General features: G+C 44.0%; 1 protein-coding gene across 4 annotated transcripts; it reads right to left on the reverse strand.

Moving 5' to 3' along the window:
• Positions 1-41,959: 41,959 nt before the first annotated feature.
• Positions 41,960-119,829, reverse strand: PELI2 (pellino E3 ubiquitin protein ligase family member 2). 4 transcript variants are annotated; one of them, XM_050898138.1, is made up of 6 exons: positions 119,707-119,829; positions 92,389-92,518; positions 55,168-55,269; positions 48,029-48,226; positions 47,145-47,333; positions 41,960-44,186 (listed from the first exon to the last, which is right to left on the reverse strand). In XM_050898138.1, exons 1-6 carry the CDS (start codon positions 119,781-119,783, stop codon positions 43,620-43,622), a joined length of 1,263 nt encoding a protein of 420 aa, XP_050754095.1. In that variant the 5' UTR covers positions 119,784-119,829; the 3' UTR covers positions 41,960-43,619. The 4 variants fall into 4 exon arrangements, with proteins under 4 accessions (XP_050754095.1, XP_050754096.1, XP_050754097.1 ...); XM_050898139.1 differs by lacking the exon at positions 119,707-119,829 and adding an exon at positions 71,125-71,169 and having other exon boundaries at positions 92,389-92,410; XM_050898140.1 differs by lacking the exons at positions 92,389-92,518; positions 119,707-119,829 and adding exons at positions 71,125-71,169; positions 74,660-74,724.
• Positions 119,830-121,896: the final 2,067 nt, after the last annotated feature.

Genomic DNA, 121,896 nt, shown 5'->3' on the forward strand with positions numbered 1-121,896 from the left:
TGCTGTGGCCCCAGTGTGTCAACGGGTGCTGAGATAAAGCAAAGAAAGAGGTGGTGCAATGTGTGGTTTAGGTGGAGGAGATTTTCGATGCACCAAGTGGGCTGGGAATGAGGAGGGACCACCTGGGTCATGTTTGGGGCTCATGTGGTTGTCCACAAGCCCACTGCCCTGCCATGAGATGCAAAACGCTTCCAGGACCTTAGCATAAAATTGAGACCCCTAAAAAGACCCCAAGAAATAAAGTGTTCCAGAGAGAGGGTGTGGGAGGATGTTAATGGGCTGTAGGGTGTCAAGTCCTTCCCCCTCTGCTCAGATGGGGAGGAGGACCATGCGGCAGCATCCCCGCTTTAGAGAGGGGAAACTGAGGCACAGAGCAGCCTGGAACAGCCCATCTCTGGACGTCAGGCTGGGTCATTGTGTTGGGCGTCTTGCAGTCACAGCCCCCGGTGGGGAGACCCACTCCATGTCCCTCTCTATCCATCTGCCCACTGAAGGATGCCCAAGCTGACACCCCCCAGCAAAGCCTCCCGACTGCTCCGGGATGTACGGGCACGCCAAAGCGCTCTTGGGAAGTGATAAAAAGGGATGAGAGCGACGGAGCTGGACGAACCACAGCGGGAATCACTCAACAGCTCATTCAAATAGCAATTGATTATTTACCATTAAATCAGACTGTCTTTAAGGCTTTGCACAGACGCTATTAAACTACAAATGCAATAAGCCAAAGCTGTCCCGGCAGCGGTGTCAGAGGAGGACAGGACCAGCCACACCGCGCTGCCCCAAAGCCCACCTCACCCCGCGGCCCCTCTCCAGCGCTGGCAGTCACTGCTGCCGGGGTCGGAGGAAGTTAAGCGTGGAGTGGTACCTTCACGTCTTTTCCTCACCTTCACTGGTCTGCCATACAACTGCTTCCAGCCAGGGGTGGTCCTGTGGACCTGCATGGGCTCCTGCGGTGAAGAGGTCCACAGCTTCATTATGTGTCCTGTGAGGAAGGGCTTCCTTTGGCTGCTTGGAAATGATGCACTAACCTGTCTGAAGACCCTGCCAGTCTTGGCTTTATGAGACAAGATGAAACACTGTACCCTCCTCTGCCATCCCCACTGCTCGAGGCTCTGCAGACCTCTGCCACCTCCCGCTTCTACTGGCGGTTTTCCGATGGGGCTCTTGCTGGGACGGGGTCTCAACAGGAGCCATTTACACTTGTGTTTAATGGGATTTGGGCATGCTCTGTGAAAATAACTGTACTGCGAAAAAGGGAAAGATGCTCTGTGGTAACTGTGAGCATCCTTATTTGCCATTTGTTAGTCCTAATCAGGCTTCCAGTGTCCTTCCCAGCTAGAGGTGAGATGGTCCCTCCCGCTCTCTGCCCAGGAAGGTCTCATCAGGAGGATGCTGAGCCCAAGCAGAAGGCCCTGCAGAGACAAGTCAGCTTGCTCCCAGCTCCTCAGCTTGACACTTGGTGAAAAGCAGCTCGTGTTCAGAAACAGCCTTTTGCAATGTGCTTCCAAGGCCTGTGTACAATAATGAGCCTAATTACGGGCATCAGGCATTGAAAGATAAGAAGTCCTTCTTCTCTGTCCACAAATAAATGAGTTGTAGCTCAGATCTGTAGGTTAATATAGAGAACGTGCATGGATGGAGATGGAGTTTCCCAAAGATGCTTTCACGATTCAATAATTGAGTGTGTCACATTTAATTGCCGTAGGCCTGTCACTGTGCAAACCTGGGGACTTCTCCTCTTGATGTCAGCTTAGATCTGATTGCCTAATTGCATTACCTGTGTAATTAGATAGAAATATAGTAGCCCTGTGCTGCACGATAGTGAGGATCCACTTCCTAACAGAATTAGCCTGGCTTTAACGTGGAAAACTTGTACACACACAGGGGCACACAGAGACATACAACTTAACCCAGCTGTAATCACACAGATTAGACCCAGGGGGTTGTTGCCTTAAAGAGATAGTTAAAAATGATACAGGTTTGGTTCCAAAGAGCCTCCTTTGTGCTGTAGTTTGGATCCCAGCAGCTAGAGGTATCAGAGATCATGGGAGCCACCACGCTCCCACCATGCAGCACCTTTGCAGGATCACCCAGGATCTCAGTCCAGGCTAGCCTGAGATGCTCCAGACCTGGATGCACCAGCCACAAAGGTGCATTTTAGGCTTCGTGGAAGCACAGTGCTGGGAAAAGTTTGGGGTGTTACGGGCTTCCTCGGCGAGTCACGCGGGTGTTTGGTGCCAGAGCCACAGCAGGTCCTCTGTGGTGGTAGCAGGACCTGGAGAAGATGGAGGGAACAGTGTTGTAGGCAGCCCGGCTCACTGCCACCATGACTTGTTGCCACCATGCCCTGCTGCCACCATGCCTACTGCCACTGTGCCTTTTTCTCAGCCAGGGAGGAGAGTCAGCTTTGCTCTGGAGTGGGTTCAAGAACAAGAAGAAACCAATGATCCCCCCGCGGCAGGGTGCAAGTCTGATAAAAGCGAGCGGCTGTAACGCTCACCTGGAGACCTGGCGAGATTTGTTGGCCTGAAGGTCCCCTTTCCTCCCCGTACGCACAGAACTGGGGACGTGCCCACAGCTGCATTTCCACTGGCCGGGGACAGTCTACACCAACGTTGGCCATGGTGTGACCAGTGAGGAGCTGGAGGAGAAAGGCATCTCCATGCAGACGGTGGCTGGTATTTAAGGCAGGACCAGCCCCTTTTCCAGCCCTCACACCGTCATTCACCCCTGCCTGGGACAACCTGGTCTGTCTTTGCTTTGAAGGGCCCATTCCCCATCCCATCTCATCTCTGCCCGCACTTGTCCCACCTGTTCCTGCCACCGTCAACCATCACGTTTCTCTCTGACGTGCCACCAACCCTCCCTTTCTCCCCTCCTTTTGTTGCTTCCCCCCCCCCCCCTTCTTTTTTTCCTTCTTTTTTTCCCCTTAAAGAGCGAACAAAACAAAACAAGAAAAAGCAATGCCAAGCCGATCCTCTTAACCCAACGTTCTTACCCCGGGGAGGGCTCCGGCAGCGCCGAAGCGCGCAGCGAAAACCCCCACGCATTTTGTCCTGTTTCTTCATAGCAACTTGAGCAAATTGAAAGCCGCGGAGGGGTGTGCCCCCAGGCACTTGGTAAATCCACTTCCTTTGTCATAACAAGAACAAATCCCACCTTTGAAGTTTTTCCTTCTTGTTACAAGGGGAATGTCTTTTGTTTAATCCATTTTAGCCTTTAATGCCTGACCTGGATCAATCCTGTTGGGTAGATTACACACTACTCATGCCGACTTTAAACTACCCTACAGGGATTTTTATTCCCCCCCCCCCCCCGCGCCCGCTTCCCCGCCACATTGGTGTGAGAATCTCAGCAATAATCGGCATTACGACTTTAGACCATCACTCACTTTGAAGGAGGAGACTGTCCTTTAACAAAGGGGAGGGAGGGGGAGGAAACCCTCAAATATCAAACAGATTTAATCAGCTTTGAGGTCTTTCAATCTCATATTCATACCGGATCTTTATTAGTTATGAAAATCAGTGCAGAACTTGGCTGGGCTCTGTGTGTCCGTGCCCTTCTCCTCCATTTCATGCTCCGTTCGGGACTGAACTCACACCCTCGCAGACTTCCCAGTGCCTATCTGGGGGAAAGCGTGGCAAATATTAGTCCAGGACTGCTGCAAATTGTCAGGGTGTCCAGCACCCACACCACTGCACTGTCCTCCATCCCGTTGCTCATACAAGTGGAAGACACTGAAAACTGCTGCCAGGAGGACCCAGACATGCACAATGCTGCACGGAGGATAAATCTATACATGAACCCATAACGTCCATCTCATTAAACCTTACATTAGGACTTGCTGTAAAAAGAAGTGACCTCAGCTCTTGCCAGCCCCTTATTTTGCAAAAGAACCTGTAGCATGGTCTTCCTTTGCTCTATAGTAACTACTTATAGCAGTTATGTCCTGTCCCAAAGCCTTCTCCTGCCTGCAGTATCCCTCTTCTTGATAGCATTAAAGCATCGGCTGTGCTGTAGGTCTTGTTGGCAGATTAACATTGGCTTCCGTGCTTTTTCTTGTGGTTTAAGTCTAATCACCAGCCTTGTTCTTGAAGGGATACAAAGCAACAGGGCTCGGGCACATGCAGGGCTGCAGGGGACCTCTAGAGGTGATGGCAAGCAGCATTTCCCAGTCCTCCCCAGCTCTGGCACCAGGATGGAGCTAATAACACTCCCGTCAGCCTTGCTTTGCTCCTGGTGGCCACGAAATCAGTGCTGGGGAAGGTCTGAATGACCCAGTCCCTCCCCAGGAGCTCCCTGTGCTGGAAAGCTCCAAGATGGAGGCTCCATGTGGTCCCTTCATCACGTCATTGCTCTTCCAACTCAAACCAGTTTTGCCTCAAGTGCAGTGGCTGCTGCTTAGACCTTTCCCCAAGGAACCAGAGGGCCAACTTCTGCTCCGGGAGGCTCGTAGCCCATCTCCCCTCACCGGCCATGGCCCAGGATCAGTTCTGTTCCTCCCCTCTGGAATCTCTGCAAGTTGCTTACAATGATTTGAAGTCCCAGTCTGGACACGGTGCTTCCCCTCATGCCTGGTAGGAGCACACGAGGCAGGACCACTCCCTGCCAGGGCTCACGTGTGACTCTCTTTATAATAAATCCACAAATTAAGTTTTTCTTTAGTGTCACATCAGCCTTAGGCTGCACTTTGCTCTGCTTTCACAACCCGGCTGCAATGCCACTGCTTCCCCATCTCTTCTCCATTTCATACTTGTGTGTCTAATTTTTCCCTCCTAACTGTATCCAGAAGCCCTGGGCCTTGAGGACTTGTATCTGCTCATTTCTGACCTTGGTTCATCAGGGTCATTTTGGATCCCTGTACAAAAGCTCTGGTCTTTCCCCATCTCCAAGCTTCACAGCGGGCAGGTGTACCAGCTCAGTGTCTCATCTGACCAAGAATGGGAAGGCAAATGGAAGAGGTTAAATGACCCGAATATGCCAGGGACATCTTGTGTTGCGGCCCCAAACCTCTTGAACAGCCGATCCTGCCCGATGGGTAGATGCCCTATTGCCCCAGGGCACGGCTGAGACGAGGCCAAGATAGAATTTGGGACTTCCCCATGAGAGGGGATAAAAGGGAGACTTGTCTGCCTGCTGGGGTCCCAGCTAAGTAATGAGTTGTAACCAGACTCTGTGTCACTAAGCAGACACCTTTTAGGAGCTGGGAAGACTGGGGACATGAGGATATTGAGGATGTGGGACTCCCGTCAGAGACCAATGAATGTCAAGACAAGATTTCGCCAAAGTTGGGTGACTCAGGGACATCTTCCATCCTCACCCCTCGAGCAGCTCACAACTAGCAACCAGCCAAGGTCACCCCAAGCCCTCATCCAACAAGAGGTGGGAACCATCTGCTCGTGCCACCACCGGTGGCCCCATTTGGGGACTTGCCAACAGGAGTCACAAAACACCCACCAGGACCCTGGGGGAAAAAGCAAAGAGTAGGACCATTTTACAGCAAAATTACCCCCCCCGGGTTAGAGTGGCCGTGGGTTAGAGCACAAGACTTTCCATCCCCATTCCTGACAGCATCAGCCTGGGGGATAAAGTGGCTTTTCCTTGGCTTTTGTAGGGCCAAGCCTCAGCAATGGAGGTGGCAGAGCATTTCGGCACGTGGAGCCAGCAGCCGGCTCAGGAAGGGGCCGGTTAGCCCCCAGACACCCCTCAGGACAGGCGAGTAAGGAACCATCTTCTTTCACTTTTTATGAGATTGATATGCTTTGAAATTAGTAACCCTCCATTAGCTTTCCAAATAGCTCTGAATCATTAGGGTCAGTACGTCTGCACTCCTCAAAATGAGCTTTTACCTGAATTAGCATCTCAGAGAAGCAGGACTCCCTTCCCCAGTTTTAATTCCAGCATCACACTGCACATCAGGATGGTTTTGGTGGCCAATCCAAGCCCCGCATCCCAAATACATTCAGGGGAACCTGCTGGCTTGTTTAAAATGTTCTTTTTCCTTCCCATTCTTTACTAAATGCCTATTATATTAATGTTTAAAATCCATTTAAGTTCATCATGGGTGGCTTTGTGAAAGGACACCGGCTCCATCATTGTAATTAGATGATTTATTGCCCTCTCGTGGTGACACACGCTAACTAGAGAAGCTGTGATTTAAATTGGATGATCCTTCCAAGAGTGTTTGAGTGAGAAATAAAGGGAGAATTATTAATACTATTAGAGAGCAGCGGCGTATACGTGCAAGGGATATACTGTGCTAGGAGAGGGATTAGCCAAAACTTGCTGTTTTGCAGCTGAGCGCCGCTTTCACGGGTGTCCGGCCCAATGTGGGACCGACATCTCCCGTCAGCCGGAGCTGTGAGCAGGGCAAGGTTCTGGCACAGTGATGGGCACATTGTTAAAAACCAAAGTGTTAGCCAAAATCACGGTTTAGAGTGGGAAACCATGAGGAAACCACTGCCCCAGGATTTGCTGCTCCAGCCCAGCCAAGGGTCCTGGCTCTGGTCTACGAATGGGGCCATCTCTGCCCTCCCTCCTTTTCGGAGGCTGCTGACCACAGGAAGAAGTGAAGGGGTTTAATTTTTTTTTTTTTTAAATTGAAGTTTTGGTTCCTCTCTTCTCCGTGTTGATTAAAATACATTAAGGGTTTACAAACCTTCTTCCCTTCGAGCATGCAATCTTCCTTGTCCCCACTCTTGGGAAAGCTAGATGACTCCCAAAGTTAACCCACTGTAAGATAGTTTCCCATTAGTGTAAAAGTGAATCCACATTTACATTTTTCACTGATAATTAAAAAACCAGGCAGGCCTGAACTGCAATAATTTGGTATGAAAACCAAGTATAGACCTAGCCTGGAGCTGTTATTCAAATGCCTGGGTTAATACAGTGTAAAACCATGAGCACATCCTCTTACGATGGGGCTTAAATCTTTTTAAGAGTGGCTTATATCAATCTAGTTTAAGTCAATTCCTCACTGAGTTAAGCTAAATTGAAAGAAGCACTCAGACCCCAAACACAGAGCCGGTATTACCTAATCTCTTTGCACATAGCAATGGCTTTGGCCAGGTGCCTGCCGGCACGGTGGGACAGGAGAACGTACCGGGGAGCCTTGGCCAGACCCCAGTGAGCACCAGGGCAGAAAGTTTCCCAGTTTGATCCCTACTGCTCTTTGCAAACACAGCTGTCCCCTCTCAAAGGTCCCCTTTGCTGGAGATCACGGCGTGACTATGTCCTTGCAGAGGACAGGAGTCTCCAGTTGATCGTGGCTTTGCAATGAGCCTTCATCCCCAAATCATAAGCATCTGCTCTTCAAACTTTGGAGAAAACCTCTAATGTTGGGCTGATCCAAAGCGAAGGACAAAGCTAAAAACCAGCAAGAAATGGTTTCCTGGCAGGAGGTAACTGCTACAAAAGAAGTGCCAAAGACAGTGGATGGATGTCCTGTGACCACCAAACGTGTGTGTGCAGATGGGGACTTGCCAGTGGTAAAGGAAAAACAAAGGAAGAAAGCTTTTCTCCTACCTGACACAAAGCCTGGAGGCCACACACCGGTTCCATGCCCAACTGCATGAGCTTCGCCGTCAAACTGAGGTCGCGCCGGCTGGCAGGAGGCCCAGGAGCTCCCATCAGGAGCATTGTGACCTGCGCAGAGGTAAACTTCTTTGTGGTAACTAAAAAAATCAAGCCTTGATTTTTGGCATAGTCATTGTGAAGCTCCTTGGTTGGGTCCCATGAGCACATGGGCCGTCACCCTCAGATGCACCGGCACCCTTCATCTCTGCCCTCCTCACCCCCCAGGGTCCCCACCCTGCTGCTGAGCGGCGCCTTTCCAAAAGACGGAGGCAACTCCAAATGTTGTGACCTCCAAACGCTGCCTTTACTTGTGTTCAGCCACGTAGACCTCCTGCCCTCTGCATCCTTTACCAACCAGCAGGAAGGGAACATAAAGTCACCGCTGGTGAAATCATCAAAATCCCTTGGAAGATCCTCAGGAGATTAAATAGACACCGCTTTGAGGGTCTGTCCTGGTTTCGGTTGGGATAGAGTTAATTTTCTTCCTAGTAGCTGGTATAGTGCTGTGTTTTGGATTTAGTGTGAGAACAATGTTGATAACACACTGATGTTTTTAGTTGTTGCTGAGTAGTGTTTGTACTAAGTCAAGGATTTTTCAGCTTCTCATGCCCAGCCAGCAAGAAGGCTGGAGGGGCACAAGAAGCTGGGAGGGGACACAGCCAGGACAGCTGACCCAAACTGGCCAAAGGGATATTCCATACCATAGGACATCATGCCCAGTATATAAACTGGGGGGAGTTGGCTGGGAGGGGCGGATCGCTGCTCGGGAACTAACTGGGCATCGGTTGACGAGTGGTGAGCAATTGCATTGTGCATCACTTGTTTTGTATATTCTAATTATTTTAGTATTATTATTGTCATATTATTATTATTATCATTATCATTATTTTTCCTTCCTTTCTGTCCTATTAAATTGTCTTTATCTCAACCCACGAGGTTTTTTGGGTTTTTTTCCCTTTTTAATTCTCTCCCCCATCCCACTGGGTGGGGGGGGAGTGAGCGAGCGGCTGCATGGTGCTTAGTTGCCGGCTGGGGTTAAACCACGACAGGGTCTCGCCTTTCCTCCTGTTCCCAGAACTGGACTTACTCTTTGGGCAGGACAAAAGCCACTTTTTAATCCATTTCATGTGCACTCACGCATTTGGGCGAGTGATAATTGTGAATATAAAGCCATATGGCAAAAAATAACCCTCTGCAGAAGGGATGCAGAGTAAGAAACCTGCTGCTGAGTACTTCTTTAAATAAATAAAAAGTCATGACAGACAGCAACACCACTTAAATACGGAGATTAACAAACCCATAAGATTTGACTTGAAGAAACACCCCTGTACTTCTGCAGACCTCCCAGCCAGCCCGTCATCCCAGCTACCCAAGTAACCAACTCCTTTGGCTCCATGGCAGAAAAAGGCTGCGGGGGAGCAGCTTCAGAAGGACCAGAGTCCTGGCCGTGGTGAGCTGGAAGGTGGTTTTCCTGCAAGTTTTGGGTGTGCTCAGCCAAAAGGACCAACCTGTAACTAAAAAACATCCCGGGCTACCCTGCAGCCCTGCTCAGATGCTCCCACTACTCGCCGTTATCCGTAAGGTTCTTCGGGCTGGCGCTTGGGAAAGGAGCATCATTTCCCTGCAGAAACGATACCCCTTAAAGAAAGGGGGTTATTCTTTTTCTCTCTTAGCACCCAAAAGGTGGCTTCTGGGGTGTTTTTTTCCCGGGTGATGCTCTCTCCTGGGCAGCAGGATCTGGCCGTACCGTGCCCGAGCCTCCCTGCGCCGTCCGGCCTTGGGCATTAGATGGCAGCAGCGCTCAGGGATGGAGGGGGCCCGGGCAGGCGCAGCCCCCACCGCCCCTTCCCCTGCACCAGCTAAAAAGACCTCCTTACCGGCTTCAGGGCATTTCTGCAGACCAGAGGGTTTTGTTCGTCCTGTGCATGACAGGGCGGCAGCGAATATCGGACGTTGGCAGAGAATATGAAGGTATTTGGGAAAGCAGCTCGGCGTTATCCTGGATGCATTGCTGACCGTGACCTCCAGAGCATCTTTGGGATTGATCCCAAAGCAGCTCTACCCCTGTCCCAGGCTGAGGCTGGAAGAGAAGGGGCTACCCGGGAGCACCGGATGGTGCTGAGCAAGCGGGTGGTGGGGGCAGAGAGCTGGGCACGGCTCCCGCAGGTGGTGGCTCCGCCAATCCATAAAGAGATGCAAGGTCACCTCCTTGCTCCACCCAGAGAAGTCATCTGCTGGGAAAAACACAGGAAAAACATCGCTTTTTATAGTACAAGTTAGAGCCAACATTCAATTTGGGGTGGTGGGGCACAATGTGGGGGTATTGGGATACCCCGCTGTAAGCCCGACTTTTGGAAGCAATTTGCAGGAGGAAAAGCGACGCTCTACCTCCAGACATGATTTCGGGCTAGCCGGGCTGGATCCCACAGCGTTCTGGTGTCACTGGCACCCACACACCACAAGTACCCTCATCCCCAGAGACGTGGCGGCAGCAGAACGGGTAATTCCCTTAAACCAACTGGCCAAAGAGGGATGCTCTGCGAAGTCTCAGGCGTGAGTTAAGAAATCCCCACGGCTTTTCGGCTTCATGGATGGTGTTCAGGAGATGCTGGCGGTCCTTTTCACCCGGGGCTGGGTGCGCAGCCTGCGGCAGAGGGGACGTGGCCGCCAGGCCGGGGTGGCACTGGGGTGATGTACAGCCGCTGCTCCATCCGAAGCACTGGAGCGTGGCCCCATTGCTGAGAGCCGGCTGTGAACCGCAGCGCAGTCCTCTGCCGACGAGCGCCTTCAGCCCCGCGCCCGGTCCTGCTCGGCAGGAGTCGGAGAGCAGCCGTTTAATGGGTATTTTCATAAACAACGATGTTTTCAGCCCTAGCTTTCTGGTTTTGTTCCCATCAGGAACAGACCATTACTTTGTAAAAAAATTGGAGAAGGGAAAAAGGCTTCTTTGCTGTTGCTGCAGCAAATTCATGGACACACGAGGGGACTTGTAAGGCACAGTATTTATTTTTTTATCTGACATATCCACTCGCTCAGTCTCACGTTGTCTCACCTACCATCCCTTATAAGAGCCCTAGAGAAAAACCCAGCAGAGAAATTAGCAATCAAGAGCTATTTTATGAATCAGGTCTGTGTGACAAACATGGGGACAGAGAGCAACGTGTCCTTTGGGCCCTCGGAGACAGGGGTGCCTGGAAACCAAAGGGCTGTTTTACAAAACAGGTCAGAAAGATGACACGGCTTTGGGGTGGGTTTTTTCTTTTTCCTGGTACCACTTCTGCAAACGCCCGGCGCACCCATACCCACACCCTGGGGGGAGCGGCAGGTTCAAGCCCTCGTAACCACAGGGTGCTTGACCATGGACTGATTCTAGAAAGTCTTTGCTTCAGCAAAAAAAGGCATTTTTTTTTGGCTGAACCCTCAGCTGGTTTTGCTCCAGAGCCCAAGGAAAGATGCTGATCCCCAACTGCCTACCATATTACCGGCATGGCAGCACATGAGGCGACCCAGATGGCCCCTGCGAGCAGCATCCCCCCAAATCTCTTCTCTGGAAATGCAAAGCCCTCATAGCAAAAAAAAACCACAGCAGACTGGAGATATTACAGAGAAAACCACAGATGAGTTGACCACAGTCTCCAAACCTGCAAAACAGCCCTTTCCTGGGCTGGGTCAGGGTTTAGCATCATGTGCCCCCACCCAACGCTGCACCTTGCAGAGTGAAAAACCAGCAAGCTGCAGATCAGCGAGTTAAACAGATCGATATTATCCAAATCTATATTTAAAAAAAAAAAAAAAAGAAAAAAGAAAAAGATTGCCTATAACCTTCGGCTGTAACCTTTCTCCGTCCCGCTGATGAGATTCAGCAGCCTGCGTGCCAAGAAGGAGTCGCAGGACTTGCCAAGCGCTATCGAGCAGCGTGCCCTCATGACTCAGGGGGATTTCGTGCCTTATCACATGTGCACTGCAGTGATTTCCACCGTCGGGGGCGGGAAGCAGGAGGTCACATTCACAAATGTTGTGAAAAAAATCCTTAATTACTCCCCCAAGGGCTGTTTTGGAGCTACTGTAGGGCCAAAAGCGAGATCGAAAAGGTTCATTAAGGAAGTTGGCAGACAGATATGCCCGAATCACGGAGTCACAATATGGTCCCTGACCTTAAAACAGGGAACCTGACCACCATGTAATGAAAGCAGAGGATGGAAGAGCTTTAAACCAGCCCTTCTCATCAAGTATTGCGAGGGAGGCAGCTGTAGCGGGGAAGATGCTGTCTTGAAAAGCAGATTTTTTTTTTTTCCGGCTGGGGATTTTGCTCTGTGCAACATGCAGCAATGCCAAGAGAGGGCAGCCCAAGCTGCCACATCACCGCCTGGCTTTTCCCAAATCTGTACACCAAGCTGTTAGGATGCTGTGAGCAAGCAGAAAAAAAAAGAAAACAACAACAACAAAAAAAAAAAGGCATTTCCAGTCCAAATCCCAGACACAAAAATGCTGGGAGAGAAAATACAGGGGGAAGCCAGGAGACCCCAGCTTTGGAGGGATGGAGAGGCTGAAGCCATAAGGTTGCAAACTGCCTGTGGGCAAGAAAATTTTAAAAGACGTGAGGTTAATCCACATCCCACTAATAAAGAACCATGAGGGGAGACCTGCGCTGAAGCGAGGTGCCCCGATGCAACAGTTGCGTTTCACCCCATGCGAGGGAAGATGAGCCAAGGGCCCAGGGCTTGAGGTGCTCCCAAGGCTTGAGGTGCTCGGCTGCTTTGTTTTCAAAATGTTTTAGGAAAAAAAGAAGCTGGGCAAGTTTCCTATCCAGGGCATAAATCAGGTTCATGTACTAACGGGAGCAGGTCTCGGCTACCTCGCCCCTCGGAGCAGGGGCAGTGATTTTTCATGCGGGTGACTGGGGTTTCGGTCTCTCCCGAGCCCGTAACGGGCCCCTTCCTTGCAGAAAGAGGCAGCTTTGCACAGTTCCAGAGTCTTTAATAAATAGTGACAATAAAACTGCCGGAGATAGGGTAATGGACTGTGTCAACGTGCAAACATGGCTTCGGGACATTTCCAAGCAAGTGGCTTTAGCTCAGCAGCCCTAATTGTGGGGGGAGAAGCAGGTTGGGTGCATTGCCCTCCCCAGGCGATTCAAAATTCAAATTATTCCCAGCCCCGACCGAAACACTGCGCTCCTTTCTTCCATTTCAATGCAGATTTGGACAGTCTTAGAAAGCAAGCACGTGTGGCACAGGGGAAGAGAATAGCACCTCCCAAGCTATTGCTCCCAGAGGGTTTGGGGTAGGGTTTTATCCTTGTTTGTGGCACTGGATATTTTCCTTTCTGAAAGAGAACAAAACCACAAGACCGCTTTCTGCCTCTCGCAGTGCCCGGCTGAAGCTGGGCTACATCCAAGCGAGCGTTCGGAGATGGCGTTGGTGAAAATCCAGGACATCGAGATGAGGATCTGCCCCTGAAGCGTCTGAATTTTACACGGACAAAGTAAATTAATCAGGAAGAAAAAGAATTACCCAGCAAATTCCCTCGACGTGTTGTACCAATTTAAAGCAATGTTAATGATGATTTATTGATTTGGAAAGGTACTTACATTTATAAAAACAGCAAGGGCTTGTCTATAGTGCCAATAATGTAACACAGACCTGCTGGTTCTAATCCTTCAAGTCTTTTATCAGTGTGTAAAATTCATCACGTGAGAAGGACGCAAAGGGAAAAAAAACCAGGAAACTTCATTTTTCCTGAAAAAAAAAAAAAAAGGAGGCTAAGCCGCATTTCCAGTAAAGGCCAAGATACTGTATAACGAGCCAACTATCCTGCAAAGAGCCAAGGAGTTAACTAGGCTGGAAATCAAAGCAGCGATCGGATGGAGCAGCGAGATCACTGGCACATCTGAGGCTCAGGGATCAGTTACTTGAACAACACCGTAAATCCCTCAAACAGCCCCAGAAGCAAAAGACGGTTCCCCCAGGGATTCAGCCGAGCAGCTGGAAACAGATAATATTTCCCAGGCGTTCCCAGCAGGAAAGGTGGGAGCAAGGAGCAATTTATAGGGGCAAGGGATGATGCTTTAGGGCTGGCTGAATAAAAGCACAAGAGGATCTGTGAATAAACTTGGAACGACCTTCCCCAAATGCAGCCGTTTTATGTGTGTGTTTAATGGCAGAATTTGGTTTCTGAAAAGCCCCGAAGGCGTTAGGTCAGAGTTGCTCAGCAAAAAGACAGTTTTCAGTAAGAAGGGCTTTTTGGGCACGGCTTTACTCTGGGCGGCTCAGCAAAGCGTGATGCCAAGTGAAAAAAGGTTTCAGGAGGAAAAAGGTCGAGAGATGCTGGATGCCAAGAGCCTGGCAGTGGCCACGGACAGACATCCCTGGGGACACCGTGGGACGGGGCTGGCCATAGCTTTTTCCTAGGTCCCCGCAGCTCCCTCTGCTTGGTGGCTTGTCCAGAAGAGATTCGTCAATGGGATAGAGGCAGGAGGAAAATCCCCTTACACAGCAAAGGCAAACCAATAACCGGCTCCAGGCTCGCTATTAGGAGAGATGAGGGAATAAAGACATTTATCGGAATAGGAGGCAGAAAATAAATAATTTCTCGTGCATCCAGCATGGCCCAAGTCAAACAGGCAGTGTACAAAGGACTTGCTCGTTCAAGAAAATCCATATAAGCTCCCCACAGTTTGATCAAACTCCTCACCAGTTTTTCAAAGTAAGGGGGAAATTGAGCTTCTTGCACAAATTCTGCAGGGATTATTCCAGGCTGGACCAACCCAGAGAGGATAGAAAAGCAAGAAAAACAGTCAATTTTCTCAGCCTGGACATGGGGGATGCAGCTCCTCTGCATCTCGTGGAGCTCCTGGATGGAGCACCCATGTCCTCCCGTGCTGAAATACATCCCGGAGGATGGGGTACCCTGCCTGCAGTGGAAAAGAGGGAGGTTGCTCTCTCAGCAGACAAATTATCCACAAATTGTACAAGCCACAGAGGTTGTTTCAGTTACTAAATGATTAAAGCATCTAATCTCTGGAGCGGTGAGGATGAATATGGTTTGAAAAACGGGATATTTGGGGAGGGGAGGGGGCTCCTCCAGCATCTCTCTTGAGGGCTGGGCCATAGGAGCCCTCCGAAAGAGCCCCAGATAAGTAAGACATCATTAATAAATCAATGACAGGGAAATGAAAATGGAAGTAGATGAATCAGCAAGCTGATCGGGTCACAGATGAAAAATAGCACATCTGCTGCCGCTTTCAGTGCATTAACAAATAAGGCCACTGGCTCAGACACACTAATGCTTGGAATAATGAAGCTTCAAGACCGATTAGAGCATAAATCACTTTTTTAAAACATAGCGGGTCCCTCCCCGACCATCAGGAGACATGTTTGCTCTATCCCATGTGCTTCCCGGCATGGTGCAGCAGGCAACGCCGCTGCCCCGTTCTGCTCCCGCTTTCTATAGGGTTGACTCCCACCAGCTGAACACACCGAGCCGTGGCTAATCCATACGTTCAATCCACGGCAGCGAACGCCTGCGACCTCCACGCCAACCTGCTCGCCAGCTGGACGGGACCCAAGCGCCTTCCCCTCTTCTTTTCCCATTTGCACCGATTTGGGGTTTTATTTGGATTGAGAAGGGCAGCGACCGCAGGCTGCAAAAGAATCTGCTCCGTGTTATCGGCTTGGATTTTTGGGAAGGGAGATGAAGTGACTTTTCCCTGGTCACATAAAAAAGCAGAGAGCTTTTTTATGGGCTCTCTTTGGGGCTTTTTATGGGGAGCAGCCCCAGCCTTACCCCACAGGGTCCCCACTGGGGACCTTGGGTTTGGGTGCAGGGACAGGAGGGCAAAAGCATTGCAGGTGGACCCATGCCACGTATCGCACATCGCAAGCTGACACTGAACAGCCGCAGCTCACGAACTCCTGCATTTTTCATCCTTCTCCCTATTCATATTTCCCCATCTCCCCGCTATTGATCACGGTGACACAGCCCGGCGCGGCGCCCCGAAGGCTCCCGCTCATCTGTCAGCTCCACGCCAGCCGCCCCGCTGAAAACCAGCCTCCGAGGGTGTCTTGGGGACACAAACCCGGAGATGCTGGCACTGTCCGGACACCCACACCATGACCCATGGATGCGGCCAGGGGGTCTCCCCTCCCAGCTGCTCCCCAGTTTCTCTCTGTGCATCCCCACCTCCTCCATCCCCTTCCCCGGACACCGCAGTCACTCGCACGTAAACGAGGAGATCTATAAGCTAATCAAGCTACTTCCCCTCCGGGCTTGATAGAGAGACAGATCGTTATTGGTGTTTCTATTTTTAAATACACGAGAAGTGCCTGGATATTATAGCAATAGGGTCATCTGTGTCCCCAGCTTCACTGAGTCGTGACCCCCGTTACGAATGACCGGGGTGTGTCAAGAGAGGCACAGCCCGTACATGGAAATTCGGCACCCAAAATGTTGATGGGAAGAGGCAGTTCTGCAGCCCCCAAGGACAACTGGCCTGGACAACGGCTCAGGCTGTAAAAAAAAAAGGAGGGAAAAGAGAAAAAGAGAAGCCCCAGGCTCCTGGCATGGGGACTACGGCATGGACCACCGAGCTGTATCACCCTCCATCCCTTCTGGGGACACGCCGGGGCTGACCCTGGGGCTCATCCTGACACCGAGCTCCTCCGCTCAGCCCCAGAGCAACGTTCCCCAAAATGATTATTATTCCGCAGCGGCAGCCACACCGCCTGCCTGCAAAAACCAGAGCAATCAGAGCTTGCTCTTCCAGCCTCGTTAAATCACATTTAAACGAGGGCACCGCTCTGCTCGGGGGTCAGGGGGAGCCGCGCTCCGCAGCTGCGTGCGGGATTATTGTACGACAAGATTACAGAGCCATTACGATTTTATACGTCGCCGCTATCCAATTACTTAAGTACAAATGCCTCTCCCGCATGCCGAGCGAGCCAGCCCGCTCACTCCCGCGCTCAATTGCTACCCCTGCTCCTACCAGCAAACACGATTCTCCAGGCTGATTGCTGCGTGTTGAAAGCAAACTGGAATTATCAATTTGCAGGGAAGGCTGGAAGGGCCAGTATCGCTGCCGGATGGCGATGGGAGGACGCTGGGCTGGGGGTTTGCAAGGGGATGGTTTAAGATCAGGCAGCAGCGAAGAGCTGCTGGGGAATATCAGGGAGTTTCTGATCCTGAGTGAAGAGGTCTGCTTTTGCTGCGAGATGCTCTATTTATTCCGGCAGCAGCTGCCTCCGTTTGTATTCATCTTAAAAGGCAAAGGACCCGCCAGCTACATTCATTCATTAGGAAAAGCATCGCGAAGGAGCCTGCTCGGGCTGCGATTACCTGTTTGCAAGTGATATTAATCACTGAAGCAAAAACTAATTATGTGGTTCACTAGTTTTCCCTTTCCCTTCAACGGCTCTGCCGTGAAACCCCTGGACCTGATGGGCAGGGAGACACGCTCTGCCATCGTGATGGCACAAAATACCTCCTCCTTCCAAAAAGGAAAGCTCGGCGCGATTTAAGACGAGCCTGGAAGAGCTGTGGGAGCATCACGGGGTTCGTATGTCAAACCCAAACCTCGGCTGCGAACGACCGAGAGATTTGCACCCGGAGCCGAATGGGGTTTGAGCATCACGAGCCTCCAAGGTGAAGCCCCACATTGGTGGGAGACATCGGGGCTGTGCAAAGGGGCTTGGGAGGGGGAAAGGCCCAGCTGATCCCTGCGCCCCTTCCCCACCGCTCGCTCCCCTTAGGGGGAACCCCCGAAACATCCTCCACGCATCCTCTGCACAAGTCGAAGGGCGTACAGCTTACACGTACCCCAAGGCAACAGCCCTGGCAGCCCCGCGGCAGCCGGGCACATGCTTACGTTTTTGGAGGAGAAAAAGTAAAATTCATATTTTTTTAAAGGTCATTACAGGCACCCATCCCAGGGCGACGTGATCGCACTTCTGAATTTTTTAAGGGTGCGCTTCCATGTTGGCAAGCATTTAAAAATGCGAATTTAGACCGAAAAAGAGCACCTTGGGTGTGCTTTCAAAAAATGTCCGTCCTTTGAGTCCAAAAGACCCCTCTGCTTGCCTGGGGTGGCAGGGCAGGGTGCTAACAGTGGAGCTGGGGGCTGCTCAGGTGGAGCCCCAGCAAAGCAAGGGAAAGGGAAAAAAGGGAAAGGGAAAAAAGGGAAAAGGGAAAAAAGGGAAAAGGAAAAAAGAGAAAGGGAAAAAAAGGAAAGGGAAAAAGGGAAAGGGAAAAAAGGGAAAGGGAAACAGGGAAAGGAAAACAGAAAAGGAAAAGAAGAAGGAAAAAAGAAAAGGAAAAGAAAAAAGGAAAAAGGAAAAAGGAAGAAAGGAAAAGGAAAAGGGAAAAGGAAAAGGAAAAGGAAAAGGAAAAGGAAAAGGAAAAGGAAAACGAAGGAAAGGTCCAAACATTTTGCAATCCTGGAAGCAAGGCAAGGATGGGAGCAGCCATGGGGACCGCCAGGGCCGAGCAGGAGCAGCGCACCTCAAGTCACCTCTGAGCACTTGCCGAGGAGCAAACCAAGAGCGCCGCTGATTAAGTGGGTTAATTCCCACCCCTAAATGATTATTTTATCGCAGCAGCGCTCCTCGGCGAGGCACGGGCCCTGCCTCCGCCGCCTGCTCCCCAACCTGCCTGTGCCAGCGACAGCCTTCCCCCGAAGAGCTCCCAATCTAGGTCAGAGCCGCCTTTTATACGTCTTTCAATATTAAACAAAACTAAGGCACTGCGAATAACTCATTGGGGGAGGGGGTTCTGCTCCCGTCCGTCAGCTTTGTGGGAAAGGCAGCCTTGAAAAAACACGGATAAAAGGCTCTAGTGCTACTGGAGTCTCAAACCTGGCAGAGCCCGAAGCAGTAACAATCATCTGCCCTGCTAATATTTGATATATTGCTCAACCTCGTGCCGTATGATGGTGGTTTTGTGTCGATGCTGGAAAAACCCAAGAGTTTGCTTTCTGCTTGAGCTCCATGGGTCGAACGAGGGGTCTGTGTTTTCCCCGGAGAGGGAGGATGCAGAACCATCTCCCCGTGCAAAACTTTACGCTGCTCCTTTCCCATTAACACAAACGTGATGGGGCCAGCGCTGCCAAACCTCCAGGCTTTGCAGGCAGGATGAACCCCTGTGTCTCCAGGGAGCACCCAGGATTTGGGGAGCGTTGACTATGGGGAGAAACAGCGGTGACCTGTATCCACGAGCAATGGCTCTGAAATTGCCATTGAGGGGCTGCTGGCAAGCGCGGTCGGGGTCTCCGAGGTTGGGGTTTGCGAAGGAGCCGGCGCTTGGTTTGGCTGCCGCCCGGCTTCATCGCTCCGTGCCTGCTCTCTTCCATTCCAGCTGCGAAAGCGCCTGTTGAAAGGGGTTTCAGACCCAATAAATCCAACCTCAATTTAGTGCCTGTTACACTCCGCGGGGAGAAGGACGCCCCTGTCCAGAAAAATGCACTCGCTGATTTTCATCCTTTTGATTTATAGAGCTTCTAGTTTAAGAGATGTTCCTCTCCTCTCCAAACGAAGCAGACGCTGACAGCTCCATCCATCACCCGGGCTGTCAGAGGCCCAGTGCTTTAAATAAGCTATTAAAGTGAGATCTAGCTGGTTAACAGTCATAACAGACCAGAAATCAGAGAGTTTACTTACTTCAGTGCCTGGTGAAATTAATTTCCTTTTAATGACTGGGGACTGGAGGGAGAGAGAGCTCCTGTCTGGGAGATGCAAAGATATTTCCGACCCCGAAGGTGGCCGGAGCATCGGCTGTAAGCACCTGCCCGCGCTCGCTCCTGAGTGGGAATCTGTCTTCGTTACTGATGGCAAAGCCTAATTAACGGTCTCAGACACCCGCGGTGCTTGGCCGGGTGAAGGAGGCGGCAGCGGTTTCCGTGGCAGCCCTTGGGGACCCCTCCGTGACCCACCGGGGATGCGCTAGGATGAGAAACAGGTATAAATTGAAACGAGGCGGGTACAACTTATCAACTTGAAATAACTTTTGTTATGTATTAACGTTACCTGGTCTGCTTTTTGATTCCCTAAAGTAGATGTTCATTGCTTATAAAATGAGTGTTGCAACAGTGTTAAAGATGAAAGTTTTCTTGTATAATTAACCCTTGAACTTGTTTTGGTAAGCCTTGAAATTACAGTGTTAAAATAATTAGTGCTGTTATCCAAAGTTTATTGCATAGGTATGCCTAAAGAAAGAAACATGATCTAAGTGTGACTACCTAAGGAAAAGTCCTACAGAAGATTGAAATTGAATGTAGTAACTGTAATTATCTAAAAGGAAGTCTATTACTGTATGATAAAACTGTCAAAATAATGATGGGGGCTCCTACAAATCATGCAGAAGATCAATAAAGCTAATCCTACGTCATAGCTTGAGAATTTAGAAATTGTATTTTGACCTTAATTCACGATGGAGCCATTCAAAACATATTTAATAAATAGGTTATAGTACTTCTTCTTAATTAAAAATTAAAACTATTCCTGCTGGGCTGGGACCATGGTGGGGCCAGGTCCCGCTGTGCTCTGCCCAGCAAAGCCCATCACATCCCCAAAGCGACCAACATCGGCAGCAACGTAACACATTCCTCAGCGTTGTTGTTTTTCTCCCAGCTCCCCGCAGGAAAATCCCAGCACTTTGTCTTTTTTAGTGAGCCCGGCGTCCTTGTCATCTTTTCCCTTTCGATTTCCACCAGCCCATTTCATCCCTTCCCACCCCACCATCTGTCTTGTCCACCTTCGCTCCTTAATCCAATCTCCCCGCTTGTATCACCTTGCCTCTGCGCCGCGCCTGATTTATTTCGGAGCGGCCGGTTTCTGCGCCGGGTGGGTTGGGACACCTAGAAATTGGTTCAGATTTAATTTCCAAACCTGAGAGGGGAGCCAGGGGGGTTTGCTGGAGGTGTCCGGCAAGAAAAGCTCCACGGGCCCCACCGAGACACACCACGAGGGGGGAATCTGGACCATGTCCCCATGCTTTCACCTCAGGATAATTAATGGCCACCGATGCCTTGGGGGAAAACCTGCTCTAAACCACCTGCTTGGCTTTAAGCCGCCCACCAAAACAAACTGCTTTGCCTTTACAGTATTTTTTACCCCAGGCTGGCCAGTAAGTGTTGGTTCCCAGCCGTTAAAACACTGCTTTTCAGCAGCAGAGACAGCTCGCTCGCTGCTCAGTGAATATTTAATTCCTCCAGAGCAGCAAAGCCCCATCTGAGCTGGTCCTGTTGGCCACAGCTACGTTGGTGTGTTGGGGCAGGGATGCCATCACCCCATAGCTAAATGCACGAGTGGTGCCGAGTCCCCAGCCCAAACTGCTCCCGAGGTTTGGTTTCAGGGGCACAGACCCCCCAAAACCACTTGTCTTTATATTCACAGGCAAATATTTGGCTCCGCAGCCTCCGTTCCCAGCCCGGCAGAAGGTGGAGGGCATGGTGCTGCGGGGTGCTGCCTCCCCCTGGGACTACACATGCAAGAAAGCCCTCGTGTCCCCTCCCCAGGGACGTGCCATGCTGCCGCGGGGATGCGGGGACACGCCAGGCTGCAGAGGCGACGCTAACACAAATTTATTAAGCTCAGAAGAGGCTGGTTTTGGCAACCGGCAAGGGCTGCGTTATCTCCCAGTTGCTCACTTGCATTGCCATCCGGGCACGGCCACCCTCTGCCACTCCCCACGCTCACGGGGACAAGGCCACGGTGACCACGGGTGGAGCTGGTGGCTGAGCCCCACTTTGGGGGGGATTTCTGCCTTCAGATGAATTTATGAAGCATCGCTGCAGTGAGCAGGGAGCCTGGAGAAGGACACGGGCAAGGGACCCCTTCTGCACCCTGACCCCATGGGACAAGGTACAGCTGTGCCACAGCCGGGGATCATCTCTTGCCCTCAAAGCAGCCACCGTCTCCATCAAACCATCAAACCAACTGCACCGAAAGGCATCCAGGGCTTACACCATCGATTGCACCAAAAGCAGAGCCTGCCCGGAGCTGCTCGCCTCCAAGAGCCATCCTTCTGTGGAGCAGCAGCCGTTTTGTGATCAATTGGTGTTAAAAATACATAAAACATTCCTTGGGATTCTCCCTCTTGTGCAGGCAGGAGCAGCCCAGGCTCCTGCAATCCCACCTGCTGGGGCAAAGCTAAACACCATGATCCAAGCGAAAGGGAGTGGTGAGACTGAGCACCGGGAAGAATTTGGGAGGAAGGAAACGGCCAGGTCTGCAGTGGTAAATTCATCCTCCCTTTGCCCCGCGTTGGGAAACAACGTTTGTTAACGAATTGGCTCCCCCTCGGCATTAATTACATCGTTATCTATTGCACGCTTCCTCGGCGGCTGGTTTTGCAGCGAGCGAGGGAAGTCGCGTCATTGCCAGAATTAAACGAGACACGGAGCCCTCGCCTGCCTTGAAATGAGTTTGTAAACAGGGATTTTGCTGGCATTTGCTCTCATCCAGGTAATGCTTCTGGGCAAAGAGTCAAGCCCAGACCTGCTGTCTCACACCATCATTTCAGTCCCTTTAATACCCAAAAAAGCAGTTTTCCTCCCTCTGCTCCCACCACCACTTACTCCCCTCCTGTACACGACCGATGCCATCCTGCAGATGCACGCAGCCAGGTCAGGGAGCTTGTCGGGATTAAAGCCTGCAAAGAAAAGAGAAGAGGGTTGGTTTAATTCGGATGGGTTCCTGGATCAGGTTTACAGTGTGCCCCTGGGAAGGTTTGCAGCGGCACGAGGAGGCTGGTGCTGGGCAGCGGCACAGGGCAAGGCCAGCTCTGCTAGGCTCGGTTCAAAGCAATTGCAAAAATACGGCTTGATTTACCCTAGCGCTAAAGCTCACCCAAGATTAGGGAAGAAATAAGACGTGAGGATAATTCAAGTCTACCAATATTTCTCGTTATAACTGTGGAAATCTAATTACAGGCAAGCAGGAGCATCGCAGGTGCCTGGACCACATCCTGCCCTTTCCCATCTCTGTGGGACCTTCTGCTGGGGGAGATGTGGAGCGAGCTGTGCTCTGCTGTTTGCTCCGTCAAAAAGAAAAAAGAAAATAATAATAATAATAATAAAAAAATAATCAAGGTCACAGCGTGAGGGCAAACGGCTCCTTTTGGGCAAGGAGACAGGGCGAAGAGAGGGGTCAGGTGCGGCGATGGGGAGCGCGCCTGGCACCGAGGGAAGCTCAGCCAGACAGTGATGAATGGGCAGGACGATGAAAAGATACAGCCGTATTTATTACCACTGGTCATTTCTGACAGCAAAATGTTAATAAGAATACTAATAGTCAATATTTCTTCGGGAGAGGCTTCATCCATTTTTAGCAGCTTGCTGGAGCACAGTAGATGAGTTTCTTATGGGCTGTTTCTTGCAGCTGCCGACATGATGTGATGAAATCTGAGCTCCTCGAGCTACGGTACAGTGCAGTGGCACAACTTTATTGGGCTTTCAGAAATCCAATTTTACTGTGTCCAATATTGTGAGCTGATTAAACCTGATTTGAATCGACAAACGTCCAGGAGGGTGGGTGGTAGCTTACTGTGAAAGAAGGGAGGGAGTTTAATAAACAGGCTTGGGAGATAAAAATCTACTTTTATTCCAATAAACCTCCCGTGTCAGAAAGCTGATGGTGGCGTGAAGGGTGAGAGAGAGAAAAAAAAATAAGATGTCTCCAAGCCAGTGAAGACTCAAAGATACTGAGAGTACAAGAGATTAAAATGGAAAAGCAGACACGAAGGCAGGATCTGGGTGCAGGACTCGTGGGCAGAGTTTGGGGACTCTGGGTGCAGGGGGTGCTGCACAAAAGCCCCCACCACCACTAACTAAAGCAGCGTGCCGGTGTTTCAGTGGGGTCGGGGAAGGGTTGATCCTGGGAGGGAAGAGCCTCTGTTGAGCTCAGGACAAGATCAACCTTTCCTTCCACCTGCAAAAACCCAGCTGGGCTCAAAAATGGGCTGCTTTTTTGGGTTAAAGTGATGGACCACGGTACGCAGGGCACTGCCGTTGCTGGGGAAGAGCCTGGGATGGCGAAAGGGAAACGCAGGTGCCCTCCGCTCCTGTCCTGTGTCTTCATCCAGCCTTGCTCAGGGTCGGGACTGGGCATCAAATCCCACCCCCAAAACCCAGCTCATCTCTAATTTCCTTCCCGGTGCAGATGTCTGGCATCAGAAAATTGTGCATCCCCCCGCCCTGGACATGCCCTCCCCAGTCCCCAGGAGAGGATGGGGTGCCTGGCCATCCCTCACGGCAATCCCCATACCCCCATAGCCCCGCATCAGTGCTAAAAGCCTTCAGTCTTGCAGGTTAAACCACCTGAGCTGGGAAGATCCTGCCTTACGTTTGTACTGTCCTTCCAATAAACTCAGAAATCCTTCACCGCTCGGAGCCTTGCCTGCGTATTAACCGGCAGCAGTCAGTGCGCTATAAATTCCCTGCATCCCTCTCCGGTAGAGCCGTTCAGCGCTGTCAGAGCCATATATAAAACCTTTCCCCATGATTTAGGTAGCAGGGGAAGATTAAACACAAACTGAGCGCTCTGCGATAGAGTCTCTTTCAGCAGCTGCCCGAAAACTGCAGGGTCCAGGCGAGCCCCTGCTCTGCATCACTCGCGCCTCGAAAACCGCTGCAAGGATGGGATATTGGGAATGTGCTGTGCCGAGCCACGGCACGGGGCTGAAGCCATGGAATGCCGTACCTGGAGGCGAGGAAGGAGCAGATCAGAGCCCCAGCTCCTGCCAGAGCCTGGCATCGAGCGGGTTTTACTGCCCTGCAAAAATATATTGGCCTGTCCTCTGCAACCGCAGGAGTCCTTATTATTCAGCCTGCATCCGTGCCGATGGCTCTCTCCCAGGCAGCTAAAGATCACAGCCAGGGCTGCTCGAGACGGTCGCTGTGAGTTTTTTCACAAGGAGTATGTTGTCAAAACCTACAGGCTTTTTGCAAAAGGTTTAAAAGAATTTTACAGCCGAGGAGTGAAGACATAAGCTGTTATCCCTGGTCATCCTAGAGAGACGATGGGCAGAGACCGAATCAGTCTCCGAGATGATGCTCGTGGCTGTTTGAACAAAAGCAGAATGAAAACTTCAACCAGTGTCTCCCACTGGGGCGGGAAACATTTGGCCTTCCCCAAAGTTCTCTGCCTTGACATCTGGTTTGAGCAAAGAGGAGGCATTTGGCTGTCCCCCCCCGATATCCAGGATTCGGGCATCCTACACAAATCCCCCCAGTGTGCTAAGGAAGCGTTTCGTGGGTACATGGGTGTCCCGTCCCCCCAGCATGTGGCAGATGGGCGCATCTGCCCCCACCAGTAAGCCCAGCACATCCCAACCTGGCTGCTTCCAATCCCACCTCTGCCCAAATTTTAATTAAATGAGAACATTAAGTACCTCCCATCAACCACAAAAGTCCTGGTTATGTTGGATTTCGGTCTCTTTTGAAAAAGATTGCAGCTTTAGCGCAAGCAGATAAGGCAAAGCTCAGCATTTGCTGTAAAACTTGCTTTTTGAGCGGCAGCCAGCCCTCGCTGTGAGGCTCCCCGCCGTCGCTGGCTCCTCTCCAGCCCGGCGGCTGCATCTGGGCAGCTACCGAGGAACCCAGGGTAGCATCGTGCTGCAGCTTCTCATTTGATAAATGTTACCTTATCACATACCCTCTGTATAAGACACCCAAACACCCGTCTGGACAGCGGGTGACACCCATCACCTTTCCTTTACCGCCTCCGGCCGATGAACCCGCGTCTCGGGTGAGGAGAGGGATGTGAAGGCACAGGGACAGCTTTGCTCAGCATCCCCAGTCCCTCTGTGGTCTGAGCTTTTTGGGTTTTTTTTTTTGCCCTTGACAGGCAAAGCAACATAGCAACATTATCCTGGGAGCTGGGGGTCGTTTATGCAGCCGTGACTCTGAGCTTGGAGAGATGCGATCAGTGCAAGCACTTTTCATCGCCTCCTCCCCACCTTTCCCCTCGGCTGGATGGGAGCCGGGCCACACACCCAAACGGGTGGACCAACCCCTGGGGAAAGAGATTACGGACACAGGCTCCATCCCCACCTCACGCTTGTTTTATTGCCCTCGTGGCTATCATAACCTAAACATGTGAAAGGATCAGCCTGTCCCTCCTTTTCCATCCTCCCCCTCCCATTTCCCTCAACATCATATTTTCCCTCTGTCACTTCCAGCTCTCTCCCTTTCTCCCATGAAACCAGGAGCGTTTCCAAAGCCATCAGCCTGGGAGGTTGCCCCCGACGGGCTTTGACGTGCACGGTATCGATGCGCATCTCATTGCAACACGTGTATCCCCTGTGAATGCAAATCCACCTGTGTCTGGGGTTCAGGGCACCCACGCCAACATGGACCAGGAGCAGTTATTGCCAGGACCTAAAAACCACAGCCCCGGCAGGGTTAAATGTATATGTGCAAACCCTCCCTGTCCCGTTGGCGCTGCGGGTCTCCGAGTTACAGGAACAGGGATAACACGGATGGACCACACAAAAATCCCACTTGGGCTTACGCTTCACTAAAGCATCTCTGAATACAGGCAGGCAGCAGCAGGCAGGGCCCGCAGGCAGGGCCCGCAGGCAGCGGCTGGGCTGCCCCGAGCCACCGGCCAAGGGAATCGCTCCCCAAAAACCAGCGCAGGTGTTTGACAGCCCCAGAGCTGTGTGTGGTTTTTTAAGCACTTTCAAAATAAAACCATTTTACACCAGGACGACTCAGAGGAACGACCCGTCTCCAGGGCAAACGGTTAGCAAAAGGCATTTTCAACCCAACTTTCCAAACTAATCGGGCTTTCCTCAGCGGCTCGTAGCTGAGGGATGGAAATCTCAAAACTGAACCCCCCCATCTTCTATAACTTGAGGGTTGAGCAACACCTTTAACTTCTCAGGGATAAAGTTACATGTTGGTATCATTTTGCTGCTTTAAGTGTTGCAGTTTGGAGGGTCCATACTCAGATCCCTGGCAGGGAAGGGGAAATTAAATGAATCCCCAAAAATTTTTGACCACAAATGCTCCAGGGCTCGGGTTTTTCACCTCATCTGAGAACCAACCCCCGTCCAAACACATCAGGTTTTCCTGGGAAAGCTGCGTCTTTCCACGCACCAGCGAGCCAGCGGCCCCCGGTCCTTCGCAGCAACCTCAAATCCCTGCAGCAAACAGAGATTTTCCCTGCCAGGGAGAATAAAGAGGGAAATGACACAATTAACAACTCTTCTGGCAAGAAGGAGCTGTGCATATTTAAGGAACCGAAAAGCATCCCTGGCTCCAGCATGGGCGCAGGATCCTGCCGTACCAGACGCTGCTCCTCTGTGGCCAAAATCCCTGCCCCGATAAGCAGCATCCCCTTGCCCCCCAGCACCCGCCTCTTCGCCGAGTCCCGCCTGCACAGGAGGTCACTCGATTCATTTTTTTTGTTGTTGTTTATTCCCTTATTCCATTTTCCTGTCCCCAAATCCCTCAGCATTTTAAAGCCAAATCAAAGCCTTGTTTTGGGGTTATTTTTTTTAATTATGAGTAATTAAGTGATTCTTGGCAGGGAAGACCATGGAAACAGCGTTATCCCACAGACAGGAATTCAGCTAGGAATTTCCTCTTAGCCTCCTAGGCCTAAATACATCTGGAAAAGTGTATAATCACTTTATTTATTACAGCAAGTATTTCTTTGCAAATACAGCCCTCTTGCAGCACCCTGGGACCTTTATCACAACAGCCTTCAGCAAGACCTTGAGCTGCGCCTTCGTTTCGTTATTTGTTGAGCTCCGCTTTTCCTCCTGCCAAAGTCACTGGGAAAAACCCCCCGGATATTTTTTTTGGAGGGGGGGTGTCTATTTTTCAGTGTGTTGGCTGGTGCTAGACAGCGAGAGCGTCGCCTGCGCCCACACAGCGCTATATATCGCAGGAGCTGAACATCTGCTGAAAGCTCCGTGGTTTTGGCCACCGTCTCCATCGTGCCGATGCTCTCCGATGAGTTACAGCGCGGCCGTGACAAAGCTCGAGCAGCCCTCGCTGTAAAAGCAAAGTGGCTTTGGCGAGGGGAGGAAAGCAGTAAATCTCCGATGAAAATAACTAGGTGCGTCTCTTCTGCCGGGGCTGGCGGGGACCTGCAGAGCTGGGGCTCCTCGGATGCTGCGTCTGAGCTTTGCTTCTGAGCGGCGCGGTGGCTCCGGCCGAGCGATGCCGCTCTGATGGTCTTGCAGCATCTCATATGCCGTGGCGCAGGGTCTGGGGCTGCCTCGGAGCCCGGGATCTCTCTAGGTGGGTGCAATGACGTTTGGTAAGGGCGTTACGGCTGGGTGCGTTGGAGGGCACCCACTAGCACGGGCTCAAGGGTGCGCAGTGGGTGCAGCAGCCATACAGCATAAGGGCTGGTCCCCCACAGTGACTGGACCGTGCTGTGTCCCCCCATAGCCCAAAGACGCCCCAGTACGAGCTTTGCAAACCAGCACCACGTACTGAGATGGGAGAAGCACAAAATCACTGGGTATCCCGTGCGCAAGCCAACGAGTCCCTGTGGATTCCAACAGCCACAAGCCCTCCTGCAGCCTTACACCCACCCGTGGCCCCAACATCTGGCCTCTGCGCACACTGCATGGTCATACGCTCATGTTAGATGTTCAACCTTAAAAAGAAAAAGTAATTTTAAAAGTTCACCGGCGATGCTTTTAGCTGTATTCCACTCAGCAGCTTAATTCTGGTGGAGTTTACATGATAAACATTACACACACGGATGATAGCCACAACTGCATCCCGCACCAGCCCCAGGACACGTGCTGGACCCAAAAACTGGAGATATGCAGGGAGACAGGGAAATCCAGCCTGTTCATCAGCAATCTCCTCCAGTCCTTCCTTTTTATTAAGACCTGCCTACAGTCTTGGGTCTCCAAAGCACCAAACCCTTTGAAAGCAGCAGCATCCTTCCCCCATGCTCCAAAGGGGAAATAAACCCCAAGATTGCTCTTTTCTGACATCTCACAGCATTTTAGGAAGACCACATGGGTCTCCTGGGGCAGGTAAGGATGAAGCCAAGAGTAAAACAGCCCCAACGTCCCCTTTCCAAGCTCAGGACTATCACCTGGAAATACTCAAAGGACCGATGGAGCAGGTTTAATACTGTGGGCTGCTTCCCAAATTCCCAGCATGTCTCAGGGAAACATCACCCTCCTGCTAAACCCCCAAAACTAAAGAAACCATGGTCATTTAACTCTAACATGCCCTGCCGGGCTGGGTTGCCTTGAGCTTATCGCACTCGCAGCTTTGCACTTGAGTTGAGCTCCACTTTTCCAAATAAGCTCAAGGAAAAGCCTGTATCCAGGACTGTCAGCTCTAAATATTCATAAGGCACGAGACTGGCTTCAAAGTCGGCAGATTTTTTAGAAACTCACTCATACATTGCTATTATTCAAAATTGTCTTAATTTTTTTTTTTTTTAATGTTCTATATTTGGCTTTCTTTTGATGTATCTTCTCTTCGGGTTTGTGTTTCTCCCTGCAACCATATGGGCTTTAAAAAAGAAAAAGAAGAAGAAAAGATAGCTGCAATTCTGATACATTCACACAGCTCCAGATGTTCATCCTTAAAACAAAGCAGATAGGAGCGGGGGGGAAAATATCAGGATGAAGCCACAATAGCTGGTGGGAAGCTCCAGGAATCTGCCTCCACACCTGAGATCCAATCTGGTGCCCGGGGCACCGCAGAGGTCCCCGTCCTATGCTCAAGAGTGGTGGCAGGGACAAGATGGGGTGTGTGTCGGGTACCTTATTGCTCTGCTAGATTTGGATTTGCTAGAAAAGCAGGAGATGGCCATAAACCTGCCGGTAAAATCCTAGAAAAAAGCCCTTTTAGGTGGCAGGGATGTCTGTTGAACAAGTCAGGGCTGCTCCCAGGAGCTGGATACGGGGACAGGGCGAATCCTCATTTCCCATGGCTGCATCCTGCACCCAGGACCAGGCAGAAAGAAAAAAACGCTCCAATTCCTGCTCCTGCTGAGGGAATTAAAGGAAAACCCCATGCAGCAACCTGCTGAGAATCCCTGGAGAGTGTACCAGTGGCCCCCCCGCAGCACCCAGCCCTGCCCATGGGCTTCTCCATCCCCACCCAGCGCTTTGCAGCGCTCCCCACGTCTGAGCGACGATGGAGATCATCCCAGCCGCCATGCCAGGTGTCTGCCTCATCCTGCCATTGCACAGCAAAACGCTTTGCATAATCCGATTAAATAAAATTGATGCGTTGCTTGGCACAGCGTGGGGCCGGTGGGAGCACCCAGCTAATCACCAGGGAATAAAAGCTACCAGGACTTTAATCGCTGCTGTAGTATTCTCCGAGGAGCAGCTTTACCTTGTAAATCCTGGAGTACATAGTTTGATGTTATCACTGGGGGGAAAAAAAATAAAAAAAAAAAAAAAAAAAAGAAGAGAGAAAAATAGGTAAGTAAAAAACAAATGCCTGGGTGCAGAGTGCTCGTGCATTAACAGACTAGGTGAAGAAGGGCATTTCTTACTGGTACCAGTGGAAGCAGCAGTCAGTCATCCCTGCACATCACGGCTCCTCTCCTGTAAAAACCAGAGATGAGAAGCCTCCCAGAGCCAAGTGGCAGCTGACACTCTGCTGCTAATAATATCTAATTAATCGTGGGTAGCAAGGAAATTCTAGAAAAATAGGAAGATGGTTTAGTGTGGATCCAGGATCAAATAAGGCAACCACCAGATGTCTGTCCCAGGTGGAAAACTACCTGCATTTGTGCAGGATTCAACTCAAAGAATAAAGAACTGCAAAAACAACTGGTTCCACTGGGTGGTTGTGTAGGAAATAAGCATCAAACACACGTGCTCTCATTCTTAATGAGCTAATGCTTAGGTTTACTAACAGCCCAGCACGCTGTAGGGAATGCAGAGAGACTTCCAGGAGGCTTTTGACTTCGAACACCCTGACATTTGAAAGCAGGACCGCCAAATGTCAATAAACACAGGCTAAGTGGCTTACGGAGTGGTCAATACCTGACTGGCTTGGGGGAGCTCCCCGGGACGCAGTGGGGATCGGCGCTGAGCCGCTGCCTGGGGACCTTGCTATTAATGAGCTGGAAATCCATCTGAACATCTCTGCTGAGTGCGTGCGGAGTGTCAAGTAACGAGGAAGGCAGGATGGTTATTAGAGCAAACAGGCTCGTTCGGCAGGCTGAGCCCAGCCCCCCGAACGGGGCTGATGGCAGCAGGGGGACTTTGGGGTGGGGGGAGGCTGCCAGCCCCACGGGGTGGGGGTCTGCAGCCAGGGGAGCCCCAATCCCACCCGGTTCAGCTCGGCAAAACCAGCAACCTCCGTTACTTACCAGCTGGCCGGAGCCTTGCGGGTATGAACAGGGCGGTTGCAAGGATGGGATATGATCTTACATCTCTCACTGAGGAGCTCGGTGGGAAAGTGCACACACAGATCTGGTAGAGAAACTTGAAAAAAAGCACGAAAAAGCACAAAAATTATTTTAAGGCCATAGAAAATACCATGTAGAAAGGCTCATAAGGATCTCATCCTGCTTAAGCTTATGGGAAAGAAGATTGATGGTAGCTTGACTATGTCCGTGCACCTGAACAGGAAGAAAAACCTGAGAACCGAAGGGCTTGTAGCCTGTTTGGAAAGAGGACGGTTGAAAAGCAGGGCCAGACTCGATGAAATAACGAGGTACACATCATTCATAGGGAGGGTGAGTAACAGCAGGACAACCTCCAAGGGAAGTTCAGGAATATTCCTCTCCAAATGGCTCAAAAAATGAAGATGAGACGCGATCTTGGGAGAGATGCACAAGCACAAACCAGGCTGGCATCCAGCAGCCTAGGCTGGGTTTTTGATCCCTCGTGTCTCAGACCTGTGGATCGAAGGTGGCCCCTAAGCCCCGAGCCCTCCCAGGCTGAGCTCCGAAGCAGTACCCTGAGGAGGGAGGTTTGGGGAGCACCACCGCAGCAGGAGTGGGCACCATCATAGGTGGCACAGGCTCTCAGCAGCTATGTCTTCATCCATCTGCTTTTGGACACACCAGCAAGGCGTTGTCTAAATGTGCTCTGCCCCACAAGCCTCCAGAGCCACCAAAACCCCAGCGAAAACCTGATGACAGTGGCTCATCCCGCCTGGGTTCCCCATCCGTGTGTCTGTCTCCCCTCATTCCCTCCACCCGCAGCATCCCACTCTGCCTGGCCACCATCGCTGGGACAGTTACTGCCCTTTCCTTTCCATATGGTCCTTCAACAGAGCCTGCAGGCTGGTTTTTTGGGAAACCAGTAGATGACCAGAAACATATAGAGCAATTGCTTGAGGGTGACGATGCTTTGGGTTTTTACTCTGAAGGGGCTCAGGACAGCTCACAAGGAAAGCAGGAGGTGACTCAACATCGGTGCATAATCCTACAGTGATACTCCAACTGTCAACAGGAACAAAACCACAGCAGAAACTGCTGAATGTAGTAAAAAAACCACTTAAACCTCAACCTTTGAGACACACGAGCCACCCGTTACACCCTGGTACAGCTTCACCAGCCGGTGAAGGCATGAGCATTCAACCCTCGTCGCACCCCTCTTGAAAGAAGAGTTTATACAAGCCCTGGGGCTGGAAGGTGTTAGTGCTGCTTGACGCTCTGCAGATGGGGGTCCCGAAGGAAATCTGTGCATCGGACAGGGCTGCCGGAGCGAACCGTGGGCAACCAGCATCCATCAGATGCTTTGGTTTCCCATTGCGAATTTACTCTTTGCTTCAAAACCAAGATACTTGTTTTTTTCAGAGAAATCCATCAGCGCGAGCACGTCTTCGGTTCAGAAGGGCAGGACCTGGCTGCTTTGATCCTTGCTTGTAGAGCACAGGAGATGCAGAGACACAGACAGGGCTGCTGTACATGTAGTGACATTAATGGTGCTTTATGAGAAGCTTCAGGGAACTCCTGCCAAACCCCCCAGATCTGTTTCCAAAAAATTCCCTTAAAAAAAGCCAGATCCAGAGAAGCATAGCGCAGCAGTTTCATCAGCCCCTGCAGCAGGGCATTGACTTACATTTGCTGAGATGAGGGGCCAGGGCCCTGTCTCCTAACAGGCTCTGTGTTTATTAATTGCAGACCTTGAATACAAAATATGCCAAGTCCTTCAAATCTGCAAACAGTGTCTGGGTTCTCTTCCCAGCCTGCCTGGCATCATGAATCACTTGAAGAGACTTCAGGCTTTCGAGGAAATTTCTGGTGTATTTGCTGACACACGTGACGTTTCCAGTAACAGGAACCGCTGCGGAGTCATTGACTTGAATCTCTGAATCTTTCTGGAAATGTCATCTCAGAGATGTTTTCAGTATTTTAATTTATTTGGTTGTTCACGACAGATTTTAAAATGCTGAGAGTTTCTACAGAACAAACAGTTCCCGACACTTCTGTTTGGAAGATGATGGAGGAGCGATGATGCTCATTGCAGAGTTTACTTGGACCAAACTGGTTGAAGTTTTCTGAGTGGGGAGAACTCTCCAAATCAGATATTTTTCTATTTAAAGCAATCTACAGCAGTGGAGCTTTCTATTTGTAAGCAAAGACCAACAAAAAATTACCTTCCCTGGAAACTGGATGAGACAACGCTTAGGATGAAGACAAGCAAGTTGCTCCTTTGCCTTAAATACAACACCCTTCCACCGAGGCTGTAGATACTGCCTCTTGACTGTAGGACTATGAATTATTTAAATTTTTATATAAATCTCCCCTTCTTCTGCCTGCAAATTCTGTCCAAGTGAGAAGAAGAGGTCGGGATATTTGTGTGCTTCCATATGCTGGAAGTCCCATGCAGAGAGCTGCTTGGCATGCACTTTCTGGCCTGATGGCTTGCAGCGAGTCCACCCTACGCAGGACACACCAGACCTACTGCTGCCAAGTTGAACCATGCATGGACAGACCAAACCTGTGGAGACCAGTGACAAGTGGCATTCCTCAGGGGTTGGTATTGGGACCAGTGCTGTTTAACATCTTTGTCAGCAACACGGACAGTGGGATTGAGTGCACCCTTAGCTAGTTTGCCGACGACACCAAGCTGTGTGGTGCGGTCGACATGCTGGAGGGAAGGGATGCCACCAGGAGGGACCTTGACAGGCTTGAGAGGTGGGCCTGTGCAAACCTCATGAAGTTCAACAAGGCCAAGTGCAAGGTCCTGCACATGGGTCGGGGCAAGCCCAAGCACAAATACAGGCTGGGCGATGAGTGGATTGAGAGCAGCCCTGAGGAGAAGGACTTGGGGGTGTCGGTCGATGAGAAACTCAACATGATCCAGCAATGTGCGCTTGCAGCCCAGAAGGCCAACTGTATCCTGGGCTGCACCAAAAGAAGCATGACCAGCAGGTCGAGGGAGGGGATTCTCCCCCTCTACTTTGCTCTTGTGAGACCCCACCTGCAGTACTGTGTTCAGCTCTGGGGGCCCTCAACAGAAGAAGGACATGGACCTGCTTGAGTGGGTCCAGAGGAGGGCCACAAAGATGATCAGAGGGCTGGAGCACCTCTCCTGTGAAGACAGGCTGAGAGAGTTGGGGTTGTTCAGCCTGGAGAAGAGAAGGCTCCGGGGAGACCTTAGAGCAGCCTTCCAGTACCTAAAGGGGGCCTATAAGAAAGCCGGAGAGGGCCTTTTTACAAGGGCATGTAGTGACAGGACAAGGGGTAATGGCTTTCAACTGAAAAAGGGTAGATTTAGGTTAGATGTAAGGAAGAAGTTCTTCAGTGTGAGGGTGGTGAGGCACTGGCACAGGTTGCCCAGAGAGGTTGTGGATGCCCCCTCCCTGGAAGTGTTCAAGGCCAGGTTGGATGGGGCTTTGAGCAACCTGGTCTAGTGGAAGGTGTCCCTGCCCATGGCAGGGGGGATTGGAACTAGGTGATCTTTAAGGTCCCTTCCAACCCAAACCATTCTATGATTCTATGATTCTCAGATTCCCTGCATGTTCCTTGCCTGTCTGCCCAGGCAGCAGGTCCCTGCTGCTCCACACGCATCTGAGTCCTTTCTGCATTTGTTTCACACATGCATGTCCCTACCTGGGGAACCTCACCTTGGGTAGGAGAACAGGAGCCCACCTTCCCTGCTTGCTGTCCACGCAGCTCGGGAGCCTGCGGATCACCACAGCAACGGCGAAGCAGAACATCTGGCCCGCACGTGTGTTGGGGAGGAAAGATTTCTCCTTGTACGTCAGGGACCGCCTGTAAAACTCGCTGTTCTCTCCGCTGGAGGCTCCTGGCTGTCTAGACATGTTCGGTTACATGCACTCAAATCCCCAGCCGCTCCTGATCGGGCTTGAAGTGACCCTCCTGGCTCTCCTCCCAAGGAGGGGCCGACTCTCCCCGCCAGCATGACTCTCCCCGGCCAAGGAAAAGGTAGGAGGATCTTGATATGAAGGGCCCGGCCAGCGGACTCTGGGACTGGGGTGGTGTATCCTGATGGGAAGAGAGGGGAGGGAGAAAACAGATCTTACCGAAGGGACAGCACTCCTGGGAGCCCACAGAGGGTGAAGGAAGAAAAGAGACATGAAGGAAGACACTGGTTTCCGCAGGGAACATTCCCATTAAAAAAAGGGAAACGTTTATTTTCTGTTTGCAGGAAGGGGGGATAAAACCCTTTAGTCAAAAGCCAGATTTCTTTCAGAAAACCCTCAAATCCTTGTTTCAACCCTCCAAGCAGGGCTGGGTAGCCCTGGAGCTCCTATTCTTTAGATAGGAAAGGGGAAATGAAAAACGTCCAACCCAAGGGTAGAGCAGGGAAAAGCCAGAAGTCAGACCTGCCCTCCCTATTAATTTGCTGCCTTCCCCAGGCTCCGTTAATTTTTTGGCTTTAGGTGCCCGTACAGCCCCCATAGCATAGGGTGGCTATGGCAGCACTCTGAAGCGCCTTTCTGCATGGACCTGAAGATTTCCGTGGAGGCCAAGGTTTCCAAACAGGACAAGACAGCATGTGCATACACGGGAGAGGAAAAGCAAAGCGGCTTTCCCAGGACTACGAAGCAGGAGAGAGGTGAGCCGAGGGCTGGGGAACACACCAGCCTCCTGGTACACACACAGGCAGGGTTTGCTGAATCACATCTAACGTGAGAAGAGACTCCACTTTGTAGAGACACCGCTTGGACAAAGCTCAGCCCGGTCCTCGTCTGGACCCTCTCATCAGGAGAATTATTCTGGCCCATTCTCCCTTCCTCCACCCCTTCCCTGGCTCCTCACTTCGATTCAATCAGAGAGGAATAAAGAGGGGAGGGGACGCGCCGCAGACCTGAGATTAGCCAGATGTTACTCATTGCTCTCCCCCAGCCTGCTGAGCTGGATTTGTGCTCTTGGCTCGACAGGCAATTTGGCCCAAATCCCACATCGCCCTCGAGGCTGAGGCCAAGTCCCAGCTCCTCTCCTTGCTAACACACCTGGCTGCACAGCTGGATTTCAGTGGGAGCTGCCTGTGGCACACCTCCCTCGCCTTCGCAAGGTGACGCACCGAAGGACCACAGAGAAACCATCCGCGAGGAAACCCACCGGCGTAGGCAGCAGCGTCCCTTATCTGGTCTGTGGGCTCAGCCTGCCCCATGGCCAGCTCAGCTCCATCCGCACTCTGCAATTTAATCCCAGACTGATGAGGGGAGTCCGAGTCGCTTCTCTGGAAAGGGCAGCAACGGTCCCCAACGCCTCACCGTAGAGCAAGGGAGTCTGAGGTCAGTTTTAGATTGAAGTGCAGCCTTCTTCCCTCTGCTGCCCTTGCAGAGGGCCGTTTCTACCAGAAGCAGCAAATTCCCACTCAGGCAGAAGGCCACGGCCCCTGTGTCTGCGGTCTGCTTCAGCTAGAGTTTTAAGAATACAGCATTTAAGGCAAGTACTCCACAAAATGCATTTCTACACATATATAATTATATATGTGCATATATATAATTTTAAGCACTGATGTAATTGGGGTTCTGCTGAATTCCTTTCTGCCGTTAAGTATTTCCTCAGCTTGAGCTCATCTTCAGACATGAGTTTTCAGCGAGTTAAAAAGAAAAGAAATCTCAGGCTCAGACACCTATGTCAAACTTCCGTCCGCCTTAGTTTTACATGAAAGAGATTTCTTAAGTTCCTCCTAAAAATACGCATCCATACAGCAATACCTTGAAAGGGAAAGAAAAGCAGTAATCACAAATCCTCTGGAAACCTCTCACAAAAGATCATTTCCCAGCAGCACAAGCTGCAGTAAGAAGTGAAGTTTTACAGCCCGGTAAGACAGAGGCAGGAATACATGCTCTCTTCAGCAGGGAGTGAAAAAAAGACGGCAGCATCTTTAATCAGGTAGCTGGAAGAGCAAGGAGAAAAGCAGCAAGGGAACGGGATCATTAGGATGACGTTTGGTCCTGTTGTCCTGCATAAAATGAACTGAGAACAGACTGAAAGCTGTAGGTTGAAATTAAAAACCAAATATGTGGTGTTGTCTGATAGAATTGACAGAAAATCCGCACGATTTGCATAAAAAGCTCAGAAAGGGTTACTACTGAGGGTTACTACTGAGGGGTACTATAGGGTTCCTTTAGGATCTGAGCTGCGACACTTCTCTTCCCAGGCCTTTGGGGTACACCACCACCCACCTCGGCTCTGAATGCTCCCTGTTCCCCCCTCTCAGTCCTTGTTCCCGCCTTGATGCTCATCTCCTCCTCTAAAGATCAGCAGAAACCTCTCTCCCCCCGCACTGTCCCCAGCAGAACTACTTCTCTTAGGTTGCCTCCAACCGTTTTAAACAAAAAAGGATCCCTCCTACCTTTGGGCAGGTACGAACGGCTGTTCTTCACCCCTGCACTGCATTTCTTCAAGCACAGAATCCCTATTCAGAAACCCAGCGTGTCAGAGACAGCTCTGACCACATCTACACAGCGCCTGTCCAGCGCCACTTCGGGCGCGTTCCGGATGTCCTGAAACGAAGTGGGTCCCTATACAGATAGCGATGGTCCCGGAGGAAAGAGGTTTTCCTCTTCCAGTGGTCGGCGGACCCCGTTACACAGAAATAATCCAAAGCTGCTCCCGTTCGCCTGGGAGCATCTTCCCTGGAAAGTATTTAGCGCTCTTCAATTACAAGGAAGCCCGATAGCCAGCTGGCAGACGACCACATCTAGAGAAAGTTGCAGATATCCGTATTTCCCTTTCCTATGCTCACGCCAACATTCCCCCCCCCCCCCCCCACTTACCAAAAAAGGCTGACAATTCATTTTAGCTTGTTTTAAAAAATGAAGCTTATGTACTCACAGGGACTGCATACAAAAAGGGATGAATACACAGATGCAAACAAAACACTGAATTACCATTATGGAAATTAATTTTAAGAGTCACAAAGCGTATTCCTGGAAATTGCTTTTATTTAGCAATTATGTTAACACCGCAAGAAGGCAGTTGGCATTGAAAACAAACAGTTCAATTTAAAAATCAGGGAAGTGAATTAACTGGAATTTCAGGGCACTCACACCTGAATACACTCCACTACCTTGAATACTTAAGGATCCTCAATCAAAGGCTTAGGTTTTTGTTTGTTGAGAAGAAAGGGGATAAAAGGGTAAGAGAAACTGTTTATTTTTGAAGTTATTTATATGTTTTTGCAAATAAAAGTTAAACCCTGACAACCAACCAGCAGGGAAAAAAAAACTGAAGGAGTCAGTGACAATACTGAGATAATATTTTAATTTTTTTTCTTTTGAAGTTTTTTTCCTGTAAAATGGCTTGTACTTCCACAGGTACAACAGCAAAGAAATTATTTCAGTCCGTTTCACATGGTGTATAAAAGACCAATTTTACAAACATAGCCAGAAGTTTTAACAGCTGCTAACACTGTTTAAAGGTAAACATCACTTCTCCATCGTACAGGGCTCGCTGTGCGAACAAGACTTTTCCTACAGTTGTGTCACAAGGAGGAGCCTTCCGGGGGCTCTCCAGCAAGTATTTAATCCAAGAGGAAAGCGATACCCATCCCTAATCACCGTGACACAAACAGAAGGGACTTCCAGGTGACTCGAAGACTGGCTTGCCCACCAGGAAAGTATAAATATGCCCCGTTCAACGGAAATCTTGACAGCCACCAGTTTCGTCTGTAGTTTGGTTTGCCCAAGCAACTTATCTTTTTGTTCCGCTGCCAATAAATGAAAGCTCTGATCAGCACAGAAAGTAAAGCTCTATCTTTACTGCCTGTCGAGGCCAACTCTACTGTTCTTTCAAGACCGAAGTGTCTGCTGCAGTCAATGGGACATGGTTTGCACAGGGCCTGCAGAACTCCTGCGACTTCATCCTAGAAACTACCCCCTCTCCACCCCCCACCCCCCCAAAAACAGCCTTACCTTCTAAGTTTTTCCTTTTAATTCACAACACCAAGTGCGAAGACTTGTGAAGAGTGCTTATAAAAATCAGAATAATGAGAAAATCTGTAAAAGACATTTGCAACTCCAATTTATATTTTCCTTGAAGAGACAAGCAAGCCTGAAGGTATCTTTTTAATTCTCTTCCTTGTTTGTTTTCTTTCCAAGCTATATTTACTTGTTTACCTGCAACTACATGGAGAAACAGAAAACGAGAGGAGCCAAGAAGCTCACAAGAGGCTGAAAACTGAGCAAACAAGGAGGAGGAGAAGGAATCCTTGGCCAGACTACTGCAGAATAGCTGAGCTGTCCACACCTATTCGGCTCAAACACCTAACAGACTTCTGTTCCTACCTGTTCCGATCAACAGCTCTACCTGTCGATTCCACTTCGCGTCCAATGCGGCATGTTAACAACAGTCTGGGGGAAAACAAGACTTAACCACCCGTGACAGAGCGTTCCTTTACAAAGGATGGACAAGCACAGCTCATTTCAAGTGTGTATTTGCAGCTCAACTGTAAGCAAGAGCAGGAGTCAAGCCAGGTCAGTTTTCCTGCCCCGCTAAAAATGCATTTAAATGCCTCTATCAGTTCTCATGATGGCCAGATCGCTACCAACAGTTCTCTGACCCCAAAAAAGCGTCAAGACGATGAGCTGGATGAACAGAAACGTGATGGTCTTGGAGAAGCTTCCTTCCACTTCCAGAACAATGAGAAGATGGTGAGCAAAGCGATCAGCTACTGCAACAGCACTAAAGGGAGAGTTACCACAGTTGAAACCAACAGTTTCTTTTGGGTGGTGTGTGGAGTTAAAAAAATAAGTTCTATTTGGAGACTATTGCAGTTTCTCACTATGATACACTCAGCACCTCTGCTCCTCGCTCAGGCTCCGAAGCAGAACCCTCAAATTCCAGGAACGGCCATTAAAACACCAGAGTGTTTTGTTGGGAAGATCACAGCCTTTCCGTGTCATGCCGGAGCTTCCTAACGAACTCAGGAGAATCCTTTTTAGAGCATCAACCAGGTCTGAAAGCGGGAACAGCTACAATCACATTTCTGAGCGGTTCCTGGCATGCCTTTGCTTCCAGGTGGGTCTGTTCCTACTGGAACCAGCCTGACAATGGCTTTCCAAGCCCCATTCCCACCCTCACAAAGAAAAAAATATCCTCCTTTAATTACTCTGCCAGTACAGTACTATTTCTGTACCCTGAGTGACCACACTTGAAAAAATCCGTGATTAAAATGCAGTATCATGCTAACTCTTTTGTACAACTTGGACCACAATTCAAAACAAGAACAACGCTTACCACTCAGTCGTCTATTTAGACTTCAGCACTCTATCAAAAAGCTGCCAGGAAAAAGGAAAGTGTTACAGCTCCAGCGTGCATGGATATGACAGATTTTTTTTTTTTTTAAAGATCAGACTAGAAAAATAGTTTTAGCTATAAGTTATGCAGTCAAAGCTGGTTTTGAAGCATTCAAATAGAATCAACAGTAACAGGTGAAAAAAATCCTTACAGAATACATTGCCAGCATTTGAAATGGTATGCAAGAAATATCATAACACTGAAATAAACTTTCAAAACAAAGTTTGAGGGTGGTTCTCAAGTTTACTCACTCCAAACAGAACCAGTCTTATTTATCCAGAAACTACTTTCTCCTACTGAGTACCAGACAAGTGAAGGTGTGTGTTTACTGAGACGAGGGAAGGAGAAAAGGACTAAGCAGCCAAATGGTCCATCGTTTCATTAGAGCAGCATATGTGGCAGTAGTGTTTGAGAAAAATAATGCTACAAACTCTTCTGCCTTCCCAGTAAATCCAGCTCTGCGGGACTCGCCCTAGATTTGAATACTGGTTAATGGCACAGTACCTGGATTCATGCAAAGGAACTGTGGAAGTTTGTTTCCCAGATAAGAGGAGAGTTCTCCTTCCTGCAATATTTCTTGCGTTATACAGAATTGCCGACAGTGAAAGAAACAAAAAGCTCACTTAAAACACAGTCTTTTCAAATGGACGCTTCCCTCAGATACAAACCATAAGCCGGTCTTCCACTTCATGCCAGCCAAACACACCACAACCAGATGGTGTGCTAGTGTTTCCAGTGAGGATTCTTCTAAGACCGTACATTCGCTTTGCACAGGGTACATGAAGCCCTGAAGCAGCAACGAAACTGCAACAGCGAAGGAAGAAAGTAAAGAAGCTCGGTAACGGAGATGCCTGGGAACCTGCGCGTTTCCAGTCCATTTACGCTCAGAAGGAGACTACCTCTGCAAGTCCTGATCAGCTCAGCAATACAGTTGCCACCCCAGACCTGTGAAGCTGTCGTACACGGAGCTCAAGACCTCTGGCCACCAGCCTCAACACACGGCTGGTGGCCTTAATTCAACAAGGAACTTTTCCTGAAAGCATGTTTTCATAGCATCTCTTGTGAGAAACGAAGTATTTCACAGAGTCCAATAAGAACGAGGTGGAAGTGAGACTGCCTCTCACAGATGAGGTATATGCTAAATAGAAATAATGCTGCAGTATGCATATGGGACCTGAGGAACTTGTACTGAATATAAACAAGGAAGAGGCACCTTCACATTTATGACAGAAACCATGACAAGGAATTGAAGGCCAAAGGCGTTCCTTCCCAATCTGGTTGGGCTGCCACGCTTGATGAAGATTAGCCACAAGGTTGTCTTGTGGGAGTAACGACTCGGAATACGGAATCACAAGAGGATCTCATTGAAAAGGCACTAGGAAGAAGCATATAGTTTTAGGTTAACAAGATTCATCCTATTTCCAAGCACTGAGTGGGACAAAAACTGTACAGTTTGGGATTTTTAGAGAAAATGCTGCAGAAAAAAAATTTTTTTTAACAGCAGAAGCGTAAAAAGAAGAGTAAAGCTATTTTGAAATTATTAAAATGCTGAACATTTATACAGCAAAATTATATTAAAACCAGCAGCAGACAAAGTACGTCCCCATCACCATTGGCAAGGGACATGTAAAATGTTTATAAGGTTAGCTATAAAACAATTTTACAACCAAAATATGAACAGGCCAATTCAAGTATATATACACAGAATATATTAAAATCATATAAATTATATATTTATACAAAGGGCACAAATATAGCAAAAAGCTATAGTTGATTAAACAGAACTGAGCTTGAATGATCAATTTCATCTAGAGATGTTATAATTTTCTCCCAAATTCTTTTTTCCTTAAACCTGGATAGATTGATACCTCAGATACCAAGACTACAGAAAGCAAAAGGAAAAAAAAAGCCACAAATCAAAGAGTTATCATTCTGTATGAAATGAAACTAACAGTGGGCAGGGTACATCTCATATGAAATTCTGATTTAATTATTTCCATAGTAAACATTTACCAGTTCTCTTAAAAAGTCAGGAATTTCAAGTGATCCACTTCAGATGTACCACCCTGGTGCATATATTTGATTACATTTGAATGTTGTTTGATTTGCAAACATTTGAAAAAAAATGGATACAAACACATCTCAATCTGCAAAAAAAGGTGACAGATGGCAGCAAGTTGAAAACTGAACAAAAATACTCAGCTGAACTAGAAATGATGCTCTCCTTACAGCATTTTGGCTAGTAAGTGAGCTTAAAAAATAACTTATTTTTAATTGCTTTTTTATTTTAAAAATGTAACAGCATATAACCACAATCCATTGAAGCACTTGAGAATCTAAACAGTCCCATCCGTGGGCTTATATTTAAACACGAACTAAGTGCTTTCCTGAATTCAGGTCTACGTAAATAAGTTCTGTATAAGTTGTACCTAAACCTTCTGTCTTGCTGCAGCACCACCCCTTCATTAATGCAGTTTTTTAAAGGCTCGCTACATTTCAATTAACCCAATGGTCCTGGGCATGCAAGGAGCAGTTAGGACAAGCTAAGTTAAGCAGAAATAAAAAGGCCAGGCTACACATATACAGAACATTGGCTTAAAAACCAGAACTAAGTATGTAAAAAAAGTAAAGCAGTTTCACTAGATGCAGGTTAAACGGGGGGGGAAGAGGAAAAAAAAAAAAATCAGCCACATACCATACATAATGAACAGTGGATATCTATTACACTGAAAGGAAATCAATGCAAACAGGATTTCCTCAGTTTGAAATAATCCTTGATGCCTTTTTGGCCAGCTCTGTTATACCATAATAGATATTTTAATAGCTTTTATACTCTACAATTTAGGCAGCTAATTTTTCTCTTACATATCCAATTATCTCCATTAACCTATGGTTGTCCACACATTCTGTATTAGCTCAAGAAACTATTCAAGTTAAATTATATTGCAAATTAAAGACAGTTACATTCTGTATGTTCCTTCTAGGTTTGAAAAATAGGTTTTAAAGGCTTGTCAAAGTTTAGAAGAAAAAACCTTTCCATTAAAAAATCTTAGCTTAAAAAAATCATTAAGACACATTTTTCTGATCCAGGGTACTAATAAAAAGGTTACAAATATACTACAATTTGACCAAGAAGACTTCATGAATATGCTGCTTTTGAGCATGCAACACCACTGATATCTGTCAAGTTCCAGGTATCAATGTATCCCAATTCCACCACAGTCCCTCACAATTTCCTTGTCAGTTCCCCATCCCCACCCTACCACCCTATTAATAACATTATAAAAAAGGGTAAAATCTAGAGTTAGTGGCAAAATCTTCACAGTAAATTGTTAAAGAAAATGTTATTGTGGTCATTGCAAAGTGGTATCAGTCAATTGGACCCTGAAAAATGAGCTTGACGCAGTTGTGTTCCCCAGACAGTTGTGTTGCACAAAAAGGGCAGGCAGCATGAAATGCATGAGTACCATGAGGCAGTGGGATTTGAGACCAGTATTTTGCAGACTTCTCAGAGCACACATGTCCACAAGGGGTGAAAGCATGAGTTGGAGGACCAGCATCCACATAAAAGCCTGCTTCACAACCAAGCCAGAGAGGCACATAGGGGCCAATGGTTCTGCACATCGGACATTCCCGCTCATTGGCTTCTGTGTCACTGCGATGTCCCCAGTTGTGATAGCCATGAACATGACCACAGCTGAGGTATGCCCAAGGCTGCTTCTCTTCTACCACATCTTTACGGTTGATGCTGGGAAATGCTAAAGTGTTTAACCCAACAGGACACTGCGGTCTGGCGGCGTTTATCTCCTGTCGCAGAGCTTCAATGTGTTTCTGAGTGGGAGTGTGGAACAGTCCATCTGCCGTTCTCCACAGAAGGGTGGCTCCACACAGGTCAATGAGAGAGCCATCTTGTAGGACGTTGGTCTCATTTTCTACCTAGTGGTAGAACACAAGGATAAGTAGTTAAGCCTGAGAGCTTTTACAGACAACTGAGTTCGTTCTGTAAACGTGTCGTCTCTCTCACCAAATCGTTACCCTCCCTAGCACGCTACCTAATTTTGTCTTATTGTTTCCTTGTGGCCCCCCATTTGTCTGAATCCATCTCTTGTCTCCTATCCTATATTTAAGATTGTAACGAGCATTGGTCTCTTATTTTGTGCTTGTACAGGCGGTCCTACATTTGCAACTGTCACATGCTATGGCAATACTAATTATATACAGTCTTCCTGCCTGCAATTCTTTGGGAAAGGTATTACATTAGTAATCACTAACTTCTTCACAAATATCCCCCTGCCTCTGAGCACGCTACTTTTTCTCTCTAATATTGATTCTCGGTATGCCTTTGTCATATTTAAGGTAAGCCATGATAGACTGAAGAAGAAACTTGCCATTCCCTAAGGGCTGTATTAGCAGATTGCTCCCCTGGAATTCTTTGCCCACGTAGACTGGCAGAGGCTGCTCATGCAGCAAAAGATCCTTTTTGGACTAAAAACTGCTACCCAGGACAGACCAGCTGTTCTGCCACTCAGATACCATTTTTTTTTTTGGCTTGTGGCAAGTGTAAAGCATTTTGCAGAAGCATGAACTCCCACAGCGTACCTCATCACCAGTGAAACTCTTCCACAGATACATTAGGGATAAATGACAAATGCAATACTAGCTACATGCACAGGTACTTGCATAGATTATCAGTACAGCAGAGTGAATTACCAGTTGAATTTCTCAAGTGACAAGTTCTGCAACTGAAGCCACACAGGCTCAGCTTCTGAACAATCAACCACCCCAACTAGTTAGGCCCTTTATTTAATGAGGCATTCCATGCAAATACAGCCCCAATGTGCATTGCCTGAAGGCTTCTCTCATCTGACTAAAAGCAGATGCTTAAAACATTTTCAAGGGATTATGCCAAACACACGTTGTACTTTGCTGAAATATTCTTTAATTTATTGTAATGTCACAAACGTATAAGCAACTTGTGCTATTGCTACCAGTTCAGTAATGATGAGTATATATTAAAACAGTTCTTTATGAAATTAAAGAGGAAAACAGACCTCCTGCCTGGCTTTATACATAGGAAGTACGTAGAAAATACCATTAAGGCAAAACAAATACCCAAATACAAACAAATACATTAAGTAGGTCACATGAAATCATCATGTCTACCTAAGAATACTATGAATGACAACCAATTTGGCATTTACATTTTAATCCAGTTTAAATTCACAGATTAACTGCGGATCATCCTTGCAAAAAACACCTTGATGGTACAATACAGACTACAGATAAGAGGTCACCAGTGTAAAGTGCTTCCAGCAGAAAAATTCAGCGGTTCAAGTAGAGATGAGAGAAGCGTTGATTTGATGCACTTTTCAGATAATTCCTTCACAAACAGCAAAGCAAAAAGCTGTCTCGTACGCAATGTGTTCAATTCATTATACAGTGTGCATTTGGTTTTATGAACCCAATCAAGGAATACTGATCACATCAATACCAGTGTGCCATGTAATTTTATTTAAATGAGAATTCAAGTCATTTTAGATGCAGGGAAGGGAATTTGTTTTAGTATGCCTTTCTTTAGCAGCACTAAAAAGGTGTTTTGCTAACCACGTACAAAGGGCGCAATTGCAACATCATCTGTCCCAGTCCCCGAGGCGATGTTTGCCTGCCACCATTAAAGTGACAAAGCAATTTATATACTGCAGGCTGTCTACTGAAAGCAGAACAAAATAGTCAAACTCCATTTTCCTAACTCCTTTTAAGCAGTCAGTTTTCTGCAAAGCCAATGGCAAAGCTGGAAAGCCAGTTCAGTGTGAGTATGTGGGATATCTCTAACACCATCGAGCTAATGGGAACTCAAGGGAGCAGCACAAAAGCAACTTTGGCATGAGGAAGAGAAGGATATTTCCCCCGCCATGCACACTTTCTTAAAGTCTAGCAGCTGGATGATGAAGTTACAAAAGGGGCATCTTCAGCTGCTGTGAAGATGCCCCTTGAACGTCCTCTCACTTCCTGAACTCTAACAAAGAGTAGAATGGGCTTTCCCAGGTCGGCAGGCAGGACAGCATTCTAACCTACCCAGAGACAAAGAGGACTTCTGGGGAAGCTCATCTGCCTGACTGGAAATATGGCTGTCTGTGTATTTTGCTGGGCTACTTCTATATGGTGGTGTTGGATTTTTATTTTTTTTTTTTCCTTTGAGGGCAGAGGGAAAAGGGATAAATGATGATAGCATTCTCCTTCATAGGCCCCACAGATCTTGGGAAGGGAAAAGAACGAGAGCGCTATGGGAATTCCCTCCCATCTTCTATGGAGAAGCGGACACATTCTTTCATGGGAACCTCTCTCCTGGTTACGTATGCCACAAGTCTCTGTAGCAGCTGAAATCTCTCACTTTTGGTAAAGGCAAAGCCCATCCTGCTTCACAGGATAAAACAGGAATATACTTAGCAGGGCTTCTCTTATCTACCTAGTGGCAGGTAAATCAAACAGAAGCTGCGTTAATCCAAACTTGTTTGCATGCAAGTGGACTCTTCCTTTTAAGACAGTACTGCAAAGGACAGCTCCCTATGCAGTAACTTCCAGATGTCCCCATGTCCCGGGAGAACATTTCAGAGATGGAGATTCAAGAGCAAAGTTTATTTCGCTTTTACACTCTATGCTATTTCAGTTGGCAAAGTGACATTAGCAGAAAACTTAAAGAATGTTCTCCTGTATAAGCAGAAACAGAATAGCACTATAGAATCTACTGTAACACACATCTACTTAGATGATTTCAGTGCCCGCTACCCATGGACAACACTATTACTCTGCAGTCACCCTATGACTGCCTCCATTCAATGCCAGGAAAACAAGTATCCCTTGATTTGTTTTAATTACTAGTTACTTTCAACTTACCAGTTTCCCCCTTTGCTGAGCAGATCTGGTTTCCCGAAGAGTGTACACATCACCACAGACTGAGATTTCTCGCCAAACTCCAGGTTTAGACTCTTCCGTGAACCCTCCTTTTGGATGCATGACCAGCACTCCATTAGTTGTCAATCCATCCATGTGGCCATCAGGATTTTTCCACTTTGCTGCTTTTTCCTGCATGTGACAACCACCCCAGGAAAGAGAGTTTGTCTAAAAGTTTACAGACTAAAGTTTTACACACTGAAGCTTTACTAGCACTGTCTAAAACACATTTCCTCACCAGCCGGCAGTGCTTAGACATAGATTTACAAAAAAGGCATTTTTAAGAATACCTTGTGCCAGAGTGGTAACATCTTTTGCTTATGCATCTTCAATTACTAGTCTAACTTAAATATTATTATTTTTAACTCAGTTGAGTGCCTCTGACTGCAGGTCAAGTAAGAGTTAAGGCCTCAAAGGTCAGTAGTATACTCCTAACTACTGTAATGGAATACCACTGCGATGGGCACATCCTTTTCCATGATGCAGCTGATGTGCTCCTTGATCTTCAACACTCAGAACTGAAACAGCAGCTTAGTCGCAATGACTATCAAGAATATATCAAACAAACCTAAAGAAAATCCACTAACAGTTACTAAAGTCGAGCCTCATTGTTAAAGACAATTATGACCATGAGTTCATGCTGGTAATAAATCAGGCACATAAAACTGCAGTTTCTACTTAACACTGCAGCTGGCACACTGGAGTAACAAAAGTCTAATGACAGTATAAGTTATCAACTAGTACAAGGACATTTTGGGGCTTGAAAATAACAGAGAATAAAAAAACAGAGTTTGCTCATATACAACACAATTATTAGTAGTACTTACACCAAGAAATATATTTTTAGACGAGTCAAATCCAGCTGCAAAAATCCTTGCTGTATATGGTGGGCTCCTGTCACAAACAATCCTGCATGCAAAACGGGATATGGTGCTTTGCGTAATCTGGGTTTCATCATTATTTTGACTCCCAGAAATAGTATCAGTTACTACAAAGTCTATGGGGCTTTCTGTTGACCTCCCAACCTGCAAAAAAATTAAAGATAATGGTATAATTAGAAAGAGCCATAGAAATATCAAGCATTAAGGACACAATTTTGCCAAGTTAATATTGATGACATCAGTAAACCACTGTGTACTGACTTTTTGGATGGTAAGATCCAATCAGGGACTAATCTGTATTTTCACATTTGACCTAGGCAGAAATACATCACTGACATGACATGACAAATTTTCACTTACTACAACTGATGTACATGCTTGCCTAACACAGCTGCGATTAGTTGTTTGATAGAGTATTGTCAACAACATGAAAGTATTATCACCTTGCTATTTCATAATCCAACCACTGCAAGTTACCTACTACTATATTCTGTCAATTAAGAAAACACTAGCTTTAAATAACAACTTTTATTCACATGTCTAGTACCAAGTTAGTTTGCCATGAAAATAAAGGACTTTTTTTAGACCCCAAACTTGGTTATTTTGATATATCATAACAAAAAGCTACCTACCTTCATGTTTTCAAAATTTGTAGTTCCAGAATAAAAGTTTTCAGGTAAAACCCACCATATGATTAAATGTATTCCTAATCATGCGTGTGCATGACTAAAGAAATTAAAAAAAACTTTCTTCAGCAGAAATAAACACAGCTGATCAGCAGACAAGAATATTTTTCTATCTTGCCATCTATAAATTTTAATTCTAAAACTAGAAACACCTAGGCTTCTGGAACAGAAAACTTCATTACAAAATGGAGGGGGGAATCTGACTGCCAACCAAACATACAGTGAGACTTTATCAATACTTCTACAGGCAAATTGGTGTTACCCCAACTTTGAGCATAACTGGGAAAGTGGAGCTGATGAACAAGGAGTGCAACAGAATATTAATTTCATAGACACCTTGTGATCAAACGGAAGAAAATTAAGAATATTCTTCACATGAAACTACCTTCGATATCAGGCATCTACATTTCTATAAAATAACCTCCTCACTAAACATGATCTCATTGTCCCCCAAGAAGTTACATTCTGCTTAGCTTCTTGCTCTTCAAAGCTAGCTATGTGAAGACATGTATGGTTCCATCATTAACAAACATCTCTGCAAACTAAATGCACTGTAAAGAAACATTATTCAAGAGTCAAGAAAAGTGACACTAATACTTAACCCTTGTCACAACTGAACTGATAGCAACAGTACAAGGATCTCTCCCGTACTTCTCTTCTTTCAGTTCTACTTTGTAGTGTTAAACTCGAACACGTGTTGAAATTTACTTCTTAAGTGACACATCCAGTTACTTTCTCCACATCATGGGTCTCAGCCTGAGTATCAAATGTGATGAGCTTGCTGCAAATAAAGCGCTGAGGAAATACTAAAAAAGGCCTAATCAAAAGTATGCACTTCAATTTTTCACAGAAAGTAAAGTGACTACTAGAATACCCAGGAGAGAGAGTTTAGAAACTGTTTAATATGGGACTTTCTGATTTACATAACTAGACAAGTTGAAGCTAAAACTTAAAGCTATATTCTTCTTCCTTTTATAGTATTATTTCTAACAGGCTTCTATTTCCCATCCAATGTAATTCCTGCTAAGAGTCAGCACTGACCAGCAGCAGGAAGCTTATTCATAACTTCTGACTATTCTCTATCTGTATGTGAAGTCTCTTAAAGAATCATCAATAACGAACATGAAATAAATTTGTTCATAACAAATTTCTGCCTGTTGCAGTCTCTCAAATAGATCATTCTCTCAAAGCTTTTAGATGCAATTAGAGAAAAACCTGCTCTATTTTCCCTTAAAGGATGACAAAACACGCAAGTGTTTGCTCCCTGTCTTCCTCATATCATACTAACCAGTCAACATGAAATCCAAGTGTTTGGATATAAGCATTAAAATCTATATACAAAGCTTTTATGTGGTTTTTAAAATCTGAAATTACATGTAATATTTTAAGCAAAGTAATTACTTTATATATCTCATTTGTGTCACAAGTATGTCTACACAACATCAAATATTTTAAATATTTGGTTTTCTTTTGGTTTTTTTTTCCCTCCTGTTAAAGAAGCCTTCTAGTGGATCAGTCTGATGTATTGTGCTACATTGCAACATTAGAAATTATTTTAAAGTTGCCTTCAAAACATGGCAATTTCCTCATGCTCCATATCAAATCAAAATTTTGGGTTTGAGATCACCTGAGAAGAAAGCCCCTCAGGAACAAATGAAGAACTTGATGCTATGAACATTTAACCACCAAAAATTTTAACTCATCTGATGTTGCAGTCAGACTACAGTCACTACAGACCTAGTTCCATTATTCAAAGCTACTCTTTAAAGACTTTATTACTCATTTTTCTTCCATTTTCCTCTATAGCACAGAAGACTTTCTTTCTAGTAATTTTAGGCTATATTTTGGGACTCTTCTTGTTAACTCTGTCATATTATATATTATTTCATTAAGTTACTTCCAATAACAAACCATAAATCTTCCAACTGATGCATAAGACAGCCTCTGTTGTCTACACTATAGGTTATTGTTAAAAGCTGTCTAAAAGCCAGGCAGTCAATCAATTTGCTACTGTCTACCGTCAATCAAAGAAGTGCTATTAAAAACGCTCACTCCTGAGACAAGGCAAAACCAGACAACCTGCCAGCACGTAATTTAACAGCTGCAGATTCTTGGACTTCAACAGACTTTCACTCTGATGATACGGAGAATTGGACCATGCATCTTCTGAAGGGCTGTTCCTCAGAAAAAAAATCAATTCTTCGTATTGAATGTACCTGCTTCTTGTATAAACCTGCAGTTATTTAGGGTACAGGCTACACATTTTGGTTCCTTGTAGTGGTACGAACAGGTATAATCAACCCATTCTCGTCCAATCAAACCATGAAGGAACAGGTGCTACTCCAACTGATGCATCATCGACAGAATGGTTACTAAACTCTGAAGAAAATCTTCATTTTTAGCGGCATATAGATGCTGCAGCATATAGACTTTGGGAGATGCCAGATGGAACATGTTAGTACATTCTTTTTGTTATTGCATGAAGCAATCTGATCTGTATGTCACTAAGACGAAGCTATATAGTAGCATTTGTACACAAATTTCACCACAGAATTACATTAAGGGGAAAAGAAAACACACTCAACATAGCAGAACAAGTACAGTTGGGGGGATGACGACACAAACAGAAAAAAGCCTATTCCCACAACCAAGTACGGGACATAAGAACAGAATCATATGAGATGTCCAGGACAACTTTCCAAAGCGCCTGAACACCTGCAAGTTGCAAAGCCCTGCTGCAGGAGGTTGTGAAGCCATTTTGGTAAAGTGATCCAGCAGATGTTTGTCAAGTGACTGAGCAGGATACGAGTAAGCAGGGAAGACAAGAGCACCCATTTCTGCATTCTTGCCAGCTTTCAAGAAGCAAGAACTTTCCTGGTGAGCACTTTAAGTAATATTCAAACACTCTTAAATGAGTACGCTTATTTGTAAATAACTCTTCATGTTATCTTCAGAAAAAAGCTAGTAGAAGAACAAGGGGTAGGACTACTCCTATACGAAACTTCATCATGCATCCATTGAATATGCATATAACCTGCATGGTTAACAAATTATATGTGTCTGCATGGGGGGGCGGGTAGAGTACGTGCACAGTGATTTAAACCACTTATTAACTGCTAAGTTATATGCATGAAAATATGGTCATTTTCATTTTATTATGGAAAATGTCAAGAAAATTGGTATTTAGACAGCCTGAACACAGCTCTTCAGTGCCTTCTGAATTTCCTTACTGCCGTTTGTATAGCCTCCCCACATTTTCTGTATGTGCCTCACTTCCGTTAAGCATCTACTCGTGCTTCTTCTTGGTTATAACCTTGGAAAACATAAAATAAGAAGCTATTCTGGGTTTGCAATCTTCAAAATTTACCTGTTTGTTTCTGGAAAAACTGCAGAATACAAGTCACCAACACAACACTTCTCACGTTTTCCTTCAAAGAAAAGGACTGACAACAGATTCTCAGAGTGGAAGAAGGAAAAAGGTGACAGCTTTCGTGTGAACTGTGAATCTCTCATTTTCACAGGAAATCAGCTCTAACCCAATGGATTCAGTCCTCACAGGTTAGAAGTGGTACCCTGACCAAGAAAACAAAGACCTCTGCCATCCCTTTTCCCTATTTCGGGTCCCACTGACTAAGGTGTTACTAACAACCACCATTCTAAGCTTCTCACATTCCTTCCTATGATTACCTTAGTGAAGTCGTGCAGTGCTACTATCCCATTTCACAGAGGGGAAGATTGAGATTAAAAAAAAAAGCTAAGTGATTTGCCCAAGATAATACATGTTATCAGCAGCCAAGGAGGGGCCTCAAGCCTCAAGATAATCCTGTGGTCCAGGCATTATCCTTCCCTTTTCAGCTTCCACATCCTTGCCAGTGTTATACAAAAGCCAGGAAAACACATTTGAAAAGAAAACAGCAAACTCCAAGGATTGCCTATCCAAATGATGCTTGATCAAGAGTAAGGTTTTACTCTGTGGATCAACAGGAAACATGTAATTTGTCATCATGTACCACAGGGCTGCACAAAACAGTAACTTTGTCTGTTACAAAGGTAACAGTAAAAGTCAAGTAACTTTTCTCTGACTGCCCACAATCAGATTACTGTGAATAATTAAAATCTAACGGCTTATCTAAATAATGGAAATCTCTTCAGCTGCTGTCTGGCATCGCTTGAGCGGCAAAATACTGCCACAGTCTACCAGACTATTCCTCTTCCCATTCTCATGGCTATCAGCCCTCTAGGCCAACGCGTGGAGTGCGATCCTCAGAAGACAGCCACAGAGAGTGGAAACGTGAACCAGGACACAGTGCTTGAGGTGAAGCTGAGATCAAGTCACAGCATGACAGTCTACACATCTCATGACAGAAGAAACAGACTGCACTGAAAAGAGGAATTTTAACAATAGCCTTAACACTGATGCATTAGCCATTTGAGGGGGCACCAGAAGGACTGAGACACTCTACCAACACAATATTCAGCTCAAAAAGTTTTATTGTTATTAAGATGGGACAGTTTGACCTGTTACAAGCCAAACCAGTCACGTAGCTACAAGCGTATGGCAGATAATTGCCTGAACCATAGGCAGTGTCTCACAGGTGAATTAGTACATGGGCCAAAATTAGGGCTTTTGTGACATTTCACCAGGCACCTGAGAGCTGCTGGAAGGAGAAAGCATGATCTGTGCTTGCAGAGTGGCAGTAAGAGATATGCACTCCAGTGCCAGCCCTGGAAGAGCAGTAGGTCTCTGGGTCAGGCAGCGCAGTCCAAGCTGTCTCAGTGTACTACCTTGTGCAAATACCTCCTCTACTGAGCATCAACGAATCTCAAAGGGGAGCAGGGGAAGATACGTTGTTAGCTGGACTACGCTATGCTTAACCCGCCCATTCCTCACTGAGCCAAACCCCTGCTTTAGATCCAAAGCATCCTTAATTAGCTCCCTTAACCTACTGCCTTAGACAAGGGTCACTTGAACCTTGAACCTGTGGAGCATTGCTTTGCCTATGCTGCACCTCCTCGCCTCAGGCTGCTAGATTTCATTAGAGTGACAGCTAAGCACCCCAACCTACCTAATTCTTTATCAATACCCCCCCAAGTAAAAACTGTAACCACCACTAGGATATTATGCAATCAAGAAAAGAGCTGTCTATACAATACGACCAGAAAAGCAGCTGTTCCACAACTCCTCTTTATTCATTTTTTTAGCGTACACAAGAAGTGGAAAAATTCCAGCTTTCAAAAATGGCTTTTCAAAATTTAAGTACAGGAAAAAGTTTCACTGGAGCTACTCAAGGCACAAAAGCACCTTGCAGAGATAAACAAGTATCACACAGTAACCCAAAAGGATGGGTTACATTTTTCTTTTACTAGTCAACATAGAAAAACCTGTTTCAGTTCACTCTGGCTGCGTGATCCTTCATGCAGCAGCAAATGAACAAGACTGATTTTTAATCAATCCCTATTTGGACCTAATCGTTCCAAAGTCACACTGGGAAAATTTTAGACAGAGCAAAAAACAGAAGCCACATGAAGCAAAGACATCTTGACAGAGCTATTTCCTTTTCTGTCAACAATACTCAACTGCTGACCCTTCTAAATATGAAAGACTGAATGAGGGGGGATAACAATTCATAAGATGCTCTAATTACAGAGGTCACTGACAAGACAGACCTGATTAGTCTAGATTGGAAAAGGTTGTGCATGTTTGGTTTTTTCCAGGCTTGAAGTCTAAGTTTGTACAGAATTTCTGCTCTCTTATGATATATAAAAATAAGCATGTACAAGAAAATAACTTCGGTTACCAGAATGTTAGATGATGCAGAAAGACACAAATGCATACAGGGGAGAGTGAAAACATGTTGGATAGATGGTAGCTCAGAGAAACTCAGCACAGTCCCCTACACCATTTGCTGTATTTGCACACCCTTCAGGAACAGTTTTCTTTATCATTCTATGACTAGTTTGTCTCCTTTAGTGCATAGCTCCCACATTCTCCTTCCTACCTTCGCTTTTACCTCCCTCATCCCATGTCCTACTCCTATCCACTTCCTTTTTACTCCAGCTACTTGATTAACTGGAGGGTTGGGGGTGTATTCGTGTGCTTATTCATGAATCCAAACAGACCACACATTTCTTTCTAGTACTATTTGTACAGTTGCTACACTATCCTTGCAGAAAAAGCAGAGTACATTGAAAGCAGTAAGGCAGAAGGATATTAACAGATGCTGGCGCTGGTTTGAGAAGAGCAGACAATGCAAAATTTCAAAGTGCTCCCATATTAATGCCACTGGGTTCAACCATGGAAATTTCACAGATCATAGAGAATACCCAGAAGAATATAATGCAGAACTATGGTTCCATATGTTGCTTTTAAAAAAATGCATGTATTGCATAGAGTCTTACCTGAAACATGTCTGTATCTTTATCGTGAGTATACTCCACTACAACAGTCTGGTTTCTGGATAATGTGTAAGAGATACTGTGCTGACCTTTACAGCTGATTGCCTGTTGAATAAAAAATATGTCTATTATACACAGCTTCCACAATGATATTATAATCAAATTCATTTCACTATATAAACACCTTTACTATGATCAGGAAAAGCAGTGTATTGTAACATTTTATTACAAGGCTGGGTAAACACATACAATAGGATTTTTTTGTTTTGTTTTTAAAGGGAAAACCCCAAGCTGCACTTGTTTGTTTCTAGTTCAGAAGTACCCAATACCTACCATTTTCATAGTTTAGACTCCAAACACATGTTTTTCTCTCTGAAAATACATTAAGTTCCTAACCCTCACAGGAACTTGTACCCCGGCAAAGACTCAGGGTTTAGGGTTCTTTGGTTTATTTGTTTTTTAAAGTGAGCAATACAATTGATTTCCAGTTAAAAGTGCCAAGATTTCAGGGATATCATTACAGTTAAGTAGATTTCTAGTTATACCAGAAAGAGTCTAGCAATTCTACATGAATTGTGACGAAGAGTGAGCATGTTCAACCTGTTTTTCCTCATTAAAGGGTACTTCTTACCACCTCTCAAAGGAAACCGATCTCTATAGGTATGGATATAGCATTAGAGACTAAATAGTATTTCAGTATTTAAAAGAAGACTAGAAGAGGACAACTCCTATTATTCTGCTGTGTCTTACTAAGATTGAATTCCTTACTTGTTACGACTTCCCAGGTTTACATTTCTAGGTTGCCTTTTTACTAGTCCAGCAACTATTTCAGAGAACAGAACAGAGACATCACCCCAACACAGGAGCAGTCCCAACTCAAACAGAAACAGTGAGAAACAGTTTGCCTTGATAAACAAACACAGAGCATAGTTGCCACAGCAGAGCGCCGTAAGAAGGGGCAGGGCCCAGAGATCCTTTCAGAACCTCTGAGGCTCAGCATACAAAAATCTTCGTGGTATGGATGATTGTTTCTCAAGCTTAAAGACTAACACTCACTTCAAATGATTAAGGAGTGTCAAAGTGTAATTGCACTAGCTGTACAATGTAAATGCACTAGTAAAAGCTTCAGGACAGAGGGAAACAAGCTGAGAAACTAAATGTATTGGCTAACAGCGAAATATATGTAAATGTAAGGTCCATATAACTGCACACAATTATGAAAGGTAATGACTGTTACTGCTCAGAAAACACTTTGCAGACACTTAAGTATTGAATTAATAGGTTAATTAAAGCTTTCTCCAGTTTTCTGCTAAGGGGGTAATTTTCTAGAAGAGGTTCTCTCACTAGCTCCATTCCTTCATGCTGCTCTTCACCTACAAAATTCACAGATAGGGATGACTAAACTAAGCAACTATATATATTCTACTCATCTGTCTCATCTCTCACAAAAGTCTAAATGATCCCAAAGTTACAGATCAATTATTAAATCGTTAAAAGTCTTACTGAATGTTGGAGGTATTAAAAACATCTACGTGCATACTAAAAGCCTACTAAGGGTTAGCAAAAGTATTTGACACAGAAGTATTGAAAAAACATAATGGAAGAATTCTTTTTTGTAAACCTCATGCATTTACAGCAACAGATTAGAGACTACTTTTACAACATGCCTCTTGCTGAAAGCTCTTAGCAGCTCCAACACTTGCTAAAGATTTAGGCTTAGGTGATGTCATGGTTTAAGCCCAGCCAGCAACTAAGCACCACACAGCAGCTTCCCCCTCCCCTCTCCCAGTGGGGTGGGGAGGAGGAGGATCGGGAAAAAAAGATAAAACTCATGGGTTGAGATAAGAACAGTTTAATAACTAAAGTAAAATAAAATATAATACTAACTAATGATATAATAATAATAATAGTAATGAAAAGGAATATAAAAAAAAAAGAAATACCACCCAAGAAAAGACAAGTGATGCACAATGCAATGGCTCACCACCCACTGACCGATGCCCAAGCAGTGATCCGCCCCTCCCGGCCCACTCCCCCCAGTTTATATACTGGGCATGACGTTCTATGGTGTCGAATACCCCTTTGGCTAGTTCAGGTCAGCTGCCCCGGCTCTGCTCCCTCCCAGCTTCTTGCACACCTGCTTGCTGGCAGAGCATGGGAAACTGAAAAGTCCTTAAGATAAGCGCTACTTAGCAACAACTAAAACATCAGCGTGTTATCAACAGTATTCTCACACTAAATCCAAAACACAGCACTGTACCAGCTACTAAGAAGAAAATTAACTCTACCCCAGCCGAAACCAGGACAGGTGGTAATACCTGGAGGCAAAGGATTCGGCAAGATAACCTTTCCCAGTCCCTTCCAGTACTTTTTTCTGCAATGAAGCTTTTAACAAAATGTCAAGCCATAAAGTCTAGTCTCCCTGATTTTGTTCCCACAGTTGTAACAACAGCTGAAAAGTGAGGTAAACATATTTCGTAATCAGCTGTATGCAGATTCTAAATTTCCCAGTTTAAATTTATAGTGTTTTGTAATAACCATTACGCTGGCACACAGTATGTTCCAAGAACAAACAGCATCAAGATGCAATTCAAATGAAGTCACTAACACTTAGTGACCTGCTAGGATACCGAACTGTAGGTCTGAAGCGTGTATGAAGAGCTTTTCCTCTATGCATGTTAGACAACTAACAAGGGGATCTCGAGCCCTGAGCAGGTCTCAGGTGTTCCTAGAATATAAACGAAAAAGTCACGAAAGGAGACCCTTACACCTTGCATTTAAGCATAATATGGTAATAATCAATTTATATTCATATTATCAGATATCATCGTTTCAAACATCAGAAAGTAATAGCTTTCACACACAAAATTTTCATTCATTTCCACAAAACTGTGTTGCAGCTGCGGATACAATGGAGGACAGGCCCATCGGCAACTGTTAACGTGATGGTCCTGGCTTCAGCTCCAGTTAGTCTGTGCAGCACCGACCACCAGCCACCGGGTAAAATTCCAGGGCACGGATGTGTGCCCTAAGCTTATGTTCTTGTCAGACAAGGTACTGGATCAAATGGAAACTTTGGTGAGACCCAAAACTGAAGTTTTAAGGTTCGGTAGAAAAACCAAGGGGGGAAATGTAAGAACTTCCAGAATTATTCAGTAAGGTCATGTCCTACACCTACAGAACTTAGGGCTTAGATATGTTAATAATTCCCATTAGATTGACCAGGGTCAGCATCTGCTCTGAAACACTAGGGTAGGACATAATCTGTTTCTTTTCTGTGTGTGTTCCTTTCCCCTCTCAGCTTTTCTTCCTCATCTTATTTTCCCTCCTCTTTGTCTTCCACTATTTAAACTCAGTTATTTTCAGTGTGAAATGTTGCATTTCATTTCCTGGAATTGTGTAATCGTTTTTCAAAAAGCAAAGAACATTACGAGAAATGTTTCAACTTGTGTGCTTTCACAGTCTACTCATCACCAGCAGTTGCTCCAATTCAAAGACATTTTACAGGCATTTTAATTGCTGGTCTCAAAGCAACTGGCCACTTCCAAGTAAAAAAAAAAAGTAACAGTATTTCAGGAACTACACAAAACAGAAGAACTATGAACTATTCATGACGACTATGACAAGTGAAAGGTAAATATCTTAATAAAACAGTATTGTAAGTGGAATGCAGCCACAGGCAAAATCATGAAGGATTTTGACAGCTTGAGGAGCTACAGAACCACACTACTACAAGTCTCAAAAAAGTCTGGAGATTGATTGCCCCAAGCCCCTTAGAATTGGTTTGTAGCAACCAAAATAGTGAGCTTGCCTTTTTACTGCTTTTAGCATTCAAATTTCTAGACTTCTTTTTCTGCCAGTAGGATTTCCCCCCAAAAAAACCTTGATGCTGTCACATAATTGCACTGCTGCGGTAACTGAAGTTGTGAGAAAAGCCCTGACTCTCACAAGACGTACAGCAGCATCACAAGTTCTAGCAGATGACTTCAGAGTTTCAGGCTGGACACCACCACGTCCACCTTCCAGGCAGGAACTAAAACATGAAAGAACAAAAACCAGGCACTAAACCTTACCTCTATCTTTTCACCTCCACCCCAAGGCTGCCAAGATCCACCAGAGCAATAGTGTGTATTTTCAAAGCTTGCACTCAGAGTCCACCAAACTTTTGAGTGTGTGGGCCAATACCAGCTTAATTTGAGAGCAGTCTTCTCATATCTTTTAGGTTCTTAAAAGTTTAATGAAAGTCATCAATTGAGAAGGGGGGGAAACAAAACCTAAATTAGTTCCCAACAGAAACAAATGCTGGAAAAGCCTCGCTAACGTATCTAGCCTGAGCCTGCCAAACAAAATCGACAACATGTGGCTCCAGACTGGCCATAGCATATGCCATCTCTTGTCCAGTAGGAATGCTGGTGGGGAGATACAGGCTAGATTAATTCAGCCGCCTACACAACAGTTTGTTTTATATAGTTAACCGTCTCAAGCTGCTGAATTCAAGTAATTCCCTTTGGAGAAAACAGATAGCAAAGCGGAGACTGACAAAAACCCTGTGGAGGAAGAGAGGGAACAAATAACAGCAGCAAGAGATTCTTCCAGAATAATTCCACTGCTAGTGACTCTATGTGCACATTGGGGCTGAGGGATTTTAAAAAGTCCAAATGCAAGCAACAAGGGAAACCTGAGATGCCATATTCCACTTGGCATGAAGGGACAGATTTCCCCAGCATCTTTCCAAGACAGAGCTTGTGTTTGCACAGTAATCCATCCATCTCCATAGGGCTTTCAAGTTGGAGGACAGTGTGCAGCAGCTCCAAGCCTCACTATATGTTGAGCCAGTTTACCTTAACAGGAAGGCTCCTCTCCTCCCCATCGCTCAGAGTAAACTCTGCAGCTACCCCCACTGCGTGGCACTCCCACTGCCTTGAGATTTGTGTTCCAGTGATTTAGGGTCATCAAAACTGCCATATATCATCAGAGACTGAAAGGAGCTGCATCTGAGAAGGCCCACTACCTCACCCCCACACTAACATGGCCTAAGCAAATGTTTGTGGTTTTTTGGTTTTGGGTTTGGGTTTTTTTGATGGTGTTGTGTTGTTTTTTTTTTTTAAACTTTGCTAGTAGCTCAAGTTTTCAGTTATATCCTTCCCACTGGCTGGCATTACACTTGGCCTTGTTTTTTCCCCTGCCTCCTTACATACACTTTTCATTCTTGCTCCTTTCTCTCAATTTTGAGAACAAAACCTCGTTCCAGCACTCTGCACTCACAATCAAAGCAGCAGCTAAAGGCTACGGCTTACAAATCTGTCAGGTCTCAGAGGAACTAAGATCAAATAGAGGCTGCTTTCCCAGCAGCAACACTGCAACTCAGCCAGCCTCTGGAACATGCCAGCCCACCTGAATTCTTTGCTCTTCACTCATTCCCCTGGAAAGGTAGCTGCTATCAGTTCTACCACCATTTCAAGAAGTGAGAAGGGAGAGTTTCCTCACCCCATATATACCTTGCAGGTAAGGGGAATGAGAATACACAAAGGTTTCATTTAAAAATCCATATTTCTTAGTACTCTGCTTTTTTAGCAAAGATACAGAAAAAGGAGGGAACACAAAACTAAAAAAAATTAAATCTTCAGCAGATCGGACGTAGACCCAACCAACTGGCAGCAATGCACACCATCATATTTGCAAACATAAAGCATTACCCAGGAGCGTGCACGGCACTGAGTGACACCACTCCACTGAGAGTGCCACCTCTCTCTAAACCACAGATAGACAGCATAGGCGGCTGCTGTCCTGGAAACGAGCAGAAAGGTCAGTACATCTGAAGAACTTTAGCTGTTTCCTGTTGCACAATGACAGATTAGTGTCAAACATACCCAGAAATGCCCTTATCGACCGGCAAGCTACAAGGAGGCAAAATGGCAGCAGACCACCCCTTCTGCAAGAGCATACAAAAAGCCTGTAAAATAATTTGACCTAAGATGGAATTCTTTTTCAAGAGGTTAACTATACCAGTGTTGGATTTCTCCAAGTGCAACAAAATCCACATTTTCCTTGCACCCCTTTTTTATGGGCTATTCTTTGAGACCTCTGAAAGCCCCTGTTTTGCACATATTTATGAACTAGTGTATGTTCTTAAAATTTGTCTTTGTAATAAGCATGCCAGTGTTTTGACCAACAACAGATACAAGGGTATAGCAAACATTCTGGCTTAAGGCTCAAACCTGAAGAAAGGCTTGCAATGTACACTTTTTTCCCCCCTTCCCTAAAAGTTATACTAACTGTTTTAGTAAGAGATTCTACATTTATCTACTACACAGATTTTACATCTACGCTCAGCCAGATGTTCCCTATATAGGAGCATCTTCTGGTGTGCAGCAGCTCTCTCCCATACACTGACACTCAAAAGTTGCTCATTTCCCTTAGTCATCTTCAGCCCAAGAGTTCAAGAACAGGTCAGGAGCTCACGGCATGACTACATTAACTTAACACTATTAGGTCAAACCTTCTCTGTAAGGAGTGTGTCAATGAACTAGAGAAGCACATCCCAAAATTCGCACAGCCCTTAGGCTGGTGCTTACAAGCTTGCAGGGAGCAGGTCTAATCCACTTCTACAAATGGAGGTTTTGCTGCTTTCTTCTGGTCTGTTGACAGTGTTTCCAAGAAAAAAAACCAAACCCTCTACATTTGGAAATTTAAACTTCACAGTTCACTTGTGCCTAGCTAGCTCCCCAAAGATCACGGGAAGGACTTAACATTATTATGGTTACCAACACTTCTGCACTATAGCAGAAGTGAAGGCTAAAATCCATTAAGAGGCAGATGTCTCACAGGAAGGGCTGCTCCATTAGAACAGGAGTTTTAGTTTAGTTAATTAGGTTGGATTAGGACAATAAAATGATTTATGGGAACACTTTAGTTTTCTTTGTTGGTAGTCAAACTGACCGACACCACACCGACGTGTTTAAAATTAATGACAGCAGTGCCTTCATGAGTTAAATGCTTTCTTACTTGGCTGCTGGCCTTCAATTTCTTTTATAAAAAGGGAACACAAGAAACACTCAGGGCCGTCAGACAAAAGATCTTGCAACTTAAAAGGAAGCTTTAGCTAGCAAGGAAGGAGTTCTTTTAAAGCGAAGAACACATCACATTTCCACTGGATTTTTGGACAGACTGACTGCCAGAGCCAGCAGACATTAGGTTACTGAAAGAAAACACAACAAAAGCTCATGATCATGACACACTGATATTTTGCCCACATCAGAAAAGTGTGTCCACTTAGGAAGTTTCCCAGCAAATTATAACAAATGTCAATTCATATAACATTAACTAAAGACTGTTTGCAATTTTACTCTGTCTCAACTTAAACCCAACAGTAATTGACCAGAATTACCGCTTCTGTAACACTAGATCTCAGTAACACTGAAGATTTACACTGACCTCTGGCTACTGATATAGCTATTCTATATAATTTTCCTCTAGCCTTTTGCAAAGAAAATAAGAGACATGATCATGGAAACCTTATGGGTTTCATGTGCCTACCAGAGGGGCTGAAATGACTGTACCAACCAGAATCACAGGCCCAGCTGTTTAACAAGTCTGCATCTGCTTCCTGCACAGCTCCATACAAGCCCATCCTTCAATGTTCTTCCTTCCTTTCCTTATAAACAAGTGTCTACATTAGAACTGCAACAACATCCACACACACATTTTTTGAATACCAATGCTAACACCTTGTCTGTCTCTAATTTCAGCTGTCAATATTCTCTTGACAACTACATGAGCATTAGGAAATGCTCAAAAAAGACCAAGAGTCAGCAAATGCAGGTAAAGTCAAAGAATATGCCACCATAAAGAAATTAAGTTTTGTACACAGCACTTAATGCACATTTCTGACAAATATTTTTAATACATATACTGATGCTGCAACTACCTACAGGCAAATTATTTCTTTTTCTTACATGGTAAACTGAATAGAGCAATGCTTGCCTTCTGAAAAACACCAATTAACTGTAAAAACATTACAAATTCCTTATTGGTTTCAGATAGTTTTGTTCATTTGTTAAATGATCCAAGCACTAACAGGCAGACTGGGGGAAAGTTAAAAATGCACATGTAACAAGTAATTGGACAACAGATACTTGACATTTAAAGAAACAGTTTAAAACTATGTATGGGTGGCACTGTCTGCAATCCCAGTCACAATAAACGAGTTGATGCATGTAACTTGCAGGTCACCTCTCTTCAATCTGCTGACTGCAAATCACCGCCCTGAAACTCATGGTACACGGGCTCAATGCCTATGCAGAAACCGTTTCAGCAAATAGTCTAGTTTATTTACACTTCAAGCTTTTCTGGCTTTCAAAGCATTCACAAGTTTGTTTATTTGTTCTCTACCCTTTCACACTGAGCTTGGAGATTTGAGGGGGAGGGGGCAGAAGGGACAACACATTTGTCTCTAGCAAACATCAAAGCCACCTGCTACAAGTGCATATGTGAGGTTGTGTGCTACTACTCAAGCAATTTACCATTTATCAACTCAATAGGCAGATGTTAAACGATTTTCTCCATTTGCTGAATTTGTGTTGGTGTGCAATTTTAGACAACCAGCCAATACAGTGCATATCGCCCTTTCTCCAGAAGAGGCATCAAAATATACCATTCCCGTAATTCTCTATTTTGGGTACTGCAACAAGTAAGGAGGCAACAATCTAAAAGTGTTTCTAGATAAGCTACTGTAAAGCTAGGTCAAGGTTGACAGACACTCGACTGCATGCTGTTATTCCAGGGAATAACGTAGAGTAGGCTACTCCTCAGACAAAAGTGAGTATTCAAAACACATCTCTAAAATGCATAGGGAGTGTTGACTAAATGGCACAGATTAAAGTTAGGTGGCCAAAACCATCACTGTTGCAGCCACTTACTAGACCCAAGTCCTACCTCATACCTAGGACTCCTGATAAGCTCTGGTAAAGCAACCCAAGTTGTTCCACTTAATTCAAAGTATTAAAACCAGCTCAAAATAGGCATCAGTTTGTACTAAGAGGCACAGCTATGTGATACAGTAGCTCAGGAATTGCTTTGTAAATCACAAACTTCCGGTGGTTGTGAATCAACACTTTACCTAAGCAACCTGTGAATCATTTTCCTCCCAATCCCACCTTTTAGCTTTTTCTAACCCTTAAAAAACCCCTTTCTTTTCCCCTTCCATTTTCTTCCACCTGTGTTCAGTAACATTATATAGCAAATGATCTTTCATCCATCTTTGAAATCAAGTCTGTAGTTTTCCTCCTTTAGTCAGCTTGCTAAATTTCCTCCCCCAAGCAGACTAGAGCCAGAGACAGCTCAGAGGCATAACACAAAGCTGCGGCAGTGTCAGATACATCAACTACCCACAGTGTAAATCATTTACCCCAAACTCCAGAATGCTCCTCTGGGCAAATTACTGCCTGCACATTGCTGCTACACTTTCTATTGCAACTGCTCTGGAGTTGCCTGCTGTAGTCCTGTGTTGAGGATACATTTCACCTGCTTTGGACACCCAGGAGACACATGTATTTGTCACTGTCCCATACTGAGTTTCATCTATTTGATATGTGACCTTAACTGCTTTTTGAACAATTGTTTCAGACTGTCAGTACATGCATATTCCTCTAAATTTTGCAGTTCACATATTGGTAGCCAAGAATAACTTATTCATACTTTAAAAAAGTCATACTACAACTTCTCATTTATTCCACCAGGTATTCTCTTTTCATTATCTCAACTGATCACTACAGAGTATATAGAGATCCACCCACTGTAGTACAGGTTACATTTCCATGTACCTGTTGATACAGATTACAACCGAATCATTAAGATACTTTTTGGAAGACACATCTGTTCCTGTTTCAGCTTCAAATCACCATGCAGTCATATCACTATCTAAAAGAAAAATGCATATGGGCATGAATTTGCAAAGTGATTTTGCCGAGTATTTTACTGCCATTCGTGAAAAGGAAGCAAAACAGCCCAGAAAAGTAGGACCAAAAAGTTGAACATATTCCTGCCAGGATACTGCTTTGGAACAAGACCTCTTACAATATACTGAGCATTCGAGGTCCTCTATCTGCAACAAAGAGGGAAAAAAAAATAAGAGATATGCAGCTGAGCTCTGCTGAGAGCTACTGTTCCTGGTCACGCTGCTAGGACTTCGGTAGTACTAAGGCTTACTGCCTTCGTATAATGGAGCCAGTTCTCCTCATCTCCACAGTAAAGAAGCCTAAGAAACCTTGTTTAAAAGCAAGAGAAACTGAAGAGACTAGCAGTCTACTAAAAGAGACTTTGCACAAGACAGTTCAGCTACGGCCAACTTTAGGGAGAGACTAAATGGTTGACTGGAAAAAAGCCTACTATGCCAAGAGCTGTGTTGAATATGATGTTCACTGTACTCAGATCACATACCGAAGATGAGTAAGACCTTCCCTGATGTGTGACCTTCTGAAAGCAAAACTTCTGACCCCAAAACTCCTGGCATTAGTTCACTAAGGGTAGGATTTCTTCTGGAAGCCTACAAGCCTATAAACATGAAGGCATAAACATGATTTTGCCATTGCAGCTGGAGCACATCCCCCAAAACTCTTGATACACCCACAAAAATATCAGTAATTAGAGAAGGCTGCAACAGTGTTTGTAGCTGAACATTCTGGTGCCAACAGTCTACAATTCATTTATATACATCAGGAACAAAAGCAGCAGATGCCTGGCTACACTTACGTATTTGGATATGCCAAGCACACAAAATAGCCACAAATTAGAATCCTTAACTAAAAACCAGACAAAAAAAATACAGTGATAAAGTCCCCTCAAGGACTTCTACCAATACATAGACTGAAAGATTTGTACACTCAGCGCATCAGCAGTGAATGCTTCTGTGAACCAAAGCACCCATGAGCACCAATCTAAGCCTGCCTGCCAAAGGAGAGCACATAACAAGATGAGAAGCTGCATATCATTCTGTAGCTTCCAGAAACCATAAATTCAATCTGACACAAATCAATTTTACATTACGACAGCCAAAGACTCTCCAGACAGTTACCTTAACAGACCTGTTAAACAGCTGCACACCTCGAAGAAGGAAAAAAAAAAAAAAAAAAAAAAAAAAGATGTGAACTTACTCTTGCCGAAAAGCCATTTAGTGCTTACAGAAAGCAGGTACATTTTGTAAAGCCCAACAAAGGACAGAAGTTGCTTTCTCAACTTCACACTACAGCTAGAGTACGGTCCTGATAGGAAGCACTCTTTGATAGAACAAACCCAAAACCAATCAGATTCTTTTCTATTGGTCTGAGATTCCTACAGAAATTGCAACAAGTCATCGCAACAAACTGGGCTTCGTAGCATTTTCCTTCATGGTGACTACCAACAAAAAAAATTCCTGCAGAATAGTTCAACTAGTACTTGAACCAAGTTGGACAAACATTACTGACAGTAGCTCTCAGGAAAAGCAAGTTAAGCCCACCTTTCAAAGAGAGCATCCTTACTGCAAGACATTTTGGGGGCGAAAGGCACAGAAGTGTACATTTATAGGATCTGTCTCCTGTATGGATGAAGGTGATAGGTCTGACCGCCAGGCTCTCGGTACACTAATACTCCAGCAGAATAAATAGCATGCAAGTTAATAGTACACATCTCACCTGCGGGAAATGATTACTTTTGGTTTTTTTAAAGTCCTGTGAGTCTACAGTAAACAAAAGTATTTCTAATCTTCCCAGTTATCATTTATACATACCACGAAGCATCTTCCTGTGTAAAGTTCAGAACTTACATTCCTTATACACAACTTAGTATATTTAAAAATACACACACACTCTTTGTTTGAACTCTGCTTAACTGAGCTACTTAAGTGATTTAAGTCAACAAGATCACATACTAAACAGCAGACAATGCAATCCTGATTTACGCTGCTACACAGGAGTCAAAAAATCAACTTGCAAACAAGTGGGAAGCAAGAAGCTTTCTTCACTATATGTGCCATTGCCAAGTTCATTTCAAAACATAACTGACTGTAAGCCCCTCCCAGTGCTGTGTCTGAAAACAAGTCTGGCCCTGATTCCCAGACCTTTTTTTTTTTTTTTAAATTATCCAGGGCAAAAAAGACAGACCATCTCTTCACACAGATGGCGGCATGGCTCTGGGAGTATGCAGCAACTAGTACTGCCTCTCCATCTTGCAAATTGAGAAGGACAGTGAGAAAGCAACAAGTACGTATCCCATTCTCAGTCACCCACCTGAACTATACCAAAGTGTTAAAACCAAATTCAGGATTCATTTATCAGAATGTTTTGTCCCTGGCTGTGACTCCAAAAACTTTAGTGTCCAAGCTAACAGCTACGTTCATAAAATACACCCAATACTAGTACAGGGAGGTTCAACTGAAAGCCAGGTATTTAACTTCAGCATCTTCGTCTATTTACTAACTTCAGTGTGGAATACCAGACTGTATCAATAGTATGCTACAGAGTAAAGCCAGTACAAAAGAACTATCTGAGAGCACTTAAGCCAAAGTATGGGTCATGTCTGCCACTAAATAGCTTTGATATCAGAGTGGAGCCAAATAGAACTTTTACAGGTCAGTCCAACACAAACAGTCCCTGCTGCAAATACGCCACATCCTCAGCCCCCACCCCCCAGAGCAGGGTGCTCCATCTACCTGATCATTTAGTTAAAATTTCAAAACCCAGGGTGTGAAAGGGTGAGCACAGCGCAATTAACACCCAGGGAAATTCAAGCCTCTAGACAGACATTTGACAGAGTAGCCACATCTGTTTCACTTCTGTCAGATAAAGACCACCACAGCCCATTACTATTCTGAGTTGGCAGCAAAATCCCTCCCTCTATAGCTTTGGCATGGAATAAATTTAGCTTACTCTAGATTGTACTGCAGGATATTCTGCAGCACAATTCCCAGTGTTCAGAGAAAGTAATTAGAGGATTAGTTGCCTCCATTGGTCTCAGTTCCTGTTATTTTCATTGTGTTCTCAAATTCAAATCTTCTGTCGTTTTGCAGTAAGATTGATTCAGAGGGGAGGAAGGAAAACTTACATCCCTAAAAATTAAATCTATCATGCCAGCTTAAAAATTCAAGCCACAAAGATTTGTTTTAAAATTTATAATACTGGAATTTGGTTTTAGCAGGCTGTGCTAGATGCACTCATATCCAGAAGTTACCACTTATCTCTTCTGCAGTTTATTAAAATTTAAAGCAAGCTTTATAGGCAACTTGCTTTATATTCATATGTAATGTTAGATAAGAGAACGGCTCATCAAAAGCTATGCACTTCATACAGCATGATTTTACCACTGATAGGACCTGTTTCCCTCCCTCCCCCAAACACACATTCAGGCTCTCTCAGAAGTAAGCAAGGCAGAGCTCCGTCCTGTATTAACACATTTTTTCCGTATGTACCTTTAGTAATAAGGCCCAAGTTATCTGAACATATGGTCAAAAAGACCTCTTTTTTTTTTTTTTAAAGATACAGCACGAGGCTAGAGTTGCAGTAGCAAAATTATGGGATATGTCACCATTTCTATGAAAAATACAGACTAGTACCCAGTGATGTATGAGATTTGGGGTGTTATACTGGATGAAACAAACACAGAAACAATATTAAACAATGACACAAGGCACTTAGCAGGCCCACAGCATAAATAAGGCATGGTTTTAATTTGGGCTATAGAATATCAAGTGTTTCTGAGGGTAAAGCAGCCTACATTTATGTGGAGAATATAGAAGGCTTATGAAATTACATACAGCAAAAAGCACTTCAAGTACTTTTTCCCCAGCATGCCTGAGTACAAGTTCTTTACATAAAAATTAATCATGTTTCCCAGTATTAACTGATTTAAATCATGTTTTTAATTTGGTATCTTAAACTACTTGATGTCTTCAATCAGTTGTTTAAACCAGGTTTTAACAAGTTGGAAAATCTTTGCTGCGTTGAACTCTTCTCCTGGTAGAGCTTCAAATCTCAGTCTTGTGACAGTTAAGAGTATTTAGCACTCAGTACTATTAGGCTGCCCATAATAAAGGTGAAAAATGAGTTCAAGGTTATTGCTTACATTTAAGAATTCAGAAATTTACATATATGTTTGAGAGTTTTAATAGCAATATTTGACATGTTTCAGAGTCAAACCACCTCACCATCCACAATTTTACAAGTTTACCAAGAAGCAGGTAAAAAACCAAACACCACCTCCCCCCCAATATTTCATTTCTTAACCTCTTTTACACTGCAGCACAACACACATGCAGTGAGGAGCATGCAAGACTCCCCCGTATGACACCACACTGCGTTCAAGTTAGAGCTCTGTGAACTTCCAAAAGACTTTGCCCCAAGTTTAATGTTTTTGACTGCGGGTGAAACATTCATTGTTCTCCCTTGCAGGCAGCACGTGAGCTGGAGATTGCCAGTTAAAGAGCGTTGGTACAGACACCTACACATTTTGCATACAGTTGAAAAGATTACTGCTTACTCACTCACTCTTTGCAGCCCATGACCACAGCTCTCGCCAACAGAACAGCTTGTGTAGAAGTTCCCGAACCTGTTCGGATCTGTGAGCTGAGCTAGCTGATACCCACCATTTAATGCATTTTTGACAAACTAAGCAGTTTGAAGGACAACCTCTTTCATCCACACAACTGGGTCTGAAGTTTAAGTCTGTTGACTATTCACATTACACAGGTTTTTAAGCTTATTTGGCACATGAAATGAATACATACTAACTGCTACGTATTACAGACCAACATTCACAAAAGTTTGAACTTTGATGACTCCAGCATAAAAATTATGCTGTAGATAAGAACGAAAGATTCCCTTCTGCAAGCCCTCTGCCAAAAAGCCCCATTACCACTTTCCAGAGAGCTGCTGCACAAAAGCATTCCCAGAATCATCTAAATCATTTGCACTGTCCCTTTCTTCTGCATCCACCTTCACCTCCAGACTTATCTGCCCTTTATGTTTGCTTGACCAAATATCTAATGACTGTTGTTGCATGATCTGGAAAATATATATACATGTCACATTTTATATATACATAGTATATAATTAAAAACATTGAAATCACATGGCTTTGGGTCAAACATTAGTCAAATTCCAGTACACTTTTGGCATACCTGGATGGTATCCAAAGGAATCCTCAGGACACTGAATGTACGAATGGCAAGTGAAGCCAACTGCGTATAGGTGAATTAGGAAGCAGCTATAGGGACTCCTTAGAGCAAATGCTATCTACAAATAAATGATCGGATTATCTAATGCAGGCAGCAGTAGAAAAACCATGAATAGGCTTTTTTTTTAAATAAACAGCAGTGACTGAAGATCAAATTGCAAAAACTGATCAGCCACCACGCTGCTGAGCTAAAAAAGTAGTTTAAGAATAGTTAATGCAGGAATCTGCACTGAAACCAATTGATTCTTTCACAAAGTATGATCTGCAAATCTACAAAAAACAGCAGGAAGACTAATTAATGACAATAGATGAAAATGGCAATCCAGATGAAATGCCAGATAAAAAAAATAATTAAGAACTTAAATATTTTTAGAGAAAATATAATAAATGGAAATTCAAAGAAAAAGATGATCTCTTCAAAGTCAATATAACTGAAGAATGTATTCAAATTCACATTTAATATAATCATAACTGAAAAAAGCTTATCAGTTTTCATAACAACCACCCAACAAGCTAGCACAGATTCACTGATCCTTAAAAACAAGAACCTAATGACATAGTACTGTTGGAGAAATGCAGACCACACAGAGTGCAATATCAACACAAAAATTCTTTTTATGTAGAGACTGTACACAAATAATTAGCTTTATTTAAAGAATTACTTTCAGAAAACTGTAGAGGAATCCCTATTCAGTTCTTCTATAAACATGTAAGGAAGGGTTTGAGTCTATCTCAATAACTGAATGCACTCCTCACCTGCAACATGACTTCGAACAACTTACTGTCTCAGCACGTCTTGTCCTATCAAAACATGAAGTAAAGCATGGGAGAGTCAATAAAAAAAATTAATCTCTGGGATAATGGCATTCATTCATTAACAGAAAGCCTAGTAAGCAAGGTAGTAAGTAGAAAACATTTCACAACTAAAAGGGTTTTTTTCAACTACATTAATCTATCCTGCTGTATCATCCTCTATTATTATTATAGCTATTATATATAATAAGTAATTTAGAATACCTTTTATCAAAGTATGTCATTTTGGCCTTTTAGTTTCTGTACATGGCAACTGATATAAAATTATTTTTACTCAAGACATTCACCCTCTGACTGTTAAGTTAGGTCAGCAAGTAGGGATAACACAGGGATTTAAAATGATGGCAGAAGCTATAAACCAAAATTTACAGTCAATTATAAACAACTTTACACTACCTACAGAATCATTCCAAATTTACAATTCTGCAGATTAAATACAAACTTCAGTTTGAGGATTTTTTTGGTATCGGATTTTGTTATTGAGCCTCTATAAGAGTAGCAAATAATCTCTTAAATCTCTACTCTGTGAAAGATGGATGGCATCTGCTTTGTCTAATGAAGTACCAGAAACAAAAAGTGCCGACAGCTGCGAGGGTTTCTCCACATCCATGAAGGCATGGGCTTTTACCTCCTTCCCTACAATATGATGCCTCTGCAGACAGAGCTGAGGCTACAAATCACATATGGGCAATAAAGCTGGTATCTTCCTTTAATCTTCCAAGACAAATGCTTCCCAGGTTTTCTATCCACATTATATACACAGATACTACTCACTCTCTCTATAAGCACTATCATTTTCTACACCTAAAAAAAAGAGAGTCTCAGTTTTGGCATTTACTCACAAACAGCCCTAATTTGTTTTTACAAGATCCATTACCCTCCACATGCAGTTTCATGCATTGCAAACAGCAGCTACCGTAACATACAAGAACACTTTCCACCATTCTCAAAACACCATAGTTATTGTGACAGCTTACCTCACCCCCTACCCCGACTTTAAAGAAAACAGTGAACACCTGCTTCAGAATAACCAAATACCTTTGTGCACTTAATATTAATTTCTCCAAAGCGCACTTTAAGTAATTCAGTGTTTAAAAATCTTAACTATTATTTCTTTATCAGCTCCAGTTTTCCCCACACCAGATGTCTTCCAATTTCATCTAGTTGTCCCCATATTGACTTCTAAGTACACCGTGTTTGGCTAAGATATTTCAATCTGCTCCATGCTAATTTGATTTCATCAAGATATTAAAAGTCATCTTTCTTACTAGCTTCCTCCAATAGTTAACTATTCTCCTAAAAAGCTTCCCATTTGAGTTGGTTTGGCTTCAGCGTCTAGCTCTCATTATTGATTCTCCTGCTAGAACAGAATGCCTTTTAGTATCCCGTATTTTCATGGCTGCAGGATGCGCACTAACAGAGTTCAATAGTCTTTGAGAAGCAAAACAGACTGTTCTTCAAGGAGCTTCAGCTTTCATGCAGCAGCAAGTTAGAAGTGCTAGGCAGTTGCTGCAGTTCAGAAGCAAATTTGTGAGCCACTTTCTGCCATGCAAATGGCAGTTTCTTGAGTAGCTGTGATGAGTAACTTGTAGAATAGCTACTTTTAAGCTGCCAGTTTTCATTTGATGCTATACAAGTCAGAGTCTCTCTATCCCCTCCTTCAAATCATTTTTGCAACTCCTGTTAGCATCCTCTCCAGTTTTTCAAAATGCTTCTGAAAACTTGACAGCAGAACTGCACACAGTATTTCATTAAGCAGCCTCATCAACATAGACTATACAATGCTATCATTCCTTTACTCCTACTACTTCCCTTTTCATCCAAGCCAAGAAATCTATTACTCCTTTTTACTGATTGTAGAAAACTCTGGTTTCCAAGATACAGTCCCTGTTGCAATAGCTATAGACCCTACTGAAACCCTCCACATATTTAGCTTTGCTAGTATTTTGGTTATAGTTAGATGACAAATAACACACCTTTTTTAAAAACCTGTATCACCAAGCCATCTAGACCACTCCATGCAGCCACTTTTCTTTTATTTACCCTTCTGACAGCTGAACTGCTACCCATTCTGTCAAATGAAGTTTGTGGGGTTTGTTAGTTGGGGTTTTCTTTGTTGTTTTTTTAAGTTTTCTTTCATATGATGCGTTTAATGCTGGAAATTGCTTACTACTATGGAATTCCATTAGTAATCAGCTTAGGAATTTAAATTTCACAAATAATTTATTGGGATTTAAATTAATTAATAGCCAGCTGATAATGGTTAAGATAATAATATCACAGAGCTCCTTCCCATTTCTCTTTCTTTTCATACCAGAATATCATTAACTAAAAAAATAATCTTAAAGAATAAGGAAAATACAATATACAAGTTATCATCAATCAGCTGTTCTACCATCCTTGTACACAGTTCTCACTTCACAGCGTCACAAAATACTGTGGGACACTAGCAGTTATTTTATCCCCCTCAGTTAAAAACAAGTAAGCTTCCTCACATTCACCACAGTAACAGCACAGTTACTGTTATCACCAGGCAGCTGAACCACAATAACTTGTTTAGGATTATATGCAACACGGTATTGATACAGTTAATCAGACAAGTTGCATGCCGAGGTCCTGTATAAATCAGTATATTATTGACAAAAGCACATTATCCACAGAATTGTGTTCACTAGCACCATATTCCCATCCTGTACATGGAGTTATAAGAAATTCAACTCTAGTCCCTAATCATCCAGTTTACCTTTTCACACTCTTAGCGGACCATTAAAACTCTTCAGGAATTCTCCCACTGCTCTCATACCAGTAATCAATTACCAAGCCAGCGTGTGCTCTCACTCACTCTCTCTTTAGCCACTTAGGATTCTTGGAAACACACTCATTTAAAAGTGTTTCTTCTGGTACATACTCAATAAACCAGGACTCACCTTATAACCCTCCAGTGAATAGACACACACTGTTCTGCTTTTCTCCTCAAACACAGGCAACAAGTACGTGTGAAAAGGGATGAAAAGGCACAGAAGAGGTGCTGTGCAAGCTTCATCATGCCCACCTACCTTTGGGAAGGAAACGCAGCCAGGCTCTCTCGTGTTCTTAACAAACTTAAAGAATGCCTCATTACTTTAACTATAGGAAAGATACCATAAGGGGCCCAACCTAACTGGAACGGATGAGGAACTAGATCATGGCATTCACGCTATGCTCCTGCCCCCCCTTCCTCAATGAACAGGAGGGTAAGTAGTTTAGAACACCACATTCCCCCTTCCTACTTCCCCATACGCTTTCTGAAAGCGTCCTTTATTGTACCAGTGTTTTAATTTACGCAAATCCTCAGCAAGTTACAGAAATGCCAGAGAAAGTTTCTTCTGAAGTGATGACTTACAGAGATTCCTCGCATTATTCTGTAGGCAAGCAAGGAATTTCTTTAGACTAGAACCTGCTGAATGAGTTTCTCACATATGCTGCTCAACACACTTACCATAGACTGTTCTCCTGGGTGCTCTAAATTGTCTTCAACCCAGATGACAATCCCACTTGCAAAAAGTTAGGGTCATCCTTCATATAGTCCTGTCTTCCATTGAAATGGAACAAAATAAAGCACAACACGAGAACATTTAATTCTCACTGGTCATGGTACATTTTTCCCCTTCCTCCTTGCTGAGAGAGTCTGAGAAAGCCAGGAGTTGCATGGTGCCAAATCTATATATTGACCTATTCTCTTTTAAGAAAAATATTTTGGATAGACCACCCCCTATCACCTCTTTCTAAAAATAAATATTGAACAATAGTTAACATTCATTTTCCAGGCATAGACAGAGTACTGTGAATTGCAGATAGCAGCTTAAGCACATTCTTTTCAAAAGATTATAGACATTCCCTTAATAAGGAGCTACAAATGCACGTATAAACTATTTGTTCCCCCTGACTTGCACTCAACACTTAAATGCTGGCAAAGATATCACCATATACACTATGGAAAAAGAACTACGCCCCACTAAAATACATAAGCAAAAAAAGAGCATTTAATTGTAATTTAAAAAATTCTAATATGAATTATACGGAATCTGATCATTTAAAGGGTCTTGAAATATCGGGTGTCCAACTGACACATGTTCTTACACAGTGGAAAGTATAAGCACCAGACAGTTTTTGCATCCAGAACCCAATGCATTTTTATTACAGTCTTGCACTGAGGCTGAAACTTTGATTTGATAGCTAAAATTGTCAAAGGAAAGAAGGTTTAAGTGTTATGAAAAGACAAAGCACTACCTGAAGAGGACGATGTTACTATGATGCATAACTAACAGCCTGGAAGGTCTGAAGTATTAAATACTCGCCCTCAGGGTTAACCATCAAATCTAAAACTTCAGGAAAGCCTGCTTAAATACACACTATCCCATCACAAAATCATTGTTATAGTATAAGGTTTTACGAGTTAAAGTATTAAGTGCCTGTCAAATTGTATTAAGCAATTAGAAATACACCAGTTTAAAGCCATTTCAGAGATGCAATTGTCCCTGTCTTTAGCTGATAACAGTGAATGAGCTGATGCAGCAAAACAGTCGATACTTTTGCTACGTTACTATCAAACAAGTAGGTTTAAATACTAGAAGGTCTGTCAGAACTCATGCAGATTCTCCTGTTGCTACAAGAACAGCAAAAAAGGGTGGTTAAATGTTCCATCTGCAGGTATGAAATACTACACACAAAAAAATATTTGTTGTGTCTGCTGAATTCTGAACTTCACCATGCTGGGAAACAGAAGCAGCTAAAGAGGAGCCACTTTAACAAAGCCCCACGGGAGTACAAAGATAGAGATAATTGCAGCTTTGTATCACTGCACAGCAACCTGACTAACTTCTGTTAGGAAGTTCAAACGCAATTTCACAAATTAATGCAAGATTTTTTTTTTTTTTTTTTAGTTAAAAACAAACAAAAAACCCACACAGCACTTATGGAAAAGGCATTCATAAAAGAACAATGCGCTTAAGTTGTAAGAACAAAAGACAGACATTCCTCCTGGAGGAAAAAAGCTGAGTTGTTACTATGAAGCTTCTCCAGTGCAAACGCTACAGGAAAAACGAGCTGAAATTCTGTCCAGATCTGGAAAGACTCATTTTATTTGTGACACTAGGAGATCACAAATCAGTGTTCTGCCGCCAGACACGCAGATGGATGACTGACACTTTCTGCTCACAGACTAGTGTCCAAGCAAAATAATAGTTTTGAGGAAACGAGAGCTATGAAAGAACAGCATGTATCCGACATTTTTCCCTTCAGTAGCAAAAGGCCTCAGTACCAAGGAAAACATAAAAACAGCAGAAGAGTTTGAAGTCAACTGTAACATGTAATTTTTAATGCTTGCCTCTGTGCATCTCACTTAGCAAAGCATATAAAGTACTGATTTTCAGTATGAAATAGTAAAACGAAGAGATAATCTAGTGTAACTAATATTCTAATTATAGAAGCATGCTTATTACTCCAAGATTCCCCTTCACAGAAACATGAACAAACAGCAATGCAATAAAATCTTACAATTTCCTGCTTTACAAAGTTAAGACCTATTTATTCACGAAGATTCAAAACTAGCATTCAATGAAGATTTTAGGATTTAAGCCAGAACCAGCAGTGTTCTGAACTACTTTCATGAACACAGGCATTGAAAACAAATGATTAAGAGAACAATTTGTAGCTCTATATTTTAGATTATTAAAATATCTTTTCCAGATCTAACGTTATATGTGAATATTCTGTCAACACATCCCCTCCCTTTCTGTTGCTACACTGCCATAATTTGTGTTCAGAGACAAGGAAAGAAACTTGCTATGGCAAAAACAAGTTTCTCATTTTGCCAGCTCAAGAGGGAAAAAATAAATATCAAATGCTACCAACATGGAGCAATGGATCGACACGGTGCAAGTGTTAGCAGTACGAATGAAAACTGGGACACGTCAAGTCTCACAATTCCTGAACATACTGGACTATTTTTACTTTATGTATTCCAGTAGGAACAAGGCTCTACAACAGTAGTGAGTGCTAAGCACAGTGCATATATGTTTTATATATTAAATGCAAAATGAGAAGGAAGATTCTCTAAAAAACCCATGAGTACAGTTTTAACATTATTCTTTCCAAAAGAAAATGTTCAGCAATGTTTTCTAAAAAGCTCAGCAAAGGCATCTCACTGATACCTATCATAGACCAACTAGGAGGGGAAAAAAAACCCAACCTCAAGACTCCTGGTGTCCCTTACTTCCCAGTGACAAAAGAGCACTGAGTAAAGGTGCAGCACAAGATGGGTAATTGGCATGGGATGGGAGAGAGGAGGTGTGTTGGGAAGGAGAATAACTGCAGAAGGGCTTTAACCCATCCTTTCAAGCTAATTCATTATATCAAAGGCCCACTTCTTTAAGCTATGTATTATATCTATTTTCATAAGATGCACAGGAGATTATGTGTAAGGGAAAAAAGGCACACCACAAGCTTCTTTATCAGCTTATTTCCACATTATATGTCATCTTCTCATAGAAAGTTATTAGAATACATTCTTCCAAAACTATGTCACAGCCCAATCCTGTATGTCAATTATTTAAGAGTTTAATGCAACCCCCTCAGCCCCGATTTTTAATGCTTTAAAATCTTGGCCAAGTTAGTTCCTAACTCCCAACCTAACAACTTTTCAGCAATTCACCCGAAACACCGCATCAGAGAGCAAGTCTTCACTCCGTTTACACATACAACCAACCAAACTGCATACTTGACAAGAAGACAACCTGCCCCAGAAAGGTATCAATCTTAGTTTCTGCCAAAAGCCCTTTAATATAACCACAATCCCTATTTTAAAGGCAAGGTGTTTTCCCCCCAGTGCGAAGCAAAACATACACTCAGTGTAACAAACTATTAATATAGAACTACTACAGCAAGGCACAATCATAAATTAGATTAATATGGCACTGACAATGCCAAGACATTTAGTACATTTTTGGCCTTTCCACTCTGCATGCAATTGTTTGCTGTTGACAAAGTTATGTTAGCAAATTCCATGAAAGGCAAATCTTACTCCACTCCAAGTCTTCCACTAGTCTGCATGAAATAGCATTCAAACATCATATAGGCTATAGGTAACAGGCACTAAACAGATTTAAATGCATCTGAGATGCTTCATGAAAAAGGGTTGCAACTGTAAATTGCATGCCCCCCCCCCCCAGGTTGTAAGTTTCCTTTAACACTAGTCATCTATTTTAGTAACCAGAGGAGTGTGGTATTTAGACCAATGCATAAACAAAAAAAAAAAACCCAAAAATAAAGAAAGTGCTTAAGCAGCAAACAGTCATGTCAAATTAATGTGAAGACTTTGGCCAGTCATTGAATCAGACTGCGAGTCCTTAATATTCGAATGAGAGAGTTTTCCATTTTAAAGAAAACCTACTTATCTTCATTGTCCTTCAAATACACATTGATACACAAAGGGAAAAGTTATACAAATGATACAGAAGAGACATTATGTACCTGTAACAAGTGTTCTAAGTGCTCTCTCCTCCCTGTTAATCAAGTCTGAGAAACATGAGACTGAGACAATCCTGGAACACTAAACAGGCTGATTAGATAGAATCAAGGTATCTGTGATTTATGGACTTTTTTACTAGTACTAACAACTCAATTCACAAGTTGGCAAGTGAAAGCCAAGAAAGTACTGCCTTTAAGACAGAGCGTTCAAGGCTAATAAAACCAGCCCTAAATACGAGCAGAGCTATGCACAATTAACAAACGATTCTGGGTATGACATTTCCTTGAAGGAGACTTCCTTGACTTCAAAACAAAGAGTATCTGAATCTTGGCAGGAGTACAGAAAAAAAAAATGACTCTGCAGACACTCCTTGAGTGTTTGGCAGAAAAAAAATACTGAAGGACAACAGATTACATGAGGCTCCCAAAATGTCAAACATCCACTGTATCCAAACTTGCTAGAGTTCCTTCTGGAGTCATCTTCAGCTGGGGTTAAATCAGCAATTAAGATACCTAAATTCGTATGACGTACCGTACACATCAGATGTCTAAGCTGCTACTGAGTCAATGGAGCCTTGACCAAATCAGCTTGCTCTAAAACAGGCACGTGCTGCTCAGCTGAGCCACCTTCTAGACTCCACTGACACACAGTCTAAACCTGCACAGACAAGGCTTCAGCACCTTCACACATAGAGCAAGCAGGTCTTACGCAGGTGTCAGTCTCAGACTCAAGCCCAGCCTTAATGGCCCAACACTCCTTTCAACAACCTCCACAAGTAAGAGCTGCTGAAACAGCTAGGCTGCCAAAGTGATGGACTATCTCCACTATCTCTACCTTTGAGCACTGTTGCGGTGTTTTGTTTTTATCTAGTGCAAAGTGGCTTCTTCAGAGCAATTCTAGGCAGGACTGTTACACTTAGAGCTGGGAGCAAGACTATTTGGGTATCAGAGATGATCTAATTCACATTAATGCTCTGCCATCAACACTGCAGCTAAGCGTTACATGGCAAACACTAGAACAGAAAGGATTACTGCTTCGTGAAAGCCACAACATTTGCTTGTTGAGGCAGAACTATCATCTCTCAGCATTTGCATAGCCCACAATCCTACCTGAGGCAGAGGTAGTTTGTTGCATTCCAAAATCTTCTCCTTTTCAGAGATTCGTTTGAAGCCATCCAACCCTCTGACCTAGAAGGGTGCCTCTACACTCCTGTTTCAAAGTGGTTTAGTGCTTTTAAGGCTAAATGCCGTTACCTTCACTGCCACCAAGTAAAACAAATTACTACTTCAGTCTGAAAAAAAACTCAGTACATTCATACTGCCATGCTATATGACGGTGTTCCCTCTTGTCATCTGTATTTGGTATGCATATATGTATTTTTATTTATCATTACGGCTAAAGTTCAATCAGAGTATTTTCTACACAGAATTCCTGAGCATTTACTCATGCAGTCACAGAGAAGAATCAGGGCCCTACTTTTTCATCTTAGCAAGTACATCTTCATCTGGATAGAGAAAGAGATTGCAGGAAGGGAAATCCCTCCTTAAGGTGATGGAATCAAGCAATGCAATGCCACTGCTTCACCACCATCTCACAAATGTCAACTTTCCAAAGCATTAGACAGTGTTCCACATCAAGAGTTTACAAAGTGAGGAAAACTGGAACTAAAGCAATAGCAGACAGGACAGCAGGAAGTATGCAGATACTGGTATAGAGGGAGATTAATCCTAGAGCACTAAGGATTAGAAATAAACTTGGATGTTATAGAGGTTTGCAGGGGAGGTGCAGGCTGATCGGTCAGGATTTGGGGATCTTCCTCACGCCCACTCCCCAGGAAAAAGCCTTCTGAACTTGAAGGTCTGGAATTAAACCCCACAGCAAGCAGGAAGAAAAGTGTTCTGCCAAAGGGTTTTAATAATGGATTGTAAAGTAGTTGTTGTTGTCCAACATCCAATATTGGAACAAAGTACCAGGTATAGAATATATACTCCTGTTTAGACTTACTGAATGAACTCTGTACCCAAACTTTACTGCAACAAGTTTTAGATCCACTGATCTAAAGCTACAAATTCTTTCTCTCAAAAAATTCCAGTAGTCTTTAAATAATGATTGGAATGCTTTCTTTTTTCCCCAATCACTAAAATATTTCCATGACAAAAGCCATAAAACCAGTTTAGAAAAACGTCTGTAAAACATATGTTGCATCATCTAAATATGTACATTACATAAGTATTTGACAAAAACACTTCTGGAAAAGTTCTGAATTAGAGTAATAAATGGGGCTACTTTAACTTGATAGCCTGATCTTTTCACAATCTACTTGAGACCTTGGGTAAATTCACACATCCAAAGGAACTTAACAGATACGCAACTTCTTTCCTTTATTAAATCCTTTTCTATTATTCCCAAGGAAAAAAAAAGTTCCTCAGGAAGAGTCCTATTTTTTTATATGCATCACATAATGACACAGTAATACTCTCAACTCCACCAGTATCTCCTACTATAGTACAAAAATACTAAGATACAACATTAAATAGCCAAGATATTTTTAACCAAGGAAACTAGAGTTAGACCTTCCCAGTAACAGTCAAGATCATAACAGAGTGATATTTTAAGATATTTAACATGGGCTGTCTCTTACACAAAATTGCAAACATTCTGTTTTGACTTACAGTTTATTTATTGCACTCAAGCAGCAACAGAGTCAGTTTTTGTGACAAAACACGAAACAGTAAGATTTGAGAAAGCTTTGAGGGGGAGGGATGAATTAGGAAGAACACTTTATGAGCTATTAGAAGTTTTGCAATCCAGCTTTCCAAGGCCAGCTTTTCATTTGGAACAAAATAAGAGCAGCTGCCCATGCTGAAGAGAGGTCAGCTTTGTTCCTGCCTGCCTCCCACCTGGACCACCAAGGCACTGCCTTATTGCTGACCTTCAGCAGTGGAAGATTCTTTGGTGGGCTGAAGCAGAGAGAAAATGGTGTGGAAAACCAAATGCTAGCATAAGAAAACAGGGAGGAGGAAAACTTTCTGCATGTCTTACACAGTAGTCTATTGTCTGGAGTTTATAATACTAAATGTCATTATATGAAGGCTAGCAGTCAAAAGTAATCCACAAGGCCCCCCTGAGTGCCTTTCAGTCCTCCTTCCAGTTTTTGTGGATTTGCAGTGACTGTCCAATTCAATATTTCCTCCAAACCTGCTTTGTAGAAAATTCAGAACTAGTAAGGTTTGGATATATAAAGTACAGTGCCATCAAATGTGCAAACTAGAGAAATTAGCCCATAACTGAAGATTTTTTGGATGATTCATGCACATTTTTTGCATCTATGCACTACAGCTAAAAAGTTTTGCTTTAATAACACTCACCAAGCACTCTAAAACCTCAAGCACAAAACACACACACTTCTCCCTCACCTTCTCTCAACCACATGATCTCCTTAATTACCTCTTCTGGAATTCTGGACTCAGGAGGAGACTACATGTTAAACAGATGCATAGTCAAAATACTGCAAAGGAAAGAGCTTCAAAGAGAGAGGTTGGTTGGTTATCTGTGTGATCAGCTTATGTCCACCCATACAGCGAGGGACTCCAAGCAGAACTACCCGAAGACCCAGTTGTGTGAAAAAGTCTCCCAGAGTCCACACTTAAGCCAAGGACTGAAGGACAGCTTTTTCCACGTACAGAATCTAGGTATTTCACCAGTAGTGTTGTGTTATGCTAGTGACATGTAACTAAGGCCAATTGCAGGAGCTGAACCATTCTTTAGGAATGGTTCAGTCATCTCAACGCAAGAGAGACCACAACGGGTCTTAACACAGCTAGAAGATCACCAAACCTTTGGCCATTTGTGGTAGAGATGGCAAGTTGCTGGTCTTTGACTAAATTCATAATTTAGTCGTGTCAATACGAAAAGACAGCACAACTCATTCAAGAATGCACATACCTTATAAAAACAGGGAGGGAAAAGGTGGAATAATCTCATTCAGCTGAAATTAAGCTTAATTCCCCCCCACAGTCCGGGGAAGGGAACAGGAGCTCTAGTCTTCAGAGGCTGTAACCCCTACCCAAAGAACAGCTTCTATAGAGAATTCCCCAAAGAGCTGGAGAACAAGCAAGTTGTTACAGGTTCAGAAACACCCTGATCATCAGGGATGTAAATGTGTATGCTCTGGTCCCACAAAATCCTGATTCCCAGAAGAAGGCTGATCCTACAAAAGAAAGTATCTCTTCACTTAAACTTAACTGAGATTTGAGATTAACTAGCAACAAAAAACAGAAGTTTGCCTTGCTGCAGAGCAAGCATAAACTGTGGTTTATATTACCAGGAAAGTTCCAGGTTCTTTTCAGATTCTCCTGCTCGAGAACAACATCCCTCACTGAAGCTGAACAGTACTGTTTTAGACACAAGAGCTATCCAAGCTGCAAACTGGGAGTGCTTTGTCATCTAAGCCTCCGATCAGTTGAGAGGTCTGGGAGGAGAAACAGAACTGTGCAGCTACAGGTAACTACACGACAGGCCCTGGAACCAAAGTTTCTTTGGTCACATGGGAGCCATGAAAGAAAACTAAATAAATAAAAGTCAAACCTATGTTTGCTTCCCCTCTCCTTACCCTGGGTTAGGGCAAAAGAGACAGAAAAGTACGTCTCAGTATCTTAAACCCAGAAAACAGGAATGGTTTCCAGGGAAATCTCTGGAACCACAAAAGTGGTAGTTGTCAACATCCAAGGCTGAAAGCGCAACACTTCTGGATGATCCCAGTCCAAGATAGATCCACTTCAGACACTGGTCTCATTCTCATGAGCAACCAGTCAAATGCCAGGCCAGTAGTCACTGGAGTGAGAGTTCCAGGGGGAATATGCAAATCTGACTTCAGTGCACCAAATCCACAGCTTTTCAGCTTGACAAGGACTGATACCCCTCCTTGCTTGCCGATATCAAAAAGCAGAGGAGAAAGCATCCATCATTCCCTGACTGTGGTGAACTCAGTGCAGGAGAGATCTCTCTGAGCTCACACTGATATGGAGCTGGAGGAAAACCGAGTACTGTACAACCAAGCGAGTTGGCAGTGCTGGGCCTTTAATGAGCTTCCTCAAGTCAAAGCGATAGGTATCTGCTGTTACTGAAATTAGAAGGCCAAAGCATATATTCCCACACATTATCTCACACCAGGCATCTGCAGAGTCCAGAACTTCCTGAAGTACTGGCAGAATCACTATGGACAAGAGACATACGAAGAATTTAAAAGACAAGTCTGTACACAACACACGCAGTCTTGCATGGAGGTCATGTAAGTACAAGCTCTGATGTAGACCCAATGGCTAGACAAGCTTGTTTTCATGGAAGGACAGCTCATGAGATGATCAAAAAAAAGATAATGATCTTGTAGAAGCAAACCCATAGTGCTAAAGAATTCTGAAATGCTCTTATGACTGCCAAACACAGATAACAGAATTTCTGCACACAGCGCTAAAGAGCTTGGAGCATTCAGTGAATGAAGCACCACCATAAGCACTTTGCTGGGGATACATCCCTTCAAAAGAGATTATCCTGATAAAGTACTCCCTGTTTTCTCTTAAAATCTTTGTGAGGTCTCTGGTGTTGAGTAGGAGCAAACCAGCAGGATCCCAAAACAAAGTAGTCCTGCATCTAAAAGAAAGCATAAACACGTCTCACACAAGAGACCTACAAACAGTGGAAAGAGGAATCTTGTAGTCTCACAAGTCAGTCACCCCTCTAATACTTCACTTAGTGAACAGATAAAATTACACATTTTACAGATGTAGTCATAAAAGACTCCCAAAAAGAAATATTTAGATTTTGTTCTTTCCATCAACAAAATCTCAAAGCACTCTGGAAAATAAGTAGTTTCTAATTTGTAAAACAGGAATAGCAGCTGTTTGTTTCTTTGAAAAGTTACTGTTGGCCCATGAAGCTTGAATTGCTTTCTGTGTTTTCAAAATAATTGCCCCTCTCAACAAAGCCTTAGAGCATAGGAGCCTCATCTACTCTTTGATGCAGTTCCAACTCCTCTGTTCCAGGAAAGCTGTTCCATACTGCTGTGACTGAGTATATGCTACCTATTTTCCGAAACACAACATTCCATCCGTTAAAGACAATTTTGTTTGGACATTACAGTTTGAGATAACAGGAAAAGCACATACATCCTTAGTTGCATGTTCCTCTTGTCACCACACTTTCTTTTGAGCATGAAACAACCTATATACATATCATTAGCAACAAATACTCCCAGAACCTTCAATTTCATTGAAAGAGGGTAACAAGAATAAGATGCACACTGCCTTATGCCTCTTCACAGAGCCAGAACATCTGTCTTCAGTTCTGTGGTATAAGTCTCAGTGAAGGGCAGGCTCTCTGTGTCATATGTGCTATAAAACTACATTCTATACAGCCTAGAATCCAACTCTCTCTCTCTACAGGGGCTTTGCAGTTCAAAGCCAACGTGAAAAGTCACACTTCAGACTTGTGTAAAGTCCCCCCACGACAGAGGTGATGAAGCATGTTTCCAAAACAGTAGCTAGGAATTCTTGTATTGTAGATGCTAACAGTCCCAGACTCTTCTAATAGTTGTATATGAGCCCCTGTAGGCATCAGGCTGTTCATAATTGTGCCACAGCACAGCCCACCCAAACACCTGCAAGACAACAGCAGACTGTCATCACTTTTTAATATTCTAGGGAGGTTCTCACTTAGTAATGCCAGTTTGCAATGATGCGTTATCCCCAACAGCAAGTTCAAAAGGCAGTACCACCACGCAGGCAGAAACATTACGCTCAGTCCGTGCAGCTTCATTTGATCCGAAACCAGTTTCGGGTTTTCTCCTAACTTTTAGGAAGCTCAGACCAGCCCAGCTCTCAGGAGACATGCACTTCTAAAACCTAGATCCATTCCAGCCAAGTAAGAGTCCGAACAGAAAAAAAATGTGTAACAGGACAGAGCTTCACCACTACAGTAGGTGGTCCAAAATTTCCACTCTAATTCCTAAGGAATGGTGGGGAAGCATGCAGAAACCAGTCAAATTGGAACAAGTTACTTTTAAACAAGTCATGCTACATGAAGCTAAAGTAGTGAAGCTGTTATCATTCAGTGAAACGAGTGGCTCTGCTGCCTGCAGTACAAATCCTACTTGTAGCTTTTCCAGCGGCACGAGCAATTGGGGGCGTCCCCTGATGGGCAGCAAAGGTTTGCAGCATCTGACCTTACACTACAGCATTTGAAACTCAGCTGAGATACAGTCTCTACTTTACCTAGCTCTCCATTACCACAAGACCAAACTCCCTCAGGTTATTTCTGACAGGGTAAAGGAAGTTGCAAACTGATAGATACTGTGCAGTGGCGGGTTACACAGCCTGGCTCCCTGCGGGAAGCGAAGTGGAAGCGTATGGGGAAACGCAATGCTCCCGAGTTTCTTAACACTAGCCCTGGTGATCACTGCACCTTCCTTTGCTTTCAAAGGGCACCCAAATTCAAGTAGAATCTGCTCTAAATATTGATTTAGAGCAGATGTAGTTTAAACAAAGTTTACAAGGAAAGCATTTTTTGATCTTTTGTCTACCCTCTGAAGGGAGAGCATGAAAACAAAAAACAACATTAAGTCATAAAAAAATAATTGTTGTAGTCCTCAGCAATTTTTAACTCCCCTTCCTTAACTAAACATCTGGTTTTTGTTAGAAAACCCTGTAAAATGATTTTCCAAAACCTCTGACATGCATTCTGCTCAATAGGTCCCAAAAGCTCAGGAAGGAGAGCTTCAAACGAAGTAACAGTTGTTATTTATTAAGCCCTACTAATGAAATTGCTCTAACCATTTTCTTCTGTCTAACCATCCCCTACTATTTGCAAGGGCAAGGGGATAGGGACTTAGCATGTTAAGATGATGCTCATTTAACAGAAGAAAAGGACATTACACCAAGGAAACTATTATTCAAGCGGACTCAGACTGATGAGCCAAGAAAAAGCTGCCTCTGCACAACTCAGGCCTCTCAAGATACCTATGCGATTAAGCTACTTCAAAACAAATTAGTGCTCCATGAACTGATTACACCATAAATAAGCCCAATAGGAAAGACAGAAGCCACTGACAGACACAGTATCCTCCTGACAGCAGCTGAGCTCTACAGCTCTCATCCAGAATGAACACCAAAAAGCTGTCAGTGCCAAAAGGATTTCTGGTCTTTTTACTCAAAATTCACAAAGTACGTCAAAGCAGATGCAATATCTACAGTAGATAACTAATCACAAGAATCCTATACTTTCATTTTCTCTCGTCACTCAAAGCACAAATTGCAGCTCTCTCCCGGACCTAATAATTATTCGTATGGCTGCATTTTGTTCTTCTCCAGTAGCAGCATGAAACTTGATTTGAGCTGCAGGAACCCAGCCAGTGACTATACAAGCTGCTGTTGTGATAGCACAAAGCAGAAGTCAACTCGGCAGGTAATTGGACTTGAAGTCGGAAAGATCTTCCCCAGTCAGCTTGAAATAGTAATTTCATAGGGGAGAAAATAGGTTGTCTTTATCTACCACAGGTTACCAAAGGAAAGCTTTGATCCCAAGACAGACAGACATAATAAATACCAAAACATAACATCATAAAAAGGTATTAAAGGTGGGGTTTTTTGTACTCTGCAGCAATTCAAAAGACATTTGCAATCTTCTATCGAGTCAGTATTAAGAATACAACCGCTTAGGTATCAAAGCGCAACATTCACTTGTTAGAAAGGAGTACTTCTAGTACTTGCTAGTTATATTCTCTTGCCCACTGACTCAATACTTTGGAAGGTCTCAAAACACCGTACATGCTGTTACAATAGAATTCATTCATGCTTCCAGAGTAATCCTAATGACTCCTGGAGGGCTAATATCAACAATTCATGCTTCCTAATGCCATACTTCAAGTAACTCAAATGCACATGAAGCTCCTTCTTCATTTTTCTAAACTTCACACCCATGGAAGTAACTCCAAAGCATTAGAAACCAATAAAGAAATCTAAATGCATGCATACCTAAAGTCATGGGGGATTACGTGACTTCAGTGTTCAGTATCACCGGTAACCTCATTGTTAATGCCAGCTGCCAGCACCCCCCCCCAATATGGAACTGGGGGAGTTCTCTCCCACTGTCCTACAAAAAGAACAACTCCAACCAACAACATCGAACAAGGAGTTAGTGATGGCTATGAAGAGGAGGAAACAGGAGTGAAGATCCACCCGTGTTTGCAGAGGGGGAAGTGTTAACCTAACAGCCCACTGAATCAACAGATTGGATGTGTACAGGAACATGAACATCTTTGCTTAGCAGAAATTGGGATCATACAGTTTTATTTAGACAGGGCATATTATTCACCTCCTTAAGATCTGTAAGAAAGATATATTGTCCTCAAATATTATTCTACGGCAATATTAAGCTGGTTTTGTTTTCAGTTAGACACCTCTTTTCCTGTCAGACATGTATATCCCCAGACCAAAAAACCCTCCACAAACCCCCAAAATACAAAAAAAACCCCTTAATAAACCTCCTAAATACCCCCACAAAAACCTAGTAAACTCCAGTTTAGCACCCCATCATTCCCAGGTGATTATTCTGAAAACTTACATCCCTCTCTCACTTGAAGTTCAGCACTCACTGGAAAATTTCTGCACAAGTAAACCTTGTAATTATCTCAGATACCAGCAGACCCAGACTTGAGTTCCACAGCATTAACTATTGTGCATGAAAGCAACAGTTAAGACAACTCAACCAAACAAAGTGAACATTACAACTAACTTTTGATTTTGTTAAATAGCTCTAATAGCCTGAAAATATAAATCAGCAATCCTAGCTATGTCATGAGCTAGTAGCAAACTTACACCTAAGAGTTTGGTAGTCGGAGGAAGGTTTTCACAGATCATATGATCATGTCTGATGACACTCTTCCTCTTCATCAGGAGACCCAAGCCAACGCAACGAATAGCCTCTCCTGTGACTTGATGATTTTGAAACAAACTCTCTAGTCTAGTGTCGTGGTTTAGCCAGCAACAAAGCACCACACCGCCGCTTGCTCGCTCCTCGCCCCCCCGGCAGGATGGGGAGGAGAAAATACAATGAAAAGGCTCATGAGTCAAGACAAGGACGGGGAGGGATCACTCACCAGTTATGGTCACAGGCAAAACAGACTCGACTTGGGGAAAAATTAATTTCATTTGTTACCCATCAAATCAGAGTAGGATAATAAGAAATAGAAACATATCTTAAAAACACACCTTCCCCCAACCCCTCCCTTCTTCCCGGGCTCAACTTTGCTCCCGATTCCTCTACCTCCTCCCCTCACAGCGGAGCAGGACGGGAATGGGGGTTGCGGTCAGTTTGTCACACATCGTTTCTGCCGCTCCTTCCTCCTTGGGGGGAGGACTCCTCACACTCTTCCCCTGCTCCAGCGTGGGGTCCTTCTCACAGGGGTCAGCCCTCCACGAGCTTCTCCAACACGAGTCCTTTCCACGGGCTGCAGTCCTCCACAAACTGCTCCAGCGTGGGCTTTCCCACGCAGTCACGGCCTTCTCCGGGCCCAGCCACCTGCTCCGGCGTGGAGTCCTCCACAGGCTGCAGGGGAATCTCTGCTCCGCCGTTTACCTCCATGGGCTCAGGGGGACAGCCTGCCCTCTCACCATGGGCTGCAGGGGAATCTCTGCTCCAGCACACCTCCTCCCTCTCCTTCTTCACTGACCTCTGTGTCTGCGTGGTTTCCTCTCACATCCCACTCCTCTCTTCACTGTAGCTCTTCCTCTTTCTTTTCCAGCAGTCTTTTCCCCCTTCCTAAATACACTATCACAGAGGCACTACCACCATCGCTGATGGGCTCGGCCTTGGCCAGAGGCAGGTCCGACTTGGAGCCGGGGAAGTTTCTAGCAGCTTCTCACAGGATCCATCCCTGTAGCCTCTCCCCTGCTACCAACCCCCTGCCACACAAACCCAACACATCTAGCAAAGGGGATTGTTAAAATCTTGAGTAAGGTTCATATACAGTTAAAACTCTCACACTTCCCCCCCCAGACATGTACACAGAGACAAACAAGAAACAGCATAAGAGTTTTAAGCTTCCTTTCTTACAGTAATACCAATTTTGACAATGCTGGAAAAAGTCTGCCTCAAACAAGCAGTCTGAGTTTTGTAAAGTAGGGGACACTAGAAAATTCCTTGAATGGTACCTTAGCATAGAGTTAATAAAATAGGTTTTAAAGTAAAGTGTATAATGTTGAAGAGATGCATGCATATTTTAACAACACTCTGAAAAAATTTGAGACTTATTACCCCATGCAGTGCTTTCCCCCCAAATAGCCATATACCCTCAGAAGGCCAAACAATTCTAAATTTTCTTTGGCACCTCCAGAAGGCAGAGTGGCAAAAAACAAGCACTCCAGTGGAAAAAACAAAAGGCACTGATTCATATGCAATTAGCTCAGCTAAATTTACTACTGAAACCATTGCTACTCCAGCTGTCCTTGACACCTGCATAGCAGGGACAATGGAACATGACAAGCATCCTCTTACAATCTATTGCAGTTTTCAGGCTGACACACTAACTTAAAATTGGTGACAGCTACAGCTCTTGAGATGCTGCATTAATGCAATTAGCATAAAAACAGCTATGCGCCTTATTCAAGCATCCATGCCACAGCAGAGACAAAACAAATGGAGACAGTCAGTGCTTTACCCACCTCTGCTAAATCTACCACCCAAAAAGCATCAGTACTCTAAAAATAACGTTTGTTTCTACTCAGAGAGTCAGTTTACACAGTGACAGACAAGCAAAGCAAAACGGGGAACTGGTATCTGAAAAGTCAGAAGGAAGGATGTAGAGGAAGGAAACTTCTTAATATCCTGTGCAGCACAAGTTCCCACTGTTCTATCTTCCTTAAATAAGAGTTAGGCTGAAAGACTGAGAGCAGGACAAAACTTTTGAGGTGAAGCTACACATTATTTTCTAAGAACAAAGCAGCTCACTCTTTTCTCTATTAGTCTATGTTTCTGCAATTATTTACAAAAGTTGTATGCAGAAACCATTCCTAGTAAAACAAATTTAGGCTCTGGTGTCTAAGATGTCAGAAAAGCCTACGAAAGCGTCTTAAAATGTGTCCTTTCTGTGCATTGAAAGAGCACTAACTGAAATCCACTGCATCACTGTTCTGGCACACGTCCACCAGCCTTGCCCCAGACAACAGTATAAATATACAAAAGCTCTTTTATAAGGGTTCAGAGAAAGTGCAAAAGAATACATTCAACCTGAATCCAAATCCTCAAAGGAGGGGCTTTAATGTCTGAGACCCTATGCTATCTTTATAAGGGCACTAATTTGTACAGCACACATATTTTATCCGCACTACAATAACAACGCAGATGAACATTAACCAGATACCTTGTGGTGTCTGCCAGGTGTTTAAATATTTTGCAACTCAAATGCTGAAATACTATCTGTAGTCCAAATGCTTAAGATTATCCAGTGAGAACACGTGTATATTTCCATCAGCTATGTAAAAGACTTTTTTTTTTTTTCATTTGTTACATTTTAAGCAACAGACCAGGGTTACCAACATACAAACATATACTACAGGCCTATTTTGAAGGTTGATTTCATCAGGAAGATTTAACTCACAAATGCTTTCATTTTGAGAATACAAACACTGAAAAATATTTACAGAAACTTTTAATCCAAAAGGCTACATATTTATCTGCACTAGGCAGGCCCTATACAATCTTCAAAAAAATCAACCTCTGATATTGTATATTTTGATAAGTTTAGGTGTATACTGTGTATGGTACATATTATAAAAAAACCCATAATCCTATACTAGGTCTTAAACAATATTCTTCTCTTGGTCTAAGTTAGACAAGAGACTTCTGAGAATGGTGTAGGTTCCCTCCCTCTCCCGATACGTATTTCGGTAAAAGTGATGTACACCTCTTACAAACCATTCACTTTTGTGAGTGTCACCACAGAACTCCCCCTCCAGTTTTGCCTGAACTCTAGTCACTTTTTGCTTCGAGGAAGAAGGCTTTGAGAGAAGACATAGCATGACTTTTTGCAGCTTGAAATATGTTCCACCACCAGAACTCTAACCTGGACAGTTCTATATGTCAGCATATTACTATGTTAAAATACTTACTGTTTTTTCTCCACAAATTACTATGTAATATAAAGTAAATATATTTACTTTACTGCTTTTCCTCCTTCACCTACCCTACGCTTTAGGTAAAAACATACACAATATCATTATTAGCAACAAAAATGAAAGGCCCAGAGGGATCACAACGTTTTTTTATACCATGTCAGTTATCTTCCTGAAGAGGAAAGAAACATACCAATCTCACACTCCAGTGTGAAAGACATTAAAATACTTTTCGTATTTGCATCACCTGACTACTCTATGGCTCAGATAAAACAGTCAGCACTGACAAAGTCAGCTTTCTGAACAGGGGCAGAAAGGTCAGATTATCTCATACCTGAGGTTAAAGACTATTTTAAACAGGTAGCTGGATTAAAGATATATACGCTCCGAAAGAAAATCCACTGCAGACTTTTAATGAACACCAATATATCTGACTACCACAGAATGAACCGGCAGCAAGGTAAATCAGCAGTAATACGTGAGTTGTTCTCCACCCAGGATCATCAGAAAAACAGGATTTGCCCCACTGTCACGTACCTTCGATGCTTGAGGAGTAGAAATCACATGAACAGTGCTGGGCTTAACTCCATTTGCCTTAGGTCGCTTATAAAGGGCAAATCTGCTTTTCCTGCGTCCTCTGTCACCATTAGGGAGGGATCCATTATACCTAGAAATAAACAAAAAAGTTTGGCATAAACCACCACCAATTTGGAATACAGAAAAGGAGAGCACAAATTTGGTCACAATACCCTGATATCATCAAATGCATGGGCAAAACCAAAAAAGCAACAACCATGGTAAGTTTTGTTTCCTGAATTATGAGCATTCAAACATTCTTTACCTACCAATGGTTGAAAATTTATTCATCATTAATAAGGTAATCAACTACAAATGAAATACTGAGTTGTTCAGCCACAGAAATACTTCTTCGCCTCTAGAATCAAAGGAATTTGGAAGAATAAATCTTCTCTGTCATTCAGAACGAGAGGAGTTTTAAAAATGTTTTTATCCTACCATCCCCCTTCCCCACATCTCATGCAGAAATGGAGAAGACAAGAGGAAGAACAGGGGTGATTTGGAAAAACGAAGTAATTCAGGGGCAAGTAAAACTAAGTGAAAGGGAATTTTACTCACATAGGGTTTTTTAGTTGTTTTTTTCCAACTCTAATCCTAAAGGCTTCATCTATTATTAAGGAAAGAGGATGCAAGTGTTTTTAATTCAGATGACTATATCTGAAGACTCACTAATGACTTCCTTCATCAGGTGTAACACAGTAGCCTTCCACAGTTCTTTCATCTCTCTCTGAGGACAGAGACCCAACGTATTAATTATTCACAGAAGTCTTAAGCCTCAAGGGGACATAGCTCCTTCTCCAGGGAAGGGATCAACTGGAAATTTCTTTGCAATGCATAAGCATTGAATTCACCGCCACCCCACCCTGAAGATTTAAGACAGGTAGATGCTTCTCATCACAGCACTGTCACCTGCAACATTCTTGCTAACTCTCAGCTTGTCTATGAAGATCTCTCAGGGCTTTACTTCACTGCATAGATGCCTCTTCCATTCCTGATCCTCCGAGATTTCAGACTTTTGCCTGAAGAACTACAGATGTTATTCCACTTATAAATCTCATCTGTCTTATTGGTGAGATCTATTCTACACTGATCACATATATCCTTCTCCTACAATCTTTATGATTAAAAGCTAACATCACAGTCAGGAAAAGAATCTGAAAAGGAGAAGAAAGAGGAAGATTTAAAGGTGACTAACTCCCCACAAAGCAAAGGACATTAGAAAAAAATTAGGAGGACTCATCATCTGTTTAGAGATACACTTAGAAGTAGTTTGGCTCTACATCCACCACACTATCTGCCGATTAAGTTCATTTATTTGTAGCCCTGCAGAAGGCTAATAGTCACTCACTGCTCAGGCTGTAAGAGCAGTGCTATGACAATCGCTGACTAGGAAAAGCAATGCAGTAACCCAGAATCTTTTTTTTCTTATCATTACATTCTGTATTTGTAACTAACTAGTTTGTGTAACAAGAGAATGCACTTGGAGAGCCCTGTATCCTTTTGCAAACAAACGAGAAATGGGTAGCGCATGAAAGCAAGCGGTCTCATTGTTAAGGCTGTGGAGCACTGCCCTGCAGAAGGCTGACTGCTTACTGCAGGCAAGGATCACCTGGTGTCACGCAGGAAAATCGTTTAAAACTTCACATGTACAGTGTCTAAATACCAGTAGTCTGAACTGCAGGACTGCTGAATGTTTGTGAGCACAAACAAGAACAGATTTAAGATTGAAATAATCTCAAATTTAAGTACTCTAGAACATAAAAACAGACTTTTTTTAATATACATTTAATACATGATGCTAGAGACACATAGTAAGTTAAGAGCTTTTCAGCTGGGCTACAATTGAACTTGTTCTCCCACTTCCATTTTGATAGGGAAGACTACTGTATTTTTCTGGAATATTAAAAAAGATTCCCCAACACAGCAGAAAAACAGGAGTAAATCACTATTACTTCATGCCAGGCCTACTCGTATCTGGAAACTTGTTATCTATCCTACACAGGAGAAGAGTAGCACTCAGTTAACATTGCGGATCCTCGTCACAAGAGACCAATTCATAGAATGATATATCAATATGATCCAGAGGCAACTTAAATACCAGCCCTCAAAATAGGAATGATTTGATTCTGCAGCTTGAATCTTCCTAGATATATACACATGCTTTCTTTCAAACACACTATATTACCATTAATATGCCAGCAAGTTTTAACTTGCCTGAAGACAACATTCTTTCTACAAGTATTTTTATCTGAAAGCCTGAGAATGCAACAACTCCTTCAGAAATATATCTAAGTAGTATCATCACTAGCTTTATAGTCTGTAATTAAAATTTTTGTATTTGTGTAACTGTTAAGCAGTACTGAATTTAAGTAGTTCCACTGAAAGTTAAAACCAGGCTAGTGGGGTTATTTTGTTTGTTTTTTCTGATGTTCACAAAACAATTATAACTGGGAAAGGCTACTTGATTTCATTTCAGGTCTCTGTGGGATTTAATTATCTTTTAAAGAAGAGAAAGAAAGAAGGCACTCAAGGTTAAAAAGCCTTTTAGAAACTTTAAGGAGGAAAGAAATAAAAGCAAAGTGAAAGTTTAATTCATTCATCCTGATTAGCACTGACAAGTTTTCATGAAGGTTTTCTTTGTGCCAATTTCTAAATTTCGTTTGCACAAAAGGGCAGGAGGAATTGAGTCGTAGTTTTACTATTTGCTATGCTTTAATTATAGACCTGCAAGTTTTATTTTGATCTGACATTGGTAAAAAGAGCTAGGACAATTACTAGGCATACGTATGTGTTTTACAGGAGAAAAAAAATGAGTATCAGAGAACTTGCCTCTTTCCTCTCCACAGCCAGCAGACGCCTTCATTTTTTCTAGGCCAGGACTCTCAACTTCTTCACCACAAACCAGCCGTCCCCATGGCACTTGGGCCACACCTTTCCTTGCCACTACCTAAGCAATCTACATACCAAATGAACCAATATTAATGCCACAGGATCTTGTCAGCTGCAACAGGACCTGCACCCACCCACTCACCCAGCGTCTCTGTCCTGGTAAGCATGCAACTAAGGCTGCTCTTGAAGCAGCAGACCCACGTTCACTTCTTGGCAAGTCCCTGCCTCTCTAAACTGAGCTGTCCCACAGGACACAGTGGGTTTCAGCATTCAGGAGAAGGAATACAGGCATGGCACCCACACTGTGCCGAGTCAGCTTTTCTAAGCACTGGCACAAGGAGCTATAGCAAGAGAAGCAGCCTTCTCCTAGCCTTCATTTTTCTCAGCTGTTCCACTGAGCAGTGCCTGGGTGAGCAACAACTGCCTCCTCCCGGGCAGCAGCAGGATGGAACTGCACAGGAAGAGGAGGACAAGGACTAAGGCCACAAATCCCCCGTCACTGAACACTGGGAGACTCTGAGCTTCCCCATAGCCAACAGAAGCTTCATAAACAAAAGAGAAGCTCCTTGTCGAATCCTCTCACAACCCCTCTCCACAAGCATCAGCCCATTCCCCTTCTCCCTGCACCCTTCCAATAGCTTGAGAAGCCTGATGCACCTTAGGGACCAGCACGTTAGCATGCCAACTTCTTGCTTCGCAAGATGGCCAGCACTACCAAGAGACAACCTGCAGCTGGAACTCTCCATTTCACCAAAAAGCCTACAACAAATGTTGTTTCCAACTATAAAACGCACTAGGAGAAATTAAATTTCACAGAGACAGAATGACCATTTCCGAGACCATCCTGCTGACGTGCAGATCTACAAGGCACTTCTGAAGTTCTCCAGATGTTCCAAAACATCAGATCAACGCATGTGGTAAGAGCAGCCCTATACTTTTTCCAAATATTTCTCAGTGACAGCAATACTGGGACAACTAGCATTATGAAACCTTGTGGGATAATTATCTCTGTTGATAGCACTATTCCTTGCAAATAAGGGAGTGGTGCTGGCATAGGCTATGGGCACCCTAATTATCAAAGCCAGTTTCCTACAGATTTACATCAAACAGTTGAGGACTTTGGTATATAATGAAATGCAAACTCCAATTAAGTTTTTCCCATGGTTGGGATATGTAATGAAAGCCTCTCCTCCGCGCGGATTCATGGTTGTCTGGAGAGCAAGACCACACATGCTCTCTCCCACAGTCCGAGCACTGTGGCAAGTTCCTATGTTCTACAAGTCTTGTAGGAACCTACTTAACTACTTCAGAGATCACCAACAAGTTTTGAACTATTTGTGGGACAGCTTGTTACACAAGCTTTTTTGTTTTGTTTTGCTTTTTTAAAGGAATCAGGCTTAGCCAGTGGCGAAGAATAAACAAGACCTCTGTTATTTAGGACAGGAGCTCTAAAAATCTTGACCTGCACCTCAAAAAGTTAGACTTCCACTCAGGGAAGTCATCCCCAAAATTAAGGGGAATATCTACTAGTTACCAGACACAGAAGCTGCTGCATGTAGCTGGGTTTTTGGTTTTGTTTTTTTTTTTTTCTTTTTTCACACAATGCTATGAAAGCCAACCGCATCCTGGGCTGCATCAGAAGAAGCGTGACCAGCAGGTCGAGGGAGGGGATTCTCCCCCTCTACTCCGCTCTCATGAGACCCCACCTGCAGTACTGCGTTCAGCTCTGGGCGCCCTCAACACAAGAAGGACATGGACCTGTTGGAGCGAGTCCAGAGGAGGGCCATGAAGATGATCAAAGGGCTGGAGCACCTCTCCTATGAAGACAGGCTGAGAGAGTTGGGGTTGTTCAGCCTGGAGAAGAGAAGGCTCCGGGGAGACCTTAGAGCAGCCTCCCAGTACCTAAAGGGGGCCTACAGGAAAGCTGGAGAGGGACTTTTTACAAGGGCATGTAGGGATAAGACAAGGGGTAATGGCTTTAAACTGAAAGAGGGTAGATTTAGGTTAGATGTAAGGAAGAAGTTCTTCACTGTGAAGGTGGTGAGGCACTGGCACAGGCTGCCCAGAGAGGTTGTGGATGCCCCCTCCCTGGAAGTGTTCAAGGCCAGGCTGGATGGGGCTTTGAGCAACCTGGTCTAGTGGAAGGTGTCCCTGCCCATGGCTGGGGGTTGGAATGAGATGATCTTTAAGGTCCCTTCCAACCCAAACCATTCTATGATTCTGTGAAAATATAAACTATCATAAAACTTAAGTACTTCTCCATACCTATGCAACCTACCTCCTAAAAGACTACAAACTGAACAAGTCATGATTTTCACAGGTAATATTTCCCCTGGACAAAAAGGAGTAATTTCACTTTGCTTTCCTCACCTACTAACAGTTCTACTGCACACCTCATCATTTTTAGATGCAAACCATCCCATTTCACAGACTTAGCTATGAACAGATGATGTGCTACAGTTCAGTTGTTACCATAGCTCTAATGAGTGAGAGAAAGCACATCTTTGCCATGCTAAACACAAAGCTGCAGAAGTAAAGTCAGACTTGAGTGAATTTTTCCTTTTAAGTACATTCTGATTCCATGTTCGGTATCATCCAGTAGTATATACTCCACATATATCAAAAATTCAGTTTGTGCTTGCACTGTATTTTTACCATCACTGAACTAGTGTGGGCCAGCACTACTGCCAAAAGCAGCAGGCCCACCTTTCATTTGCTAGTTTGTTCCTGCTGCTTCTCTCCCTGGTTCACATGAAGGGGAAACAAAACCAGATTTATGCTTTAAATTTAGTTTTAAACCACATCAATTCCACGCTCTCCAGTTCACTGCAAAGCCACAGAAGCACTTGTATCAGCAACAAGGGAAAAATGGCACAGAGGGCAGGAGATATTCCTTTGGCAGTATTGCAAGTCTACGGTTATCATGACATCTACAACATTAGAAGTCTAGAGATACATTATTCACCTTCACAACATTGAGCCCCAGAGCTTTTCACGACTGTATGCTCAAGTCCTGACTAACTGGAAAGCCCTCTTCTGCTGAAGCATCGAACATTTACTCTCTTGAACATGGATTAAAAGGAAAAAAGTCACATGCTAGTTTATATCAAAATGCAAACAGAAAGCTTCAACATATGCAATGTTGACAAAGTAAGTGAACTTCTGTCTCCTTTTATATAATATCACTGCCAGTACTTCATACTCTTTACACCACTCCCCTTGTATCATACTGAACAATTCATTTTGTATCTAGGAGAACTGACGTACTATTTCAGTAAAGTAACTTGAATGGGTTTGGATTTTTTTTTTTTTTTAAAGACAATATTTATTCCAGAAATGTTTTTCTGTATCAGACCTTCATAAAACAAGCAGTTGCTGTCTGCCAATTATCTGAGAATGTCGGTAAAACAGAACAGTGAAGTTATTCTCAAACTTAACCTCATTGGGAAGCGTTGCCAAACAGGAAAAGCAAAGATAAGTACTACTTCTGTACCAACAGGATAGTACTGGTTTATTTTCTCCTTTGAACTCTATTCTCTGGTACTGTGTATCAGTATTATAGATATTAACTCAATATGAATTTAAGTCTAAGCTTGTCTCCAGCTGATTATTACATGCATCAATTTCTGTCTCAGAAGCAGCCTCCACCACCAGAGGTATTGTTAATTGTCAGCCTGTTCCTGTAGTGAAGTTTTGGCCGTGAACACAAGACTGCTTCTTGAACAGTGTAGTGCTTCACAGATAACTACAGATTACAACAAAAACCTTTAATGTTGAAGTTTCTTGGAGGTTGGAAGGAGGATACTGTTGTCCTCGGCGTCATCATCCCCCAGCACTCAACAAGCAGCTCAACAAGCCTAGACCAGAAGGTTCCCTTCTGTCTTCCAAAGATGCGCTTTCCCCATTGCATCGCTTGTACCTTTGGCAAAATGTACAGTTGCTTCCTGGTCACAGATGACAGAAAACAAAGCTAGACAGAACTTCAAGGAGTCACCTAGTCCATCCCCAACTCAAAAGGCTTGATCCAGTCCATCCATGACATTTCTGTTTCAGTTAGTCTGGAAAATCCAGGCCTCCCCACCTTGTTTCAACATCTTCAAGTTAAAACTCTCCCCATGCACGCAGCAAGGGAGATTCAGGTCAAAGCAAGTCTCCTGCACTTTCTGTCAAATCCAAAGAACCTAAACAAACTGTTCTCTTTTCCTTTTCACAGCAGGCTCACGTGCTAGAAGATTTGATTTCCATCTGATTTTTCTTTCTTTCTGAAGGAAAATGTTTCAATAAGTTACAGCAGCAAACTAAAGTAGCTTTAAGTAGAGTTTTTGTTACTATAATAACTATAGCAATGAGTAACTCATGGGTAAGCAAAGGGCTTCCATCCTTTGAGTAACAAGGGCCACTGATCCAAGACCTTTGGTTTATGCAACCTTGGAGGAAGTCCTGAATGAAAGACACAATTCCACCTCAGACTCTGCTGGCTAAGACATCTCTATAGGCATAAATGCTTCCTAATCACTACCAGTAGTACAGCTTAAGCAGTCTTCCTGCAGAACAAGAAAATCCAAACCAGCAAGTTGCAGAGTCCCAAATAATCTCATCTCTTTCCCCAATTAAGAGCAATGTTTTTGCATCTGTGAACTTGATTATCCCTGAGAAAGGTATGTTGGAGTAGTTACTTGTGGCTATAATCAGGGTTGGGTTTTTTTTTTTTGGGGGGGGGGGTGGTGTTGGGTTTTTTGTTTTTTGTTTTGTTTGGTTTTTTGAGACAAGTGTTTGTTCTGACAACTTGCATCTGTGAAGTCATTTTACTCTCACAAAACACTTTAGGAAGCATTCCCTCCTCCAGTACTTTTGGAATACTTATTGGCATAGTGATCAATCCTGCATGTTCACCACAAGCCTTCTCCTCCCCAGCACCATATTTTAGCACTGCCTGCCTAGTTTAGCACTACCTGTACAGTCCTAGAGCCTTCAAAGAGGTTGCAGTGGTTCAGTGAAATGCAGTCTGACCTGATAACCCCTATAGTTATTAAGCAGATTTTTCAGAGAGAAGGCTGATTCGCATCGCTGGCTAGTGATTAGGGGTTATTTTTAATTTGTTTTTTTTAGCTACCCTTCCAAAGTTGTTCCTAATTGTTCCTGCTACCATTAGAAACCTAGCAGTCAGCTTGACCAAAAGCTGTATACTACACATATAATGCTTTTACGTTCAAATACAGCCAGCCTCTTTCTGATCAGAATCAGAAGTGTGGATTAGCTGAACATATGGCTAAAAGGTTATGCACACCATGGGGAAAAAAAAATCTCAGAGGCATCTACAACAGATCAGATAAGCTAGAACCTACCTCCCTCCTTCATGAGGTATACAGATTATGTAGAACGTTATCTACTGAAAACACCGCAAGAAATCACATGTGAAGCAGCTGGGGTTCTCCAGGGTGACCTTACTTCTCCCTTGGTGTTCTGGAACAGAACTGGTTGCACTTCTGGTTCATGGAGAAAAAGCCTATTTGAGGGGAAAAACCGTATTCCTGGCTGCTATGGCCTCCTCCCGTTCCCCCCCTGCCTGCCAAGTGATGAAAGGGTCTGATACACTACAGTTCAGATTAATTCATAGGCTGCTTTTTCAACTATTCCACTCCGCACATTCCCTCCACTGTCAGCAGGACTACCCCACTATTGTAACAACTGTAACATAATACTTTAAAAAAAAAAAATCAAATTTGGTTTAGGGAGAATATTTATAGAAAATACAGCTGACTAATCCTCATGCATGTTTAGCTTACGTAATATAGGCAATTCAAGAAAATATACACCTGATCTATATTAACTTCATCCTATACAAAAAGTTCAAGGATGCTATTGGCTTGCAAATACCAAATCAATTGCGTACGGACTGCTTTTAATCAGCTTTATTTACACTACACATCTAGTTTCCTTCAAAATTCCCAAATCTCTCTGCTATTTTGATACTCTCCCCCTCACTAATGTGGGGGAAAAAAAAATTAGGGCAAGAAAATACATAAGCAAAGTAGCAAAAGCAACCAGTCTCAAAGTGAGGGGCGCAGGAGTCAGGGCTTTATTACTCTAACTACTTGTAAGACGATGGAGATCCAGTCAGGAGCATGGTTTTGACACTCGCGTAAACTAGCTGATATTTCTTCTGGGGTGGGAGAAACTTACTACAGAAATTTCTTATAACTCTTTGACCGTATTTTTCTTAGCAAGCGGTTTGTTACTTGCCCCAGATTATTCTTCTGGAAAATAATTTGTTACTTCTGCTTTTGTGAAATCAAAGACAGCAGACCCTTGCCACCACTTCTGAAAGATGTAAGTTTCTGCAGAAGTTTCAATTGGCATTGCAACCTTAGTTTAATTAAAGAAATTCAAGATCTTCAATTGCATGTGTTAATGACAACGTGGAAATATGTATTTCAAGATGTGGTAATGGAGGATATTAGCTGCATAGGCTTCTGCAAGACAACTATATAAGCAGCACAAGAGTTTGATTAAAAGCTAATACTCTAGAAGCGCCTAAAGGAGCATGCTGATGCAGACTACTAGAGCATCAGGATAAGCGTCAATTAAAGCAGTCAAAGAACCTGACAGCTCCAAACAACTTAATAGCTGGAAACCTATACAGGCAGCCCAGTTAAGCACTACAGCCAGAGAAAGGAATGATTATAGTCTCACTTACAACATAGATATCTTAGAAGCCATCCATAACCATGATACTAGTAGGGAAAAAGAGCAGCTACCTTTAACAGGAAAAAAACCATCAAAAGCCCACATTTAAGATACTATTATACCAATTCCAATATAAGTAATATGCCAGAAGAGTATTAGAATGCAAGGGGTTTTCTGTTTAGAAAGCAAAGGGTAACGGAATCTGTTCTTTCACATAACGACTTCCTTAACAATCCTTATTTCCAACATTTTACTGCTCCCCCCAGCATTCATTTAACAAGGAGGCAATTTTATTCAGTGCTTTAAGCCCATCTCCAAAGCTGTCAACTAAAACCATTCACCACTGCATAAAACCAACAATGCTAGTGCACAGCAAAATACAGGGTACAAACTAATCAAGTTCATTTCAAAGCATGCTTTTTATTCTAGCTAAAAGAGCATAAGAGGTGGGCAAAGCACTATGTTTAGTGAATCCTCTTTCCAACCCTAAACCTCTCATACTATAGAGGAAATGCTATTCATCTGAGAACTACCTATAATTTCAGTGGCATTTGGCTAGATTGTTTGACACAGCATTTTGTTAAACTAAATACAGGTAGATACAAGAGAAAGTAAGATCTAACTTTTACTGCATTCAAAATAAGTCAGATAAACACAAAATCCCTTTCAAAGGAAAATACTATGCACAGCTGGGTTTTGATGCAAGAGAGAAAGAAGTGAAGGAGGAAGACTCTTTATCCAACACACCAGAGGCTTAGGATCCACACACTTTTGTTTGGAAACAATTTACAATCTTCTCTTAAATACCAGATACAAAAAAGGCTGCAAGTTTCAAAATTAAAACAAATTAGACTTCATATAACACCAGGGGACAAGAGACCTCAAAACACACCTGCCCTGACATACCAAACGTGCTCCCAACCTATCTATTTGTGCTTCATACATGCTTGAAGGTGCAAAAGCAAGCTGTTCAAATTTTAGTCTGAGGAATGAATAGTAATAACATCATGTTACATCTGAAACTTCGCTACATTAAACTTTATGGAGAAACTACATTTGATTCAAAGGACCATTTGGGCCATTAAAAAAAAAGCACAATCCAGACAATTCATTTCCTAAGCAATCAAATGCTTTCCCTAAAACACTACCAAGGACTATTTGACAGTTCACATTTTCATAGAAGTGATAGCTTTCCTGTAACTTCAGTTATCCTCCAAATACAAGCAGTTGTAATATCATTTTTGTGATTCCACAGACAAGAAGTTCCAGGATGTCTGTTACTTACAGCTTTTTCAAACACTCAAGCATGACAAGAATCATCTTAGGTTCATTCCAGTATCATTTAGCACAGAGGAAGAGATAAAATTTGCATCCATTTTGTGAATATAGGTGATCTCACAGGCAGTGTACTGAATAGAAAGTGAAGCACTCAACTGCTGTATCCTGACTTGGAACATCTGTGTCAAATCCTAACTTTAACATTCCTTTTAGTTTCCCAGGGAAAAGACAGCCTTACAAATGCACAGCTCCCTGTTCAATCCCAACTGCTTGACAGAATCCCAAACATTTGCCTCTGAAACAGAAAATTAAAAACTGGGTTTCTTTCTTTGTAGCACTTGCAAGCATTACTGCCTCTCCTAACACAGCAGCTTCCTTAATATCACTGGTGCTGCATTATCATCGACTGCTACAGCGGCACAAGCAGTCAAAGGCAAGATAATCTACCGCACAGCCTGCTCCAAGCAGATTTAGAGCAGGTAAGTAAAGAGAAAAACCAAAGAATTACCTTTCCGCCTTCTGGCGCCCAGCAAGATCTAGAGGTTGAAAGCTTCCAGATGGAGGTTATTTTAGAGGGCTGCTGCACTACCACCTAGTTGGATCAGATGTACCAACCTAGCTGAGAATCATTCTGTGGTTACATTTAGCATGTAGCATTCAGTGTGAGTTACTGTCAGAGGTTCCTGCTTTTAGTACTTATTCTCCAAACAATATAAAAAAAAAAGAATGGGCATTCTGAGGTAGATGTAGAAATAAAACCAGTGAGACAAAGAACACACAGAAGCCTGGAAGAACTGCACAGCTCTAGAAGTCTAGAGAGCACCATGAAGCAATGCAGCATTACACCTAAAACAGCTAACAAGGAAGCTAAGCACTACCTATTCTTTGGTAACAAGTGTGTTATGTGCCCTAAAAACCATACAGGATAAATTATTCTTCATACCCAGTTTTAAAGAACTACCTGAAACCTACCAGATCAGTGTGTGTACCATAAGTACACAAGCATCACAGCACAGCTGAAGCTGTGGGGTTTTTTTTAAAAAGTCTTAATAAACCAGAAATTAAGAGTGCAGCAATGCAGAGAACTGGACTTTGATATATCTTCTTCAGACTTAAAACACTCTGACAACTTACTAATTCACAGCAACCTTGGGTGTTTGCTTTTATCATAATCTATAACAAAGTTAATCAGTCACCTCTAGCCAGGAAAAGATTTTGCAAGGCTGTTAAATGTTTACTGCTGATCAGCAAAACTAATTCTGGTCTGTATAGCTTTATGACAGTAAAGTGTTTCAGTTTCACACTTTTACCCACGGAATTTTGAGATTTTTCTTCCCTTAAGAGGACTTCCCAAAATGTTACATCAAATAAACATTGATCCTTTACAGGTCTCAGAACACCAGCACAAATATTTAAGAATTATGAGGTATCTACGTGCACTTACTAAGAATGAATCAAAGTCACAGAAGTGATGTATGCCTGAAGTTTTCATTTTTAAATGCTCAGAGATTCTGATCTCTAGAAGAATCTCACTATACAGCTTCTTGCAGCGACTACTTGAACAAGAGATTGTGCACTACTGTTGTTTCCAGATGGGAAGGCACGCTGTTCTCAGTGATGCAGCAAGACATGGTTTTATGCAAGATAACTATGCAAGACTGTGTTTGTATACAGATGCAACCATTGAAACCCTAAAGCCACACTGAAGGCTCTATAGCGGCTAAGTTTCTTGGAGGACCAAAATTTTCACTTAGCTTATTTGCAGTGCTAATCCAGCCTGCCTACTTCTGGTTACATACTCTACAAACTGAAGTTTCATAAAATTTGCATTTATACATTCCAACAGATATTAAGTAATGTGCACAAGTGGCACAATGGTTTGTAGAACAGAAAACAAGTTTAAAACCACATACAGTTCTCCCTCAAATTTTTTCCTTTGGAAATCCAGCTCTTTTTCTTAGCCAAAACCCACAGAGACAGTCAGCATACTATTACTATTTTTGTTCACCAGCTTTCAAAAAACAAGCCACCCCATATGTTTCTCTCTATTTATCGAGATTTCTTTGATTTTAAAGGCAAGGATGCCCTATGGGGCAAACCAGACCAAGAAAACAGAGGATCTGTTTAAAGCAATGTTTCCCAAAGTATAGGCTATAATTCCAAACAGTATTACAGGACTTAGAAGTAGCATCTGCAAGCCAAATGGAAATTCAGCTGTAGAAATAAAGCTCATGAGCACAAGACTGAAATTGGAAGTGGATTCCCCAGCAAAGCATGTCTGAAAGAGCTAGTTCAGACACACAGAAATCAAGTAATCGATTACAGCTGGCTGGCTCAAGAGATTCCCTTTTGCCCTCAAGTTTTTATACCTGACATCACTCTCCATAAGGGCACCTTAGCATGATACGCTGTTTTCAACTCAATAGGGGAGTAGTAAGATGCTAAGGAATTTTGCATCCCACTCCACTGCCAGTGCATGAGGACACGCAAGTCCAAACATAATCTGAGTCTATCTCCTTTTTATGTGGGTTTTGCAGATACCCAAATTCTTACCTCTTCTCCCTCGCCCAGCTAAAGATACTGCATATGCATTTTAGAAAACAAATAGCACATTCCCTTGCTACGCTGTCAATACTTTGGCATTATACCCAGAAGAATATCTGTAAGGTCTCCCGCAACTGTTTTACTTTCCTTCTACAGCCCTATCAAAAGCAGAGGAAAGAGCTATAGCATTTGCTTCTATTATGTAGAAATTTCTCAGGCGAGAGATGCCGTCGCTCTACCACCTTGAGGGGTAGCAGAAGGTAAGAATGATGTACAGAAACACTCACACCCCATCACTCTGTTTCAATATCTTTGTCTGTAAAACTCAGAAGTAAATCTTCTGGAACTGCCCGTTATAACAGAACAAGCCTGAGGTCCACCGGAGAGGCATTCACATCTGGACAAATCCCAAACAAACTTCACCTTTCAGAGTTTTGGCCAAGGACAAAAATCCTCAACTAGGCTGTTTTACAACCACTTGGAAAGGGAGACTTTTCACATCCAGAAAATTTAATTTTTATGTTGAGTAACACAGAATACTAGTCTTAGTTCTGAACTGAGCTCATACATGAGAGGCAAAAGTAGGAGGCTGCTAAACTACATGGGACATTATTTGCAATTCCCAAAACAAAGTTTCAGGTTGTGTACAAAATGCCTCCAAAAAGCTGGTTTTCCAAGAAAAGCAGACACTGGGAGTTACTCTTCAGGGACATCTTTTTCCATTGAAAAAGCAGAGATGCACTGATCCAAAGCAAAAGTACACATCACCACAAGACCTATGTTCTATACGGAGTGCTTCATGAAGCACACTTGGTTAAGGTTTTTCTAGTACCCCAATAACAACCAGAAAATTTTTCATCCCAAGGTACTGTGCTGACTTGTACATACAACGCAATGAACATTTACCGTACTGACGTTTTCTTCACAAACACCTGTGACAGACCTTATGGTGTGGCCCAGGCTGTCACTAGGGATTACACCACTCCTCTACATCCAAACTTCTTCCCCATAGTTACTTGCAGTGCCAGAAAGTTTGTGTCCATTCCCATTCACTCAAAGTTGATATGCCACCATTATTGCAGGCAGTAGAGGTGAAGCAATAGCAGTGACAAAGAGAACAATCAAAAAGCAAGGAGTTTCATAAGCCAGAGAACCAGCAAAGCATGATTTCCTCTGGGTACGTGTCTTGCAGTTGGATTCCTTCTTTGTCTACTAAGGTGACAGCTCCAATTGAAGCTTTTCCTCAGAGGTGAGGATCATAGTCACATGGATTCACTGATGTCTAACGAGATGGGGGTGTGGGGAGCTCATTCATCTTACAGACTCTCCTCAACAGAGCTCAAACAGCATCGGGAGGCTTTGGAATAAAATCAGTTCAATGACGTATTTCATTTCCAGTTACAGACTACAACCTCACCTGTCACTACATCTTTCAGTAAATCACAGCGTATTCATCAGAGGCAGATGGAAAATGACTGGAATAGGGAATTAATAGTGCCAGCAGAGTTGAGGATGTAGTGTCCTCCAACAAGAAGACTGCCTAGACAGCCAGGAACAGTAACCACCTCAGACATCTGACTTCATCTGTTTGGGTCATCACCCCAAAACTGTTCTGCCCCTACCCAACGTCCGCCCTTTACAGTCTCAAAGAGGCATTAGATCCTTCAACAGTTTATCCCACACCACTTAAATACAAGCAGTTCTACAGGCTACGAGCAGTTACCATGATCAGCTTGAAACAGGCACCTGTTCAGAACTTCTCTACATTTCAACTAGGCTTAATTTATGCCAAGACAAACTGCACATCTGAACAGTCATTATCTGGACTTTCGTTCTTCCAAAGCAAAAAAAGATAAAACAAACAATAAATAATAGGAAGCTAAAAGGTCCTGTCAAATTCTGCTTGCTACACCACTTATTTTTTCAATTTTGACAACAGCTGTCACGCTCTGCATAGGTCTGTACATCAAATAAAACTCCTCCTTCTCCAAAAACGGGCAACAGCATATGTAAAACCTAGGAGTGGAAGAAGGAAGAAAATGAAGAGTTTAGATTATTCCTAACCAGACCACTCTTTAGACTTCGTAATGAATATAGGTGGGAAGTTACCTTCATTTAAGTACACAAAAGACTGCTTACAATCACTTAACATAGGCTTCACTTAGTTCATGCACAAGTAAGAAAGGTGGTGGGTGGGGGGAAAACATCACTTTGCACATCTGGTTTTAATGAACGAGTTGTTCTTTTTACAAATGAATACACTTATTTTCTGTATATTAAAGAGCATCATACATGCTTATCTACCAATATTTCTTTTAGTTTAACTCAACTAAGTGTTTTGCTCCCTTGTCTTATGCATGACAAACTGATCTTTAATGCATTTCTCTAACTCTACATAGCACAAAGCATCCCACTTTTACCACCTGACATATTCATAACAAATTTCATCAGCTCACAAAACCATGACAGCTGTTTTTTCTCAACTGCCATCTCTGCCCAAAACTTACAAATCAGCCCATACTCTTTCTGGCTTGGGCCTGAATAGAGCCTGCAACTGGAATCCAGCCAACCCCAAATCCAGTTCCTTCCTTCCTGCCTGCACTGGCTACGAAATGCCCAGAGGAGAAAGAGCAAATCACTTTTGCCACAGAAAGATCTGCTTACCCTTTAACAAAGTATTATTTTACAATTGTTCTCTATATGCTGAGAGATTTCCACTAGGTAAAGCCTTAATATAAACCAGTCTCCTCCAAGGAGTTTAAGGTGCAAACTAGCAATATATGATCAGAGGCCAATTCCTGAATTGAATTTAAAGTCATATTGCACATAATAAAATAGGAGGGTACGCTGAGCTTGACTTAGACCCTGCTAATCACTTAAACCCTAGCTTTGCTTACAGAGGGAACTGTACTTTATATTTTGTAGTCTTCCTGCATCCTTACATGGAAAGGTATTTGCTATATTACACCAGCCTTTGCATGCTGGAAACTCAAAACTTGCAATAAAACTAGATATATAGCACTCAAGTATTGCAGCTGGAAGTGTGATTGTGCAACCAAAGAGATAAGGCAGGGCTGAGCCAGCAATGTAACAGCAGTATTTTGTGCTCAAACATTGAAAGTAAGGCACAAAGCAAAAGTCAAAAGTTAAGGCTCTTTTGCTCTGACAGCAAGTAGACTGTGAAAATACTGCAAACAATGGCTTATTTATATCTCAAAGGCAAAAGAATGAACATATTTAGAGCTTTTGGGAAAGCTCTGTCAAAGTCTTTAAACGGGTGCAGGGGCTCACTACCAAAAAGGGTTATTTAAGAAATGCTTTTGGAATTGTGGAAAAAAATCGCAGTGCATATCCCTAAAAACAAATGAGTAGCTTGCAGTCTCTACCCTGGCACCTTCAGCAAGACATCTTACCTAAGGAAAAAATCTCACCACAGTCAGTAAGACTAAAGCATTGCAGCTTCCACAAACACTGCCATGGAGGCACATTCCTGTAGCCTCTAGGAACACCAGTACCACCTCAAGGGCAGCTGGCTTGCCAGTGGCGGTAAAAGGCGTCTCTCGTGTTTCAGACTTTTCATTAGTCTGGTGAAGACCAGCTAAAAACAAAAGAGTAAAAAAAAACCGTGCAAGACTGATCCGTTTGGCTATTGCCAAACTGCCTTCTCCAGATTTAGCTCTGATGGAAGAAGTTACTCAGCTGCTCATATCAACCAGCACTTGTCTCCTCATGGAACAAACTGGTCTTAGGGCAGATCTATTTGCCTAATTTGCTGGTAGCTTTTTGGCAAACACCACCAAGGTACTGACAGCCCATTTAAATAAATCTTCTGGCAGAATCAGATTAGGGAACACTCTTACGAAGAAATCCTCCGTCTCCACTGCTGTTCTGCTAGAGGGGGTACAGACCTGCAGCAAGGCACTGTAACCTCTCCCATCACACATGTGGTTCTGGAATAGAACTTCTGCCCACAGCCTATGGCAAAAGGCCACACACTAAATTCATGAATCCAAAACTCACTCCCTGATGCACTGGAAAACTATTCCAGCAAATTTTAAGATTCAGAAAGTAATTCAAAGTAGGTCTTACACGTCTGTTAGCAGAAAGGTTAGGACAGCTACAAGGTAATGAATCCTATCTAGTCTGAAAGATTCCTCTCCAATGCCAAAATGATTTTTGAATCCAAGTATTGAGTTTCACAGCTGTTTGCTCTCAGAGGTCAAGCATGGACTAGGAGGAAGGCAAGTTGGAAGTACAGCAACATTTTGGTTTATTAGTCAATGCTCCATAAAAAACAGTCATCTACAAGATACAGAACCCTGACACAGGATGTGCAGGGAAGCAGGAACCGTACAGCTCTTAGTATCTTTCAACAGCTCAGTCTTTCCTGTGAAAGGACGTACACACACTACTTCTGTTTCAAAGGCTATGACTCCACCGTCACTAAATCAGACATCAACAATCAAAATAAAGTCATGCTGTTGCACATGAAGAAATACAGCTGTGCTTATATCAAAGTTTCAGCCCATTAACTTCTGTGTCTAGACTAAACAGTTCTTTCACTCTTCCTAAAGGCACGTGCTAGAGTTTGCACATTTGGTCTCCAGTTTATTTGTAATAAGCAAGAGGAGATTTAAGCTTTTGTATGCTTCAATTTGTTTAGTTTACTTTCATACAGTGACTAATTGTCTTCACAGTCAGTACCACTTTGTCTTCATCCATGACGTTCACATGCCTTAAGAGGATACACCTCATAAGTTTGAAGCCTACCTGTTTGTTTGGGCATTACTAAAGCCATCCGGTTTGAAGAATAAAATCATTTCATGACAGTTTATGAACTTACTGGATTCTAAAATAAAGACAGCATACATATCTGAGGGTGAAGACCAATTTGAAAGCCTAAACGCATCACTACAGTTGAGTATGAAGACTGCCTTCCAAAAGTGTTTATCAGAGAGAAAGACTATGCCAACGCTTCTCCTTTATCCTCCATTCCTTGAATGTAAAGAGGAAAAAGGAGAATTTTGCAACAATGGGGATCAGTTAACATTACAATACTCAAGGAGAACACCATAAGCTTCTTGGCCTTCTCCTTTTTAACTTACTATGTGCCAGCTATCTCTAACTTTTCTTGCTTGTCCCCATTCCTTTGGGGAGGCAGCAAAGCAAACTGACATTTTAAGTTAGTATTTGTCTCACTGTGCAACTGGCTGCTTTCGTCTCTGGTTAATACAATTAGTTGCTACACAGTAACGTAGCCATATCATAGTTAATATAAGCAATAAATATGACAGATGAGCATTAGGTCTTTATTGCCAAACACTTCATAAGGGCACATGTGGCCTTTGTACCATTCCCTAGCATAGGAAGCCTTCTGCTACATTAGGTTAGGAACAGTCCCACATCTAGTTCATCCTCCTTGAAGCCTGCTAGTTTTACCTACAGTGAGGTCAGGATATGCAGTGTACCTAAGTCCAATATTAAAGATTATATTGTTAAATGGGGGGGAAAAAAAACAACACCTAAAGTAAATCACTTCCAGAAGCACAAAACAGGGCTTGCTTCCTTTCCCTCCCTACAGGGGAAACAAATTGCTATTGATGGAAGCATGCCTAAGGTCCTTCAGCACTCAGCACCTTCATATCATGCCTAATCAAATTGAGCTCATCTCAAAACCACTTTGCTTTTAATACAACAAACTCTTCAGCATTGTAGATATTGTCTGTATCCATTTTCACAATTGCTGTTTATAATATCTTTCATCTATATGACATTTCTGTTGTGAAACAGAGGAAAGCTTTTAGCTAAATTATTCTTTCTTCACCATGAGCTAATAACTGCTGCTACTATGAAGCTGCATGCACACTTCTGACTGACCTAACAGGACTTCATGTTCCAGCCTTGGAAGAACTGAACAAAACTTCAGTGCAAAACGGCTGATACTTGCTATTTTTAGGAACAGAAGTTATACTAATCAGATCAAGTAAAAGCTACATCTAGACAATGCAATTCCACTGTCACCTTGTTCACATATCATTCATAACGCAATCATAGGAAAACACCATGTCCTCCTGCCACACAGCCCCCAGTAACAAGTTTTCAAAGACTGAATGTTTATATTACACCTGTTGAAGCTTCACTGTGCAAAGATTTCCTAAAAGGACTGTCTTTTTCTATCTTAAGCTCTATTAACTCTAGTCAACAAGTGCTGTTTGTGGGAAGGGCAGTAGAAAGGTGTTTATTTTGCAGTCAGTCAAACCCAAAGACAGGTTACTCTTACTGCTGAACTCCCAGCACCACGATGCCTACTCAGACATTAAGAAAACTCCACTAACAGCTTACTGCCTGCCACCCTCCCCCTCCCCCAGTCTTTCTTTGGTTTTAAATCACATAGCCAGAAGTGCACCCATTATATAGTTATCAACAGTACACAGAGACCCAGCGAGAGAGTACTCGCACAGGAGGTCATATTACAAGGTTAAATGTACAAGTCATCACAGAAGGGGCACATCTGGTCATCCAGAGAGGATGCACAATGGTGTACCACAGCGGAAGAGCTGGGAAAGCACTGCTCAAGCTACTCCCATGCCCTCAAAGCACGCTGATCTGCTGCTTTGGAGGCCCCTACTGCTCTTGACTGTACTATTTACTTAATATGAGGACCAAGACCTATTCTAGGCCACCAAGTAATAGGATTAAAACAGTCTAATCCCAGATGTTATTTACAGTTTGCCAGAGAAGTTATGACTTGGTCCTCCAAAGTATGTGAATGACGCTATGATCTCAAGACCCAGTACTAACCTGCACAAAGCTACACCGGTAGACGTCTAAAAAAATATGAGGCAAAGGTAAGGGAGGCATAAAATTCTGAACTGCATCTTGTCAAGAGGGAAACAAGTTATCTAAAAGAAAAGTGGGACCCCTTCAACACAGCATTAGCATATGCTGGTGATAAAAGTGAAAAATGCGAGGACACGATGTATTTATAAAACAAACAAAATGAGCAGCTTTGCCTTACAAGTCTCTGGGAGTGGGCATGCTCTCTATGCCAGCATCCCCATTCCTGTCCCTCAAGGTTTAAGCTTGTGACAAGTCACATGCAAGCTTTTCAGCAGTGACCTTGGGACAGAGTGAGAACAAACATAAGGACATTTGTTGATAAAAGGAAAAGCATCCTCAACACAAATGAGATTTAGGGTATCAAACAGTACAAGCAGAACAGGATTTGACAGCACAAAGTACACCTGGAAACCAACTAGAGTTTCTCCTTCAATCTGGGAGCTCAGACCAAATCCTCCTCTACTTCACTTGCCTTGCTGACCACAGGACAAATAAGCCACAAGTATGACAGTGCAGAATAACCAAACACAACTCTAGATGACATCATGAGAAGCACTTCTACTAAACATGAAGTAAGACTGCAACTGTACAACATGCTAGAGGAGTCTGCTTTGGAAGGTTTCATACCCATACTAGTCACAGATACTCAAGACAAATTCAGAACCAAAGCATGTGCAGACAATACCAACAAGAAAAACGACACAAGACAACGGCTGGTTCAGCCTACCTAAACAGCTGTTGCCTACAGGCATGTCTATAGTATTTTGCAAACAGTTGTAAAACTTCCCTGCTGGCACTCTGAACTAATAAACCCTACCTTCAGCAAGGCATGTCGGCTCAGGCTCAGTGCCATACTATGCCCACACTGCTTCTCATTAGCTTGGAGTACAGGAAAAGAAGGTTGCATCTTCTCAAAGCATCAAGTTGATAAGTGCTATCACTACTGAGGAATAAGGACTAAGCAAGTTAGAGAGTAGCATTAGCTCCATAATAAATGAGTATAAAACAGCCATAATTTAGTTTGAACTGGATAATAAAAAGTTTCTGACTTCCTAGGAAGAATCTGTTCTCAAGCAACCTTGTAATCACAGTTGAAAAACAGCCTGCTGTTAAGATGGAGCATGAAATAGCTTATGCAAGATGCTGCTTTCAGCAACAAAAACCAAATCTTAATAGCCTAGAAAGTAATTTCTAGGCTTATATGCATATTTTAAAGTAGAACCAAGTGAACTTTCACAGTATCTACTCATTTATAAATTTCAGCTGAAAATGGAAAACTATGCATCCCTGATTCTGCCAAGATAGGAAAGGAGCAGCTATTTGGTTCTACATGAGAAGCGCATCAGTCAAAGGCAACAGTCTTACATCTCTCAGACTTGTTTACTCAGAGTGAATGGTCTGTTTTCCATATTTTAAAAAACCAATCAAGTCTTTCACTTCTACGTGTGTGACCTACTGTCCGTACATGCCAAGGGGATTACAGTTTAACCTCCAGAATGCACTCGGTTTCCTTTTTATAACGAACATTAAACATACAGATCTTTGATGCTCTGATTTGCTTCAACAAATATAGATTTCAGCTTCTAGAGTTCGAAGTTTCTGCTCCCTGATTTTACATTGGTATTGAGATGCGGTGAATAAAGCCTACAGCTGGATACAAATCTGCACTCTGAGAAAGTCAAAAGTACTCCAAGGAATAGGATAGTCGCAGAGAACCAACTCGAGTATGTTTGCTTTCTTAGCTTAAACGAAGCAAAACCTTTGCTCTATCCAGCCATACACAAGCTTTCACTGAAAAAAATCCACGACTCTTTCCTCAAATATAATCCTTTCTACTATTTTTTCCTACATTGCAGTTAATGTTCTATTCAGACACAATACTTCTGGTGTTTGATTAATCTACTTGCAAGCTCTGAACTGGCACTGATCACATTCTCAATATGCAGCATATAAGACCCATCATAAACTAAGCACAAGACATAAAGGTCTCCAAGAATCCACTGTCAATATCAAATAAAAAAATAAATCAGTTTCTCCAGAACACCAGCCTTCCAGCTATGACTGTTGAAGCAAATGATTCTCAGAGAGAACCATGACCTTGAACGTATTTAACGGGTGGCTACCATTATTTGCTATAGACGCTTCTTTAAATGAAGCCTAAAGTACATTTTTAAATAAGGCTCAAAAGCAGAACCCGAGTCACCTAAGCAGTTTCACCAGTATCTCTACACCATATAGTGCAGAAAATTACAGAATCATTAAACAAAGCTTCAACTTGATATCAAACAGCAAATCCATGTAAGTGCAACATAAGTCCTCAGTTTAATGCCATAGCCAGGATGACCCTCCCTCTGCCTTCGGTCCATAAACAGAAGCAAACAGATATCAAGGACAAGCAGAGATACCGTATTGCGTCTGTATTTGCCAACACTACTGGAAAACTGCATCAGCTTCTTCCTGAACTGCACAGCAAGAGATTAACAAAAGAGTTCCGTGAAAAGCCAAACAGCTAAGTTAAAAACTGGAAATGTGCTTAAAAGTAGGAAACGCTTCAGGAACTTTATTTAGCTTGTCAAGGAGGTAGTGGCTAAGGAGCAACTTTGATCAGTCAGAAAAAGCCTATATGAGAGACAGGAGTCTAAAAATGGAGGTCCCTTCAGATTAACACAAAAAGACATGTTTCAAATCTAAATCTGCTCCAAGTATAAAGTGGTCCAGCAATCAGAACAACTTCCCAAAAGTTACCGTAGAATCTATCACTGTAAACATAGACGAGAATTTTATTCTGTTTTTTCAAAAGGTTAAATTTAAGCAGAACTACAGCCTGTTTATTCAAAGATGTCCAACAATCCACATTAAACAAAGTTCACACAATTCATAGTGGCTCCTTTGGGTGCTGCAGCCTCTAAGTTAACCAATTAATTTATTTTAACGGTTGACTATGGAAAATTTATACATAAAATGCTGACACCAATTTCAACGTGACCACTGTAACAACACTGAGCGACAGCCCTTAGAGTTTTGTCTAGTTAGACAAAATATTTATTAGATATTGCAAAACCCATTAAGTCTATAAGACAAAGTCTTCCTCAGCTGAGGATGCACCAAGCTGCACCTCCTTGCTAATGAGTAGCTAACAGAAGTCTTTGGTTAGTAAGAAATACTACATATACATGCACACACCTATTAGAAACCCTATCCAAAACTCCTTAGAACTGGTTGCGACACATCACATTGAAAGTATCTAATGTCAGGTACAAAATCCTTTCACTGCTAGAGAACTCAGTCATTGACTAAAACTTGTGCTTCTTTGGTATTCCTCCTTCAACTTACACCATTTTAATCAAGCAATTTTTCTGAGAAGTCAAAGCTGCCCTTCGACACCATTAAATATTGGAAAAGTCTACAAAGATACATTCATGCAGTCCCAAAGGAAGACAGATTTAACGGCACCAGGCCATTGACACCTGCCTTCAGTGAAAGCTAACCCATGCAGCCAGGGACCAGCACCCAGCACACAAGACAAAGCCATGCTGGCCTGAATGCCATTATGCCAGAATAAATTATTCACAGTGCAACTCAAACTTGGGGGGAAAAAGTGGTACTGGGAGGAGGGGGACAGGACATACACCTCAAGAGGTTAATTTTGCTTTCCCTAGCACAGTTAATTGTAAGTTGCTCTGTATTGCTAACCAGATACCAGGCAAGTCAAATGAAGGCTACTGACAAACAACATACTAATACCATGACATTCTATTCAGCTACTTGTCACTGTATTCACTATCTCCTTCAAAACTCCCTCCAGCCCCATGTTCCAAGAAATATATAATGGGCCATTACTTTGATGGGACTTCAAATAAAGCTTCCCCCCCCCCCCCCCCAAAAAAAAATTAGAATATGAATGTTTCTGCTTCACCAAGAAATCCATAGCCTTTTGTGAACAGATGATGCTACAAGCAGATGTACGCAGATTCACAATCAAGCAGATGATCTCTTCTTTACCAGCCATCTTGACCTGCCTGGCTTGATTTACATAAACTGTTTTTATTCACTACAACATTGATTATGTAAACCTCGACAAAATCTTAACCAAACGTGCACTGCCACATCACTGACAGAAAATACGTAACAGACTACTGGGAGAAGGTTATTAGAAATGTATTTGCTGCCATGACTGACTTCAAATGCCTTAGGCTTTCCCCCCTGATCACATTAATGCGCAGACAAGCAATCACAACTATTGGAGACAATACAGGAACACGTTCTGGTGGGAGAACTACCTACTGCCAAAAGAACGCCTTCCCCTTGATTTAAAGGTCAAGTATAGAACAACCCTACTTTAATACTGCCAAGAAAGAGTAAGAGCAAAAGATAAAGGGAAAGTTTTGTCATCCTGAAAACAGGACTCTCAGCAGTTTGCCAGGTATGCCAATTCCTTTGTTCGTCATCCTTTTCACCACCTAATTCAAAAGTCTCACAGCTCAAGACAGAAGTTATTCATCAGCATCACAATCAATGCTGCTTTTTTTTTTCTTAAAACCACATGGTCTCTCAAAACAACTTTTTTTTTTTTTTTTTAAATCTAGCTGTGAGGTCACTCTATCAATTTTAATCAAGCAGTTTTAACAAGAGCTGCGATGCTACGCTTCTGCCGGTCCACAGGTCTCAGTTTCACTATGGGGAGGAGAGCAGATTTACATTGTCTTATTTAAAATGGAACTCCAGATTACAAGATTTTAATACAAAACAGGTATTAAGAATTTTTTTTTTTTAGAATACTGAACAGATGCTTAAGCTGTTCCAAGAGTTCCTAGTTGCAAATGTTGAGTCACCAAAGAAAGAGAGAGATACATTTGTATTATTTATGGCACTACATACAACATTTAAGACATCTCTGATAGGAAATGCAGTAATCAACTCCTAAAGTGTCAAATGGATCTTAAAACCCCAATCTTCAGTCCAAAAATGGAAAATGTAGTTACTGAAGTCATGGCATTTGCTGGACTGCTTCCATCATGTCTACCTATTCCTACATCACATCCACCAAGCACGTTGACGTTGTGTCAGTAAGCTGTGACAGCCAATGCCCTATTGTTTCAGCGTAGCCTACAGAGACACACTGACCAGCGAGATTCAGCTGCCCGTTTGCAGACTTCTTGTTCATAATTGTACTACAAGGACAAGAGGATTTGTTTGCTTTTTTAGTACATGTAACACCCAGAAGATATAACCTCAGTAGCTTTAGAGAACAGCTGATACTCAAATAAAAACTAAACTCAGTCATATGAAGTTTATTTAAATTTTATTGGCATGTTTCAACACACAGCAGTGAAGATCAAGACCTCTGGCAGAACCGATAAGCTGAGATCAATGCATTTCCATATTAAAGGAAAAGCACACCAGACTTCGCTAGGTTAAGATCAGAGCCAAAACATTTGATACTTCTGTACTTTCAACTGCTGCTAAAAATAGTAAAGCAACAGAAAGGAAAATGCTTCCAGCTGTGCACAAAAAGCCTCTGCAGCACAACATCAATTTATGCACTGTAATGTAATTAAAGATTCAACATTATACTATGACTTTATTGTTAGAGACAGTGTTGCACAGCTGAGGTTACCCTCCATTGCCACAACTGAAACAGTAAGAACGTTTCTTTATTAAATTTAGTTTGATACGGGTATTTCTCCCAAATCAAGTTACTCGATTTAAATTCAAGTCTTTCAAGTGCCAGCTATGCCACGTTCATGGTAACAGCTGTATTTTATTCCACGGTAACTGTCTCCTGACCTAGTCTCGTGATAAGAAACATTTAGCATCCTTTAAGGAAAAAAGGTATACCATTGGACACGAGTACCCAGTCTTGGCTGCTCTTTTTATCTTCTCCCAGAGATTCAAACAGTTATTCTGCAGAGGTGAACACAGTTCTTTATGAAATGACTTGACCAAAACAAAACAAAAAAAATCCCTAACAAACCAGAATAAGGTTTTCTACGACCCTGCAGCAAGTATGTAACAGATTCTGGGGGAGGCTGAATAACGCAGCAAGGCTGTAACTGTTCTGCTTCACGGCTGGCTTGAAACCTTTCCATCGTATTTATTACTAAAAATTATTCCATTAACCATATGTTTCTACATATTAAACTATCAAAATTAAGCATCTCTTATAAGGTTCACAAGGGCTCTCAGCAAGCACGGCTTAGACGCTTCTTCCTCATCTGCTTCTACGGTGTTCAGCAGAAAGGCTTCAAGCTTTAACAGCAGGGCAAGAACATAATACCAAGCGGATTACTTCAAGATCCGTATCAAGCTGAGAAAATAAACATTTCCACTACGAATCTGAATATAAGTGCTTCACCCTCCTCCCCCCCCCCCCCCCCGCCTCTCCTCCTAATTCCAAAGTCATCTCCCCTGCAATCTGCAAGGAGGACGCCGTCTCTCGGAGCGAGGGGAGAAACCGCCAGGGAGAGCTCGGCAAGCGGCTGCGGCCAAGGAGCGCGCCTCCTCAGCACCTGCGACCGGCACCGACGGAAGGACGGCGCCGGGGTCTCCCCGCGGCCTCGCCCGCCAACTCCGCACCCCCCTCACCCCCCCCGAGCCCCGCACAAAGTTTCTTTCCAGCCCGCAGGCCCCGCGGTCACGGTGCCCGACAGCCCGCCGCCGGCCCTCCCCATCCACCCCCCCGAGCCGCGACGGGAGGAGGGCCGAGCCCCCGCTCTCCCCGCGGGGAAAGTTGCCGGCGGCGGGGACGGACGGCCGCCCCCCACGCAGCGGGGCAGGGCGCGAGTGGGACCCCCAACGGCCGCCCCGCGCGCGCTCGGGCGGGGGGAAAGGCGGGAAGCGGCGCGCGCCCCCCACCCCCCCACCCCGCCGCCTTCGTCCCCGCCGGGGGTCTCGCGCCTCCGAGCGTTACCTCAGCGGGGAGACGCGGCGGGCGCTGAGGGGAAGGGGCGCTCCCGCCGCTCCCCCCACCACAGGACGGGCCCCCCCGCCGCCGCCGCCGCCGCGCTCCCCCCCCCCCCGGCGCCCCTCCACAGCGCTCACCCCAGCACCACCAGCTCCCCGTACTTGACGGGCTCCTTGTTAGGCGCGCAGTGCTCCTCCTGGCTGGGGGAAAACATGGGGCCGCCGCGAAGTCACCCGCCGCTACAGTCCCATCCGCCGCGGAGGGGCCAGTCCCGAGCGGGCTCCGCGCTGCGCCCCGCACTGAGCCGGCAGCCGCCCGACAACGGCCACTACACCCGGCGGGGGGGCCGGGGGGGGGGGAGGAGCGCCGAGGGGCACGTACCAACTCGCCGCGGCAGGGGGCGGGAGGAGCAAAGCGGAGCCCTCCCCCCTGCTCGGCCACGCGTGGCCACGCCCCCACCCCCCGCTCCCATTCACCGCCTGCGGAGGGGGCGCGCTCGCCGGGGGCGGGGATCCGCGCCGCTGCGCTCCGCCCCCTTCTTCGCACCCTCTTCCCCCCCCCCGCCAGCAAGTGGTACGGCCTCGCTGTGTTATGTAAACATAGAGTAAAGGGGCCGGGGCCGGTCTTAAAGGGGCCGCGCCCCCGGGGGGTGGGGGGACAGCAGGGGCCGGCGTCGGACAGTAGGCGCCCTGGACGTGGGGTTCTGGCTCACCGAGGGGTCCAGACCGCTGCCTGCCGGCGAGGGGGTGGGGGGGTGGTTCTAGGTCACCTGACCGGGGGGGGGGGGGGGCGGGTCCTGGGTTCCAGATCACCTGGGGGACTAGATCACTGTGTGGGGTTCTAGATCACCTCCTGCCCCCGCAGGGTGTCTCGATCCCAGGGGGTGTCTTTAGACCCACACCTGTGTGGAGGCCTGAGGTTCTAGATCACCTGGGGGTCTGGGTCACCTCCTGTCTCGGCTGGGGGTTCTAGACCACCTCAGGGTTCTGGATCATCTCCAGGGGCTGCAGGCCACCTCCTGCCCAGGAGGGTGGTTCTGGGCTACCTGCAGCTGAGAGGGAGGCTCTAGATTACCTCCCCATGGTTCTAGATAGCTGTGGTACTCTGGATTCCCCCCAGCGAGCTCCTAGGTCACCTCCTGCCCCAGAGTTCGGGGGGCTCCAGACCACCACCCACCTCCTACACCTTCCCTGCGGTCTCCAGCATGTGGGTCTCCAGCGACAGGGCCACTATCAGCTTCTGCGCTTGCGGCCGAGGAATGGCTGCTCTCCCGTCTCTCATCCCTAGATGAGGAAGGAGCTGTAGAGCCCACCTTCCAGCCTCTTCTCTCCCGTGTCTTCTTCTGAGCCTGCAAAAATGGCCCCCCCGCCTTTGTTCTTCGGGAAGAGGTTTACAAAGCCAGCACTTTTCAATGTCCCGACTCATGTTTCCAGGCGCGACCGCCGTCCCCAGCGTCACAGGTCTGCTCCAAAGCTGGGCCAGGGCTGCTTTATTCCTTCAAAAAACTTAGTTTCGAAACAAAAAACAAAAAAAAAAAAGGAAAAAGTCTGGAATGAAAGCAAGTGACTGTGATATTCCCGGGGCCACGGCCCCTCCCTGAAAGCCCACCCCCCGCAGCGCTCAAGCGCAAACACATTTTCACTCCATTTCTGACAAATTTGGGTGAGACAAATCATTATGTCAAAGAATTGGTGGGCAGACAGGCATCCGGGGGCACGTGCCCAGACACCAAGGCCTTGTGCGATGCAAAACCGGGCTAAAAAGGCATCAGGGTACAAAAAAACCCCGAACTCCAAACTTTCTACGGTGACTTCCAAGGACTTTCCCCCCCAGCCTGCTGCTGCTTCGGTGTCTCCCCCACCGCCCCTTTCGCTCGGAGCTTAATTTCCTTTCTCCTCGTTACCCGACGCGAGCACGAAACCAACAAAGATTAGCTCGATGTTGATCCGCGGCGAGGATGGAAATTCTTATTAGCTGCTATTTGAGGTCTCCAACCAGGGAGCCCGTTAACAAAGACAAAAGTAATTGCAGCGGCCGCCACGCTGCTCCTGGCCTTCGCCGAAAAGCATCCCCCAGGCCGGCACGGTCAGACTCAGGATTGAATCCTGCTCTTCCAGCTGAAAGCTTTCCCTCTGCCTGAAATTGTATTTAGCTATTAATTTTCCCGGTAATGTTATTTTTCTGTCGTTTCTGGTGAAGAGGTGAAATGGAAAAACCCAGCCAATCTTGCAGGGCTGCAAAATGGAGATCTTCCCAGGGGCTGTGTGAAGAAGACAAGATTTTATTAAAGACAGAGAGCAGAATTATTACAGATTTATCTTCTTTAT

This window comes from Gymnogyps californianus, chromosome 5 (assembly GCF_018139145.2).
Source record: "Gymnogyps californianus isolate 813 chromosome 5, ASM1813914v2, whole genome shotgun sequence".
NCBI classification, from domain to species: domain Eukaryota; kingdom Metazoa; phylum Chordata; class Aves; order Accipitriformes; family Cathartidae; genus Gymnogyps; species Gymnogyps californianus.

Coding starts and splice junctions, on each gene's coding strand:
- PELI2 (XM_050898138.1), bottom strand. CDS start 119,783: ATGTTTTCCCCCAGCCAGGAGGAGCACTGCGCGCCTAACAAGGAGCCC. Junction 92,519..119,706: donor GGGGAGCTGGTGGTGCTGGG/GTGAGCGCTGTG, acceptor GTTTATTTCTAG/GTATAATGGATCCCTCCCTA. Junction 44,187..47,144: donor CTCAGCAAAGGGGGAAACTG/GTAAGTTGAAAG, acceptor TTCTACCACTAG/GTAGAAAATGAGACCAACGT.